We start from the raw sequence: 141879 nt of genomic DNA, 5'->3' as shown, positions 1-141879 counted from the left end.
ATTTCATTTTTGATTTGTCAACTTTGAGTGATGGTCTTTGGTTCCCAGCAACTACAGACCGGGCGTTCAGCAAACACACGCTTCTCTCTCCCATCCCTCCCATCGTTCCTCACATTGTCAAGGGAACAATCATTCACACTCCTATCTGCACCTCTATTCCCCACACCTGTGGAGTCTTCTTTCCAAGCTTAATCACAGTCAACACACCCCCAGCTCTCTGTCAGTCACTTCTCAGTGGCCGAAGTTCATCTTCACCTTGAGTTTCCTCAAGACGGACTCCATGGGAACAACACTGGCTGAAATGGTCAGAATTGTTTTGGGGACCCTTGGACTTGAAGGATGGCTCAGCTCAGTGTAAAACCCTGCCTCATACTTTCTTTCCTCACTTCCATCTCAACAGTCTTACAATATCTTAATATCGCTGGGGTCCAGTGCCCTCTTTATTACAGATTGGGAAAAGGTCGGGTTCTCCTAGTCTGGTGGTCTGTAGGCAACCCCTCCTGCTCCTGGGATATTCAAGAGAGAGATGTTCTCACTGCAGGGCGAGCCCCTAGCTGACAGGAAGTATGTTTTTGCTCGTGTTTTCTGAGCCCTCCAGTGGCTGACAATCTTGCCATCTAGATCCTCCTGCGTGGTTTCTGTGACCCTTCACCCTACGCAGCTTTTATATCAATCATAGCTGTTATGGGCAGCCTTTGTGTATTATTTTTGAGTCTGCGTTTTCTGATTTCTAGTTCTGCTGAAGGTGTTGTTTGTGGGGACCTTTATTCACCTTTTGTATGGTCTCCAGGAGGACAAATGAAAATTGCCGTCTCATGCTGACAAGCACACATCAGCATTCCGCGGAGTCATCCCAACATCTGCCCTTCCCCACCTGCTACACTCCAGGGGCCGTGTTCTGGGGTTACAGCTCCCACCTTCAACAAGACACCGTCAGTCTCCTCCCAGAGCAGGAGACCTCCATCGGCAGAAGCTGTTTCTCCCCCATCAGACTGGGACTTCTTAAAGGACCCTAGTGATGTCTCCCTCTTCAGATCAGAAAACTCCCAAAAGTAGAAGCTATGTCTTCTCCTGTTGTCCCCCATAAACATACAAATTTATAGTCTGTTATGAGTCCTATGAAGAAAGGAAAATAGGAAAAGGGAAATAAAAGTCATGGAGGCTACTCGTTTAGTTAGGGCAGATTTCTCTGAGCAAGTGACATTTAAGCAGAGAGCTGAGTAACACGAGGGGCAGTCCAGGTGGATGTCTGGGGGAAGCGCATTCCAAGCAGAAGGAACAGCATGTGCAAAGGCCCTGGGGCGGGGCAGTCATGTCTGTTTGAGCAATGGCAAGGAGGCCAGCAAGGGGAAGGTGAGGCGTGAGAGATAAACACGGGTAGCGAGGGTCATCATGGGCCAGGATGCTGTCTTTGGCTTTGCTGTAAGTGGAGCCACTGTAGGATTTTGAGCAGAGAAGTGACCTAATCTGACTTATTTTTAAAAGGATCAGCCCGGAAGCCACGTAGAGAACAGACTATAGAAAGGTAGGATGTAGAAACAGGGTCAGCCTCGCTCGAATGAGTTTCTTGCCTTTGACACTGACAGGCATCCAGCTGCTGAGGTCCAGCTGAGGTCTGTGAGCCTCTCAGACCTCTGCTTTCTCACTCCCCTCCCCATGGAATCTCAGCTGATGAGAGCAGGGACCCTATATCCTCACTCCCTTCTTTCCCCACTGCAATATTTACCCTCCAATGACCAGATACGGAACCCCTGACCATTGGGAACTTTGAGGGGCGGGGGAGTAATTTGTAGAGCGGCTACTGACGGCAGCTCTCAAGTCTGGCTGAGCCTCCGCTTCCAGAAGAGAAAGACACAGGGTGACCACTAGGTGGCAGCATTGCTCTGCTGAGAAGTTGGCGCTGCGCTTCCAGAAGCTGGGAGTTTCGGTCCCAGAGAGAAGGGAGCTGAAACTCTCCCTGCCCCTTGCCTCCAAGGGACCCTTCACTGACAGGGATGATGGCAGTGAGTGTGAGGATTATTCCAGAGGGTTCCAAGACAATAAATACCTTCCATATCAATTGTGACCACAGAAAATTCTATGAGATCACCATATTGGGACCTGGTAGCCCATTTTACAAGTGAGAACAAAGGTCCAAAGAGGGGAGTATGGCAGGCACAAAATCCTCCAACGGCAGAACCTCAGCCTCTTCTCCGATCTTTCCATGCCTCCCTGGATCTAAAGCAGTGGCAGGGAGAGCAGTGGGGGCAGAGGTAGCGGAGGAAAGTTGCCTTTACCTGTCCTGGTTTACGGGTCCAGGAGGCATAAGCACTTCTGAGGATGAGGAAGGAGAGGAGTTGAGAGCAGTGCACATTCCTGGGGACTCTTAGGTGCCATCAGAACCCCAGCACATCTGCTTGGAGGGGTAGCTAAAGTCAAGCTAAATTAAAACAGGATCCAAAGTGATGGCAAAGGAGGAGGAATTATGTTTGTGATCGCCTAGCTGTCTTTATAAATGCTCAAGTAATGGTATTTTTTTAATCACTCCAAAAAGAGGGTGTAGCTTCCTATTTGCCTCCTCCTACAGACCAAATCAAACCCTATATTATAGGGCACCACGTACTTCTCCTTTATCACCAGCTAAAGGAGACCCGTTTAACATTCTCTTAAGTAACTATTGGATTAATGTCTCTCTCCCCCACCAGAGTGTCAGCTCCAAAAAGAAAGCAGCTGGTCTCTTTGTGCTCCAAATTATATTCTTATCTCCCAGCACTGATGTGTAGCATGTAGCAGAAGCTCAAAAAAACATGAATGAATGCATGCATGAATGAATGATAGCGTGCATGAATGTCTTGGCCTAATCCTGTGGCCTCCACGAGGTCTCTCTGCCCCCAAGCTTTGCAGAGCCCATAGGAGAGGAGCAATTTGTTGCTGCTTCAGGGGTGACTGTATTCTATGAACCCACAACTGAAGTTTGTTCCATGTCAAAATCTTCCCCAGCCGGGTTTGGACCTGTTCCCCCGTTGATGGGCAGATAGAGCAGAATGGGAGATGACCCAGTGACACCAGCCCCCATCTCCACTCCTGTATCCCCGGCCCCATCAATGGCTGGGAGTCCTGCCCAGGCTGCAGGATAGAGAAGCCGGGCGAGCCTTGCTCATAAATTACATTTCAGGCAGTCTGCTGGGAAGATTAGAATTGCAGTGGTTTGGAGCCAGGGCTTTCCAATGTCTCTCTGCAGGAAAAGTGGTTCAGGGATAAACAGATGCAGCAGTGAAAGGGAAGGAGAGAAGGAGGGGAGGAGAGAAGGGAGGAGGGATGGGAAAGGGAGAAGAGACAGAGGCAAGATGGGAGAGAGGGAAGGGGGAGAGAGAGAGAAAGGCAGAGAGACAAAAGACAGAGAGAGACAAAGCAACCAGAGAGATGAGGACCAGATGTCACAGAGCAGGACCTGGGCAACAGAGGAGGCAATGGAGGGATGGCTAAGACACCTGTACAGGCAGGTCAGTGAGCACAGCCCCTCCTACTTCTTGCATCTATTTTCCAGATCCTAGGTGCCAAGGGGACCGTATCAGCGTCTTTCCCTGGAAGACAAGACTGATGGTCCTAATAGTCCTGAGTACCAGGGAGGGAAGATTCTTCCCAACCAAATCCCAGACTGGGGAAGATGTTTGCCCAAGGTCACACAGCAAACCTTCTGGCAGGTCCAGGGACTTCAGGACAGGACACCTGAGCCAGTGCTAAATGCTGTTCTCAGGGTCCCCTTGTCAGGAAGAGGGAATCTACTGATCATTGAGGACAGGCGTGCAGAGGCCACACATTCCCACACTTTCTCTGTTTCCATCTGTTGCTGCGATCACCTTGTTCTCACCCCTGGGAGCCGTCACCATTTCCCCATCGTGCTGTAATGCCTCATACAGAATGAACATTTGCCTCCAGAAAAGAAAGTACCAGGTGGAGCACCATGGACTTCACTCCAGCCTCACCCGGCAGGCTCACTCGGAGCCAGCAACCCTGGTTAAAACAAAAGCACTATAATCTCTCATCTACTATTGCATTTGAGCTTCCCCACAGCCCTGTGGGTTAGACTTTATGATGGTGCCCATTATACAGATGAGAAAACTGAGGACTGGACAAAAGTGACTCAGCTCAGAAGTATCAGAGCCAGGAGGAGTCAGATGGATGCAAGTCTGCCTGACTCCACAGCCCCGGCTCATCCCTGTTCTACCCACAGGGCAGTATCTGAGCAGGGACGGGAAGAAATCCAGAGGAAGGAAAGGGAGGATCACACACCCTCCCAGAGAACCACTGACCCATCCCCTGTACTTAGGCAGTCTTTTGGAAATTCCAGGGAATGTCTTGTTCCTAATCTCTCTTATAGAAAAAGATTTCTTGGGGAATTCCCTGGTGGTCCAGTAGTTAGGAGTCTGTGCTCCCACTGCAGGGGGCCTGGGTTCGATCCCTGGGTGGGGGAACTAAGACCCGGCAAGCCGCGCAGTGTGGCCAAAAAAAAAAAAAAAGATTTCTTGGAGAGACAGAAAAACTAAGGCCCAGAAGAGGCTCCATAACTCTGAGCTTCCTTTCTGCTCCACCCATAGGATTAGAGTTGCCAAATAAAATACAGGACAATATTGGGGCATATTTACACTAAAAAATGGTGCATCGTGTATCTGAAATTCAGATTTACCTGGGCATCCTGCATTTTTATTTGCTAAATCTGGCCACCCTACGTGGGACACCGCCCACACTTCCCCCATCCTTTAGGATTAGAATAGGTGGGGTGACACGAACCCAGAATCGGTGTCACTCCCTTCCCAATCTGGGCTATATTCACCTGGAAATCTGGGCCCTGCAGTGAATAAACATTTGAACGAACACTCAGGAAACTATTATTTTCCACAAAGCGTTGAATCCCAGCCATCTCTAATATACACCCCAGCTCTCTGGGGTCGTCAGAGGAGGGGGTCCAAATGCTCTTCCAAACCCCACAATTTCTCCAGGCCTCCATGTTGGGGCAGCCGGTGGCTCTTGGAATCAGCCAAGGCCTGACCTTGTGACCTTGAGCAAGTCTTATCACCCCTCTGGGCCTCAGTTTCCACATTTGTGAAATGGGAGCCGGTTCCCCCTTTCCCTGTAGCCCTAGCCCAAGAAACTTAGCTCCGGAAACAAGTCCATGCCCCCCGTCCAAAGACAGGTCACTGTGCATCCGGGGCCCTGGCTTTGGTCCCTGTGATGGCCTCACGTCCCCTCCTCCCAGGTCAGATGGAGGGTTGAAGGCGGGAGGAGAGCCCCTGCCACCTGCCACCAGGAGATGCTGCTTCTGCCCCACTTGCGGTGAGCAGGTAGGCTCTGATGGACACGGCTGTGTGTGTCACATGTCCCCAGCCCCCAGTGTAGGGCCCAGCGCAACAAAAGTCCCGCTAACACTGATTAAACACTGTCCATGCACCAAACCCCACATAAAGCAACTCTGTGGATTATCTGGTCTAATCCCCACAACCATCTCACACCCCCGGGTGTGTCCATCACATGATGGTTAGAGAGTTACTTGTGCGGGGCTTGTCTGCCTCCCCCACCGGGTCACACGGGGCCTGCGGCTAACCATCCTGTCTGCACGGTTCACTGCCGTCTTCCAGGTCGGGGAACAGGCCTGGCTCAGAGCAGGTGCTCAGGACCTGGTCGGGGAGGGAACCTAGTGCCCGTTATTGCCCCCCTTCTACAGGTGAGGAAACAGAGGCTTCGAGAGATAAAGTCAGTTGCCCAAGGTCCCATAGGGAGGATATTTTGAACCCCGGCAGCCCAACTCCAGAGCCCATCCAATTAACCTCCACCCCATACAGTGGGAGCACAAAGCGTAATTGATGAATACATGCACTTATAAATGAATGAATGAATGAATGAATGCATGATTGCAGCACCCTCCTTTCTCACCCAGTCCCCTTAGGGGCCTGTGCTTCTCCATCAGTGTGGAGCAAAGCAGCCCCTTCAAATCTGGAAGCAAGCACGAGACCTAAGACCCTGACCTTGGAGCATCAGCTCACGGGTCCCGCTCAGAGACGGGCAGCAAGGGTCCTGAGTCACACAGCTCGGTGACTGGAGGCCAGCCATCCCATCCTGCAGGCCCAGGCCCTGGAACCCAGCCCTGCCCCCCAGCTCTGAGACAACCCTGTGCTTGGTGACAAAGCAGCGGCTGGGGGTTAAATTCCAGCCTTGCTCTTCACTCGCTGTGCGACCTTAAGTGCGTCATTGCCCTCTCTGAATCTCTCCCACTGTAAAATGGGAATACTGCTCCTGACCATCTCCACCCCCCCCGCACCCCGGGGCTGTTCTGAAAATTAGGAAGTGAAACCACGGCCACAACCAGCTCAGTCAGAAAACAGAGCTCTGCTCAGCAAATCCACCAGTCCCGCCCGGCCTCTGGCCTCCGCCCCACAAGCGCTGACTGGGGCCCCCCAAACCCCAGAGCCAACCTGACAACTCTGTGAAGTCTGAATCAGAGGAAAATAATTGAGGTTAATTCCTCAGCATCTCACACATACCACCCACCTCTTCTCCCAGCAGGCCGGGGAGGATTTATGAGTTAACAGCGGCATTGTCTTGTAAAGGGGCTTTGAGATCCTTGGAGAGAGAGCCCCGGGGACATGGAAAGTATGAAATAGGAGGCATAATGGTATTAGCACCCAATTACTCCAGGATGATCACTCCAGCTCCCCCGAGCTAGAACTGAAGAGCCATCCTCTCCCTGTGACCTCCTCCATCGCCCCTGCCAGGACCAGGCTGGGGCAGGTAGGTGCCATCTGCTTGCTGTGTGGCCTTAGGAAGTTCCCACACCCTCTCTGGGTGTCTAGCCTCATTAGCTGTCCTGAGGGCCCCTGCAAATCAACAGGCCATTAATGCACCGCTCCTGCCCCTCTGCCCCTGCGTGGCCCACAGCGCTACACCAGGGCTACATCAATCATGCTTGGGTGTCCACGCAGAACGGAAGATGGGGAGCTGGCTCCCAGCCCAAGCTCCTTCCCCACCCCCCATCTTAGACATCCCCTGAGTACACATGGTCAAATGCGCATCAGAATCTGTGACAGAATAGCTCCCACTAAACGCACTGCAGCTGAGTACCTTCCATAGCAAGGCATTTAATCCTCACCACAGCTCTGTAACGTACCTACCAGTATCATCCCCAATCTATGGATGAGGAAACTGAGGCCAGAGGCCACGTCCTTGCCCAAGGTCCCACAGCGAGGACGCAGGTGACCTAGGATTCAGATCGAGGAAGTCTAGCTCCTTCCCCATGTTCTCATACTCAGAACTTCCCAATGTGGGCATCTGCCAGCTTTGCACTTGCCCTTGCTTATTAAACGTGAACAAAGCTTTATTGAGCATTTACTACACACCAGGCTCTGTGCCGAGTGCTGGTCCTTTACACCTAGCTCACCTCTCGGACAATGAAGTGTTTCATCCCCAGTTTACAGGTGAAGAATTTGAGGCATTTGCCCCAGGTCTCATGGCTGCAGTGTGGCCGCTCCACCATCTATGGCCCCACCAGATTTCATATCCTTTACAGGGCTTTCCTCTCGGTTTATCTTTCCACATGTTTGTGTGCAATAAGGTGTTTATTTTGGCTGGCCCCGATTTTGCATCCTCATCCGGCCCCGCCAGTCCTATTCTTTGCTGGGTCCCCAGTGCCTGGAACAGTGACAGGCACACAGTAGGTGCTCAAGAAATATTTATGAATAAAGGTTGGAAGGAAGCATTCTGCAGGCCTAGGAGCCCTCCGCACAGGGGTGGTAATCTTAGACTTAGCCTGAACTTGGGAAGGAGGCTGGGATGGGGTGAAAGCTGCTCCGAGAAGGAGAGTCGGCAGAAGCATCAGGGCAAGGATCCCTCCCGCCCAAAGCTGCACGATTTCTGGGACAAACGGGCGGCACAGTTAGCACCCAGAGGGGGAACTCAGATCCCCTCCCCTCAGGCAGCTGGGGCTCCCGGGGTCCCAAAGCCCTTGCCATCGGCCATTCGGCTGCCCTTTCCCCCAGGAGCACGGCTGGCCCACTGTCTTTCCCATCGACGCAACGCGTCCCTTCCGGATAAACCCAAGTCCTCCCCATTCTTCCTCGGATGCTGCCGGTGTTCTCCTTGCCTTTGCCCAGCTCCCCATCTTCCTCCTCCCGCTCCCCCACCCCCTCCCTGCCCGCCCAACCCCACACCACCTCTCCCACCCATCAGAAGTTAATTCCTCAGAAAACTTTCCTTGGGAGCAATTTCCACTTCCTATTATGCCCGCTGCGCTGGCCCAGCTCGGTGCTATCTGGCTCCCTACAGCAGGGAAGGCGTCTGACACTTGCCTGGAATAGCAGAGGTGACAGGGGGGGCGGCCGCCCACTGGGATTACGATAAGGGCTGGCAGGCCGTTTGGTATGCCAGCCCAGGCCACACGCTCTCTCTTCCATATTGGGGTGATAAAGATGATTTTCCATGCTGGTCCCTATCTCCTATCAAGACCAAACATTCAAATGCAGCCCTACGTTTTAAACCCTCCTTCCCCCTGCAAGATACCACCTCCTCCAAAGGAAATTGAACCTTATGATTTGAAAGGGAAAAAAAAATTAATTGAAGTAGCCAGGTCATTCCCTCCCTATGACTCTCGGATTTAATGAAAAAATGGAGACGCTTGTGAAGCTAGGTGTGCTTGTGGGGTGTGGAGGGAGAGAGAAGCGGGCTGGGAGGTATTTACTGGGTCGGCTCTGAGGAGGCTCCCCTCCATCAGGAGGGTTTGGGACAAGGGCACCACATCCCAACCCACTTGCCGGATGCTCTGACCTCAAAGTTGTAAAATCAGACATCAGTTCTCAGCCCAGGAGGAAGATCTTGACCCAGAAGACAGATGCCGGGTGGAGGGGTGGGCAGGGAGGGGGTGTGACTTCACTTCCCGTCTTCATAAAATTTTACCAAAACAGAAAGGCTTCAGGAAGGTTTGGGTTCTTTTTGTTTATTATTATTATTTTTTTAGAGTTTCAGAATTGTTTCCTGGGTTTGGAGTCCGTCAGCAGAATATTTATTGTACTCTATGGTGCATTAGTAACGAGATTGTCTTCCCTTTCCACAGCCGACTTCAAACCCCCGTCTATCTGGAAGGAGAGTGTATTAAGTAGGAAGATTCCTTTTTTGCCAAAGTCAGCAGCTACGGCAGAGACACCCCAGCTCCCGGAACTCAGGCTGCAGTGGCATCACTCATGGGACCTTGGGGACAGGGGAGGCGGCCCTGGCTGGACCTGGCACCCACTGCTGTCCTCATTCCTCTGGGCCACTGTCCAACCCCCAGCATCGCCATCCCAAATTCTTCAGATGGCGGCAAGGAGCCCCTGCCCCTCGGGGTCTCTCCACCGCTCCCAGCAGAGCCCCACACCCCAGAATGGCCTCAGCACCAGCCACAAATTACAGCCCAGACAAGCGTGGATTACCGGCCAGCAGGAAAGGGCTGGGGGGGGCGGAGGCAGGATGGGGAGGTGGCCCATCCTCCCCTTCCTGCAGGAGCAAAGGGACAAAGGGGCCAGAACAGAGAGGCTGGCCGCCCAGCCAGCTGCCCTGCCCACAGCAGCTTCCCATACAGGTTTTACAGGTCTGCCACAGGGAGAAACACGGCCACAAGCCATTAATTACAAATTGGTTCAGGAAAGGCAAGGCTGGAGACACTATTTACACATCCCCGCTCCAACTTCAGGTGGAAATTCCTACTCTGGACAGGATGGGCCCCAGAGCGAGCACCGGGCTGGGAGCAAGAGCCCAGCATATCCATTTGTTCGCTGGGTGACGTCGGGTGGGTCCCTGCCTCTCTGGGCCTCGCTTTTCCCCATCTGGCAACCAAGCGGTTGGATTAGGTCAACTCTAGAGATATTCCTGATTCAGATACTAACAATAATTAAATAGTAATAATAACAACAGCCATAAGAACTACCACATGGTGAGCACTGAAGGGTGGCCGGCGCCGTGCTGTCACATATATTATCTCACTGAATTCTCCCAACAATACTGTGGGCTGGGTATTATTATTCTCATTGTGCAGATGAGGGAGCAGGAACAGAAGTAGCAAGTGCAGTGGCCCCCGGAGGTGGAGCAAAGCCTTGTCACCGGGCAGGCAGTGACGGTACCCAGACCTCCGTCCCGCCTGACTCCAAAGCCTCCTCTCATGACTCTTGGTGTAACCACCTTGGATGGTTCTGCGGGTCTGGGATTATCCATTTATCTTCCAACGTTTCCTCATCAATTAAAAACAAAGAAAGAAATGTGTCTAGACTCTTAAGACCTCCGAGAATTTCCTGTGCTGGGTAGTACTCTCCTGCGCCTATGCAAACGTCAGCTGAAAGATGGGAAAATCCAGGTCTGGGTCTTTATTCTAGGAGGTGGGGAGGGTGTGGAGAAGGCCACCAAATGCAGTTAGTGGAGGCCCCACCTGCCCATGGACCCTATTATCATGCTCCCCATCTTCTCTCCTCCTCCAGGATCCACCCCCCCATCCCACCAGGCTCACCTCTCCTCCCACTGCACCAGCATCTGGGGCAGGGCTTCTCAACTTCGGCACCACTGACCTGTTGGGCAGGTAATGCTATGTTGTGGGAGCCTGTCCTGTGCATTGTAGGACACGGAGTAGCATCTCTGGCCTCTACCCACTAAATGCCAGTAGCTTCCACCTCCTACCCCCAGAACTGTGACAACCACAATCGTTTTCAGGTATTGCTGAAGGTCCTTTGGGGGACAAAATCACCCCCCGCCCCATTGCTCTAGTAGCTAAAAGTACAGGGACCAGGCTACCCTGGTTCAAAAGTCCCTCTGCCACTTACAGGATAGCATTTGGTGAGCCACTTTACCTCTCTAAAGCTCAGTCTCCACATCTGTAAAATGGGGACGGAAATAGTATGCAAAGACATGGTCTAAAGAGTCCATGAGATAAAGCCTGTGAGGGGCACATGAGGTGCTTAGCCCGGCACCTGGCAAACGTGCTTAACCAAGGAAACGGTCCTGGGATGGGAGGAACAGATAGTGTCACCCAGAGAAGAGTAACCTCAATGACAGAAGTCACTGGAGCCGGGTCTGATGTCTTCGTGGGCTGGGAACAGCACAGGCTGAAAAATGAGTGGACTTTGAGATCTAATCCTGAAGACCTTGCTGGTCACATTGTCCAGTCCTTTATCAGAAGACCCCACATCAAGGATGGTTTCCTTTCACTAGATCATCAGTTCCCAACCAGGGCAGATTTCACCCTCAGAGGACATTTGGCATTGTCTGGAGACATTATTAATCATGACAACTGAGCAGGGAAGGAGCTGGGAGATGCTTCTGGCATCTAGTGGACAGAGGCTAGGGATGCTGCTAAACATCCCACAGGACACAGGACAGCCCTCCACAACAAAGAGTCATCCAGTCCAATATATCACTGGTAACTAGGTTGAGAGACCCTGTATCAGATTGATTAAACCACTTGCTTTCCCTTTTTGCCTTGTCCACTAGGAAGCTCAGAGCAAAGTTCTCAATTGCCATAGCTTCTCTCAGCCTAGGTTTCTGATTCAACTGCTTCCTCTACTCCCATCTTCAATCTTCTTTTATCCTTCCTTCAATAGGCCTACAAGATTTTTGTCTCATTTAATTGTGTTTTTGTTCTAGGGAAAAGAGGGTGTATAAACCAAACCAAACTAAACTGTTTGTTTTTTAAATGATTTTTAAAGTTGTTTATGGTTTGCAGTCTCATTTATAACATTTCATTCTCTCAATAGCTGTGCAAAGCAAGCAGGTGAGGAAACAGCCTCAGCCAGGTGACTTTAGGAGTAAATGATGAAGCTGGGACTTACACCTGCATTGAGTGAGTTGCTGGAGACTAAATCGTATTGATTTTCTTTGACAGGGAGTAGTAATAACTCTTTTTTTTTTTAAATAAATTTATTTATTTATTTATTTATTTATTTATTTATTTATTTTTGGCTGTGTTGGGTCTTTGTTTTCTGTGCGAGGGCTTTCTCTAGCTGTGGCAAGCGGGGGCCACTCTTCATCGCGGTGCGCGGGCCTCTCACTATCGCGGCCTCTCTTGTTGCGGAGCACAGGCTCCAGACGCGCAGGCTCAGTAATTGTGGCTCACGGGCCTAGCCGCTCCGCAGCACGTGGGATCTTCCCGGACCGGGGCACGAACCCGTGTCCCCTGCATTGGCAGGCAGATTCCCAACCACTGCGCCACCAGGGAAGCCCAGTAATAACTCTTAATGCATTATCTGACTTAACCAATTAATTCTCACAGCAACCCTTTTTAAAAAAATGACATTATTACATTATTTCCTTTTTTAAGAGGAGGAAACCCAACATACCTAAGTGACCCAGATGATTAGCACATTTGATGCTGTCAGCCCATGTTTCAGCCAGCCCTGTCTTCAGTGCTCCCTGCCCTCCCATCCGAGCCACCAGGCTGTCTGAGGGGAACACCAGCCTCAAAACCACAGGTATAAGTATATGCCTGCAATAGAATATTATTCAGCCATAAAAAGGAATGAGGAGCCGACTCCTGCTACAACACAGACGAAGCAGGAAAGAGTTATGCTGAGCAAGGGATGCCAGACACTAAAGGACACGTATTTTACGGTTCCATTGACAGGAAATATTCACAAGAGGCAAATCTACAGAGACGGAAAGTAAATTAGTGGTTGCTAAGGGCTGGGGTCAGGGGAGGAATGGGGAGTGACTACTGATGGGTATGTGGTTTCCTTTTGGAGGGTGAGAGTGTTCCAGAACTACATAGTGGTAATGGTTACACAGCATTGTGAATGTACTAAATGCCACCATATAGTACAGTTTAAAATGGTTAAAACATGGTGTGTTTATATATATGTGTGTGTGTGTGTTTTCCCACAATTGTTTTAAATGTAAAGAAAGAATGAGAGACAGAGAAAGAAAGAAAGAAAGAAAGAAAGAAAGAAAGAAAGAAAGAAAGAAAGAAAGAAAGAAAGAAAGAAAGAAAGAAAGAAAGAAAGAGGAAGGAAGGAAGGAAGGAAGGAAGGAAGGAAGGAAGGAAGGAAGGAAGGAAGGAAAGAAAAAGAAAGAAAGAAAGAGGAAGGGAGGAAGGGAGGGAGGAAGGAAGGAAGGAGAAGAAAGAAAAGGAAAGAAAGAAAAAGGAAGGGAGGAAGGAAGGAAGGAAGAGAGAGGAAGGAAGGAAAGAAGGGAGAGAGGGAGGGAGAGAAAAACCAGTCTGACTCCTCTGGGCCAGGAGTGTATGTGAACATCTTTTTCTTTCTTTTTCTTCCATCTCTCCATTTTGGAATATTGTTTGCACAGCAAACCAATCAAAAAAGGAGGAGGAGGAGGGGGAAAGGAGAAGGAGAAAGAAGAAAAAAACAACAGCTCAAACCACTGGAACAGCTGAGTCTCGCTGACGTTGTGGGGAATCAACAGGTCAAAAAGGTGATGTGATCGGTCTGTCAAAGGGTTATTTTGTCTACACAACACGGCACAGCTGGTTCGAAGTTTGGGGTTTTGTTTTCTTTTCCCTCGCTTCGACTGGCTGCTTTAACTTGGTGAATAAGCAATTTGAGAATGACTAAGGAAAAATAATATTTTTACTCAAGCCCAGGTTTCCAAATTGCCCAATTAATAGAAGAGGGAAAGTCCTTTCTTTGAAGGATTTGGCCTCAGGCATTTGAAGCCAGAGTGAGTTTTGGTCCCACTCCAAGCGATGGGAAAATGATGCAAGGGGAGCCCATGGGGCTTCACTGTTCCCTGGGGCCAAGAGAGGAGGGTTTTATATAACAGGTGTGCCAGAGGGCTCATCACAGCATTATTTATCCTGGGGGTAGGGGAAAGCAACCACAGAAGTCTCAACTGGGATAGCTAATGACACTGCACTCTATCCATACAATGTTACATGATGCAGCTATTAAATATTCTGTCTGGATTAAAATAAAGAAGAATAAAACCACTGAGAACATGAAGATATATTTTCCTATAGATTTGAGTAAAAATAGCACTTGAACCCATAGTAGGATTGCAAATGTAGGTACAGGGAAAATATTAGAAGCAAATACATGAAAACAAGAAAATGCAGAGAATGATGTCGTGGTAGGCAGTCTTTATTTCATTCTACGTACTTTGCAAAGAGCAAGTGTTGCTTTTATAATCCAAAAACTGTGTTTTCAAATATTTTCAGGGAATATCAAGGACCAGCCTTCCCTTTGAGATGGCTTCCAGCTTGCAAAGGGACTAAACTCTTTGCTCTGTGCCTGTCATGGCAGCCTCAGTGGGGGAAATCCAGATCACAGGCAGAGAAGCCATTTAGCTGCAGGCTGCTCCTGGCCACCTCCCAAAGATGCTGCCTCAGCAGACAGCAGCAGACAAACCCAGTCCTAGAGGGCAATGGAGTTTGGGGGTGGGGGGACACATAGCCTCCCTCCGGGAGTACATGGTCCTCTCCATTCTCTGGTTCCACCCATGATGGAATTCTTTCTCAGAGAGAATCAGGACCATCCTTTTCAATCTGAGTGTAGGTGGTTCTCCCTCACCCCCACCCCCCCCCCATGCCGCCTTCTCTCTAATGCTTTCCACTCTTGCTTCAGCCGCTTAACTGGTCGGGTGTCCTTGGGCAAGTCATTTGAATCACCACTGTTAAAAAGAAATACAGTCTGCCCTCTGTCACCACGGATGCCGAACCCACAGATATTGGACCCGCAGATACAGAGGGTGGGCTGTACTCTGTTGTGTTGTGCCATTTTACATAAGGGACTCAAGCATCTGTGATTTTTATACCCATAAGGGCTCCTGGAACCAATCCCCCATGGATGCTGAAGAGGGGCAAATGTAGTTGTTCCAGTAAGATTCAAATGACCAAGTCCTCAGAACTCCAGTCTTGCCTGTGACTTTAACCCCGCATTCAGGCCACTCTGGTCTACTTAGTCACCTATCTGGTCAACCCTCTGAGGCAGGTGCCTCTACCGACGAGAATCAGCTGCCCAAAGCCGCACAGCTGGAAGACGGCAGAGTCGGGATTTGAACCCAGATCCCTGGACCCAGAGTCAAAGCCCCTTTGAATTGTTTCTCAGTTTTGTGTCTACATTGTCCCTCTGGCTATGCTGCGGCTTGGCGATAAATGTCACATCTGTTTCAGTAAACATTTGTGACAAATCTTTAATAATAATAAAAAACATTGATTGGGCAACTACTAAGTGTCAGCCACTGTGCTAAGTGTTTTCCACACATCACCTCATTTAACCTTTCATCAGTGGGCATTCTCATCCCCATTTTACAGATGAAGAGATGAAGGCACAGACAGTCACCCAGTATCACACAGCTGGAGAGTCAGGGGATCTGAACTCAAGAGGGTCGGATGTGTAGAAGATTAAGATGATTAGCCCTATGGCTTGGGACTTACAGCTGGGATCTATATAGGACTGGGGGTAATGGGTTCTAAACTGACTGCCCTGGGTTGGTTCAGCCAATAAGGCCACCGGAAATCTTGACCCAAGGCTCTGGCTTACAGGTGGGCAGCAGTGCCCTGGGCCTAAAGCCGTTGGTACCCTGGGTCCCCCATCACTCAGCAGAGGTTGTAGGGGCAGGGAGCACTAGCCAGGCACGGACTGCTGGACACTGTGACCCCGCTGTAGGTCAGCGGACATCACCTAGCTGAAGATGCTCTTTACCTTGCAGCCCGAGCACATGGCCCACCGGCAAAGTGTAGGTGTTCGCTTCCCAACTTTTCACACAACATGGCATGCACAGAAACTGATAATACTTGGGATAAATCAGATGTGCAGCTGGAGGCAACTGGCTCAGCCCCCCACTCACACCCCACGTTTGGGGGGTCAGATCTTGGCACACGAAGTGGGAGGTTTGGTTCAGGAGCATCCCTCCACTGCCCTCTCCTACCCCTACCCTCTAGGACTTACTTTTCAGTTGAAGGAAAAATAAAGAATTTGCCTCTGGAGGGTTTTTAAAGGACTCCTAGTTCATTCCAAGGGCGCTCTGCTTTCATGCAGATTCCTAGCTTTAGTGTAAAAGCTTCGGTGTCCATGAGCACTTGAAGAAATGCTTGACTTTCCAATGAACACATTTGAATAGCCCATAATTCATATCAAGCATCTTTTCCGACCACAATGCTATGAGATATAGAAATCAACTACAAGAAAAAACTAAAAAACACAAATACGTGGAGGCTGAATGGTCCATATTTCGCAACTCACAGCAACCAACCCAGGATCAGTCAACACTTTTTGGTTAACATATCTTTCAGGGAATAAAGACAACTGAAGTCCACTTCTTTTCTCTGTATCCGTCTGCATCTTCTATGGATTTCAGCCCACATCAGTCTTTAGGGCACAGACATGCACAAGTGTGCACCCACACACATTCTCTCTTTATAATTCCATGAGTTTCTTCCCTAAAATTAATCAATATATGAAACACAGCTCTGGGAACCTTCTCAATCAAACCCAGCTCTGGAAATTCAGAACAGAAGGAAATGTTCAGATTCCAAATCACAGATGCAGGCCTAGGGACCCTCAGACCCTATAATTAAACAGAGGAGCACACTGGGGCCCAGAGGGAAAGTGACGGGCCCAGAGGGGAAGTGACTGGCCCAAGGTCATCTAGTGAATCTGTGCTGGAGCCCAAGTGGGTCCCAGGTCCCCTGGCTCCCAGTCCAGCACTGCCCAGAGAGGTACAAGAATCAAGGTCATTGTCTAAATTGCAAGGAGATGAATACACTTCCCCATCCCCGAGGAGAGCCAATGGAGGGAATCTTCGCAGGCACAATTGCCACAAAAAGTTTTCAAAGATTTTCCTAACCTAATATATGTAAAGAAATCTTTGGAGAGCATTCCCCATTAATCAGCTGTCAGCAGCGTTCTAAGGGAGGGGAGGGGAGGAGAGGGGAGACTAACGCATTTCCCAGAGCCTATCTTCCGGATTTCAAAAACGAGTTTAGCAGAGCCAGTCACTTTGGGGGCATCTGAAAAAAATGAGAAATGCCTCTCACGCCGTCAAACACTCTAACCCAGCACCATGATCCCTCTGATTTAGTGACCCTCACCCTTTACATAAATCAGAATCATCTGGAAGGCTTGTTAAAACACAGATCACTGCCCCCCACCCAGAGTTTCTGATCGAGAAGGTCTGGCGTGGGTCCTGAGAAGCTGCGTTTCTAACAAGCTCCCCGATGATCTGATGCTGCTTGTCCGGGGAACCACACTTTGAGAATCAGTGTTCTCCGCCATTGAAGCCATTGGAATGGTCCAGACAAAAGAGTGAAAAAAACTACTTTCATCTGGGAGGTGAATAACACAGTGGTCGGGCATAAGACTCCAAGTCAAGCAGAGGTACTGGTACCCGAGCTCTGCCATCAACTGCAGGAGTGCCAGCCCTGGGGCTGGCATATCATGGGTGTAGGGTAAAGGTGTGTTTCTGGATGCTGTCTTGGTTGTTGGGTGGAGGTAAATCACGCGTAAACCATGCCAGGGCTTCCCCACTCCCTAAGTGGAAAGGAAGGGACAAGGGTCTAGGAGAACATCAAGAATGACCCATGAGAAGATCCCACATGCCGCGGAGCAACTAAGCCCGTGAGCCACAACTACTGAGCCTGCGCGTCTGGAGCCTGTGCTCCGCAACAAGAGAGGCCACGATAGTGAGAGGCCCGCGCACCGCGATGAAGAGTGGCCCCCGCTTGCCGCAACTAGAGGAAGCCCTCGCACAGAAACAAAGACCCAACACAGCCAAATAAATAAATAATAATAAAGTGCTAATAATAATTAAAAAAAAAAAAAAAAAAAAAAAAAGAATGACCCATGAATCTCATTTCTTTGCCTTGATACTGGCTTGGGGGGTAATTAGGCGCTGAGGCACCAACATGGGCCCCAAGTCTGTTTCTTTTCATTTGTAATAACTTTCACGTGGATGTCCTTATTCTTTAAAGTTATTATCCTCATTATAGAACATTTAGAAAATGCCTGGGGGCCAAAAAAAGAAAAATATCACCCGTAATCTCACCCCTTAGTTGTACTTACTCATCATTTTGGTCAACATTATTAACATTATTCTGGGGTTATTTTTCTTTATTAAAATTTATTTATTTTATTTATTTTATTTTTGGCTGTGCTGGGTCTTCGTTGCTGTGTGCGGGCTTTCCCTAGTTGCGGCGGGCCGGGGCTACTCTTCGTTGCGGTGCACAGGCTTCTCAGTGCGGTGGCTTCTCTTGTTGCGGAGCATGGGCTCTAGGTGCGCGGGCTTCAGTAGTTGTGGCACCCGGGCTCAGTAGTTGTGGCTCGAGGGCTCTAGAGCACAGGCTCAGTAGTTGTGGCGCACGGGCTTAGTTGCTCCGTGACATGTGGGATCTTCCCGGACCAGGGCTCGAACCCGTGTCCCCTGCATTGGTAGGCGGACTCTTAACCACTGCGCCACCAGGGAAGTCCTGGGGTTATTTTTCTACGCATAAGTTTTTTGGGTTTTTTGTTGTTTTTTGTTTGTTTGTTTGTTCTTTAAAGTAGGATCGTGCTGTTCTGGACGCTGCTTTTTTTTCACTCAATGTTTCATGAACATTTTGCCAAGTCATTAAAAATTCTGAGAGGTAGTATAGTTCAGTTAAGAAGACAGATCTTGGGGGAATTCCCTGGCAGTCCAGTGGTTAGGACTCACCATTCTCACTGTTGGGGCCTGGGTTTGCTCTCTGGTCGGGCGGGGAACTAAGATCCCAGCAAGCCACGCAGAGCGGCTGGAAAAGAAAAAAAAAGACAGACCTTGGATCCAGACAGACTACCTGAGTTCACACTGAGGTCTGCCATTGACTAGGTAAGAGACCAAGGAAAAGTTAACCTCTCAGTGCCTCCTATTCTTCCCCAATTGGGATGATAATGTTAGTATTTATCTCAAACAGTTGTTAAGAATGAAATGAGCTAAGCATTTAGAATGGTTGCTAGCATGGAGTGAAAGAAACATAACGCAAATGTTACTTCTTTCATTACGTGTCTTTGTCATGGTTCCAGAGTACTCCACTATATGGAAGTTTCATAACATATTGGCAATATCCTCTTATTAAAGATTTTTTCCTGTTTTCCCTACCGTAAAAAAAATGTGATGAACATGCTTATATCTTTGCCCGTATGCATGATAAATTCCTAGAAGTACAAAGTGATGGCCCGAGGATGGTTCTAAACATTTCCGGAGCTTCTGAAACATACTTTCCAAGTTGCCCTTCAGAAAGCTGATACCAATGTACTCTGCCACAAACAGTATATGAGAGTCCCCACTTCCAGAACCCTAAGCAACCCTGGATAGTATCATTTTCCCCCTCACAACTGCCACTGTGATGTATGAGCATGGTAACTCATTAATTTCTTTTCTTAGGTATCTGGTAAGACCGACAATTTTTTATACGCTTCTAGCCCTCACATATGTCTTCAATAAATTGCCTGGCCATGTCCATTGACCAGGTGTTGTTCATCATCCTCATTGATTTGCAAGAGCTCTTTATATAGCAAAGACATTAACCCTTTGCAGCAGAGATGTTGAAAGTATTTTCTCCAGTTTGTCATTTGCTTCTCAATTCTATTTTTGGTGGGTTTTTCCACCTTGTGTGTTACTTCATTCTCCTCAGGTCCATTTGGTAACCAACCAGGGTAGCCATAGTTTCCTCCCCCATCAGCATCTTTCCTGCCCAGTTCCATCAGCCTAGGGCCCTTTTAAGTTTGTAGCCTGGGGCTGTCCCTTGGACTTACTGCGCCCTACATAATGAAAAACCCCAGATTGGAAAGTGGTCTCTCAGATCTCTCCAGAAGTCCGAGATGACCCCAAATCTGCTGGGCTCCTACCCCTGCTGGCTGCACAGGTCACAGGTCATCACGCCCCAGTGAGCCCCAAAAAGGATAACTCAGGCCCCCTGGTGATAGCAGTTGATGCCAGCCAACTGGTTTGGCAGCTTGCATTTCTAAATTTCCCTGATAACTTTTGGTGGAATGTAGGTTATAGCCCAGGACTGCAAGAGGAAAAATACTATCCAGTTGAGGAAAGCAATGAGAGCTGTCCTTACTGAGCCCTACTGAGTGCCATTCGCTGTACGTGCCTTCTCTCTCCAGCAATCCCCACAAGTTGTTTCTGTACTCATTTTTAAAATGAGGAAATGGAAGTTCAGAGAGGTTAAGTCACTTGCCCCAGGAAACCCAGCTCCTGAGGACTGAGACCGAGATTAAAATGGAACTCATCAGGATTTAAAGCCTGTGTCCTCTTGCAGAGCCCCACTCACTGGACCTACCTGGATTTAACCCCCAGTTTGCCACCTGCTTGCTCTATGACACCAGGAAAGTTGCTTCACCCCCTCATCTTCAGCTTTCCTTTATCTGGGGAGCATAATAGCCTGCCTCTACCACACCATATTGAGGTGAGAATCAAGTTTTTAAAACATGGACATGAAAACTCCATAAACTGTGAAAGTGTTCAACAAAGGTGTAAATGCTAGATGAGTTCCACAGAATCACTCATTCACTCACAACCTTACAATTTATGTCAAGTTGTATCAACTTGACTCCATCATATATAGCCGGATGCTTATATTTACAGGAGAGATCACCAACCCCCTTCTCACCCTCATAATCACACTCAATCATTCATTCAACAAATAATCACTGTTTTCCACGTCCTAGGGGGAGAGGCAAACTGGGTCTGTAACTTTAGGGAACAGAACTAACGCACACACATGCACACGTACTCATGCACACACCGTACACACACGCACACACCACGCACGTGCGCACACACATTCTCATCTCCATTTGAGTTTTCCTTTTGAGTGTCTTTCTCTTCATGGCTGGGAACCTTGACTCTTCTGAGGTCTCAGAGACATGGAATCCCTGAGTTCACTTGAAACCAGGTCCCCACACCTTCCCCCTCCTCCAATGAGCCCAGCCTTCCCGACACATGGCAAATCCGTGTTCATCTGAGTCCCCATACCTGGGGGTACAGGGAGGGCAAGTGTGGCCCTGCCCTTCCAGAACGTGGCAGCCAGAGGCACCTCAGCTTCTACCCAGCAGAGCATCCCACAGAGGCAAAAATGAGGCCCTTCAAGATCCAACTGTGCCTGCCCTGCAGATTAGATTCTTCTCTGCCTTTAAACCGACACTACTTGTGTCAATAAGGATAAATCTCAGAAACATTATGTGGGGCAAGAAAAGCAATTTTCAGGGTGAAACCTACAGTATACCATTACATAAACTGTAAAACCCACATATTTTGGGCTTCCCTGGTGGCGCAGTGTTTGAGAATCTGCCTGCCAATGCAGGGGACACGGGTTCGAGCCCTGGTCTGGGAGGATCCCACATGCCGCGGAGCAACTAGGCCCGTGAGCCACAACTACTGAGCCTGCGCGTCTGGAGCCTGTGCTCCGCAACAAGACAGGCCGCGATAGTGAGAGGCCCGCGCACTGCGATGAAGAGTGGCCCCCACTTGCCACAGCTAGAGAAAGCCCTCGCACAAAAACGAAGACCCAACACAGCCAAAAATGAATGAATGAATGAATGAATTTTTTAAAAACCCCACATATTTCCATGTAAAAAGATAGTAAAATTATAAAAGCATGTATATTACTTTCCTGTGACTGCGGTAACAAATTACTACAAACTTGGTGGCTTAAAACAATAGGAACTTATTCTCTCACAGTTCTGGGGGTCACACTATCACTGGGCTAAAACCAAGGAGTCACAAAGCCAAATCTATCCCTTACTTCCTTCAGTTTCTGGTGGCTGCCAGCATTCCTTGGCTTACAGCCACTTCACTCCTGTCTCTGCCTCCACGGTCACAACGCTGTGTCCTCTGTCTGTGTCAAATCTCTTTTTTCTCCTCTCTTATAAGGGTACTTGGGATGATATTTAGGACCCTCCCAGATAATCCAGGATAACTTCCCCATCTCAAGATTCTGAACTTAGTCCCATCTGCAAAAATCCTTTTTGACTTTAAGGTAATGTTGACAGGTTCCAGGGATTAGGACCTGATACCTCTGGGGGCTGTTATTCAGCATCCTTCAGCATGTATAGAAATGATACACATCAAATTCGTGACTGTAGTTTCTTCTAGGGGAAAAGAGAGAATGATGGAGCGGAGGAGAGCATGAGGGTACCAACCGTGTCTGTAGGTGCCAATTCTATTTAATGTCTGTGTGAAATACTTAATAATTAAAAAAAAAAAGTTTTAAACACTGCCACCTCCTAGCAGTGTGACCCTGAGCAACCTATTTCACATTTCTGGACTTTCATCTCCTCCTCTGTAATATGAGGATACTGAAACCTACTTCATGAGTATGTAGGAGCATTCAATAGTATAATGTTTATAAAGTGCCTGGCAGGTGTCTGGCTCATCATAAGTCATCATTATTATTATTGCTGTTGTTGCCTTTCTGAAATTGAGGAGCATTTTCTACAGCACACCTATGTGCACGTGTGTGTGGGCACGTGTGTGCGTGCACGTGTGCGCACACACACACACACATACTTCCTGAGTGAGAGAAATAAGTTTTTCTGCTCCAAGCTCTGGTTTCTGAAAGTCAGCATTGGTAGGGAGGTGGGGTGAACAGGCGAGCTGCAAACTACAATGGTGGAAGCGGGGGGAGCCCCTTTGCAAAGGCACTTTTTGATCTGCTCTAACTGCCGCTATAGAGAATTAGATGGAATTCATTTTTATGATGAAGGAATTAATGGTTATGGAGAGAATCGGGTTCAGGTGGAAGACTTGAATCCAAAGAAGGGAATAAAGCCTTGAAATTCAAATGAAAAATTATTATATAAGCATAAAGGAAACCTATTTTACACCTGTAAGACTAAATGTATAAATATGAACCAAATGCTCCCTCTGGGAAATGGGGATTGTGCTTTTAATTCACCTAGACAAATATGAAGTGCTCTCTCCCTTCCATCTATACATTCCAATGAAGACCTGGCACCTGCCGGGGGCTCCAGAGTACCCCCCAGACTGGCCACCTCCTCCCTCAGGCTAGGCACCTTCTGACTTCCCCAGAGCCCCCAGGAGGGGGCTGGGCTCCTGAACCTGCATCCCTGGGCAAGGTCATCTCAAAGGCTCCCTCCCAGCTCTGGCATGCTCTGGTCCTGCCGTCCCCGTCCCCCAACCCAACCCACCCACATGGACTCCCATACAAGATGTAATATCCTATGGTCGTTAGGATGTTTCAGTTTCATTCATTCATTCAACAGCACCTTCTGAGCACCTGCCATGTACCAGTCTCTGTGTTCACTTCTGGTGATTAGCCAGTTTACAAAAAGGGGAAACAGAGGCAGCAAGAGATGAAACGGGAGCAGGAAATAGGGCAGGCTTTAGAGTCAAGGAAGCCTAAGTTAAAATCCCTTCCGTACCACCTGATAGCTCTTTGACCTAGGACCAGTCTCATTTTGACCTTGGACCAGTCTCATTTTGACCTTGGACGTCCCTGAATCTCAGTTTCCCACTCTGTAAAACAGAGATGCTGATATCCACCACCCCAAGTGGCTTTGAGATTAAACGGGCTTGCCTGAATGCCGGGTGCAGGGTTGCCATTCAAAAACACTAGTTATTAACATTGGTGCCCAAGGTCAAAGAATAACGTGATCATTCAACTTAGCCCTTTCTCGAGCATGCTCTGTGTTCTAGCTCAGCCCCAGAACTACAGAGATAAATACAAAAGGAACCCAGTGGCCAACTGTATAGAGGAAGCAGGAAACAATGGAGCCAGCACGCACTGAGTGCCGACTGCAGACCAAACATTAGCCTAGGTGTTTGCACCCAGCTCACCACTGCTACTCAAGATGGTACAGATTGACATGTTTTGAGATCGATTTGAGCATCTTTCTCTATGCATATATGGCTATTCACTCTCCTCATGCGCCAAGAGATTGAGAAAGTCTTAGCACACAGAAGGCACACCAAATGTTCAATATCCCTACAAATCACTGGCCTCGTAAGATTCAAGCCTAGGTCTCCCAGCCTTTTCCCAAGTCCAGATATCCTGCTTGAGCTAGAATCATTCATTCTTTCATTCATTCCTCCATTCATCCAATGAATATTTATTGAACATCTACTAGGGAAATTAGGTGACAGCAGGGAATACACAGAACAAGTGCTCCTGCATCCAGGAGAAGAAAGACCCCTCCTCACTGAGTAGGCCACGATGGAGGAGGGGGCTTCCCAAGGAGAGGAGGACAGAGGAGCCCTAGGGACCAAAGGAACCCCATCCCATCAGCTTCCCCTTAGCAGCAAGCCCATCTGAGGTGGGAACCCAGCAGTGTTTGATCTTTTCATCCTCATTCCAGTCCCACTCTACCCCCCAAAAGCCTGAGGGCCTGGAGGGAAAGTTCGCCTGGGCTTGTGGGCTTCCCTGGAATTGTGCACAGCCAAGAGCTCTGGGCCAGCCGGAGCTGGGAGCCGCCACCCCTTTTTGATTTGTTTAATGAAAATGCTTTGCCGGTTCCATAGATGCTCAGCTGTGATAAGGTAATTGTCTGAGGGCGCAGTCTACAACCCATTAACACTGGACTCGGTGCAACTGAACTTGGAGAAATGATCTAAAGGGGCCGGAGAAGGCAGCCCAGTGCTATCCGACACTTGGTCTTTTGTTCAGGCAGCTGGGAGCTTAGGAGATTTCCCTCCCCAGGCTCCTCAATGGATCCAGCAAAGAGAGATTTCTGTTGCACACACACATCCATCTCCTCAGATCTGCGTGTGCGCCTCACACACATAACACGCACACATGCCCATGTACACAGTCATTTGCTCTCATACACTCTCATATGGGTACCCACATGCTCTCAGCCTCACACGTTCCCACATACACACTCCGATACACATTCACCTCCATCCCACTCCCTTCCCCTTAGGCCACTGGGGCCAGATCGGAGGGGCATTCTCCTCTTCCTGGGGAGGCCCTTTGCCCAAGCCAGAAATGGAAAGGAAAGAGGGGTTAATGGGCAGAGGAAAGGTTCTTACAGATATTGGGGAACACACTGTAAAGATGGCCTTGGCTGCATTTCTGAAAGCCAGTGGAAAAGCAGTTAGCAAGAGAGGGAAGTCCAGAGGACCAGAGGAGAAGGGGGCGGAAGGACGGGGATAAGGGGGAGGCCTTAGCAGCCGGCCACATCAAGGTGAGTGACAGAGGCATCTTGGCACCTCTAGGCTTCAGCCTGTCTTACCTCCCAGAATTTCAGGAGGTAAGAAGTTCCCAGGACCAGCCTGAGAAGGAGGAGAAAGAAGAAGGGGGGGGGAGGGGAAGGAGGAAGAGAGGGAGGAAAAGGAATAGGTGGGGAGGGAGGAGAAGGAAAGGGAGGAGGAAAAGGAGGATGGAGGGCCAGGAAGAAGAAGGGGAGGAGGAGGCTGCCTGAGATCCTGATGAACAGTGGGCCTGGGAGAAGCCTGATTATGATTATTGTTTTTATTTACTTTGGGAACTGGAATCCAATGCATACGATTCTATTTTTCTGGGGAAAATTAAAATGTCAAGCAGGGACACATCCCAGTTTTCCATTTCTTCCTATTTGGGTTCAAGGTCACTCTGAGAATAGTGCTACTTCTTAAGAGGAAAAAATAATAAAAGATTCTGGGGAGTGGGGAGGGAAAGGTGTTCTTTCTCAAGGGTGCCTCTTCCAATGCGGCCCTGAGGAATTCTGGCTTCCGGAACCTGGAGCGCCTGGAGGGAGCCTCCAGAGGGGCCTTTGTTCACGGATATCCCATTTCTCTCCCCACCCCCACCTCTCTCATTATCAAACATTTGAAGACTGAATAATTCCATTTGTCGATGTCTTTGGCCGCAGCCTCTGAAAATGCAAAAGGCCCCGCCGAAATCAAAACCGCTGGTTTTCAAGGTGGATTTATCACTCTTTAAAGGAAGATTTATTGGGTAATCGCTTTCAAAAAGTGCTCATAGCACAGGGATCTGAAAGAAGGAGTGTCCTCTCCCTTGGGCAGGGGGAAGGGACCACTGGCCACCTGGGAGCCTGGAAAAGGAGCCCCAGTGGTGGCCCTTACTGGTCTCATACTTCCCATCAATTTACAGCCAGAGAAAGGCCAACTTCCCCAGCTGAAGTCAACCTGGGGTCTTGCCCCGACCCTTGGGCCTATGTCTTTCTCTCCCATTTGAGTTGGGGTTGGAGGGTTCCATTTGGGAACTTGGGGAAAGAATTCCTATTTTTAGCATTGTTGTGGCCCTTAAAAAAGAGGTGGGGAGAGATCTCAGACCAGACAGGGACAGGTGGAGGTAGGGGCCGTTGTTCAAGCCTTTAGAGCACTAGGACGGACTGATTTCTGCAAGGAGTGGGTGGTGGTGGGGTGTGGGATGTGTGTGTGCTGGAATCAGACTGGGCTGGGCCCGGACAATCTCCTTTCAAGAGTTTGAGGTAGATGCCAAACACAGGAGGGTCCCTTCCCAAAGGTCTTTGTCCAGCCCCATCTGACCAAAGGGCTCCCCAGGGATTCAGGTCTGAGTTACAGCACCGAGAGCAAGGGAGGCCCATACATACTTCAGGAAACCATGGAGTTGGGGGATGCAGTGGACAAAATGGGCAGCGGAGGAGAGGAAACCGCCGGGGAGACGTCAGAAAGGCAAGGAGGGAATGAGACAGTGGGGGACAAAATGATGGAGGAGCCCATGAAACTGACTGTAGGGGGACAGAGACGGACAGAATAGTGTGTGTGAGAGGCAGACAGATGGAGAAAGGGAGAGAGAAGGAGAGGGAGGGGGAAAGAAACAGGGAGAGAGAGAGATTGGGGTGAGGGGCTGCAGGGAAAACTTTCCCAGCCACGTCCATCCCAACACACACCATCGCGCTTACAGCAACGATTGGAGGTCTTAGGAGCTGATTAACGTCCTGTGGGGAGTGAAATGGGGCAAGGGGGTTAGCGAAGGGAACTGAGAGGAGGGGGAAAGATCCCCCCTCCAGCTGCAGCCGCCCCAGCTCCCAGGTGAACCCCCCTTTCCCCTGCTGGATGTGAAATCGCCATTTCACTCCGCCACACTTCTTAATTGTTGCAAAAATCATTTGTGAAATTGGTCTCCAACAGGCGAGAACTGCCAAGCTCATTCCAACAGACACCCCTCTTTCCCTCCCCCTCTGCCTGCCCAGCGGGAGGCCACGGAATCCCCCAGCAGCGGAAACGCAGGGTTGGTGCTGTCAGCACGGGGTTTACGGGAGCCTGCTCGGGGGTCTCCCTCGAGACTGGACCCGCCGCTTTGAGTCTTCTGCAGCAGCGGAGGGCGGGGACCAGGCCAACGGTTAGGTGGCCCCTGCGCGGGTCGCCTGGGGTTCCAGTGTCCCCGGCAGCAGCCGATCGGTGGTGGCCCTGAACCGAGGGGTCCGGCTTTGCGCTAGCCCCATCCGGCTCGGCAGACGAGCCCGCGCCAGCGGCCAAGTCCTCCAGGAGGGACTGAGTCTTCAGCGGCCGCTCCTGGCGCGCCCCAGAGGGCTTCTCTCACCCCAGGGAACGGACCAAATCACAGCTCACACCTTCTTGATGGGCGCATAGAGCTTTGCTAAGGCAACAAGGAAGAGACTCCAAAACCTAAATGCAGACACAGACCGTCACTTAGAAGCACACACTTACTCAAACTGGCATACCAGCCGACAGCAGACCTACACACAAACCCACCTTCACCTGGATACAGACAGACATGGGCATAAACCTATATTCACACACAAACACACTGGCCCGTTCCATCCACAGATACAGAGAAAAGGTGCCTTAAATACTTACTCGCCAAGACAGAAGTTACTGATGGATGAATGAACGAATGAATGAATGAACAATATATATGTGTGTATATATGTGTGTGTATATTACATACTTAGGTTGTGTGTGTGTATCTGTGTATATATATAGCCACCTCTGGAGGTCAAGACAGGCCAGACCCTCCAGCAAGATGAGATGTAAAAGGGACTCAAGGCTGACTCATCTTCCCCAGACATACACATTAGAGCTTAAATATCATCTTCCAATCTCTCTTGGGGCCAGTGGATACAGTGGGGTAGCACCTCCAAAAAGGAAAGTGTCCCAGAAAACCTTGTAGTGTCCCTATAACTCAGGCAGCCTGGCAGCCTGGCACCCTGGTTTGGGAAAGGCACTCAGATGTCCTCCTGTCCAATTCTAAAGCGACTTGGCCTCCCCCCACCTCAATTCTGGGGCCACTGGGGGTGTGAGTTTAACAGCTTTTCAGCAGGCCCCCATTTCCAGAAGGCCTCCCCGACCCCTCCATCCCCACCCCCAGCCGGAGAAGCCCCTGGTACTGGGATAGAGGGGAGAAGAGGGAGTTTGTCACATGCTGAGAGGGGCAAAGGTCACAGGTGAGGAAAATGGGAGGGGAGAGGGGCATGCGGGGGCCAGCCTGAGGAGCGCTCCCAGGCCAAGAAGAGGCTGACCCCAGCACCGGGAGAGGGCGGGCAGGGGGCAAGCTGCGGGGTTGGGGGTGAGTTTGAGGGCTGGGTTTATTTTATTGTATTTTGCCTCCAGCGCTGGGCCGGAGACACTCTTTCCCGGGGGAGACAAAAGACCTGCAGTCATGGCGTCCTGCCCCGCTGGGAGGGCGTTTCGCCCCCAGGACTCGGTATCCCCAGGCAGGGACGTCCGGTCACTCTGGCACGGGGAGAGCGAGGGGGAGAGCGTAGAACTGCAGGATCTCCCATCACCCCACTCCTACTCCCCACCGATTAACTGGGGCACCCTCCCCCTCAATCCAACAGCGGAGGAGCTCAGAATTGAGGAGCTCAGGGTGGTACCAAGTCCTGACCGCCCCGTCCCCCCAGCTTCCCACCCCTCTGGACCCCCAGATCCTGGGCACCCACTTGCTGTTCCGCCTCAGGGCACCGGACTACCTGCTGGAGAGGGGCTCTGGATGTGGGCCGGGGGGCCTGAAGAGGAGCGCGGGTTTAATCCCGGCTGGGGATGGGTGAGGGGAGGGGAGGAAAGAAAGAGATGGGTCCCTAACACTCCCCGGACCTCTTTCTAAGCACTAGGCCCGGCCATCATTCTGGGCTTCTCAGACTGCAGGGGGCCAAGCAAGAATGGGACACTGGGGCTCAGAAGCTATTTCCCAGAGAAAGTCATAAACCCCTCCCTTGAAGCCACCTAGGCCAATTCCCGGTGGGCCCCACCAGCGGAAATTTCAGACTGTGTGAGTGAGATGAGGGTGAAGACGTGAAACACAGCGGACTCTGATTCTGGGAGGCTAGAGAAGACGCGAGAATCCAAGGGAGCCACCAACGGGAGGCGGGCATTCCCATGCAGCCGGACTGCAGAGCGGGGCCGTGGGCGACCGGGGGCTGGGGACTCCGCGGACCCGGCCCATTCGTCAAAGGAAGACACTGGGACTGAGTTGGCCCCCTCCCTCCCTCCCCCCTCCCCCAGTCCCCACGCCCCGCCGTTGCTCCCTCTGTTTTAACCGGCAGTTCAAATTCTCCCCCAAAAGCGAAGTGAGCTGGGGATCAGAAAAGAGGAAAAAAATATTCGTTGAAGATTTCTTTTCGTTATTGGTCCTCAGCTGCCTTCCGCCCTGGCCCCCTTCCCTCCTCATGAATAAAAGAAAAGTCCGAACCTATCAGATCTCATTCGCTGCCTCCTCCTCCTCCTCCGCGTACTCCAGTGAGCACTTTTGCACAACTTACCCGGCGGATCGCTCGCCCCCTCGCTTTCCCTCTTCTCCTCCCAACCTCGTCACCCCTTATCGCCTCCCCTCAAGCCCAGAAACCCGAGAGGCACCTTCTTCCCTCCCCAAGTCTTCTGGGGGGCGGGGGTGTGAAAGCTGGTGTGTAAGGGAGTAGGGAGTGTGGTCTGAGAAAGAAGGCGTGGAGAGGAGTGGGAGAGGACAGGGAGGGAGGGGAGCGAGAGCGAGGGAATAAATATATAAATAAATTCGAAAAAGAAATCCACTCCGCAGCCTCTCGGCTCAGAAACTTTGGCCCGGAGCGCGAGAGCGCTTCGCTCGCCAGTCCGAGGCTGGGGGCCCTGACTCCGGCCGCGTCCCCCGCAACCCCGCTCCGCGGCGCGGCCTCATCTCCCGCTCCTGCCCGGCGCATCCGCCCGCACAACTTCTGGCCCAGCGGAGCGGGCAGAGGAGGCCTTGGGGTTGGTGTGTTTGTTTGTTTGAACTTCGTTGTCGCCACCTTCCCTCCCCCCCCACCCCCCCCAACCTCCGCCCCTACCTCACCCCCCTCCCCAGCTTCTGGACGCGAGCGACCGCAGCCGGGGGTGGGGGGATGGGGATAGGGAGTGTTTGCGGAGGGGAGGGGGAAGAGGTTTAAAAAAAAAAGAAGGAAAGAAAGAGATCGCAGCAGGGGTAAAGGGAGCGGACGGGAAGCGATTTTCGCCGACTCTGGATTCGTCCCCGGTGTGCGCAAGAATGGCGGCCCTTCCCGGCACTGTACCGAGGATGATGCGGCCGGCTCCCGGGCAGAACTATCCCCGCACGGGATTTCCTCTGGAAGGTAAGAGCGTCTGGACTTGCCTCGCTTCCCTCCTCCGCCAGGACCTCGAGGTCCTTGGAGAGGTGGCGATCTTCACGGGGTGGTGGCGGCGCCAGCGGCAGCAGGGGAGTCCCCTTCCCTTCTGGATCCAAGTCCGGGCGCCGGACCCAGGAAGTTTCTGGGACCGACACTTCTCCATTTTCGCGTGGGTTTCACCCACCGGCGGCCTCAGCTTCACAGGTCCAGGATTCTGGCCTTTACCCGCGGGGCTGAACTCCTAGTAGATTTCGGCTCCTAGTCAATTTCAAGTCCTAATGAGTTTCAACTCTGTCCACTATTTTTAGATACTTTCCACCTAATACTTTCTCGGCTCTCTGCGTTCGCCAGCTACGTGCTTTCTACTCTTGTTTTGAATTGTTCTTTTCACCTCTGGGATGGTCTTCCAGCCCCTTCTATTTCGAAATACCAACAATGTGTGATATTTTATGCCTAATCTAGGACTCTGCTTTTGGGTCTGGAAACAAACTAATTTGAAACAATAAGTAGTAACGATTTTCCCCCAAAAGTTTCCACTCGGGCTTCCGAACTCTGGAAATCTCTCGGGGGAGACCTCAAGACGGCGAGAGGGCAGGGAAATGTCCAGACGAGGGAAAAGTGTTAGTTTTGTAGTGTGTCCTCCCTAAATATCCAGCATCCGGGGTGAGCAGAAGGGACGGGTGGTGAACCGGCTCCGGGCTCTAGCAAGGGCTGGGAGCGCACCTTTCCTGCGTTTTTGTTTTGTTTTCTTTGTAAACTAATAGAAGGCCTTCAACCTGTCAACTGAGGGATCACTTGGCTTCTGGGGGTAGGTAGCCCAGGATGTCAGAAGTGGTTAGAGAGAGGTGCGACTTTTATTTTTTAATTACTCTTCTTATAATTATATGAGCCCCTTGTGCGTGAAGAAGGAGAGAGAAGGCAAGGAGGGGATGGATGGACAGGCAGCCTGAGATCTGGGGAGGGGGGGTCCCTACAGCAGCTAGACGGCGCGGGTCCCTGAATTAGACAGAGGCGAGGAGAGTGGCTCCGTGATCAAGTGCGCGCGAGCAACCCCGCAGGCGGGAGAGCGCACAAGCCCGGGGATTTGCCGTAGCACTCTCCTGTAGCGAATGCAAGTAAAACAGGCGGCCGAAGACGCGCAGCGGATTAGGACAATATTTGCCCAACATGACGGAGAATACTGAGGAGAGCCGAGTGCCGGTCGCTAAAGAGGCTCTTGAATATAAAGTTGTGCGCTGGAGAGCTCTCCAGCGCTAATGGCATATCCCGCCACGGAGACCGAGTGACTCTGACTTGGCGATGCACGATTTCTGATTAAATCCGAGGGTGGCTTCAGACACCTACTTTTACGAAGAGGGGTGTGGGGACCGGCAGAGCCAGGGAGGAGGCGGTAGGAACAGCTCGGCAACGGAGCCTCTTCTCGCCTCCTCCCTTCCAATTATACTGTCAGCTCCCTCCACTCGGGCGGCTGTGAAATCGTTCTAATCTGCCAGATCTCCGCAGCCGCCGAGTCCCCAAATTGGGGGGATCGAGGCCGGATTAGTGCACCGGGTGTCCTCCAACCTCCTGGGAGGAAACTGTGTGGACTTTGCATTAAAGCTTCCCAGGCGTTCTCCCCTCCCTAGCACACATCAGGCGAGTCTGTCTTCCTGGTTCCCAAAGTCACCCACACCCAGGGACTCTGGCCCATCTGTGCACCAGCCTCTCTGAACCTGCAGGGACAGTTCATGGGTTTTTGAGGCCAAATGAGTATTTGATTAGAAGCTTGCCGACAATGGGGCATGTCCCCAAATCATCCCAAAACGAAATTCGAACTCTGAGAGGGGTTGGAAGGAAGGAGAGTCCCTCAAGGGACAGCCAGGTGCCCCCAGAAGCAGCAGCCAACGGCATTCTGTTGCTGGTCCCTCTGCTGTGCCTCGGCTGTTCAGTTATGGGTAGGACAATTCTGCTGCCCAAGCCAGGGCTGTAACTACTAGTAATCAACCAACCCCTTCTGGGCCCCAATAAAATGGATCAGGCTTGACCACTTAGAGCATAGAACTGACCAGATGGGCCACATTTCACCCATTATCGGCTTCTATAAAAGGCAAGTGGACCTGCCGCCCAAGCTGTGGGTCCAGAGAACCATTGGTCCCAGAGTCCCCAGGCTCCGCCAGTCTCCAGGCTCTGCCCTCTCACCTCTGTCTCTCTCCCTCTCCTTCTCAGAGGCATTCAGATCCCCCAGGTGTGTCCACATTCCCCACAGTGTGGCAGGACTGGGGACACACAGCATCTGTGGGGACTCTTGCAGCCAACCCTGACCCCTCTCTCCATCTCTGCCAGACCTTCCCTTGGCTTCATGACAGGTTTTTTCCTGACCTCTGAACTGCCACAGCTTCAAATGTGGGGAACTGAGATCTGCTTTCAGGAGTCTTGGGGCTCAAACAAAACTGGAGTTAAAAGGGCTGTACTCAGTGTCTCCTCCCCATCCTCACCCTGTGCCTCTCTTTTTCCTCATCTCCCCCTTCCTTCTCCAGTGTCCACCCCACTTGGCCAAGGCCGGGTCAATCAGCTTGGTGGGGTCTTCATCAACGGGCGACCCCTTCCTAACCACATCCGCCACAAGATAGTAGAGATGGCCCACCATGGCATCCGGCCCTGTGTCATCTCCCGCCAGCTGCGCGTCTCCCATGGCTGCGTCTCCAAGATTCTCTGCCGCTACCAGGAGACCGGGTCCATCCGGCCTGGGGCCATTGGCGGCAGCAAACCCAGAGTGAGTGTCTTTGCTGCAGAGCTGGCAGCCAGCTTTCCCGTGGTTGGGGTATCCTGGCTGTAGCCCCTCTCTCTACCCTGTGTCATCCAGTAGAAGCAGGGAGGGGGTCTATATGCTTCCTATGGGAAGGACAGTGGAAGAGGGTCCCCACCCCCAGACATCCTCCATTATTTGAATTTCTCAGGGATGGGGATAACTGATGTCCAGATTGCCTGAGAGGCCAATGAGTCATTCCCGTGCTGTCCCTACATCTGCCCAGACCCCCTATCACCATCCCGGACCAGGGGAAATCTTTCCCCAGTCTTGCCTGGAATAGTGAGGGGGGACCCCAGTCCCAATTAGGTTTCTATTTTATTACCTATCACTACCCTATTCCACATGCCCCAATCCCGGCCGCCTTCCTGGGAGCCAGTAACAGGTTTTTTGAAAGGATAAAGCCAATCTCAGAATGGAGGCATGGTGACCAGAGCCACCAGCCTGGCCTGGGGCTCTTGGGAGGTTGATATTAAAAGTATCTCCCTCCCCCTACCCTATCTTTCCACTCCTACTCTCCCACCTCCACCTCTGAAGCAGGTGGCGACTCCGGATGTGGAGAAAAAGATAGAGGAGTACAAGAGGGAAAACCCAGGCATGTTCAGCTGGGAGATCCGAGACCGGCTGCTGAAGGACGGACACTGTGACCGCAGCACCGTGCCCTCAGGTGAGAAGGCAGCTGAGCCAGCAGAACTTGCCCGCAGTCTGGCCAGGGCTCAGGTCGTGTGGGGCTGGAGGTGGGAGAGGAGGGGGGATGATGGATGACAGGGAACTCAGAGAAAAGTGAGAAGGAAAAGAACCAGAGCGCAAAGAGGGTGAGGGCACAGGAGGGAATCAGAACTGAAAGGAAGATGGGAAGAGGGAAGAAGGAAAGAAAAGAAGTTAGGAAAGGAGGAGAGAGGAGGAGAAGGAAGAAAGAAAGGGAGAAGGACGGGAGGGAGGAAGGAAGGGAGGAAGGGAGAGAGGAAGGAAGGAAGGAAGGGAGGGAGGGAGGGAAGGGGGAGGGAAATGGGGAAAAAATTATCCTATAAAGTTGGGTGGTAAGGGAAGCTCCCTTGGCGCCTTCTCAGAGAAGTGGCCTAGAGAGATGAGTCTGTCCTAGAAGGGTAGATTGTGATCTCCCTGGATCTCTTTCTCCAAGTCACCATTTCTATTCTGTTGCTGCCACCAGCCACCAGTGGGTCCCAAATGTGGAGGCCCTGAATCTTGCTGCCTGTGTGGGAGAAAGTGGCCCCAGGTGTCTGTGTGTGTACCTGAGCATTCAAGTGTGCAGGGCTGGGATGCACGCCTGAGTGTGGGGACTACAGCATCGGGGGCTGGAGGGCCTCCAGGGAGGTCCTGGGGAGGTGGGTGTGGGTGTGGATGCATCTAGGGTACGTGACAGTGGAAAGCACAAGTGTGTGCAAGGATGTGATAGGAATGCACTAGGTGGGCTCCTCTACCACCGCCTTGCCACCGTGTGAGTGCCCCAGGTGTGAGTCTCTACGTGACTGTACTTGTGCCTCCCAGTAGGTGTAAATGTTCAACGGCTGGGGGGGGGGGAAATGGGTGCGAATCCTCCTGAGTGTATTTAGGGGGGAAGTGGGCTCCGCTACTTCTCCCAGGGCCCCAGGCGGCCCCGCTCCGCGGCCCCAACGACTTATACTCGCTCTTTTGCCTTTGAATTTCTGAGGTTTAGTGAGTTCGATTAGCCGCGTGCTCAGAATCAAGTTCGGGAAGAAGGAGGAGGACGACGAAGCGGACAAGAAGGAGGACGACGGCGAGAAGAAAGCCAAGCACAGCATCGACGGCATCTTGGGCGACAAAGGTAGGGAGCCGTCCCGGGGCCGGCGACGCCCGAGCCCGCGTCGCCCCGCTCACCAGGGTGCGGGCCAGTGGTGGCGCCTCCGCCACCCGGGCTGGCGGCCAGATCTTTAGCGGGAGGGATCGCAGCCCCCGGAGCAGCCGGGAGCCTCTCGGTGTGTGTGGAGAGCGCCCCCTCGGTGCGCCCCCAGGCCGGCTTGGGTGCGGAGCCCGCGACTCAGTTGCGCGGCGGAGCGGGGTCCAGGCGACCTCTGCGTCCCCGGGGAACCCGGCGGCGGGTCAGGGCTCCGGGCGCCGCAGACTGCGCACTCCGGCGAAGACTCCGGGTCGTGTGTCCTCCGGGGCTGGCGTTTTGGCTGCTAGTGCCGGTGTCGGTGTCGATCTATTATTTATAGGAAACTTGGGCAAGGGGGCGGGGGGCGAGCAAAGAGGAGCCGGCCCCGCGGCTCCCTAAATGAATTTGTTAAGCAGACCCGCACACGCTCTCTAAACGGTCCCTTGAAACCCCGCCTGACAGTTGACTGACCGCTGCAATCAATAAAAATTAGCGAGGGCCGCGTGGGCTGCTGCCTAATTCTCCGTCCTGTGATAACAGGGCTGAACTGAGACAGCGCGGAGGTAGCGGGGGAGAGGGCAGAAGGGTGCACATTTTAGGTGCTTTCGTCTTGGGCACGCGCAGGCGGGGCCAGGAGTTGAGGCCGAGTTCTCAGATGCCCAGGGTCGGAGGATCCCAGTGCGGGAGAGAGAGTCAGGCTCCACACGCCCTCTCCCCGCTTTTAGCGTGGTTGCCGAGCGGGTCTGGAGTCTGAGCCCCGCTTTTTCTGGAGATGAACTAGGGAAGGCATTTATCTTTCAAGCGCCTGCGCGCCCAGGAAAGGGGACTGTGCTTTTGTTTATTGACGGGGTAAGTTTCAAGAGAAGGGAAAGTCCTTCCTCATTACCACTCCCCTCGCAGGTCTCTTTGAGACTTGGTAAGTGTGCTTCAAGGGGGGACGTGGGTAAAGAAAGAAAAACGGAAGACCCAAAGTCACATAGACTGACAGGAAGAGAAGCTAAGCCTCCAAACACACGCGCAGGGAGGCAGCAGGCAGACAGGAAAGGCAGTGGCCACTATAACCTGCAAAAAAAAATGGTGGATTTGGAAAAGGTGGGGGAGTGTTCTGAACCCTGAAACTTGTAAAAGAGCACAGTTTTCTTTGAGTTTCCTTCCAGGGGTTTCTCCTCTCCTCGCCTCCCTGGAACTCCTAGCCTAGGTCTCCCTCCAGCTTTCAGTAGTCTCTCCCAACCTTGAAGATGAACTTCACAGACAAAGCCCGCTTCCAAAGACAACTCCCAGCGAGGCCCAGCCCTCGCAGGCCTGGTCTGAGGGGGAAGGACGGTGGGGGGGTACGGGCAGCCCGGTGTGGGAGCAGTCTGGAGCTGGGGAAGAAGCGGGCTATTGACATTCAGGGCCCCAAGTGGAGCCCAGTTCCACCGGGGACAAAAGGGCAGGGAAGAAAGTGAGCAAGCTGTGCCTGGCACCCCGCTGTGCGGGCCTGCCGGAGGGCCTCGGGGCTGCAGCGGGAGGCGGCCTGGGGCTTCCAAGTAAGCCCCTGGCTCGGCTGAGGCAGCCTAGAGCCCGGGGATCCCTGGCAGGGCGGGGGGGATACCCACTCCTTATTTCAGTTCAGATTGGAAAGGGACTTAGTTGAACTTCTTTTTCTTGGGTGGGGGGGGGAGAGAACTTGAATAATCTTTCCCTGCGAAATACAGCGCAGCAGACACAGCTTCTGAGAGGTACCCCAGGAGAAGCGAAGGAAGTTTGGTTTTATTTGGAGAGACTGTGTGTGTGTGTGTGTGTGTGTGTGTGTGTGTGTGTGGCAGGGGTATGTCCAATTCAGTCTGTAAGGAAGCACAATAGATAAATTTCTTCTGAGGAAGAAGGAAAGGGAAGGGAAGAGAAGGGAAGGGATGGGAAGGGAAGTAAAGGAAAGGAAAAGGGTAGCAAGTTCGGTTTGGAAAACCCTTTGGCTCAAAGGAATCCAGGGGTTTCCGGTGCTGATCTGGGCTTATAAAACCAGCAGAAAGGCAACTTCGCTGGATAGAGGTTTTCCCTGCAGTAGAACCAGGAACTTCCAAGTCTCCAAGGGTTTAACGAGGAGGCTGGAGGTTCCAGATGGGAAGGCTGAAAGTACTGGCGCTGAGTCTGGAGAGGAGTTGCAGAAATGAAATGAAAGCGGTGGGCCTGATGTCCAGAAAGCCCCGTGGTTTTTGAGTGACAGTGGGCATGTTGGGCCCTGTAACTGGGAGCTGGATGGCAGTGTAAGCGCATGTCTCTCGGTGTGGCGGTTTGCCCACGGGCCTTTGGATCGGAGCCGTGGATTCTGTGTGGATATGCGGTATGATTGTAGATGGGTGTGATGGGCACTATGACAAGGGGGGATGAGAGAGGGTTGTCTTTCCATCTGTGGGCAAATGGTATCAGCTCCGGATTTGAGTACCTTGGCCAGTGGCTGGCATCTGGGTGAACCACCCAGCTGGAAACTCTCATCTCTCTCCCAGGCCCTGGATGTCAGTTTCATGGCCAAGTTAAAGGTGAAAAGACCTCCCAACCTCCACCCGAGTGGGCCAGATGGGGAGAGGCAGAGATACCCTTGGGCAGAGCAGGGGGAGGGGTGCACACCCACAAACTTTGTTTTGGCTTCTTGCTCCTGACAAATGCCTTCTCCGGGGGTTGCCTCTCTCAAGGCGGGGAGCCGCCGAAGAAGGGGTTTAAGAGCTCTCCTCTTTAAGCGCTAAAGAGAGATCCCTCCCTGAGTCCGTTTTTTCCTATCGTCCGCTTGGCATTTAATAATGTTAAGACTTATTAGAGCTGGTAATGAAAACTGGGACTGCTGAATAGGAAACTGTGTTGGAGAGGGGTGTAATAGCTTCCAGGCATGGTAAGAAACTATTTATCCGCAATCAGTCCTCACTCTCAGAGTTTGAAGCACAAACGTTAAGTTGAAGGGTTTTAAAGCAGATTAAATTGAGCTTTTATTTCTGTGCACTTTCATCTCTGAGCAGCTCACTCCTGCTCCCCTTGGGCTGATATTCATGAGGCTGTTCATATTTTTTTTTTTTTTTTTGCTCTTATCCTTGTTAAGACTGAGTTATTAGGATTGTTGGTTGTGAGAATTCTCAGACCGCTTTGGATAGGGGCTCCGGCCATGCTCTGCACACCTGGAAAGGTTCCTTGCCCTCATCCACTTGGACTCTCTCCTCCTCACCCCTTCTCCGAGGATCAGGGGAGAGATAGGCAGGGACTCGACTGGTAAAGGATTTGAGGAGGGATGGGGAAAGAAAAAGATCTTCCCAACCTGAGTCCAGGGAGACTCTTGTGGGAAATTTGATAGGGGTTTGGAAAGAGTCAAACCATTCCTCCCTGGGAGCTGAGGGAGTGAGTGTGAAGAAATAAGCAATAATTTAGAAAAGCAGTAACAACAGTAAAAGAGTAAGAGCATCAACGCCTCTTGCATCTGACAAGGCTCCAGTTTAGGCTGAAACTGACCAGATCAGACCACGTTGGTCTCTAGGGTAGAAGCCCAGCCAGGTCACAATTAATATGAAATAAGGTGGAAATTCACAAGATGAAAAAGAAGAGTGTGCATTTTCGGGAGGGGTGGAGTGGCGACGTCAAAGTCCATCCGGGAATATGCTGACTTCCCGCTCTGAAAGACCATCTGAGGTGGAGGCCAAGGGTGTGCGTGCGTGAAAGGCAGATTTGTATTTCTTTGCATTTTCCCTTAATTTGTTTTTAAAGCAGCAAACTTACAGGTGTGGAGTGAGAAATGACGGAGAAGGATCGGAAAGGAGGGGAGAGCCCGAAGTGTCGGTTTTAGACACTTGTAAAAGGAGGTGGGAAACAATTTAATTTGGCAGAGCTGCGATAGCTGCTAATGCGGTTTTCGGTCGTTTGCTACACTGGAGGAAGCTGTTTTGATTGTGTGTACAAGGACCTGCCAAATTTAATTAGGCTCCGGGGGAGCGAATGAATGGGGGAAGGGGGGCACGGCTCCCCTCAGCCCACACCGTTTTTTCGGTTTCACACCTGGAAGGGGCATTGTTTACTGGCTGGGCGAGAATGGGAGAGGGGAGGGGAGGGGCCTCCAGGGAGAGGGGCCTTGGGAGAGGGAGCGAGGGAGGGGTCGAAGATAGTCCATTTATCAAGAAACAATCTGCATTGATTTATACCAACAAGTTCCCTCCTCTGTAAATGTGTGTTTACAGAAAGGTAATTGACACTCCACCAAATCAAAGGATTACCCCGGGTTGGCAATCTAATCAAACAGAGTCCAGGCGGGATTTGAGGCTGTTCAGAGTGGGATCAGCTTCGCATAATGGGGGCTCGGAGGAAGATGGGAGGGTGTCAGGCAATTCCCCGGCTTTAGGCAGAGCTCGGCGGTGGATATTCAGTGAGACCAGAGGGGGAGAGGGAGGGGGTGAGGGCTCCGCCGCGCCGGGGTGGTGGGGGGATGGGGTGAGCGGAGAGGAGGGGTGCGGGGGTCTGAGGCAGATATCCCGGGGGAGGGGGCTCCGGGCGAGGGGCGAACCCACACTGGGCTGACAAGACTCCCCCTTTCTTTCCTCCATCCCCCCAACCGAAGAAGAGAGAGAGGGTGGAGGGAGCTGGGACTAACGAAGAACAACAATGAGATAACTATTACAAAGGCGAACACTGGCGCGCGCGCGCTCGCAGCCCCAGAACCCGCGGTAAATAAACAAAGTCGGCAAACTGTTAGCCAGATAAACTCGTGCCTAAATCGAGTGTGACGGGCAAGGAGAGAAGAGACAGAAGGAGATAAGGTTGGAGGGGGAATGAACGAACATAATCTAATAGAAGACATTTAGAAAACAAACTTTAAACAAGGGAGAACAGGCGAGCGGAGGGTAATTATCCGCCCCAGAGAGCGAGGGACGCCTTCGGAGGGCTGCGGGTGGGGTCTCGGAGACCGGAGCCGCGGAAGAGCTGCGCGTTAGGGAGGGGGGATGCCTTTGGGACTCCGCGGGGGACCAGGAGAGGGTGTCCGGGGCGCGCAAAGGAAGGGCTCAGCTCCCAGATTGAGGTTCCCGCGCGGCCCCAGTCTCCCAAACGCATTTCTAAACAGGGTGGGGTCCCCCGCTGCGAGGGCATGCGGGTTTTCTGTTCACCTCCGGGCACGCACTGCCACACACCGGCTGTTTCCAGGCGTCTAAAAGACTCGTGTGCACGGCACAGCCGTTAAAGGAATTAGATATTTACCAGTTTGAAATAAGCCTGGCTAAGAAGAGAGAAGAGAGAGGGACATTGAAAAGATGAGGCTGGGGGAAGACTTCAAACGAATTCATCATTTGGAATGGTGGAGGGGAGATTTACCAGACAGTATTGGGAAGTTATTTAGATATTAATAACACATTTTCCTGAGGCGCGACCACGGCAGCCATCTGCGCTGCTCTCCGAGCTATTTGGCTGGGTGAAATATGGGCGTCTCAAATGTTGGGAAGAGATAACGCAATCAGGCTAACCCTGGTCCTAAGACGGCATCGCAGCGTTAAACCCGGATTAACCTCCCCCCTCCTACCCCCGCGGCCCCCTCCCCTGTCACAGCTCTCCAAATTTTTCAGTGGAATTTACATGGAAGGATTTAAAAGCACATATAACAGTAGCCTTAAAGCAGTATGGTGATTATTTGGGCTTTTTTTTTTTTTTTGAAGAATGTCTTTTTGAAAATGATAGTTGTCACACACTGCATTTTATATAAATAATCTATACAAACATATATATTTTTTAATATAGGGAAAGAGGACTGAGCAAATGAGATTTCCTTCTAGGTTGCTTCTTTGGAGTTTCTGTTTACCATCATCAGCAAAGTTGATGAGGCTTCATTCCTAATGGGCACCTAAGGATATAAACATGAAACGTCCAAGACCCCTGGCTCTGTCCTGAAAGCGCATAGTCTAAAGCCAGATAGAACTCAACACCACATAATAGACAGTGCCAGGTGAGGGGGAGCCTTCCTGCTACCAAGAAGAACACAGAAGAGACACCCCAAAGGGGAGGTTCTCCAGGGGCTTTGGGGCCTTGAAGGCCATGACTAAGGGGGGCACATTCCAGGAATTCCAGAAAAATAGCTCGTCTCCCTCTCCCACTCCAGAGTAATGAGGTAATTAGGAAACCCAGTTGGGGATGGGGATGAGAGGGAGTGGAAGGTTGGGACACCCACCCCCCCAATTTTTGCTGTCGTTGGCCTTTCTTCTCCTTTCCCCCTTCCCCCAACTCTGGCTGAAAGAGGAAAGGTGGAAATAGGGTCAGCGCTTTCTGACCTGCTCTGGAGCGATTGGCCCCGGCTGGGGTCGGGCAGGGGAGGGAGGGAACTTGCCTTCCCAAATCGAATCAAGGCAGAACGGTGACCTAAGGGGGAAACTTCCCCATTAGTAGATAGATCTCTCCAGAACTTCAAACAAAGTGGGGGGAAGGGAGAGGCGAGGCAGGGAGGGAGTCTGGAGAGAGCGCAGGGGGAACTAGGAGCAGGCAAAGGGGAGGGGCCTGAAGAAGGAAGAGAAGGGGTCGAGGGCAAAGGGGAGGTGAGGGCCAAAGGAAGGGGTATAGGGAAGGGGATGCCAAAGAGGGGTGGGCTGCACTTGGAACTTCAGCCCCGGGGGAGGGGAGAGGAAAAGCGTCGCGAGCCGCAGCAGCCTCTAGAGGGATGAGGGGAAGTTGTGTGCACCCCAAGTCCCGCTCCAAAGAGGCCCCGAGGGCAGGCCAGGGCGCCTTGGGCCCTCGTGCCCAGCCCTCTATTCGGCAGCTGAGTGAGCGCGGGTTGCCAGGGGCCGGGGAGCCCTGCGAGCCTGCTGAGAATGAATTGGTTCGACTTTCTGAGACTGCGGGTCAGCTCGTGAACCTTTCCAAGATTCGGTTGCCCGGGCTCTGGAGGTGTGCTGGGCCCGAGCCCGGGTCGAGAGCAAGGCAGGGATGGGCAGAGGCCTGGGAGACCCAGAACCACAGAGGAGGGACGAGAGGAGTCAGAAAGGAGGAGGAGAGCTTCAGGAGAGAGAGAGCGCGCGTGCACGAGAAAATTCAGAGAAAGACCCAGTGCGGGACGGGAGAACCTTGCCTAGAGCGTTTGAGGACGCTGAGAAACGCGCGGGGGCCGAGGGAGGCGCAGAGCAGCAGGAAGAAAGACAAAGAGACGCAGAGGCATCGAAAGGCTGGCCTGGGACGGGGAGATCAGGAGAGACCTCGGGACCTAGAGACGGCCCGCGGGAGAGCGCGGGCGGAGAGGGCGAGCGCGCAGAGCCGGGTGGCGGCGGGAGGCGGACGAGCCGCTGTCGTCCTTTTGATCCTCCGCTGCTTCCCCTTATCAGAAGCGCTTTCGGTGACACCGTCACAAAGGCAGTTCATCATATTACAGCGCGGCCGGACGGCTCGCTGCGATCCCGCCGCTTAATTAGAGGAGAGCCAGTGGGGCCGGCGGGACGGGCGGGAGGCCGACCCCGAGGCGGGGGCCCCGGGTCCGCGCTCCGACCGGGGTGCTGGAAAGGGGCCGGCCCGTGAGCCTGGCCCCGTCGGGACTAGCGGCGAGAGGGGCGGGGAACCCTTATTCAGAGCGCCGCTAAATAAATATCCCAGTCCCGGTTTCACTGCCCGGAGAGTGAGGCTCACCGCCTTCCGGCTTTTAGCAGCCGCCCCTTCTAAGTTCCCAGTTTGGGGAAGGGGTGGCGCGCGGGCCACCATCCCCACTCCCCAGCTTCGGGACGCTGCAGACTGGAGGGTGAGAGTGAGGTTACAACACTGGAGGAGCTGACGGCTTCCTGCTGCTCTGGATCTAGTTCCCAGCTGAGTGTTCGATCCCTGCCTCTGACGGCCTGCTCTCCCAATCTCCAGCTGAGCCCAACAGGACGAATCCGGGAGGGGCGAAGTGCACTGCGCTGGGCCCAGGAAGTATACCATCCGTCCTGTCCCCAACTCACTAACAATGCAATCTTGAACAACTCTCTTAGCCCCTCTGGGTCTCAGTTTCCTTCCATGAAAAACCAGAAAATTGCACTAAGACAAAGATTCTTATCCTTTTGGGGGAACCTGGACCCCTTTGAGAATGGGATAAAACCTAAGAAATTGGCTATTCACAGAGGTTCATACAGGAGGAATTTTACAGACCGTACAAAGGGGTGTGTGGGCTTCTAGACGCCACACCCCATTAAGAACTTCACGTACACATGTTTTCTGGTTACTCTGGTATCCTTGAGGGAGCGTCCGAGTCCAGGAGCAGGAACCCGAGCCCAGGAGGGGGAGATGGATGGTGGATGGGGTGGGGTGGGGTGGGGGAAGAGGTGAGGCTGAGAGCCTGACCTCTGTCTGGCCCTTGCTGCTTCCTTCTCTTTCCAAGACAGAGGCAGTGAATCCCAGCCTCCCATCCCCATTTGGTTGTTGGAGGGGTCCTTTATGCGGTTGCTATCTGCAGAGATGAGCACAAATGCTGTGCTCCCCTTTCGTATGTCTGAAAGAAAGAGATGGAGAGAGAAAAGAAAAGGAAAAAGAAGAAGAAGAAGAAGAAGAAAAAGACATTTTCTCAGGGGGTCAGTTTCTTCATTCATCCTGTAAAAATATTGTTGAGCACCTACTATGTGCCGGGCATCGTGTTAAGTGCCCAGGAATACCTGAGACATCAAGAAGGTGCCTGCCTTCGTGGTGGAGACAGAAAATAAACAGACTGTGCTTCAGTGCATGTGTTTGTGTGAGTGTTGACCCATTATGTCTCCCTGCGCGCCTGCCTCCTTGCCAGACTACCTGTGTGTGTCTGGGTGTTTGTGAACTGGGGGAGGGGAAATGAAGTGTCCGAGTGTGTGTGTTTGGGTTAACTCTCCGGGTGAGCACAACAGCAGGATGTGTTTGGGGGCCCTTGCCGAGTTTGGCAGGCAGCCTCCAACCTGATCTCGGGAATCTCAGGCGTCCACCAGGGCCTCGAAGCGCCGCGGGTTCCAGCGGGAGGAGGAGGGAGGAGCAGCCCGGCCGCGGGGCTCTGGAGCCTCTGGCCTTCACTGCGCTCTTTGTCTGACCAAAGATCAAAGAGGCTCCGGGATCGGACAGAAAAGGGGGTGGGGCGTCCGCACGAGAAGTAGCTTGGAAAACCGCCCCCTGAACTTTTCTGGGGTCCTTTCCGTGGGACCCAGACCCGACAGAGCCCCAGACGAGAGGGCGGCCACCTTTCCTCGGGCCCTTCTCCACGGTCGCGCGGGGTGACAGGTGAAGAAGATGTTATTATGGCTTCGAGTTCGAATTCAGACCGCGGGTCTCTAGGTGACCGGGGAAGGTGAAGAGAGGGCAACATTCCGCCGAGGTTTTGTCGGGTGGACATGTGTTTGCCTGGTGTGTTGTTTATACTTTTGCGTGGAGATGGGATCAAACCTTCCTGTTCCCTGGAAACTTGTCCAGGAAGTCCGCACCGAATTTATCTGGGCTGTGTAGACAAGAGCATCAGATTGAAGCTCGAGTTTCTCTGTAGAGCGACAACTTTGGGGTTGGGAGGGGTCAGGGGGAGTCTTAAGGAACCTTCTGGAACTCTCTCATTCCCAGTGAAAGGCTGCAGAAGCGCCTCTATCTCCCGGAGCTCTCTGGTAACCCGGAGTTGTAACCACGGATACAACTGACAACGCTGGTCCAGCCGCAGGGCCAGAACCTGACCCCCGAATTTGCACTAAGTCCCACCCCTGCCCCGCCCCGCCCCGCCCCGCCCCGCCCTTGCGATCCTCATCTTTACAGTTTATCTCCACGTCTGGACTTTTTGAGCTCGGATCCACCCTTCGGAGGGTTAAAAAGTACGACAGAAAAAAAGGAATTGCAATGTACGCGTGTGGGAGAAGGGGCGCAGCCAGGAGAAACCCTCTTCTGCTGTTGCTTGTTGCCCCCCCCACACCCCCTCGGTACCCCTTCCTCTCCAGCTGCCTGCAAATGCCAAAATTCAGAATCTCTGCCCTCTCCCTCCCATCTTTGGCGGTGGGAGAAGACTCTGAATTATTGCGCCGGCATTTCTGGGATTTACTGGAGGTGTTGAGAGTGAACCCTAAGAAAAGAGGCTCTGGGACTTTCTTTAATAAGTGGGGCTAAACTTCCCTCCCTCAGGGGGTCGAATCGTGTTCGGGTTGGGACGTTCCTTTCGATGGCCTGTACAGGCAGGCGACAACAAGAGGTTTAGCTGGTGCGCTCAGAGCTGTGCGCCGCGGGCGATTAACGCGATCAATGCCCCTTGGCGTCTCCCCCTAAAAAAACCCAAAAAACAAAAACAAAACCCCCTTTCCCCTTCTGGCTGCGTGGTGGGTTTGAATCCCGGGAGCCCATCTTCTAGTGTGGAGCCTTGCATCAGTGCCGGAGCCTCAGTTTCCCGATCTGGTTAGTGGGGATAAGAGCCTCTCCCCACCTCCCAGGGCGGGAGGATATCAGGGCCTGGAGAGGCTCTTTGGAAACTGGTCAGCGGGTCCGAGGATGGGGAGAGGGAAGCTCCGAGAGTTTCTCCTCCGCCGGGGCCGCCCCCTCCTCTCAACGCCCTCCCGGCACTGTCCCCGCTCGCGCCTCAATGGCCACTTTAGAAATACAAACAACTTTAGAAATAAAGTAACCAAACCCCCGAAAGGGGCTTTGAAGGGGCGAATGCCTGGTGGCGCTTTACTATGGTGTGGGCCGAGGCCCCGGCCTAATCCCGCTTTCATTTTCACCGACGGCCGCGGGGGAAGCGCTCCCGGCCTCCCGGCCCCTCAGGAGGCTGATTAGGCCACAAAGAGCCCCCATTATCCCGAGAAGAAAACCGGGGGGCGGCGCGGGGCGGGGGAGCGGGGGGAGCGGCCCGCCCGCGCCCGGGCTATTGACTTAGTGGATGAAGTCAAGAGCGGGCACGCTGGGAGCCCGGGAGGGGGAGGGGGGGGAGGGGACAGGGACGGGGAGGGGGTGGGGTGGGGGCCGGCCCCGCGCGGGAAGGGGCGGGGAGACCGAACAAAACAGGACGCACAAAACCCCACAACAAAACCGAGCCCCGGGCCAGGGGAAGCCAGACCCCGGTGGGCTGCTGAGCCTCTGCTGGGTCAGCTGCCCCCGGCGGCCCCCGGAGATGGGAGTGTCGCAAAAGAGCCTGGAGTCGCTGGCTTTCTTGGGAAGGGGTGGTGGAGGAAGCGAGAAAGGTGTCTGTCGCAAAGTGCTGCGTGGCTAGGGCACGCGCCTCTGCCTCTCAGGCCTTGCTTTTCTCCTCCTGAACCCGCGGAGTCGGGTCCAGAGGCCTCCAAAAGTTACCCCCAGCTGCGTCCACCTGCGGGCCTGTGATCAGTGAGCTCTGGTGGGCAGAGGCCACCCCTGTGAGATGCTCTAGAGGTGGTACCTGAGTGGGAGGTGGGGAGGGGGAAGAATGAAGGAGAAGGGGAAGTCCTGGAGCCTGAAAGATCTGGGTAACTTTGAGTGAGGTTCCCTGAGAGCCTCAGTGTTCCCATCTGCAAAACTGTCCCATGGATGACAACTTCACAGTGCATTGGGAAGGGTCAACAATATAATTACATGAAACACAGGACCGATTGGGAGACTGAATAAATATTCCTCCGCAATCCCTTCCACCTCCTCTTCTCCAAGGCCTCTTTCAATCTAGAACCCACCCCACTATGGCTTCAGAAATAATAGGGGCTGGAAATCTATAAGTGATCACCATATCTGGACTGGGGTGGGGCGGGGGGGCGTGAGGGCAGGTGCTCAGCCGGTGCCAATGAATAGCGTTCTTCCTTAACGAAAAGAAATCAGTGGTCCCTGTGGGCAGCTCCTCATTCAACGGAGGCCAAGGGAAGAAGGCAGAAACAGAGCCCAACAGACTTGTTAGGTGTGTGGAGGTGTGGAGGGACTTTCCTCACCTAATGAGTTCTGCCCCACCCTCACTCCCAGATAAAGGCTGGGCAGCTTTGGCAGGTAGGGTGGGAAGGTGGGCACCATGTGCTGATTGAGGACATGGTGGAAGCATCCTCCAGGTGTAAAAGAGGCAGGTGTGGGTATGTGACACAGGCCCCCAGTCACATCCCGTCCCCAATCATAGCTGCCCCTTTCCCAAATAGGCTAGGTCCAGGCCCTGACCCAAATGACTTGGAAACGCTTTGAAGGCTGTTCATCCGTTCATCTCACGAGTATTTATGAAACCCTTCTTTCTGTGAGCTCTTCTGGGGATGATACCACCAGAGCCTCAGCTGTGGATTCCTCAAGGCTGAGTGAAGGAGTTAGGACTTATTCTAAGGGCAGTGAGGAGCCAAGGCAGGGAAGCGATGGACTGAGCAGAGAATGTACTGGAAGGTGTGGAGAGACCAGCTAGAAGGTTAATGAGAGAGAGAGAGAGATACAGAGGGGATGGAGAGCAGAGGATGAGTGGAGAGATTTTAGAAGAGGGTGGGCAGCCCCAGCCTGAGATGGAGAGGAAGGGAGAGAAGCAGCTGTTTCCAGATTTTTCCACCTGATGCCCAGGTGTACTGAGCCCGTGGCTGGCTAGGTCAATTAAAGGGATCTTGGGATTCCTCTCTACGCTGAGATCCCAAAGGGTAAGACAGAGTTGTATAGGCCTTAGAGGTCATCGGGTCATTTTACAGATTGAAAAGCTGAGGTCCAGAGGGCGTGGCCTGAGTGAGCCCAAAGGAGGGAGAAGTAACCCCAGTCTGGTGGCAGTTGCACTGGTAAAGGAGAAAAATAAGCTGGTGGAAGTCTTGTTTCTAGGAATTCGAAGGCTTGGGGTGAGGGCGAATACAACCCTTTCTCGTCTCTACAGTATGTCATTCTTTGTGTGTAATATGATACACGCTTTCAAGTCCCATTTCAGAGGGGAAAACTGAGGCACAGAGAAATTAGCCCAAGGAAGAAGGGGGGAGAGGGGTGTTCTTCCCTAATAGGGTCTGCAGGACCCTGATGCCTTTACCCTAAGAAGCCTGAAGGGCACAGATCCAGCTGTGCTTCTTGCCCCATCTGAACAATGCAGCCCCCAGCACCCTCCCCATCCTTCAGGAACCCTAGATCCTCAGGCCCCAGGGAGACTATAGCTTAAGTCAGTACCCCCCACTGCCACCCATAAGCACCCACTGGGATCTTGGGACTTGACAGATGCTGAAGATTTGGTCCTCTGAGGGTCTCTTCATCTTCCTGAGAAGAGTCCTTTTAGCAGCAAGAGAAAATAAAGCCCCAAGGAAAAGTAACCACAGTATCTTGACTAGGGTTAGAATTCAGATCCTCCCGTGAAGAGGCCCTGGCTTCAACACAACTGCTGTGTAACTCTGGACACAATTTCTCTGGTCTTTGCTCTGTTGTCTGAACAACGGCAAGATGCAGTCAGCCTAGTGGTTTTCAAACTGTGTTCCATGGAGCCTTGGGGTTCCAAACAAGAGCTTCAGAGGTGATGTGGCCCGTGAGGATCCTTCAGGCTCTGATGCTCTGGGCATGACTGCGTTGGAGGGGAAGAAGTCAAAATCAGCGTTGTTTCCCATTGATAGAGGAAACTCTGCTGAGACGGGGCTTTGTCCTAGGGAGGAGCTGAGACTACTATCCTCAACTACTCTGGAGGGGAGGAGGGACCAGCTCTGTTTATGCCTGGAATCAGAGCCCCGGGGCTGTGGTTATTGGTCTTCAGAGATAAGCTGATATTGCTTATCTGGTGACAAATGGTTCCCCTCCTCTTCCATTCCCCTGATTAGAGAACTTTCTCTCCTGGCTGGGAGGTCTCTCTGGGAGAACAGGCAGAGCTGGGCTGGTCTCCAGACAGTGGGGTTTACCTCTTGAGTCCCTGACCAACTTGCTGCTGGGCCAGGGGGAGGCAGTTGCCCTCTCTGTGCTTGATTGGGGTACTGGCGGTGTGGCTGGGTTGCGGCAGCATCTTGGCTTGGTCCTGGAAGGAGGATTCAATGCAGGGTGGGGGAGATGGAAAGACCTGTGAGCCAGGACGACAGAAGGGTGTGCCCCAGGGTCACCCAGGTGTTTTTGCCAAGCCTACGCACCTGGGCACTTTCTCGATTTGGGACATCTGAGGGAAGTGGCTTTTGGGTAAGTTGCCCAGGTCACTCTGATGGCCACCCCACCTGAGAGCCACTGGTCTAGTGCAACGCCCTGTTTATAGATGGAGAAATTGAGGCCCAGAGAAGGGAAGAGACATGTTCCTTGTTGCACAGCAAATCGAGAACAGGGTCAGAACAGGGACCCAATCTCCACACTGTTAGACCAGGCACCATGAATGGAACATCTTCCAAAGTCTCCGGGTCCCTCACCTTTTATTAGTGTCACCTGTCCCTATTGAGGGTGTAATCTGCCAGGGCACCATGCTAGGAACCATGGGGCTGACAGGGAAGGCCCCCTGCCTGTCCTGCGGTCCCCAACTCCTGCCCACACCATAAGGATGGCCTTCAGAATGCACTTTCATCTCAGCTCTGGGCCCTCAGCCCTTACATCCAAAGGCAGCCGCTGCTGGGCCACAAAAGGAACACTGGACATGGAATCAGTGAGACCCAGGTGCTGCCTCCCTGCTGTGTCCCCTGAGCAAGTTACTTCACATCTTTGAGCCTTAGTTTTCCCATCCATCCAATGGACATTAAAAATTACAGAAGGAGCGAAGGAGTTAAAACACAGAAAAGATGGCTGGCACATAGGGAGAATGTGATTAACATGAGATAAAAGACCTGAAAGTAATTTGTGTGCCACAGGGGATCCATAAAGTTTGCTGAGAGTTTCCCAAGCCAAACACACATTGTTTTATCAGGGGCTCTAAAATATATTTGCATATATTTTTTCATATGAATTTGAAAGATACATTATAAAAGTAATATATACTTGTAAAATTTCAAATCAGAAAAAAAGTATATAAAATAAAAACTGAGAATCCTCTCCTTCCCCAGAGATAATCTTGTTGAGATTGGGGGTATAGTTGTCTCATATATATATCTAGGTTATATCAGTATCCATCTCTCCATCCATCTAGATACAGATATATATTTAAAGGAAAGTGGCGTCGTGTCAACTTAACCCAGGCACTATAGAGGCTTCAGGGGTGACCATGGAGCCCCAGAATTGAATTCTCAGTCGTGGGTATGTGTATGTATGTATGCATTTCCCTAGGGAGGAGTCCTTAGTTTTCCTGGGTCTCCTAGGGCTCAGGGTCCTCAAAAAGTTAAGCATCCCGAGTTAGGAGATTTGCAGGTGTCTGTCCTCTCTGAGATGGGGCAGGCAGAAGTCCCCCCTCCCCCTAGGCCCCTCAGTGCCTCCACCGCCTCCCCTTCATGCACCTGCCTGGGCTTCCGGCCTCCTCTGCTTCAAAGCGGCAGGCTGGGCTTTACCTGACTCACCTCGGAGAAAGGCAGCCTGGCTTGAAAGGGGGAAGTGGCATTTCAGGCACTTAATTAGACCCAGGACAAGAATGGAGGCTGGCTCTCGGGTCAGGCCAAGGGGGATTGTTGGGGGGATTAACACCCAGGTAAACCCATCAAGGCTCACCGGCCCCTTGGCAGCAGGCAGCAGAAAAGCTGGGCCAGCAGCCTGGAATCACATTCCCCAGGGGGGGCAGGGAGGAGAAGGCGGGCCCCTCCACCTGCAACCTCCACCATCCTCCTTCCCCTCCCCCACCACCAGAGCCCCAGGAGGGTGGAGCTGGAACTACCACTTTATTCCCACAGTGATGTACTGAGCACCCACTATGTGCCAGGCATTGTTCCATGGACTGGGAGAACAGCCTGGAACGCACAAGGCCCTGGTCTCCCGGGGCTGGCACCTGGGGGAAGGGAGGCAATGAGCATGTCCTCAAGTAAGGAAATACTTTCAGAAGGTGGACAAGGGTTTGAAGAAGATAAAGCAGAGTGCTAATAGAAAGTGGCTGACCAGGGAAGTGATGGTAGGTGGGTTATCAGGGAGGCCTGCCTGGAGGAGGTGATATTTGACCTGAGACCTGCATGGCAGGAAAGAGGCAGCCATTTATTGAGTATCTACTTAGGAGAATAGCCCACCGAGAGCTGACTGTGGGTCAGGTATTGGGTTAAGCCCTTTACAGGAATGAATGCATGAAATCCTCCCAAGAGCACCTTGAAGGAGGGATTATTAAGATGCTCATTTATAGATACAGAAATTGAGGCACAAGGAGGTGCTCAGCTCTTTGGGCACAAACAGGCAGCGATGTCTCATTGGAAGATTGGATGCCTGTGCTCTCAGCCCGTCCACCTCTTGACACTGTGTCAGGTGTCTCATCTCACCTAACCCCCAGCCCTGCCCCATGGGTATTTGTTATCCCAATTTTGCAGTTGAAAGCAGAGCTCAGAGAGGTTTGCTCAATTCCCTAGAGCCACAAAGCCAGCAAATGGCAGACACAGAAATAGAATCCGGGCACCACAAACTCTTCCTGCCATGATGCACCAACTTTTGGCAGGCATCTGACTTTGGAATACCCTCCACTGACTCACAGGGTCCTGTGTCCCTGGGGAGTGGCTTCCCCTGTCTCTAGAGCAAAGGGCTTGTCATTAACAGAAGATTCAGCAAGAAGAGGGCTTGATGATTTTTTTTAATGGGGTACCGTGCCCACATTTCTGATTTGCATTTGGGATTATGAACTGAGAAATCCCCAGTGGCCTTGGGAGTGTGTTGGAAGGTAGATGTTGGGATTGCTGTTAAGGGAGTGTTTTTTTCTTGTGTGTATTTTGTACTGTGTACAGTGTACTGTGTTTACATGGTTGCTGATGGATCATATTTTGGGAGTCATGGCAGAGGTAGAGGGGGTCCTGGTTAGATTGGGTGGGGGGCTTTGTCTTGGGTTATTGGTATGTGTGCGTACGTCCTTGTGATATGAAGTGTAAGGACCGAGTGCGAACGTGTTCAGGGCTGTGTGGTTGTGTAGATATGGGTGTGCGTCTGCTGGCGCTGTGAGGTGGATGGCCCTGGGTGTTTATGTACTCGTGGGGCTACATCATTTCCACCGTGCGCGGGCGCAGGTCAGTGCGTTTCTCTGTGGTCTAAATGCACTTGCCCCCATTTTACAGACAGCAACCGAGGCTTAGGGAGCCCAAGCCATCTGCCTGAAGTCACCTAGCTAGTAAGTGGCTGAGCCAGGAAGGAAAACCAGGGCCGCCTTGAGTTCCAGCCTCTTTCCTCTGCTCCCCAGGAAGGGTTTAAGTGACAACATAAAGGTTTACATGCCAGGGAGCCTAGATGCTGCCTTCTGTCCCGGGGCCTGGCGGATGGACGTGTGTGCGGTCACATGCGTGTCCCCCTCCTCACTCTGGCGTCTCAGCCTCTGCCCATTCCCTGGGCCCCCAGCCCAGCCCTGTTGCACGCAGGGCCTTTCTTTCCTGGGACTGCAAATACGCCAAAGATTAACACCCGCAGCTGGCTGTAGCACTGAACAATGGCAAGACCTAGGAAGTGAAGAAATCACCAGAGAGGCACCACTGCCGCTGTCCAGAGAGGCGGTTCACAGCGTCTGCCCACTTGACATGGAGTGACCCATCCCCCCCTCCCCTCCCTCCTCTCCCCACTCCCCTCCCCCCCACCCCCCCACCCGGCCCAATGCCATGATCCCAGCTGGAAAGGGAAAACAGTCTGTAAAGAAATTCTCACTGGAAAGAACACTTCTCACAAGTTCACCGCCTTAGACCAGAGATTAGGGGGAAGTTAAAGAAGGGGAGGGGCATCTCCTCCCAGAGGGAAATATCCAATAAATAATCACATATGGGAGAGAGGGAGAGAGAGAGAGAGCTGGGTGAGGGCGGGGCGGGGTGGGTCTGGAATCCCAGCTGGACGCTGTGACCCAGCCTGGGATGTGTCAGCTCCAACTCTGTTCTCCTTAACGGACGACAAAACACAGTATAATAAAGCAAAACCAACGCCCAGGGATGCAAAGCCTTTCTCCTTCCTGAATCTCCACTCACCCACTTCTTCTTGGCGAGCAATGAGGGTGACAGATGCCCCCTGAGAATTTCAGGGGCTACTGGGGCTAGTGGAGGGGGGAAAAAAACCATTGGATGGGCTGGAAGTTAGCATGTACTAATTTGCAAGGCTGTGATAATTCGAGATGAACAGATCATGGTCATTTCTAGCTGGGAGGCAGCTCTGGAAAACAAACTCGGGATGGTGGAGGACTTACTGTGTGTTGGGGGCAATAGCTCCCTTTAGGCCCACAACGCTGAGAACATCACAGGCTTTATTAAACCCATTTTACGGATGAGGGAACTGAGGGTCAGAGAGGTGAAGTCACTTGCCCAAGATCAGATCTAGAAAAAGAGGTAGAAGGAGTTTGGATGCCAGCCTCTCTGGCTTTGGGTCCAGGACTCAGGTCAGCGACCCCCGTGGCTCAGGAGGGGCCAATCAAAGGGAGAACTAATCTTGCTTTGCACGTGACTATCATGACACAGTGACATCAGAAGCACATATGTATTCCTTTCCTTTTGGCATAATTATGATTTAATTTTAACTCTGCTGTTTCATCTGCAGCTGGTCAGGTTTGTGCAAGCTCCTTCCCAATTCATCTCCGCACCACAAAAAAAGAAACAATACTATTTTAAAGGACAACGAAAGTCCCTTCTAGCAGCCAGAAGCCGGTCTCCCTGGATTCCGGTTTGCACGGTCAGACACAAGGGCTGTGCCCTTTCCCAGCCCATGACTGGGAAGCTTAGAAATGCAGGTGGTGCGTCCCCTCCTCAGATGAAGCCACTTAATTACCACGCAATCAATATGCAAACAAGTGCCAAACTGGGTTTGAATCACATTTCTCATTGGGGACGCAGTGCGGGAGGAGAGTCCAGCAGAAGGGGGGCCCACCGGGGTGGGCTGGCAGGGAGGGGGGCTGCGGGATGAAGACAGGGGCTTTGACTGGGACCCAGGCACCCGTGGACCGCTCCGAGGCCTCCGGAACCCCCAGTGTCTGGCATGGGGCCCTGCTCCCATTGAGGGGGCCGGGGTCCATGGCTCAAGGCTGCAGTCGGCGGGAGGGTTTCCAGGCCTGTCAGCTGAAGTCTGGCGGCCTCCACTAATTCATTTGACTCGGAAATCTCAGTTTGACCAGGTCCCCCCTCCCCTCTTTAAAACAAACTCATTAAACTTGTCAACACTCATTAGGCCTGTAAAACATTGAACTAGAGCCACTGGGGAGACTTGGAGGGTTTGTGTGTATGTGTGTGTGTGTGTGTGTGTGTGTGTGTATGTGTGTGTCTGGGAGCCTGCACTGCAAAGCTGAACCAGGACCTGGGAGACCCACTTCCAGGCTTGTTGGGGTGGAAGTCAGATTCGTTTGTTCATCTGCTTCCCTCCTCCTGCGTTTGCCTTTCATCGAAATCAGAGCAGCGTAGGGACCAAGGCGGAGCCCCAGAGTCAGAACAGACCTGAGTTCGAATCTGCCTTTGCCCATCTGGCTGTCTGACAGTTCCTTCTCCTCTGTGCCTCAGTCACCCCATCTGTATTATGGGTGTTATCATAATAGGACCCATATCACTGGGCTCTTGGGAAAACAGTGTCCATAAAGTCTTATGACAATGTCCGGCACATTTTAAAAGCACGACTTCTGTGGCTATTACGACTTAATAATACCTTAAAATGTAAGAGGCAGCTTAGTTTAGAACTTGAAAACATGGATTTGATAAGACTTGAGTTTGGACCTCAGCTTCCTGTTATGGGACTCGGGATCAGGGATCATTTCTCTGAGCCTTGGTTTCCCCAAGTAAATGAGAAAAAGTGAGGAAAAAAATGTGTGTTAGAAAATAGGATAGTGGTGAAAAGTGAGTTAACACATATAGAGTCAAAACTAGTACAGTGTCTGGCACGGTAGGAATATTAGGAATATCCTTTCTTCCTTGCCCACCCCCAATTCAACCCACTCCCCCCACCTCACCAGGCAGCGTGGAATGGGGGGGGGATTTCTAGGTCTTACTCCTTTGGGGAGGAGCATGGGGGGTACTTCCTACAACCTAAAGCAGAGCTTTTTAGGGGGCTGGGGCTGGGGATTGAAACCACAGGAGGAAAAACTGCTTAGAGGAGAAAAAGCTGCCCACCCACCTCACCCCGCCACCCCCTTGACTGAAAAACACCACCTCCAGTTTTTAAAAACTGCCTGATGGGCAGGAAACCAAGTGACCCCAGATCTAACACAGAAACTGGACGGAAGGCTCCTGCCTGCTGCCCTTCTAAGCCACACTTTCCTTATAAGAAATTTCTTCTCTCACCCCGACGCCCTACCAGCGACGAACTCAGCCTTTCTGGCCTCCACCAAGGGGACCCAGGGCCAGCGGCCCGGAGACACTCAGATGGAGGCAGACCTGGGGCCCCATGAATAGCGGTTTTGTCTGGGCTCCCATCTAGGATTTGTGGCTGTAGTTGTGATGTGTTCTTTTTCCCTTTAAAGTGGGGTGTCTGTGGGCTTTCTCCTTTTCTCTCTCTTTCCCATTCCCCTTCTTATTGAGAATGCCTCCTTAAAAAAAAAAAAAAAAAAGCCACGCCAGCCTTCTGCTATTTTTCTTCTCTCTCTGAAAATGAGAACATCAGCTATTGAAGCGGATTGATGAACTCTTCCCAAAAGTTTATTAAGAGAAGGTTAGACAAAGGCCCCAAGGCCCGCGGGCAACTGAGCAGTCAGTATATATACTGGGCCCTTTTGTCCCCCCAGGGCCGACGCATGAATACCCCTCAATGGCCCTCTTTAGAGTGACAAGATCAAGCCAGACAACGGCTTGTTAAAAGGAACTGTTTCTCTTTCCCCGGCCCAGAGCTCCGTCCCCGCTTCTCCTGCATTAATGTACATCTGCAGCAGGAGAAATAATCGGCTGGAATTCTGTCGGTTTTGTGTGGGTTTTTCTTTTTTCCTAAGTACACCCTTTCTCCTCCTCTTCCCTGCCCCCACCTGCCCCTCCTCCCCCAACCTTCCAGCCCCTCCCCCCAGCCATATGTTGCCCAGCACAGCCTGCTGGAGTCTTCGAGGGACCCCAGGGTGGGTGTTTCTGGAGAAGAGCGAGAGACCGGGGTCTCTTCCTGTCTGTCCCCATCATCCTAACCACTTTTATTGAGCACTTACTATGTCCCGGTGGCTGGAGGGGGGATGGATGTGTGTCATCACTCAGGTGGGCTTTAATGTCGATGATGGTGTTATTTCCCCCAAGTTGTGGACGGGAAAGTGAGGCAGGAGAGAAGGAAGAATCCAGCTGGGATGCACTCCAGGCCTGACTGATGCTTAGGGCCTTGCCCTGTTTTTCAGGGGCTGCATTCAGGACAGGGGTTGAAGCCCAAAGCAAATCTTAGTCCCAGTGAGACGGCAGCGGGCTTGTGAACAGGAGGCTATAGCTCAGCTCAGAGAGAATCCGTGTGTTTTGAGAGGGCAGTTGTCTGGAAGAGGCCCGAGCCCCAGGACACAGGGCTGTGGGAGAAGACCTGGCGGGGGTGCTGGGCTGGAAGTGGCCTCGGGAGAATCCTTTCCTGATTATCACTCAGATAAGCCACTGTAAGGGAAAAATTCCAGATTCCCTCTAACTAGGTTGGGGAGTGTGTATGTGTGTATGTGCTTGTGTATGGGTCTGGCTGTGTGTGCGTGTGTGTATATATGCGGGTACACGTGTGCAGTAGTGTGTGCAGCCTTGTGTGTATGTGTGTGTGCGTGTGTGTATGTATGCGGGTACACGTGTGCAGTAGTGTGTGCGGCCTTGTGCGTATGTGTGTGTGCGTGTGTGTATGTATGTGGGTACACGTGTGCAGTAGTGTGTGCGGCCTTGTGCGTATGTGTGTGTGCGTGTGTGTATATATGCGGGTACACGTATGCAGTAGTGTGTGTGCCCTTGTGCGTGTGTGCGTGTGTATATATGCGGGTACACGTGTGCAATAGTGTGTGTGCCCTGTGCGTATGTGTGTGTGCGTGTGTGTATATATGCGGGTACACGTGTGCAGTAGTGTGTGTGCCCTGTGCGTATGTGTGTGTGCGTGTGTGTATATATGCGGGTACACGTGTGCAGTAGTGTGTGTGCCCTGTGCGTGTGTGTGTGTGCGTGTGTGTATATATGCGGGTACACGTGTGCAGTAGTGTGTGTGCCCTGTGCGTGTGTGTGTGTGCGTGTGTGTATATATGCGGGTACACGTGTGCAGTAGTGTGTGTGCCCTGTGCGTATGTGTGTGTGCGTGTGTATGTGTGTGTGTCCCGCAGACTCACCGTCCTAGTGGGTTTCATTCCATGCCTCTGTCTCCTGTGCCAGGTTAGAACTTTCTTGGACGACAAGGGCTGGTTAACTGTGTGTTATTCTGTTTTGATCCCCTCTGGTCGGTACAATGCTGTAGACAGAGTAAGTGCTCAATACATGCTTCCTAAATCTGGAACTTTCCTGAGACACGTGAGCAGTCGGAGGGGAAAGGGGCAGCCAGGCCTCTGCTGAGGGTGAGGCCAGCCCCTCCCTCTCCTCCCCCTCCCCTTCTCCTCCTCCCTCTCTCCCCACCCCACACCTGTCTTACTTTGGGTACTGAGAGGCTGAAAAGGGAGCATCCCTTATGATCATAGGCCAGAGAATTGGACCTGGATTACTTGCCTTTTCCTTCTGAACAGCTTCCCTTGTAGCAACGCCAGCGAGGGTGTTTGCAGTCATCTTCCCTGGTGGTGTTTCCCTGGAGAAAGGGATAGACAGGGGAAGGCAAGGGGGCTTAGGCAAGTAGCAGGTGGAAGGAAAACACTGTTGCCTGGGAGCTCGGAGCCTGGCCTCTGCATCGGGCCTTCCCTCCCTGGTGGGGCGACAGACTGCCCTGGCTTGCCTGGGACTGTCCTGGTTTTAGCACCGAGAGTCCCATATTCCCAGGAAACCCTCAGTCCTAGGCACATTGGGACGGCTGCTCACCCTACTCCCTGGGGTGCAGGGGACAAGTCTCTTTGGCCTTGAGGCTCAGATATGTCACCATCAAGTAGGGTTATCTCAGCCTCATCCCAGCTTTGAGAAGGGGCTGGGTGGGAAGAGAAGAGGGACCGCAAAGGGACTTGGAAAAGCATGGAGAGCTGTGTGCTCGTGAGGCTGTATCTAAAGGGTGCTTCCTGGGCCTGAGCCCTTGTGCTGGGTGGCTGAGGGGGGTCCTAGGTGCGTGGAAGTGGAGCTTCGGGCTAGAGCCTGCGGGGGAGCCCCTTCCCGGGGAGGGGGGCCCCCCGGGTGGGCCTGACTCCCATTTGGTGATTTGGCCCTTAGCTTTAGACCGCGTTCCAGTCCGGGCTCTGCCACTTGCCACCTGGGTGGTTTCAGCCGATTCTTCCCCCGGCCTGTGAAAGGGAGGAGAGAACCCCTCAACTCCCAATCTGCTCAGAACAAAGCAGGCCTCCAACGAATGTTAACTCCTCCCTTCACTTCTGCTTTGCTCGTCCCCCCAGACCCCTTATTTTTTTCTGGCTTAAGGACAGAATTAGAGGGAAGAAAACGGGAAATCCAGATGCCGAATCTATCCAGAGACCAAAGCGGGGTGGGGTTGAGTGAGGCATAGCGGGGGTGGGGTGGGGAAGTGGTTGAAGTATCATCACATTTAAGAAATCTGCCTCTCCTCCCTTCCCCGCCCCCCAAGATAAGAGTCACTATTTCATGGATGGTTCAAGTCAAACTTCCACCAAGGAAGGGCCATGACCCCCTGACCCCTGTAACCTGTATTTAGCACGTTCAAAAGTCCCTACTAGCCCCAGAGAGCTGACCTGGGCTGGGACCCAGGCAACGGGGCAGGCAGGGCTATAAACAAGCACGGCTCCTTGGGCTCAGGAATCCTGAGTGAAAAAACAGAAGGGAGCTCAGAGGTGGGGCGGGACCCAGGCTGTGAGCACGTGGCCGAGGAGGGGGTGTGTGGGGATGGAGAGGTGAGGGTGGAGGGGTGGGAGGATAATCGGGAGGTGGAGAGAGTTAGGGAAGAAGCAGTGGGCAGCCGACTCCCCAAATGAGAAGGTGTTTCTTCTCTCTGACCCTCAGTTTTCTCACCTGTAAAATGGAGCTAAAAATATTGTCCTCATAGGGTTTTTGTAAGGATTCGGTGAAATAACGTGGGTGAAAGGAGCTTGCATGAGCCTGGAGCACAATAGGGGCTCAAGAGTGCTAGAAGGGAAAGATGAAAAGAAAAATGCGATAAAGCAGGAGCACAGAATGGGGGTAGGGGATGATTGAGGATTGAAATGGTTGACACTCGGTTGTCAGTCCATCAATTAGTCTTTGTTGAGCTCTGACTAAATGCCAGGCGCTGGGCTGAAGCAGGGAACAACATGGGAACATCCGTGCCCTCAGGGGCCCCTTGTTTGGCGTGGGGGACAGACAGACATACAGATATGCCCCCCCCACATTCAGTGTGAGAGGTGCTTGGGGTGGGGCACAGGGGCCGTGAGAGATTCAGGCTTTGAGTTTCATGAGGTGGAAATGAACTTATTGGCAAAGCAGAAATAGAGTCACAGATGTAGAGAACAAACTTATGGTTACCAAGGGGGGAAGGGGGGAGGGACAAATTGGGAGATTGGGATTGACATATATACAATACTGTGATAAAATAGATAACTAATGAGAACCTGCTGTTTAGCACAGGGAACCCTACTCAAGGCTCTGTGGTGACCTAAATGGGAAGGAAATCTTAAAAAGAGGGGATATATGTATACATATAACTGATTCACTTTGCTGTACAGCAAAAACTAATGCAACATTGTAAAGCAACTATACTCCAATAAAAATTGATTTTAAAAAACGGTAGAATAAGAAAACAAGAGGTGGAAATGAATTTGTTTTTATTTTTTCACATTTCCTGTGCATCTTTCCGAAACTTTCTGAGCCTCAGTCTTCTCATCTGTAAAACAGGGTGAATGACACCCAAAGTACAGTGTTGGAAAAAGCCAAGTGCCTGGTGCCAGGCCTGCACACAGTGGGTCCTCAGGGTGCAGGTGCAGAGGTGGGCCTGGAGCCCAAGCTGCCTTCCAGCTGCACACAGGACCCAGAGCTCCCGCTCCCGTGGCCGGGCCAGCCTTTGAAGCTCAGTGCAGCTCCTTATTACCGCAATTAATTACCCAGGACAATGGCGCTCAGCCCTGCCCTCTGCCCGAGCCTTCCAGTGGCAGGGGGTAGGCGGAGGGCTCCTGGAGGAGGGTGTTAAGCGGCTGCCTGTTTGTTTATGGGCACAGGAAGCTTTATTGGTTTTACACTCCAGCCTGTTTTGAAATCAAAGGACGTTTCCAGGGAGGGGGTAGAAACCAGCCTCCCGGAGCCCAGAGAGTGGTGTTATTTATTTTTTGGTCCCCGGTGGAGTACAGCCTGGTCTCAGCCTGCACCGATGTCCCAGAGGCTGCTCTGGGGCTGGACAACAGGGGTGGGTGCTTTGCCAGGGACAGGTTGGGCACTCAAGGGCCAGGGGGGCAGCCTCTCTTCCATGAGCTGCTGGCAGGCTGGGGAGGACGCTGAGTCAGGCGTGGGGGGGCAGGAGCCTTGGCTTCCCAGAGCCTGAAGTAAGCACTTCTGAATCGTGTGACCGGGGCCCTGGCCAAGTCATTCATTCTCTCTGAGCTTCAGTGATCTTGTCCTCAAAACAGACCTAAATATGATGACCCTGCCCCAGCACCCTTGTAGGATGCGCTAAGTGATGCTCAGTGACGTGAAAAGATTAGGTAATCTTTATGAAGTCGTGGAGTTTGTAGTGGCTTCTTTGTTCTTTCGTTAGTTCATTCATTCATTCACTTATTCTCTTGCCCTGTAAGAGAGGCTACAGCTGCAAAATACACTTCGTTTATTTTGACGAAGTGGCAGTATGCACTGTTCTAGGCTTAAACAGTTTGGGTGTCAAGACAATGTCAAACATCATTTCCTGGAGACTGGTACAAGAAGCTGCTTCCTCTGTGATACCTCACGAGCCATGGGCTTTGTCAGTTGTTTTGTCACTGTTGATCTGACAAGTGAGAACTGATGTGCTTTTGGCCCTGTGCCTGTCATTCTCACCTGTTAACTCCAGGAGCCATTGCGGCCCCTATTTTACAGATGGTTAAGACTGAGGACCAGAGAAGTAGACTGTTCCTTCAAGCCCCTTGCTAGAATGTAGCTGAGCTGGAATTTGAATTTGGGTTTTCTGATTCTAAGTCCTCTGGAATATTCTGGGGTGTGCGGAGGAGTTGGTCCCATCCTAAAACACAACTGTCGAGTTCAGAGGACAGACTCCAGATAAGAATTGCCTGGCCCCATGGCGAAAGATAAGGAGTGCTGACATTCTCCCGACAGGCCAGGAACTGTTACGAGACTTTAACATGGCCTTGAAGTTAAGGCCGGCTGGTACCAGCCCATCCAAGATGGCTCACTAATACCACAGCGTTCCCTTCTCCCTCTTATTAAGAGAGAGCAGAGAGAAAAAAAGATGTCAACCCACATCTCATCCATTGGCATTAAGAACGTGGGATCCTGGGGCCACAATTCCTTTTCCCATCTAGGATCGTGAAACTCACAGCTCCCCCAGATCCTTGCACTCAGATTGCGATTTGGAGCTGAAAGAAGCTTCTCCTGCATCAGATCCATCTCATATATCAGCTCTGGAAGCATCTAGTCTGACCCTCTCACTTTCACAGATGGAGGGGCAAAGGCCCCAGAAACTTTAAGTGACTTGCCCAAGGTCACACAGCTAATTAGTGGCAGCACCAGGACCTATTCCATCTTCCTGGAAAGATGATCTCATTCCTCTGAGGCAGTGGTGACCTCTCTCCTGGCCCCCACACGGCCTATAGCCACATCTGGGTTTTTCCTTCCCAACCGCTGAGAGTATTCCAGACCCGCAGGAGGGCAGGAGGCATAACAAATGGGGAGCTAGTGACCTGGAAAAGGGAAGACAAAGCCTGTTTGCGGGAGGGTGGGGGAGAGGAGCTGCCCCCAGGGCTGAGGGTGAGGCAGCCATGCTGCGAGTCCACTTACGAAGTTATCACAGCCCTCTCCTTTGGCCTCTCCTTTACAGTTTACAAAGCTCCTCCAAGGCTGTGACCTTTACAGCCCTCTATGCAGTAGCCTTGTCACCCTGTTTTACCTATGGGGAAATTGAGGCCCAAAGCGTGACATCAGTAGCTCAGAACCACACAGTAAGTGATGGAGTGTCAGTCCAGGGCTGGCGGGGCATGGAGCTTTGGGATCATCTAGCTCTCTGCCCCCATTTTACAGATGAGAAAGGTAAGGCCCAGAGGAGGGGAGGCCAGGAGCTCACTATTCTAGGACCTGCTCCCCTAGACACATACTGTTCCCCTAGACATATGACAGGTGAACCCCAAATCCTGTGGGGAACCAGGACAATGCATTACCTTCCCCAGGAACCATGCCAGCTTCCTGATGAGGCCCAGCCTGAGATACCATCCTTTACTTCCAGTGATTCTAAACATGGCAGTGTAAGGTGGTGGCTAAGCTCCCAGGCTCCAGAGTCAGCTAGACCCCGAATTCCAATCCTGACTGTGCCGTGCTTTGTGTCCTTGGGGAAGCGACCTCATCTCTCTGAACCTTAGTTCCCTCACTGTGGAGTTTCATTACACATCATGGCTGAGTGGTTTACATGACGTGATGCACGCACACAGCTCAGCAGAGAGCCTCGACACACCTCTTGATAAACGTGGCCGCTGATTATTTTTACTTCCAGGACAGACTGAGAGGGGTTGAGATTGGCCCAGCTCTCGGCCCCAGTGGCCTTGACAACACACCTGTGGTACGTGCCCTTCCCAGGTCTCCAGCCAACACAGAAGGCCAAGGGACCAGGTGTCTTGTGCCTGGAGCTACACAGATGCGGGCATGCGCAGGCTCGGGGTTGGGGTGGGGAACGCCGCAGAACTGGTGAAGTTTCCTGCACCTCCTTTATCCAGACACTGTGCTAATTCGACTCATTCTGTTTCAAAATAATCATTTAATCTGCAGCTCCAAACCTCGGGCCTGTCCCCAGCCCCTCCCCACACAGTGGTCTGGTTTCAGCCCAGGGGGACCCTGAGCGCGCTGGCCTGTGGGGACCTCATGCGCCCTCCAGAAAAGATGTTGGGTGTGGGGAGGTGTACTCTCTGCCTCCAGCCCCAGAAGGGCTAAGGGCACAGGTGAACACCCCTGCCAGTGCCGCATTCCCTCTAATAGCTGCCCAGTAAGATGCTCCAGGGTGCGCCGGGGCTTGCAGCGTGCCTACGCATCTTGGCTCCCAATCAGAGTCAACTCCATGGCAGCCGGTGACTGTGGGCAAGGCTTTGGGGTGGAGGAAGGGGTTGGTGGGGCCCTGAGATGACTCTGGGAGGCATCCAGCCAATCTCGGAGCTCGGATAGCTCCCCATTCATTCCCTGGCAAAGTCCTCGTAGTTCAGCCCTTTGCCCAGGTGGTGCATGGCAGCATTCCACCTGAAGACAGGCTTTGAAAGTCAATTATCTGAAACCGAGGAAGCCAAGGCCTCACGGGCCTCTCAGAGCAAACAAGCTTTTGGCAAGTTCAGAGAAAAAGAAACAGGATTGAATTTCCCCTCCGACTCACCTGGGGGACAATTCAGACTGCTTGGTGGTGGGAGTACCTGGGAGCCTGGCTCCAGTGGTAGGCTTAGGGGCCCAGGGTGCTTTGGGGTCATCCAGAAAAGCCCTCGAGACATCCTACAGCTTCCCCGTAACAGCTGGTTCTAGGGCTTGGGACTACTAAGGTTGGGCAGTTCTTCCTTTGGTCTGACTTTATTCCCTCCTGCTGCAGATCAGAGCTAGATGCGTGTGCTGTCAGGCAAGCTGTTTTACCTCCCTGTGCCTGTTTCCCATCTGTAAAATGGAGGAGAATAATAATACCCACTCTGAGGTTCTTGGTCAAGTGCAAAGTCCTATGGAAAGGGAAGGGCTAGGGAGAAGTTTGTTCTGTGGCTGGGCTTCATCTACATCCTTCAGAGACTTGCAGGGGAAGGAAGGATGCTTGGGACTACTACACACTACACTTTGCAGCAGCCCAATAAAGGGAAGTCCTTCTCCCAAAAAGCCTAGATCCTCACACAGTAACGGAGCACAAGGAGGGCAAATTCCAGGAGACAGATTCTGGAGGATGCGGCTGGAGGGATTGAGGTTAGATTTAAGGAAATGCACGCTCATTCGTCTCTACAAGTCATGAGGTCCTGGGGGTGAGGAGGAAGATTAGCTGGGGGACAGGGGTGGGATTTACTCTGAGAACATGGTAGAGGCAGGGGGGTGGTATGAATGACCTCCCAGCCCAGCCCAGGAGCTCTTGCCCACCTGTCACCTTCAGCTGGGACCCCTCAGCCAGCCCAGCCAGCACCAGGGCTTGAGGAGGGTCCAATCTTTGCTCTTCTCTTCCCCCAGCCAAGGTCAATGGGACACATGGTCCTGATTCTCCCCTTTCCTCTGAAATCTCTTAACCATCCATCTCTTAACCATGCCACCTCAAGAGCTAAATAGGAGATGGGAAATTCTGCAGCAAAGCCCAGGAGCCTTAGCTACACAGGAGAGTCAATGGGGGAGCTTTAAAAAATCTCAGTGCCCAGGTTGCACCCCAGACCATTACATCGGAAGGGGGGCAGTATTTTTAAAAGCTCCCCAGGGGATTCTTATGAGCAGCCCAGGTTGAAAACCCCTGGCCCAGAATCAGAGCTGGGGGCATTCCAGCCACATGGGCACCTGAGCCACACCCTCCCAGGCTCAACCTCCTCACCTGCAAAAACCAGACACCATCAGAACCCTCTTAGGCCAGAAGGCAGCTTAGAAGGGAGAGCGTGTAAGAAAGCATGTGGTACCTAGTAGGTGCTCATTAAATGCTTGTTAAAATAATAATGGCTCCCAGTCATGGAGCACACACTCAGTGCCAGGTATTTTGCATGCATTTACCTAAGCTTTTTTCTGGACCTGGATGATTCCTGGGTTGGCACGTCTTTTCCCAGGGGGAGGGTTGCCTTTGTCCTGGTTTTGGACAGGCGGGTATGTCTGGAGGCCCTGGAGGAGTAGGACCCTGGCTGGTTCTCGTTTGGACACATCTTAGGTCACCTTCGGCAAACAGTGACTCAGCTGTAGCCGAGTCCCTTCCCCAGCCAGGCCTGTCTTCCTCAAGTTTCTTCCTGCAACATGGCAGGGCCCATGAGGATGTAGCAAGCACCTGTGTCTGTTTTCCTTGGGGGCCCTTGGGAGGGATGGGGGTGAAGGACAGCGGGTCTCTCCTTTGCCTTCCCATCCTCAGACACTTACTTTCCCTGAGCACCCACCGGCCTCCTATATGCTGGGGCTCAGAGAGGCTAAGCACCAGCCCGAGCTCACCCAGGATTCAGACCCCCAGTTCTCGGTCTCCAAAGCCATATCTTGCTGGCAGCCTCTAGTTCCACCTGGGGAACAGAAGAATGATGCTCTGATCCCCAGCCTGGCTGACACCACTCAGTTCCTGGCACCTGGCCTCACTCTCCTTTCTTTCCTTCCCTCCTCCCAGTCCTGGAGCAACCTCAGACTGGGGGTGGCAGCCGATGGCATTGCTTCCGGGTTTGCAGGGGAGGGCCAGGAGGAATTCAGGGCGTCCTTAGAACGCAGAGCCTGCATCCCGAGTCAGTGGCCCCAGGACTTAACTAAAACAATGGCCATACTGGCAGCACCCTCTCCAGAGCCCTGTCCAGGAGGCCTGCTGTCGACCACCCCTCCTCCCATTGCTGACATACCCTGAGAGTGTCTGCGGGTCTCTGGGACTAGAGGGGGGCCTGACATCAGTCCCGGCTCTCCTACTGACTTGCTGTGTGACCTCAGGCAAGTCACACCCCGTCTCTGGTCTCAGTTTTTTCAACTGTAAGTTGAGTCCCAATGAGTTGGGACTCAATGATCTCTCAGGTTGCTCTTAGCTTGAACCAACGGACTCTCTTGAAACAAAAAGGAGATTTCAAACATTTAGAGAGCAAGTTCATCTGGGGAAGCCTCCCCTTCCCAAACAGGGAGGTCGGTGCCTGCACCAGACCTGAGATCAACTCACGTTCTGCCTCTCTGAGCCTTGGTTTCTTCACCTGTAAATGGAATAATAATCATTGCAACATGTTGCCATAGTTAAGTGAGTTCACTAATCCGCAAAAAGGCTTTGAACAGCGCCTGGCGCGTGGAAAGCGCTTCCTGGGAGCGGTAATGACCACTGGGAATGGTTTCTCTGCATTCCAGAGCCCTCCTCTGTGAAGTGGGGGTAATAGTGCCTACCTGGTGGGGATAGTGCCAGGATTAAATGAGATAATAAGTGCCTGGACCTCGGTGCCTGGCACATGGTCCCAGTTATTGGAAAACGAATTATGTGTGCGGGCGCAGCTGAGTCATTCTCCCATTTCCAGCCCCCATAATGGGAGCAGGGGCGGTAGGAGCTGGGAAGTGGGGGGACACAGGGGTTGTAGCCCTGCTCAGGGTGCCAGAGACACCCCGTCCCGCATGTCCTGAGTGCCCGGGCCCCAGGGACCTGCTGTGCTCCGCCACCCTCTTAGCCCACGTGGGGCCGTGGTCATGCCAGCCGCGCCCTCAGCGCAGCCCCAGCCCGGGCCTCTTTCTGCAGCCAGCTCCCCGACCCCACCCTCTTGCTTCCCCTTGGGCCAGAGCTCTCAAACCCTAATTTATGAAACCTGTCCACTCAGAGCCCAGATCTGCAGTCCCCTGGGGGCGTCCATCAATCCGTAGGTCTGTCCGTCCGTCACACGTCATCGCTGGTCTGGCTCCAGTGCCTGAAGAGTGGGTGCCCAGCAGCCGGTGTGGGCTGCAGACTGTACAGATGACAGCCCACGCCTGTGTGACACCATCCACCTGGCTCCTGGTCCCATCAGGCTCCACTTAAAGGGATGTACCCTTAAATGTGGAGGGCGAAGGCAGACCCGGGGATGCTTTCAGAAATGGAAATGGGACCCATTTGTTTATAATTTACTCTCTGACACTTAACGGGAACCCGATGGGACCAATAAAGGCCCTGCCCTCACCCAACTCCCACCTCAAAAGTGCTGGAGCCGGTCCAGTTCTCTGGAGGCAAAAGTATCTCAAAGTGGAGCGAGCGGCTTTGCTCCCCCCTGCCCCGCCCCTCCCTCTGCCTGCCTGCCTGCCCACTCTCAACTTTTGAAAAGACTCTTCACTGTTCCCAAGATCAGTGGGGCTGCCAGCCTTTCCAAGCTGTGGGGCAGGAAGGCAGGATGCCTTGCTTTTGAGGTAGAGAAAGGCCAAGGAGGGATTTGGGGATGGACTAGCATATTCTGGGCACAAGATAGGCCAAGAGAGGGGGCCGGTGATGGAGGAGAAATCCAGTTTTCAATTTTCCTCGAGAGAAAAACGAGTGCACGAGAGACAGAATAATTTTCCAGTGTGCAGGCCCTAAGTAAAACCTCCTTGAGACATTGTGAGTTATTAAAGAGGAGGAAAGAAAAGAAATTGTAAAATCAGTTTGCCTTCAGCAGAACGGTACAATGCACTCTTATTTCCAGGGGAATCTAATTAGAGGGCAGGCGGCCCAGCCTGTGGGGGGAACGAAAGCTGGAGGCTGGGTCTGGGAGGCCCCATGGGCTGTGTGGGAGGAGGGCTGCGAGGGTAAAAGTTGGGGTTTGGGGGGCGCATTTCCCTTCCCAGCATCACGGGAGGCTCGGCTTGCTTGGATTCAAATCTTGCATCTTGGCTCTGACGTATGTCTTTGAGTTTGAGGCTTGATATGATCATCAGTTTCTTCATTTAAAAATGGTAATGAAAGGACTTCCCTGGTGGTCCAGTGGTTAAAACTCTGCGTTTCCACTGCAGAGGTGATGGGTTCGATCCCTGGTCGGCTAACAGGGATCCCGCATGCTGCATGGTGCGTTTAAAAAAAAAAAAAGGGAATGATAAAATTCATTATTGCTGTAGTTGTCAGGATGAAATGAGGGCATGTATGAGCTGAGCTGGACCCACACTGGGCCCTCTGGGTTTGTATATTTCTGTCCTTCCTCATCCACCGCCTTACCCGTCTCCACGCCTCCGTCACTGACACCTTCCGAATCTCCAGGCACCTTAATCATCCCCTTGACTTTCAGAATCTCCCTCCACCATCTCCCTCTCTTTCACCACTGACCCTCTGAATCTAGCCTCCAGGTCCCCTAGACTCCCGGTATCACACGTCTACCTCAGCCTCTGAGGTCGCCAAGCCATCCCCCCCTCCTTCACCTCCTCCCTCGACCTCTTGAAGGATACTTCAGATTCTTTTAGTGTAAGATCAACTTTTTTGTTCAGAAATATATAACAGAAAGTGTAAGTCCCATGAATTGTAAGCACACGTGCACACACCCAGCGGGACCATGGCTACAGTAGATGTGGGTCCTTCCACGTGTATTTCACAGTGCACAGGATCCAGACCTTCCCATGATGTTCATCCACTTATCGAGGGCTGCATCCCTTCCCACCAATGCCACCCCATGCCAGAGAGCACTGGTCTTTTCAGCAACTCTATCAGGGTGATTTGGAGCACACACAGTATGGCATTGCAGGGAGAGGGGAAGAAAGCAAAGGAGTGTAGAGAAAGAGGCATTGGATTGTGAATGTTCTATAGTTTCCAAGGCCTTGTCACTGCCCTCACTTAGTGAAAGGCAGATGGAGGGGCAGAGGGGTCTGACCATAGGTTCAGACTCCTGATGGACCTGGGTTCAAGTCCTGATACAGCCACATAGAGCTGTGTGACCTTGGATAAGTCATTGCCCCTCCTCTGAGCCTCATTCTTAGAACCAGTTCAATATCAGTGCCTGCTAGCTCTGAGTGTTGTGGGATGAGGCCAGTTATGCGTGCCAGGCATAGCACCTGGCACCAGTAAGAGCATCACAAATGCCTGTTATCACTGTTTTATCCCCATGGAGTTTTATCCCCACTTGTTCCCCAGAACTGGGAAGCCCAGTCCCTCAGCATCTCGAAGCATGATTTTGCCCTCTGAGAACCACTATGTTTTCAGATTCCACCCCCTCCCTGCTGGTTTAACGTAACTAACCTATAGCTGGCCGCATTTGGGGAAAATAACATTATTTATTCTATCAAGATTCAGCAAACTGGGCCCAGAGCAATAATTGCCCCAGGGTGCGAGTGACAGATTTTATTTTTATTGATCAAAAAAAAATTTTTTTATCGAAAACACATCGAACTAGAAAAGGCGTAAGCAGCAGGATCAAATTGGATTTTAACTCCTTTAAAAACGGTCTCCTCCGACAACCCACTTCCAGAGACGTCTGATGCTTTGCAGGGAGGTGCTTGCAGTCCAGGGTACCTGAGGGGTTCCTCGGCAGCAGAGGCTGTTTTGCGACGACCATCGTTCAGACACCACATTAGCATTTGGGCCGCCTCTGAGTGGACCAAACATCTGGATGAGGATGAGGGGATTCAGTGGAGTACCTGTGTGCTGGCTTACAGAGCGTCAATCCTCCAGACCTCTTGGAACTGTTCAGCTGGCTAGCTGGGGCTTTCAGCGTGGTGCCAGGTGTCTGGCGATGCATAAATACATTTCTAATGAGATCATTGTGCAGGATGATTCTACTTGCCAATAAGCACGTTGGCCTGAAGAGCAAACGTTCATCAGCATCTGTCGGAACGTTACAAGTTATTGCAGAGATCTCAGCATATGGGGGCGGGGGGCAGTGCATTTATTCCATAAATGTGCATTTATTCACTCATTCATTCATTCAGCAAATCTGTGTTGAGCTCTTCCCATGGGCCAGACCCTCTTCTGGGCAGTGGGAATAAAGCAGTAAACAGAACAGATAAAGGTCCTCGTTTTTCTGGAGCGGAAACATCGCCTTTTCAAATAACTCAAGCTGGGGGGCTGGAAGATGGGTCAGGGAGGAGGCATGTGTCAGGCGTGGTCCCTGACTTCAGCCTTTTGAAGTCACTGTTTTGATGCTGTGGCAGCTGTTTCCCCTTTTTAATACCAGTGCACATCTGATTGCTGATCGTGGAGGGAGAGATGGTGGGAGAAGGAAGAGGACTTAGGACAGAAGCCAGGGTAGATAGAAAGAGTGGAAAGAGGTGTGTCCAGAGACTGGGGCAGGGCAGGGACAGGCTGGGCCCTGGTCAGGGTTCCAGACATCCAGGTGGTCCTGAGTCTGATGACCCAGCCACCATGGCAAGCTGCAGGAGCAAGGACAGCAGAGAAGAAAGTTCACCTGCCAAACTGGTCCCCTCTGGGTCCCCCTGGGTGAGTGTCTTCTCCCCCATCATTGTGAAAAAGATCTAGGGTTTTGGTGTGGTGAAGGGCTGTGGGCTTGGCACTCTCAGCCCCTCTACCTCCATTCTGATAATAGCAAGAAAAGTTGTATGCTTTTCCCTTTCCCTGGAGCAGCGTGGTTTTTGTTTGTTAGCTGTTGCTACTTTTCTTGGAATTTCTATGGAACAGTGGTTCTCGAAGTGTGGCCCCCAGCAGCAGAGGCGGTATCACTGGGGTACTTGCTGGAAATGCAACTTCTTAGGCTCCACGTACTGAATCAGAAACTCCCCCCGGGGGGTGGGCAGCAATCTGTGTTTCCACAAGCCCTCCCAGGGATTCTGATGCCCTAAGAACCACTCCTGTAGGAGGTGCTGCGGAGGCAGCTTGGTTGACTTAAAATGCATTCGCTGGCTTTGGCCTGGAACCCACCTCGGCTGAAGGAAGGCTTTGCCACTTGGCATCCGACAGGTCTCCACACCTTTCTGAGCGTTTACCAAAGAGCACTGGCCCTAAGAGATGTTTGTGAGGATTTCATGAAAGGACACAATGCGTGTTGAGTTCCTGGCACCTAGCAGACCCTAAATAAACTGTAACCACCCCCCCCCCTTTCTATTACTGCGTCACTTGAAAGAAACAAACAATTAAAAGAAGATGAAAGTATTTAACAGGACAAGTGCTGATCACCTTTGAAAAATCAACCTCACCAACTCCAACAGCAACAGAATCACAGCATCTTAGAATTTCAGAACCATACTGTGTTAGAGCCAAAAGGGGATAATTTAGTCCTGCCCGTCTTTTCACAGGTGAAGAAACAGAGGTTCACAGAGGCTGTGTTCCTGGCCCAGGTGACACAGCACACCAGAGCCTTCCCTCTTCTCTCTCCACCCCCTTCCGATCACACAGCCTGCCTCCTTCCCCCTTCTGTCCTGCCTGCTCACTTATTTTGCAGGAGGAGCCCCAAATGAGCCCCTAGCTGCCTTTTGCGAATATCTTTTCAAACTGGACATCTTGTCCTTTTCGTCCTCTGCTCTATCACCCATAGCTGGCTCAGAACCTACACCTATGTGTTGAGTGGGTGAATTAATATCTGGGGGCAGGAGCCTGGACAGGAGGAGAGGTCATCGGGCCCTGGGAACCCCCTGCCCTTGATGGGTGCAGGCGATGGCCTGCCGTGGACCCACCAGTATCCCAGCACTGGGACCTGGCTCCGAGCTGGTGTCTGCTTCAAGACCAAGTTTTCCAGGGCTGGGGCGTCCGCCTGACATAATACGTAACAGTAATTAAGAAATAAGCCGCCTTGCCCAGCTTCACAGTGATCATTTGGCTAAGTAACTACCATGGTCCAGTGCCTCAAAAATCACCATTAGAGTACGCTCCTTATGGCCATAAAATTTCTCGTTTTCTGCCTTTCATCAGCCTCCCCCTGCAATCTTCGCCTTGCTTTATTTATACATTCGTCCTCAAACAATGGCAATAAACTCTTTCCCAGAGTGTTGCAAATCAGAAATTTGTCCACATTTTTCCACCACCTTCCACTGTGGACCTGCTCTGCCTGGGAACAGCCCAGCCAGGCCAGCTGGAGAGGCTGGGTTGCCGTAGATTGATGGGGGCACGACAGGATGGGGTTGCTGGGGAGCGAGGGTGGGGAGCGGGCAGCAGGAGAATGCACCATGAAAGGCCGGGCTGCCCAGCGACCAGCCGACCAGCCGTAGACACAAGGGGCCCACGACTGGCTGGGGAGAGGGGAGGGGAGGGGGGAGGGGCAGGGAGGGGAGGGGGAGGGGCAGGGAGGGGAAAAGCCTTCCCCCACCGCCTTCCCCTAAGAGAGGAAGAAGGGCTGGGGACTACTGGCAAGCAGGGTTGGCCCTGGGCAGAATACGAGGGTCATGAAATCCATCCTCCTTCACCCCCACAGGAATCAGATGATCTTGGGGTGTCTTGTAGCCCACACTGCACTCCCAGCTTAGAATCCCAATCCCTTCTGGAGCTCCTCACTAGCCCCATCCATCATCATTCTTTCATCCAGCAACAGACATTTATCCAAAGCCCTATGTATGCCAGTGACTATACTGGGTTCTGGAGTGGGAAGTAATGAATAACTCAGATACAGCCCAGGACCCCTTCTCAGGGTCATTCTTAGAGACCCAGGAGGACCTCTGGTTTTCAGGGATGGGGAAAAGGGGGCCCAGAGAGGGGTTTAGACTTGCTAAAGTCGCACAGCAAGTTGGAGACAAAGTCAGGAGCAAACTTCAGGGTTCCAGTCTGGAATCCCCTAGTCTTTCCAAGCAGCCCACAGGCTCCCTGGAGACCCTCCTCTGGCCGGGGTGCCAGCTGCCTGTAGCAGGCCTGGGGGTGTCACGTCTGCAGTGACTATCTGTATTTTACTTTTTTTTTTTTTTTAAATTTTATTTATTTATTTATTCATGGCTGTGTTGGGTCTTCATTTCTGTGCGAGGGCTTTCTCCAGTTGCGGCAAGTGGGGGCCACTCTTCATCGCGGTGCGCGGGCCTCTCACTATCGCGGCCTCTCTTGTTGCGGAGCACAGGCTCCAGATGTGCAGGCTCAGTAGTTGTGGCTCACGGGCCTAGTCGCTCCGTGGCGTGTGGGATCTTCCCAGACCAGGACTCGAACCCGTGTCCCCTGCATTGGCAGGCAGATTCTCAACCACTGCGCCACCAGGGAAGCTCCGACTATCTGTATTTTAATCTGGAGTTCCCGGAGGCAGCAATAGGTGGAGAAGTAACTCAAGTTGAAGGCTTTGGTGTTGGTCTACAGAGGGGAAGTCTGTTCTGTTAGGTGGGCTTCCCAGGTAAAGCTTTCTGTTCCTAAGGAGGAAGGCTGGCCTCCATTAAGCGACATTAAAGGTCTGACTTGTTTTTCCAGTGATCCTGCTTCACTTTCAAGCCCACGCTCACAGCACTGCCCACCTGTATGCGTGGTTCTCTTCGAAGGCGGCAGGGTTCTGAGAAATCCGCTCATCTCTGTGGTGGGGCACAGTAACTGCTATGGCTTTTGTCCGTGTGGGTCTGTGGGGCACCCAGTAGGTGCACCTTGATATGCAATGTGATGTTAGGTTTCAGAGTTTTCTGGGAGTCCCATTTAAAGAAAGATGGAGGTGGGGCTGGATGGAAGTTGGATGGCTAGAAATGGCTCCCAAGGGAAAAGGAATCAGCCCAGAGTCCCAAGAGAGAACCTATGACTTTGAGGAAGCTTGAGTCATTTCTCCTTGTTGTGTTTCGGAGGGCAAGGTCCATGGTTTCTTCGTTTAACTGACAGCTGCAGTTCCCATGGGAGACTGTTATTAAGAACATTCTAGAATGATAGGAACTCAGAGCTATGCCCAGTCACCCCACCCTGGGGTAATGCCCAGTTATAACAGAAGAAATATAGTTTCCAACTTTAAGAAGCTGCCAGTCTTGGGCTTCCCTGGTGGCGCAGTGGTTGAGAGTCTGCCTGCCAATGCAGGGGACACGGGTTCGAGCCCTGGTCTGGGAAGATCCCACATGCCGCGGAGCAACTAAGCCCGTGAGCCACAACTACTGAGCCTGCGCGTCTGGAGCCTGTGCTCCGCAACGGGAGAGGCCGCAACAGTGAGAGGCCCGCGCACTGCGATGAAGAGTGGCCCCCGCTCGCCGCAACTGGAGAAAGCCCTCGCACAGAAACGAAGACCCAACACAGCCAAAAATAAATATAAATAAAAAGGAGACTGATATTTAAAAAAAAAAAAAAAAAGAATCTTGAAAGAAGCTGCCAGTCTTATTGTGAAGGCTAAGCCTCTACTCCGGAGTGTCCCCAGCTTGATGGGGGAGACCTAGTTCCCATCCTCGAGAAGTTGAAATAAACCTTTTGCGAACTGGATGATAAGGTAAACAGAACACAAGCCTTCAAACACTGGGACTTCCCTGGTGGTCCAGTGGTTAAGACTCCACGCTTCCAATTCAGGGGGCACAGGTTCGATCCCTGGTTGCGGGGAACTAAGATCCCGCATGCTGTGAGGTGTGGCGAAAAACTAAAAGCAAACAAACAAACAAACCCACAAACTTAATTGTCAGCCCCCAGCAGGAGTCGAGGCCATGTGCTGAGAGGGTGGCACGGGGGTCAAATGCCACAGGGATTCCAGGAGAACGCTCAGGGTGTGGCAGTCATGGAGGGCTTCCTGGACTAGGTGGACTTCAAGTCCAGACTTGAAGGATGGGGGAAGTGAGACAGTAGGAAGTAGTGTGAGGGCACCATCCCAGGCCACCGCAGGGTACAAAGGCCTGGCAGTGACCTTCAGGGGAGGCACATTTGGGGCAGGGCAGGGAGGACCCTGAATGCCAGGCTCACAGGGGTCACCTTGATGGTGAAGACAGGGACTCAGGGGCAAGCTGCCTGGGTTTAATTGTCAGTCTGCCACTAAGTTATTCCCTCTGACCCTCAGTTTCCTCATCTGTAACATGGGGCTCATAGTAACACTCACCTCTTAGAGTTATCATGGGACCACATGACTTACCACGGGAAAGGCACATAGCTCAAAACACATCAGCAGCTCTTTTTATGTTTATTCTCCTGTGGCCTTCCTGCCCAGTCCTGCTGTAGGAGACTTTGTGTGGTCGCATAGCCCAGTCTTCGGGGTTCAGTGAGCCCCAGGTTTAAGCCCTTCTTCAGAGCTGAGCCTGGAGGCAGGAGGATTGATGGATGGAGCCGGGGTCCTGAAACCATTTTCCATCGCACCTCCTGTGACGACTTTCCAGTGGCTGCAGCCTTCCAGGCTCCAGCTTTGAGGAGGGGGAGTGGGGGGTCGGGAGGTGGAGGAAGGAGGGTCTGGGCAGGCTTGACTTCCCAGGCATGTGGTCCTTTCACAGTGGCTTTGTGGGGCTCTGACGGGTAACCAGGCTGCCTCTTCCTTGCCGCCACGCAGGGCGGCTTCGTCTGGCCACTGGGGCCCCAGCTGCTGTCATTTCTCCTTCACTGATTTGGAGACCTCACCCCAGGCCTCTCCCAGCCCAGCTTTCTGAGTGCCTGCCTTGGCCCCTTCATGCCTGCCAGCATTGGTGCCCCAGCTGGATGGCTTACTTGAGACCCTTGCACCTCTCCTCTCCATGGGCACCGCTTGCTCCTGGGATGGCTCCCCCTGGGGATGGGATGCGGGGTCTGTAGGTGTGGCTGGGTTTGTGCAAAGCCTCCACCGTAGGAGAATAAGGAAGGAATGACAAAGGGGTATTCATTCATTTGTTCATGCATTCCTTGCCTTCGTGTTTTGTGCCAGGCAAATGTGCTTGCTCCAGAGGTAGATGAAGTTCTCATTGTATTCGGGCATCAATCGTAATAGCAATAATAATAACAACTAACGTATGTTGAGCACTTACTGTATATGTGGCAGTGTTGTAAGCCTTGTCTTGCAGTAGTTCATTTAATTTTCATGTATGACGACTCTGTGAGGTCAGCACTATGTGATTTTCCTCCTTTTACAGATGAGGAAATTGTGGCCCAGAGGAGCGAAGTAACTTTCCTGAGTGAGTAGGGCAGCAGGCTGTGATCACTGCATCAGAGGCGCCCCTTGGTGATTTCTCGAGGTTTCCATCTGTGCAGCTACACCAACACCCTGAGGGGCAGGTGGATGGCAGTTCTTACTCCCTGTGGGTGGATGGGGAAATGGAGATGCCATGAGGACGAGAGACACGTTCAAGGTCACACAGCAGGTCGGGAACTGAGCCCAGAGTGCCGGCTCCCCGCCTGCCAGGCTTCTGCCTGAATGAGAAGAGAGATGGGGTCTGCTCAGCCTGGGATGGGGGGGCCCATCACCCCCACTCTTGGAGCTCAGCCTCCGGACATAGTTTTCTCTCTTCCTTTCCTCCTTGACTCCCACCACTGCCCCCATTTTAGAAAGGATGAGAATGAAGCTTGGAATTCAATCACACGTTCAGCATCTATAGCAGTAGGGGGCAGATCCAGAATTCAAACTCAGGTGCTTCTGATCTCACAGCTTCTGTTCTGCCCACCTCTTCCCAGTGTCTGATGGTGACAGGCTCGGCCACGCTCTGTGAGGCAGAGCCCCGTTGGCACACCCCCTTTCAGGAGCTGACAGAGCGGGCTCTGCTGTCTACCCAGCACTAATCACCACTCTTCAGCTTCAGCCTCTTGCCCTAAGCAGGTGAACATTAGTTTTGAACTCTCTGTCCCCAGGAAGTCTTCCCTGACTGAGTGCTGGCTCAGACAGTTCCAGCCCTCTACCAACCCACTCTTCTCTCCCACACGTGACTTGGGCTTGATTCACAGTTTGGTGCAGACAGAGCTCTGGATCCATCATGAGAAAACATGGCTCTGAATTCTGGAGATGCAACTACACAGTACCATTTCAAACAGTACTACTTCCTTCTTCCTAGATATTCGCCTTCCTGGCAGGAATGTATAAAGAGTGCCCTCTAGTGCCTGAGGACAGGACCATACTGTGAGCATAGAAGCCACAATCAGAGAATACCCCATGTGGGCCTCATATTTTGTAATGCAAATCAGCTACCAAAGGTTCAGAATTTAAAAAAAAAAGGCAGCCTGCTGGGGTGTGATGGGGACTTCCGGGAGAAGGAAAAGTTTTCTCACGTTTAGGTTATGAACAAAGTGAGAGTTCCACCAAGGCGTCCTAAAGATGCTCTCCTCCCTTCCATCTCCTCCTGGAGTTGGCAGAGTGAAGTTGGGTCTCTGTCAGTCGCTGAGAAATAGCGTAGGATTTGGAGTCAGACAGAACCTATTTGGACCCCTACCTCACCAATGCCTCCCGACCCCTCGGGAGGCCTCTTGGAGAGCAGGACTGAAATGAATCCACGGGGACAGTTTGGCTGAGCCCCAGCCGTGAGGGCACAGAGGTGGGCACCCCAGACCCAGATGGAGAGGGTGCCGTCCTCCAGAAGGCTTCCTGGAGGAATGGTCCCAAACTGAGTGGGAAAATGACGAGGTTTGATGGAAGCTCACACTTGCTGAGCACTCGCTTGTCCCTGGCACTCTTTCCTGGCCTTACTATACTCACTCATTTACTCATTCCTTCCGTTATTCAACAAATATTTGGGTGTCCACTTTATGCCAAGCACTGGAGATTCAGCAGTGAACAAAGGAGACAAAAACGCCCAGCTGCTTGGAGCTTGCACGCTAGTGAGGGCCAGGATGATGCGGGGTGGGGGGGCGCGGGGAATAAAATGGAATATTTAGCATATCTGACTGTGCTATGTGCTGCGGAAAAACCGCAAAGCAAGGAAAGTGGTTCTTGGGGGGGAGGGGTTTCCCATCATTATCCATATTTTACACGTGTGGAATCTACAGAATCCAGGCAAACTGTGTCAGGAGGCTATGCTTTTTTTTTTTTTTTTTTTTTTGTCGCGCCGCTCGGCTTGCAGGATCTTAGTTCCGGGACCAGTATCGAACCGCGCCCACTGCAGTGGAAGCACAGAGTCTTAACCACTGGACCGCCAGGGAAGTCCCAGCAGTGCTTTTCAATGCCCTGCTCCAGCCAGCAGCAAACTGCAGGCCAAGAGGGGAATGGGAAGGGTGTTCCAGGCGGAGGGCACAGCCTGTGCAAAGGCCCACGATTGCTGGGGCTGGAGACGATTGCTGGGGTCGGAGACAACTGCTGGAGTCCAGGGAGAGATGGACAGATTCTGGGGCAGGGCCAGGGTGGAGTGGCGGGGTGGGTTCGCAGTGAACCCGAATGCTGAATCACCTGCTTTTGGTGCTGGGCTGATTGCCTGTGAGGCGTGATGGGAGAGCAAAGGGGTTATTAAGGACTCCTAAGGTCTGTGACCTGGATGCCTGGGTGGTGGTGCTGAGATGGATACCCAAGAGAAGTTTGGGCAGAGAAGGTGAATGGGAGGGGTCGCTTCCAGGGAGGTGTAACTAGGGGTCTGATTCCCTCCTCTGCATCCATCCCCTTCACCCAGGCCTCGTGTGGCGTCTGGTCCGGCTCCTGCCGACCCTACTGCGCTGCATGCACCACACGCTGGTTACAGATGAACAGTTCCTGTGGAGGGGCTGGGAGGGCGCCCGCCATGGCCCCTGCTCGCTGGACCCCCAGCTGAGCTGTAAATGACTTTTCCATTTTCCAAGACCTGCGCCCAGGCCTGTTTGGTATTCAGGGACACCCAGCCCACACTCGCTGGCTCTCGGCTCTGCCCGAATTACTTGATTAAAACGCATATCAACTATTATGTGATTCATTTCTCTGCTGCGGCTGTGAGCCGGCCTATGTTAAACTGTAATAAAGGCTGGGCTGGGAGGCTGTGGGGACGGGGGAGCTCAGGAGCAGGGTGGGAGGGCGTCTCTGAGTTGGGGGGCTGAGATAAGGACCCCAAACCTCAGGACCACTGCTGGCTTCCACGAATCTTCCATGACAAGGGCTTGGTTTGGAGATGACTCAGCTCCCTCCCGCCTTCTGAGAGAGAGGTGGGTAGGTCCAGAAATTGCGACCGTCTCATTTCCATGCTTTTCTTTGGCAAAAGGGAGAACAGAGAAAGTTTGGGAGGGTGGGATGGAGAAGAAGCCACCTGGGTTTTCATGATCAGAAATGGAATTCTCCATCACCTGGGAATTATGGCAAAGTTGGCTTTCACTGGGCTGGGAGTCCCAAGTCCTGGGTTTTCTTCACGGCCTCACTGGCCTGAGACTTCACTGACCATCTGTAAAATGGGGCTGATCCTGCCTGCTTGACCGTCCATTGGGAGAGATTAATGTTGGAACTGTGAAAGGGCCTATAAACTGTAGAGTGCATGCACAAGTATAGGGTCGTGACTACTGCAGTGTGTCAGAGTTTGAAAGGAACTTTCTGAGCATTCTGCCAAGCTCTATTCATTTAAGGAGGCTTTATTAGGCCCCTGCTGTGTGCCAGGCACAGTCTCTGCTGGACTCAAGGATCTCCCTGTCCAGTGGGACCAAGAGACCAGAAACAGGCCAGTTTGATGTCTCCTGATGAGCTCTGAGAGCTCCTAGGATGAGAAGTGAAACCAGCCTGGCCTGGATGGACCCAGGACACCCAGCAGCTGGGTTCTGCAGGATGAACAGGAGTGCACCGATGAAAGGGTGAGGCATTCCGAGCAGAGGAGGCTGGAGTTCAAAGGCAGGGAGGTGTGAGACAGCCCAGCTGGGTCATTTAGGACGCTGAGAGCTGGACAGGGAGTGGTGGGGTGAGTCTGGACGTGTGGGCAGGGCCAGTGATGGTGGGGCCTCGCTGGCGTAACTGAGGCCTCCCATGTCAGTGGCTGTGAAATTCAGCACGCTTCAAAGGAGGGGGCAGAGGCTGGGGTAGAGGACAGGAGAGGTGCCCCCCAGCGATCTTCTCTCCACTTCCATCAACCTGGCCTGAGCTGGGCTCTGACCTGAGCAGACCTGGTCCTGTCCGCCCTAAAGCTCTGACAAGCCAGGCAGCTCTTGTCACCCTCTCATCCCTTATTCTATCCTCAGGCTGCTCTCAATTCACGGAGCTGTCTTCCTCTTTTATGCCTGTCCTGGCCCCAGTTCATCTGGAAGTGGTGTTTCCTCCATCAGGCTGGGAAATTCCTATCACAGGGGTGAGGCCTCCTCCATCAGATCGGAAGCTTCCTAAGCCAGAGGCTGTTTTCCCCCGCTTAAGATTGGGAGGGCCTCAAGGGAGGGGCTGTTTCTTCCTTGCTCTCTATTGGACTCCTCACATCCCTAAGCAAGACAGGATCTGGGAACCCAGAGAGAGGGTCCCTCATCATATTCCTCTCCTGGGGCTATCCAGACCAGCTCCAGGCTCTGTCCCACCCCCACGGGACCTTTCTCTCCAGAGCTGCTTCAGAGCAGGAAGGCAGGGGCTGCAGATGGCCAGGAGGCTGCTCCCCCACTGGTCACCCCAAATCCAGCCTCTGTTGAATGGATGTGAGCCCATGTCCCCCTCCCTATGTGTCCCCCACCCTGTGCCAGCTGCCCAGGCTTCACCAAGAGGCAACCAGCTTTCAATGCATGGAGGACTCAGCCCCAGCCAGCAGGGCCTCTCTGTGGCCAAGTCCACCTAATCCTATTAATTCAACTCGGAGGCTAAAGGGTTCCCAGGGGTGGGGAGGGGGAGAGGCAGCACAGGGGAAACCGAAGTGAAGGTGATGTGGTGGCATCAGGGCTCTTTGTGTCCCTTCTCCCAGTCCAGTGGGACCAAGAGACCCATAAACAGGCAAGTTTGATGTCTCCTGATGAGCTTTGAGAGCTCCAAGGATGAGCAGTGAAACCAGCCTGGCCTGTATGGGCCCAGGAAGGCTTCCTGGGGGAGGGCACCCAGCATCTGGGTTCTGCTGGATGAGCAGGAGTGCGTCGATGCCCCTTTTTTCTGTTATTATCATCATTATCCTCATCAATAATAATAATAATCCTTCATGTGCCCTTTACATGTTCCAAATTACTCCCATAGTCTTCATTTCATTCTGTTCTCAGAGCAGTCCAGTGAGGCATGCAGGGTTGTATCATTATCCTCATTTTTACCTCTGAGACAATGGAGGTCCAGAGAGAGGATGCAACTTGTCCAAGGCCACACAGCAAGGGTGGAGACAGAGCTCAGAATCCAGGTGTCAGGCCTCCCAGAAAAGGACTCTTGACTAGACCAGAGCTGCCCCAGAGGGCCCCCGAAACTCCCTCTCAATCTGTCCTTCCTCCCCATCCCTCTCCAGGAATGAGCATGGGCTTACTGGCTATGTGGCGTCTCTCAAGTTACTGAACCTTTCTGAGCTTTGTTTCCCTATTTGTAAAAGAACCAATAGTGCCAGCTTCATAGACCTGCCATGAGGATGGCACACCAAAGATTGGCTCCAACCTAGCATGGGGGTGTCTCTTCCCCTGGGATGGGCCAGGATGGAGGCGGGAGATCTTTTCCAGGGCCTGAAGTCACAGACTGTAGTCCAGCTCTCTTGAGATCTCTCTGGATCTCCCAGCTACTGGGACACGGCCCTGCTCTCCCCACTCAGCATCCAGAAGGTTGTTATGGCAACCACCATCATCCTAGTGGATCGTTCCAGATCTTTTCAATCAACAGAGACTTGTGGACCCTGCTCTGCCTTTTCTAGTCTGGGTTTCCATCTGGGTGTCTCTCTGGGCTCGAGGAGATCCCAGATCCGTGCTCAGTAAGGGGCAGGAGGGAAAGGGAGATGAGGAAGAAATAAACACAGGATTCCATGAGGCACCTAGAAAGCCAGAAGTACTTTGGATGGCAAGAGCATCCGATGCACATGGGGCCTGAGTGGGCACTGAGGCTGGGCAAGGTCTAGTAACAGAAGCACCTTGAACTTATCTCCAGTCAGTCATTTGCTAACTGCACTCATGATTTTGATTACGGTCCTTCAGCCTATGCTATTATTTCCCTAATATTTTACTTGGTACAAAAGTATCTTTAAAAACTGAATTCAAGGAAACGAATTCTCTTGTAAATGAAATACGCCTATCACGTCCTATAGACAGATGGGAGCCATAAAAACGAATATCCTAAAAACAAACAATGTCATTAAATTCTACCTGGAGACTAGTGCGTGCAGAAAGATCTTGAGGCCTGTCCTCTCCTTGCTAAAAAGAGAGACCAGCGGTGCTAAAGACACGCTGTCCTGTGGGGTAGCCAACAGCCCCGTGCGGCTAAGTAAATTGGAAGGAAAATGAAATAAAATGAAAAACTCGGATCTTCAGTTGCACTAGACACATTTCAAGTGCTCGGTACTACACGTGGCTGATACTACCATATTGAACTGCACAGACCTAGAACATTTCCATCATCACAGAAAGTTCTATTGGACGGCACTGCTCTAAACTGAACTGAGACTTAATCAGGCTGGGGTTTCTCCCAGGACAGGGCTGTGCCTTCTCCATCAGGCTGGGGCTCTCCATCTCCTCCCCAGTCTGACCTCACAGCTCTCAGTACGATCTCTACCCATAGGTTTTGCCCCCAACAGCCCTGCTTCCCATCTCAGCTCCTGTCCGAGCCCAAGGGTCCCCACTGGAGGACAGAGCCCGGTGTCCCATTCCCCATCTACAGGCTGGCCTCCCTTCCTGCCTGCCAATCTCAGCTTCCTCCTTCTGAGGCCCCAAGGGCTCTCTCCTTGTCAACGTCAGAAAATCGAAGTTATGCAGTGAGTTTCAGGAAGTGAATCCTTGGGATTAGTTGTATTTGGCTCTGAGCCCCGGACGTGCTGAGGAAAGCACCCCAGCATGCCAGCTGTGACCGTTCTGGCCTCCTCTTAGTGACAGGGAGCTGGGCAGCTGGGAAAGGGCAGGGGGGTGGCTGGATCCGACCCCAGGTCTCTGCCTTTAGGGGTGAGGCAGGCAGCGATGAAGGCAGGTTTCCTTATCATTGGTTTCCTTGTTATGTGGCGTCACAATCAGCGACCAGTGAAAAGCAGGGATGACCTCCCAATGGCCGTGTTAGCAGGATGGGGGAAAGGGCATCTGGGGCAGAGGAGCATTGCCCAAGACTGGATGATCTGCCAGCTGTGGATGCAGCCCCATGATAGCATCACGCATCATGCCCTTTGATACGCCAGGCCTTTGCACATGCTCTTCCCCCCGCCTGGAATGCCTTTCCCTTCACCTCCACTTGACATCTAAGAGGTTGCATTAGGTGTTTTGTTGTTTTCAGGGATGGGGGACAGTTGTCCCTTGTGGGAGGAGCCTAGACCTATTTGTATAACCAACATTTGTAGCCACTGGGTAAGAACAGGATGGGGGACAGGAAGGAGAGCAGGGTCTGAGTGTGGGTGTGGACACTTGCTGAGGGACTTTGGGTGTGTGATGTTACTTCTCTGTGACTCAGTTTCTCCCATCTGTAGTGTGAGCACATGATCTCTGAGGCTCTTCCAGCTTGACTCAGGTGAGCTTCCAGAACACAGCTTACATAGTCTGTGCATGACACATAGCAAGTGCTCTGTCAATGCTCTGGGGAATGAATGAATGACAAAACATAGATGTGCTTCCAGAAATACCAAAGATGGAGATGGAAAGGGAGGGGAGAGAGAAATGAAACAAGAAAAGGGAGAAAGCAGGAGTGGGGAAGAGGAAGATCATCTCTGCCCGCTTTCTCTTATCCCTTCCTTGGTTTCCTCTTCTCACCAGCCTCCTCCTCCATGCTCTCTACAGTTCCCCCAGGGCTCCTGAGGGTGCAGCTTCAGAGCCCTGGCTAGGGAGCTCCTTGCTGGCATTCCTTCTGCTGGATCAGGGATGGGCAAGAGGCCCAAGCTTGATGGGGGTGGAGAGTCAGTTCAGCCCCCAGGGTGTCCTCAGCCCTGACTGCTGAGGAGCTTGATCAAGCCCTTCTTGCAGCCTCCATCGCCTGGACCTGGGACAGAAGTAAATTCCTGTCCTGACAGCCCATCCAGGGCCAGACTCCTGGGCTCTCTCTGTACAGGAAGCAAAGGCCTTCACCTACCCCTAGGCTCCAGGGTGGAAATTAATGGGGATGATGTGGTGGGAGCCATGGCCATGGCCCAGGTCATCAGGTGAGGTCTCCTCCAGCCTATAAGATCACTCAGTGATCCTCGAACATCCCAGGAAGGGCCTGGGTGTGGAAGTCACATCGTCCAAACCCTTCATACTGTAAATGGGGAAACTGAGACCCAAGGAGGGAAGGTAGCCCTCCTAGGGTCACTGTTCAGGGCATTTGGGAGAGAACCAAGCCTGGAATCTAAGCTTCCTGACTGCCAGCCCTGGGCACAAGCATTTGCTCCCTTCCTCCATCCTTTCCTTTCTTCCTGCTTCTTCCTTTCGTTAGTTTTTGCAATATTTTCCAAAAATGCAATAGTGTCATTGTTTAAATGATCATCATTTAAGAAATACTAAACCATAAGTAAGTTTTAAAAAGAAAACAAAAATTCTGTCACCCTGAAGGTTAACATTTGTTAGTCTTTGGGGTGTAGTGTTCCATAATGTATTATGCATGCTTTTTCCAAAAGTGGGATTCATCTCCACACCCTGGTTTGTACCTTGCCTTCTTCTTAAAGTCAGATTTATTGAGGTGCAGTGAATATTCGGTAAAATTCTCCCCTTTTTGGAGAATATAGTTCTAGGAATTTTGACAAGTGTGTTTCATCACGAAACCATCCCCTGAGTGCTATGTCATGGACATCCTTCCGTGTCAGTAGAAATAACCTAAATGCCCAACTACAGGGGTTATTTTTTTAAAGGAATGTCTGGGCCATAAGGTATTTAACCAGTCCCCTAAGGCTGGGCAGAGAGGTTGCTTCCCAGCCTTCACGCTGATAAATGGTGCCGGGGGGGAACATCCTTCCTATGCTCAGGAGGGACCTGAGCCTCAGTGCCGTGGTGGCCTGAAGGTGTGCACAAAGCACCCCTCCATCTCACTGGGCTCACACCCTCTTCCTCCCTCTCACCTGGCTGTAGGCAACCGTCTGGATGAGGGCTCGGACGTGGAGTCAGAACCCGACCTCCCTCTGAAACGTAAGCAGCGCCGCAGTCGGACCACGTTCACAGCCGAACAGCTGGAGGAGCTGGAGAAGGCCTTCGAGAGGACTCACTACCCGGACATCTACACCCGGGAGGAGCTGGCGCAGAGGACCAAGCTGACGGAGGCTCGAGTGCAGGTGAGGGGGCGCCTGGGGGTTTGTGCAGTGGGCATCACCCGGAGACCAGGACTGGGAAGGTGGGAGTGGCCAGGGTCAGAGGGTTTAGTGGGCACCCCCCAGGGTGGGGATGGAGGTTCTGCAGCAAGTGATCCAGGAACCGTGTAGACAAGTATTGCCCTGGCACTTGGTACAGAGTAAATGGGCAGAGAATGTGGACTGACTAACTAATCCCTAGACAGTCCCAGGGAAGCCAGGAGCGGCAGTGAGGACTTGGATTGCCTCCATCCTCCTGCCGACAAGAACTTCAGGGTGGCGGGGAAAGGGGGGAAGGAGGGATGGAGGGAGAGACAGAAAGGGAGAGGAGAAAACGGTGAGGGAGGGAGGAAGGAAGGACATTGGTTCAGCCACAAGAGAGGGAGCTCAGGGAATAGAAAAATCTCCAAATCTCTGAGGAGGGGAGGAAGTAATCAGGACAAAAATTCCAGAACAGACGTAGTTTCCTAAGATGGGTAATGAGTTTCCTGTTATGGGAAGCATGCAAGCCGACTGGGAGCATGTTCCTGGTGAGTTAGAAGCATGCGGGGGAGGGTGGGCAGACCTAGAACACGCCCTCCACACCCTCAGAGTGCGTGGCTCCTAATCAGTGGGCCTGGGGGAAGGGAGGGCATGGAAAGAGCAGAGTCTGTCTGGGGTTCAAGGCCTGCAGTGGGGTGGGGGGACTTGCCTCCGCTCCCCAAGCTGAGCTCTCAGATTCTAGGTCTACAGTTCTCTAAGTCAGTCTCTAGGGGCCCGGCTGGGACAGGCTCAGGCTGGGTGGGTCGGGGAGGGTGCAGAGGAGGAAGAGAGGGGTCTGATGAACAGCTCCTGTGGGAGCCCATTCTTGGCCTGGCTTCTCCGTGAATGGGGGAGGCAGGTCTACAGAGGTCCCGCCCCCAAATGCTCACTGGGGGCGCTTCTATCTTATCCAAGGGGGACCAGCCTTTGTTGGGCACCTACCTTATGCCAGCTGCAGTGCTGGGGGCTACTCCCACGTGACCTGGTGGAAGCGCAGACCACCGTCTCAGGTCGGGATGGCCACTCCCCAAGCCGCAGGCACAGAAACTGAGGCTCAGAGAAGCGACATGGGGGGGGATACAGAGCTCAGCAGAGGCTGAGCTGGGCCTGGAACTCAAGCCTGATGGATGCCAAGCCCAGGTTCTAGCCATCCAGAAGGAAGAAATGGACTCAGAGCCTGGGACTTGAAAGCAGTGCAAACTGGCATTTAAGCAATCCGGGGACCAGCGTACCTCCCTCTGCCCTCCCCACCCCCATCCTGGAGTGGGGGACCCTTGGCTGCCACTGAGGGAGAGCCTGAGGGGAAGCGGGCAGGCGGCAGCAGCCAGCTCATCTCATTCCTTCCCCTCCTCTCCCGGGTGATACCCGAGCCTGCCCCGCAGCCCCCAGCCTCCCTCCCCCGCCTCTGATCTTCCTGCAGCTGTTCTCCTGGGCACATTCCTGGGTGCTTTCTCATTCCCACGTCTGGTGGCCACGGCTGCTTCCCACCACCTGGAAGCCTGACCGCTCCTTGTAAAATTTCCTGGCTGTCAGGGCAGTGCTTTTATTGGCCCAGGGGACTCAGAAACAGGTGTCACTCAAGGTCCAAGGATGGAGGGGGGCCTGGGAACAGGGGGGGCAGCCAGAGCCCAGGCAAACCCGCGGTGGGGGGACCAAGGCCGCCGTCCTCCACGTGGTGACTACTCTATCAGCCTCTGAGCTCCCCCAGGGCGGGGCGGGGTCTCCCCCCTCAGGCTCTGAGCTCCCCCAGGGCGGGGCGGGGTCTCCCCCCTCAGACTCTGAGCTCCCCCAGGGCGGGGCGGGGTCTCCCCACAACCCTTAGCCTGAGAACTTGGCCTGATCCCAGCAGAGGAGGGATCAATACATGTTGAGTTTTTTTAAAATGAACAAAGGCGGACCCAAAAATCAAGACAGGAATAACAGAATATTTGTCCCAGAGAAGAGAAGGCTTGGAGGACACAGCTGCTCTGAGAGGTCCCTCGGAGTGGGGGGGAGACCAGGGCCGATAGGACAATGTCCTCAATCCCATATAAAGGTCTGCAGGGACAGAAACACAAGATTGGGAGCCACAGGCCGGGTTCCCATTGGTTTCTGCCTCTGATCAGCTGTGTCACCTTCAACAGGTCAGCTTCCTTTCCTGAGACTTAGTCTCCCATCTATAAATAAAGGGATCAATAAGGCTCCTTAAAGTTCTAGGATCCTGACTTATTGACGATCACAGCTGTCTTGTGAGGTGATGAGATCCCTGTAACCGGAAGTATTCAAGGAAAAGTGCAATGTCCATTGGATCGGAGACCCTGGTGAGAGGGGTCCTGCTGTGGACAAGGGGGCAGGGACCTTGAAGACCTCTGAGCACTGCTTTGATTTTAGGGCTGTATACTTTTAAGGTCTTGGCGTCTGATTCTAAGAGTCTATGATTTGGGGATTTTGCAGTCCTATGCCATCACATTTCAATGGTGCTGGGAGATGGTGGGATACTGGAGTGGTTCAGAGTGGTCTCGGAGCCAGACGCCCATGTGTGAATTCCAGCTCCATCACTTATTCCCTCGGTCCTCAGTTCCCTCATCTGCAAAATGGAGATGACAAAAATAGGGTCCACTTTGTTCTGAGGATTTAAATGATTGCATGTAAACACACAGACACAGAGTCAGGAAGTGCTTGTCACACAGAAATGCCCTGAGTAGGGGCCATTATTATTAAACTCCACCTATTCTTAGTGGTTCCAATTCTGGCCACCCTTGAAACTCTAGGTTCATTCATCTGGCAGTCATATTGGGTACCTACTATGTGCCAGACACTATTCTAGGCACAGAGGATTCAGCCGGACAAGAAATCCCTGTTGTCATGGGGCTGATGTCCAAATAAGCAAGGAAGCAGGTAAATATAGGTCAGACGGGGTTCTATCAGTCAAGTGTGTCACCCCCTCTGCCTCCCTTCCAGCCCTGCTCCCCAGCAGAGGGTCGGGAGCCTCCTTCTGAAGCCTGCAGGGCATTATATGGTGTTATATGGTACCCCCGATGGCTGGTGGAGACGCCCCATCTCAGCCCGCAGAAAGCCCAACCACCATGAAGGGTAGGAAAGGGGCGTGAGGCAGGAGGACGCATGCCTAGGGACCAATGACTCCTTTCCCTGGAAGAATCTTCATTTCTAAACAACTGGGGTCCCGAAGCCAACCTTGCATACATCTTCCTTGCAGGTAAACAAATCTGTTTTGTCCTGAGCTCCAAGATCCCTGAGCCTGTGTGTTTCTTCTAGAAACAGAGGCTGCAGGTCTGATAGGTCCCGAGGCCACCCCAGGTGTCTCCCACAGCTGCCTGTGAAAACATCTCATCCTTCAGATGACCAGCACCGAGAGACCAGGGCTGTGTGCAACTCTTTACATATGGCCCCAATTCAGAACCCTGCTATTTGCTTGGGGGTGAGCTGGGCGCATTCTGAACAGAATTCCATTTTGGAGGCGCTAGAGGGACTGGCTAAGTAATAACTTACGCCAAATCTTTTCATTACACTAGATGGCATTTTTGATGCGTTTCTATGTGCCAGGCACGATGCTCAGCGCCCTACATACATTATCTTCATCATCCTCACTGTAATCCTAGGAGGTAGGGACGATTAGTCTCTCCATTTCGTAGGTGAGAAACCTGAGATTTCACTAAGAGAAGCAACTTCCTAAAGACACACGTAATAAGTGACTGTCCTGGGACCCGAGCCCAAGTCTGTCCGTCATGTTCTTTTCCTCTGTGCTACATTGAAAGAAGGGCCAGATGAAATGTTCAACTCGGTAAACTGATGCTTCCTACAGTGTCCTGCTACCAGGGCTGGGTGTTGAGGGAAGGACCAAAAGTAAATAATAAAATGCAGCCTCTACTTTTAAAGAACTCAACCCTGATCAGGGATTCTGGGTGGGACACTGGGGCCACCACTGTCCCTCCTGGAGCCTCCATTTCCCCATACGTAAATAGGAAGCTTGCAGTACATACTGGCTAAGAGCCTTTCCAGCTCAGCCATCGGAGGCTTTCCAGCAGAATAAGAGTTGTAGATGCTGTTCTAAGTAAACACTTTGCCTGTGTTAACTCCTTTGAGGTCCAGAACCACCAAGAAGGTAGGTGGTTATTAGCAGCAAAGAAAGTGAGGCCCAGAGGAATAACAGAATTTGCCCATCTTAGCTAGGAGTCAGAGGCAGGATTCAAAGCCAGGCAGTTGGACTCCGGAGTCCCTGCTCTTAACCATCATGTCACATCTTGTGAGGACGGAGGTGCCTGCTGTGGTGGAGGCAGCCCTGGGGAGACAGGACAGTGAGGAAGAAGAGGGGAGAGGAAAAAAAGCATAAGACGTGTCCTCTCCTCCAGGAAGTCCTCCTGGATGCTGAGAGGAGTTGGAAACCCCTCCTCAGACCTCCTTATAGCACCTTGCATGCCACCCCATCTGAGCTGACTGCACCAGAGAGCAGCTGTCCTTTGACTTACCTGTCGTGTGCCCAGGCCAAGGGCAGCTTGAGGGCTGGGACTGTGTCCTGCTCACCTTCTATCCTTACTGTCCTGCTTGACACAGAGTGAAGTCCCAGGAACAGTTTGAGATGGGAAGGAGGGAAGTAAGGAGGGCGGGAAGGAGGAGGGAAAGGAAGGGAAAGGGGGAGAACGCTTCCAACTTGTTTGAGTCCTCTTTGTTTGAGGAACAGATGACCCATGCCGAAGAAACAGCTGCATGCAGCAAAACTAGAGCACGGTGTCCCAAACTTAAGTCTTTCTCTGACCATCTTCAGGATTTTGGCCACATTTGCATATTATCTGTATTGTCATTTACTTTTTAAAATAAGATCAGTGTATTTTAAAATAAACACGCACATCACTCTCATAAAAAGGAAGGCAACTGGAAACACTCACACAAGGGAAAACAAGACAACATGGGAAAGTCCTGCCGGAAAACATCACCTGCCAGGGCGTCCTCTCTGTGCTTTAAACAGGGAGATTGGCAAGTGTTAGGAAGGCACGAAGGACGCTGAGCGCCAAGCTGAGACTTTCTCTTCCACACACCCCAGGCCCAGAAGAGATGGGAGTGGTTCAGGGTTATTTAACATCTATGTCACTCGCCTTTGGGGATGTCTCTCCACCTCGGAGTGTAGGAGCCCCACCCTTTGGGAAATGCTGATTTAAAGCAAAGCTGTTCCCCACACCCTCCCTCTGAAGCAGGGAGCAGGTAACACTGCCCATCCCTCGCCAGTTCAGAGGCAGCCTCAGTCGGACTGGCAGGCATCCGTCCCAGCCAGGACGCCCCTGGGGAAGCCCTCGCTGCCTTGGGGAGGTGGGGAAAAGCCAGGACCTTCATTTTATTTGGGAGCCAGTTTTTGATCTTGATTTGGCTGCCGTATCTCCTTTTTCTGTGAATCCTTAACGGGTAAGAGCCAGCTGCTCTGTTCAGCCAGCTTGGTAAGCTGAACACTCTTTCTCCCCTCGGAGAAACGACAACCGATACCAGGGGCCATAAACACCCCTCCATCCCTGCTGAGACTGCCCTCGGGTCAGCAGACATCGTCCAGAGGTTTGGGCGTCTTAAGTGGTCCATGCCAGGGGATCCATGTCTTCACCCACCGGGGGGGGTACTCCCCACTGAGCCTTGTGGCCAAGCACCAGCAAAGGCACACCAGAGCCATCTCCGCCTTCCACTGTTCATTTGTTCGTTCATTCATTCATTCAACAAGAATTCCTATAGAGCTGTGAGCTGTGGGCCAGGAATTCTTGGCCTCTGCCTGTGAGGCTTAGGGCCTGAAGGGGAAACAAAGAAACAGATAAAGACAATAATTGTTTGTATGAGGCATCTCACAGCTGGAGGCCTCCTGAGAGAAGGGGATGGGGACCTGCCTGGATTTACTTTTGTGGCAGGGATTCCTCATTGGAGCAGGGGGGAGGCATTTCTGCTGAGCCCCGCAGGCCAAGGAGCCAGCCCCGGAAGAGTGTTTAGGTTGGAGGGAACAGCATGTGCGAAGTCCAGAGGTGGAGAAGCATTCTCTCACAGCAGCCCCGTTTTGCACACTCATTCCTGTATTAATATTTCTCTGGCTTGTCCCAGGGAATTTGCTGCAAATCCAGACAAGAAGGTTCTAGGAAGTCAGACTGATTGAAGTTTGAACCTCACATCTAGACTAGCGGTGTGGCCTTGGGCAAGTGATTTGACCTCTTTGAGCCTCAGTTTCCCCTCCTGTAAATGGGACTAGGAGGGCAGGCCTCGTGGGTCTATGTATGGACAGACGTACGAAGAGCTAGCACAGGTCTCGGAGGAAAGGGAGACTTAAAGATGTTAGGTTATCTTCCCACTGGTGCTTAATCAATCCCTGTGTCTGTGGAAGGTGGGCTTTCCTAATCAAGGGGGCCCATGCAGCGAAAGTCAAGCAGGGCCTCAGGCTCCGGACAAAGAACTAGCTTTCACATCTGAGTGTGGCAGGTGGGTCTCAATTCAGGTGGGTTCCGGATATGTGGCCTCCTCCTTGGGGGCTTCCTGGAGGAGGTGAGGAGTGAGCATGTGTACGAACAAGGATGGTCATACATCTTTGGGGGCAGGAGCCGCTGCAGGGAAAGAGCACTGAACTGAGAGTCACTCAGACCTGGCTGTGCCTCTCCGACCCACCCTGTCACGTGGACAAGTCCCCCACTCTCTCTGGGTCTCAGTTTGCTCATCTGTAAAATGGGGATCATGATAATGACCTCCTCACTGGGCGGTCGGGAGGACAGAATGGGATTGTACCTATGAAATCACTTTGCAAACTGTTCCGAGTTGCAGGGAGGTGGGGACCTCCTCCCACGGAAGAGGATGCTGGCTGGATGGAGGGTGTAGCCGTGCCTCAGCTCCCTGCCAGGAGCCAAGCTGAGGGCTCTCCATGCTCCGCTCTCCATCCTCCAGGTCTGGTTCAGTAACCGCCGTGCCCGCTGGCGTAAACAGGCAGGAGCCAACCAGCTGGCAGCATTCAACCACCTTCTGCCAGGCGGCTTCCCGCCCACCGGCATGCCCACGCTGCCCCCCTACCAGCTGCCAGACTCCACCTACCCCACCACCACCATCTCCCAAGGTGAGTGCTCGGCCCCATCCTGGCATCTCAGCCACACCTTTTCATTCCCCTCCACCCCCACCCACTCCTCCCTTTCTTAACAAAGAAGGAATAAAAGGGTGTTTGTTTTTTTTGTTTTTTTTTTTTTAATTTTACTTATTTTATTTATAGCTGTGTTGGGTCTTCGTTTCTGTGCGAGGGCTCTCTCTAGTTGCAGCAAGTGGGGGCCACTCTTCATCGCGGTGCGCGGGCCTCTCACTGTCGCGGCCTCTCTTGTTGTGGAGCACAGGCTCCAGACGCGCAGACTCAGTAATTGTGGCTCACGGGCCCAGTTGCTCCGCGGCATGTGGGATCTTCCCAGACCAGGGCTCGAACCCGTGTCCCCTGCATTGGCAGGCAGATTCTCAACCACTGCGCCACCAGGGAAGCCCCTGGTTTCTTTTTAATGGCTGTTTGTCTGCTTTCATGTGGACAGACTATTAAGACAAAAGAGATGGGGTCCTGCCCTTGAACTACTTGGCTCTGCATCCAGGTGAAGATAAACAAGGTCGCCTCCATGCACACGTTTAGAACAGAGCTTCTCAAACTGTAAAGTCACATGCATCTCCTGGGTCTTATTAAAATGCAGAAGAGATGATGGTAGGCAGAGGAGAGTAACTCCCCTCCCTCCCTGGCTCCTGGCCCCCAGTCTGCCCTCCCCTTCCCACCCTCTGCCCCCAGCACACATTAAGAATCCTGCTACTTGACTTCTGCCTCATGGAGCCCCGTGGCCTCATCTTAAAGGACTGGCAGACTAGAGTTCTAGAAGCTGAGGAGAGGCCTCCCTGTGATTTTTGATGAGAAATTGAACTGTTGCCAATGGTGATGGTCCCATCTGCTGGAAGGCTACATGGAGGGGCCGTGACAGAGAGGAAGAGCAGCCCAGCAGCTAGGAACAGACCGGCAGTTCAGACTCTGACTCCCCACTCACTAGCCTTGTCACCTTGCACAAGGACCCTGAGCCCACTGAGCCTTAGTTTCTTCATCTGTAAAATGGGAATCACTCTTGCTTCATACCCTCAGACACTATTTGTAAAAGTACCTGGTGAGTGGTCGGTGCTCACAAAGTGCTCTGGGGACAGGCCTGGGCAGATTGACACAGTCCTCAACGAGATCTGACTTTCAGTCCAGATAATGTTTATTGAGCACCTACTATGTGCCAACCACTGAGAACAAGGCCAGCACGTAGTAGGTGCCTAGAGGTTGTCTGGAATGTTGATTGGCGGTCAGTCAAGACTTGCCAGTCCGTAGTGTCCTGCCCAGAAGCCAGTCGTCCCATCCCAAGTAGCAAGAGAAGGTGGTCCCCTCCCCCCTCCATCTGATGGACGGAGGCTGGGAGAAGGAGGAGGCTCAGGTCTTGCCTTCCAAACAGGAAGTACTTGCCCTCCCTCGCCCTCTGGGGTGAGGCCACTTGCTCAGGCCCTCTCCTGGGTCTCTCCACAGATGGAGGCAGCACCGTGCACCGGCCCCAGCCCCTCCCGCCGTCCACCATGCACCAGGGGGGCCTGGCTGCGGCCGCCGCAGCCGCGGACACCAGCTCTGCTTACGGAGCTCGCCACAGCTTCTCCAGCTACTCCGAGAGCTTCATGAACCCGGCAGCGCCCTCCAACCACATGAACCCTGTCAGCAATGGCCTGTCTCCTCAGGTAGGTGTCCCCGCCCCCCGCCCAGGGTCCCATCACCAGATGATCGCCAGCCCAGCCAGCGAGGGCTCTGGGGGACACAGGCTGACTCTCCCTTGGGGAAGAATGGCTGTTGGACACCTTGAGAGAGTTTAAGTGGGAGGCGGGGATGCTCCTTCCACCTTCACTTGTCACTATTCTGTGACCCCTTCACCCTGGGTTTATCTTCTTCAAGCCACAGACCTGGGTGACCCAGCGGGCAGATGCAGAGAAAAGGTTTCCATCACAGGTTTCCATACTTCTCACCACCCAGAGCTTATTAAACCGGCCCATCACCCCCCTCATGGCTGTTCAGTCCATAAAAGTCAGGCATTTTCAGCACGTTGATGGAAGCCTTGCACCATTTCCTATGGGATGCTCACTGGTTGGGCTTTGTTCTAGAATCGGGAGTCTTTCCTGGATTCCATCCTGGGCTCCATTTCCCACCTTGGTCACTAGGAGTGACCAATGAGTGAAAGGAAGGACCATGTACTACTGGTGGAGAGAACTGCGGCAATGGGTGGGGAGGGGAGGGATGGTTCTAGCCTGGGAACTCTACTCTCATTGGGTCTTGGAACTCTGTTTACTCACCTGTGATTGGTTGCTGGTTAAGTCACTCATTGCCTGATGGTGCTATTAGAAGTGGTGGGACCATCTTTAGATGAAGCCAGAAAGACAAGGCTGAGGCTGATGTGGTTATTGGTGGGTTTGGGGAATAGGACTCAGTGATGCTCCAAATCCTAGTAAATTGGAAGAACTGCTGAGTTCATTTTTGTCGCTATAACAGGCTCTCACATATCCGTGGGGGAAAGAATTGAATCCAAGTCTCATTTTACCTTGCCTCCCATTTTCTGAGACACCTCTGTCATGTCTGTGGTGAGAACACATGGGATGCAAACTTATCTGAACAGCTGTAACGTGGTAGAAAAGGTGAGGCTTGGAGGGGGTTTAAATCCCAGCTCCACCGCTCAGGGCGTTAGGCTAGTAAGCATCTTTGAGCCTTAGTTTATCCCCCATTAAACAAAAGAGTAATTAAACAGAGAGCTGCTAACCTCCTAAGAGGGGTGTTTTCTGCATTCAATGTGCTAACAGGTCAAAGCACTTAGCACAGAGCCTGGCACAGAATAGGGGCCAAATAAACATTAGCTCTCCCCCCACTGCCCCCCCCACCCCCGCCATTGCCAGGACAATATAGTTAGTATGAGAAATGTGTTACCTAAAGAAAAGGACCAAAGAGAAGGTCAGCTACATCCCCCGAGGCCACTTCCACCCAGCTACCTGTTTTTGTAAGTAAAGTTTTATTGGAACACAACCATGTCCGTTCATTTACGTATTTATTTATGGCTGCCTTTGTGCTACAACAGCAGAGTTGAGTAGTTTCAAAAGAGATCACATGGCCTGTAAAGCCTAAAACATTTACTATCTGGCCTTTATAGAAAAAAATGGCTACCGTTGGTCTAAAATATTCCCCCAAATGTTAATTTTCTGCATGTTTGGGGGTCATTCCTATTTGCCTCAACTAATGTGTGTTGTTGAGGACTAATTGTATTTCAGTTCCATCATTTACTTATGGGTAAGACCCCTTTCCCTCTCTACACCCCAGTTTTCTCATCCGTGAAATGGGATGACGTTAGCCCCTACCTCATAGGGTTGCTGAGGATTGAATGAGATGACCGAGGTAAAGCACTTAGGCCAGGTCCAGTGCAGAGTTAAATGCCCAGTGAATGGAAGCCGCTGAAGGCAGAGCTCCCAGTGGGAAAGCACCAAGTCCTCGTGGGCCCCGCATTGTGAGGGTGATGCAGCCTGTAGACCAGAATGTTTTTCCGGTAGAACCTAATTGGCCTCTTTGGGGTTCAAGGCCACCACCTCCATCTCATTAGTGCCGAGGACTAACCTTCCAGAGCCAGGTTTAGACATGACAGGATCCAGAGCTGGCTGGGTAAGGATGGCTGCAGAGACCCACAGTGCCCACACTCGAGAATGTGGTCCAGGCCTGGCCTTATGGTACAAAACAAACTGGAGGAAATCTGAAGAGGGGTGTTGAGATCAAGTGGGCCCTCCAGCTCACTTTACAGATAGAGGGCCAGGACACGTTGGCTGGGCCGGGCCTGAGAGTCCAGGGCACCTGGCTCCCTGACCACTGCTCTTCCGTGTCCACCCATCTCCATGCGGGCTGAGGTTTATCCCCAGAGCAGCACTTCTGTCACAAGACAGAGGAGAAGCCAGCAAATCAAGGGGCCCCTGGCTTCTGGAGCATGGTTCAGCAATGGTATTAAAGAGACGATGTTCCACGCACTGTCTGAGCCCAGAATTGAACCTCAGGGAGGGAAGGAGAAGAAGGAAGAGAGCCTGCCCCACTACCGTGAGCAGCCAGACCAAACCCGACCTTTTCCCCACTTGAGTTGGACCCTCAGCCCTCCTCTGAGAGACCCTCAAGGCTTCCGCCCCATTCCTCAGGGCAGAGAGGCTGTGCGGGGCGTGACGGATTGCGTGAACTTCGGAGACCCATCGGGAGGTTCCCACCAAAGGTGTGAAGACAGATGGAGGGTCTAACGGGGGCCGAGGGGACCAGGAGGTGAACAGCTGCTGGAGGGCAGGGAGAGGGCGGCGTGCAGGGCGGACATGAGGGCAGGGTCAGGCTGTGTGTGCTTCTGTGTGTGTGAACCTCCGGGTTAGGCTACAAACACTTCCTGAAGGAAGGGGGCAGCGAGGGGGTGTTTAGGGTCTTATACAGAAGTCCCTGGCATTTCTGAGCTCTGATTCTCTGTACTCCCTCCCCCATCTGACAGGCCAGTTACACATGGTCAGCAGTCTCTGTGGTCTTGGGGGTCGTGCGGGGTTCTCCACCAAGAGAGGTTCATTACCATGTCTGTCTTCCCAGCAGGAGGGGTTTCTCCGTAGCTCACCTGGGCAACAGGGGGAGGATGGGCCCCACTTGGGCTGCGGGGCCAGCATACCCCTCCCTCCTCCAGGATCGCAGGTCCACGGTCGCCCAGGTAGCCTCGGCCCTTGTTCTTACAGAAGCCCAGGGGGATGCAGTCGGGGACCCAGCTGGGACTCTGCTGAGCGTCTGCTTGTCACACCGGCCGGCTTGCCGCTGCCTGGAGAGGACCTGCCTCCTCCCCGCGGGTTGACCCGGGTCCTGGCCTCAGACCCAGCCTGGGAAGTGGGTGCTTCCAAGCCTCAGAGCCTCCCCGGAGAGGCTGCCCAGCAGAATCTCACAGAAAAGCCATTTACTCATCTCAGCTCTGGGCCTGTCCTCTGGCTCTAATATAACACATAGTTATGGAGTGCCGGCTACGGGCCAGGCACTGTTCTTGGCACTTGGGATAAATCAGTGAACGTAGGGATGAAGGTCCCTGCTCTAGTGGAGCTGGCAGTGTAACAGGACAGACAGACAGTAAACATAATGAAACAGCAAGGCATGCAACATGTTTAATAACAACGTGGATGAGGACAGCTAAGCTTTCTGAGCCCCTGTGATGTTCTGACCCTGTTCTCAGTGTTTCCTATATACTAATCTACTTGAGCGTCAAAGCCTGGGTTCAACCTTCGTTTCCAGAGCCTGAGATTTTACCCACTCACACTGCCCTCCTGCCTCTCAGAAACGCCCACACATGCTCTCTTTTTGAGAGACTGGCTGGCGGCGAGGAGAAATCATCTCGGGAAGCCAGTCCCCCCAGCTCAGTGGAAGGGAAAGCTCTTTCAGCCCATGTCATGGATGAGAACATTGAGGCCTACCTCAGGTTAGGGGCCAACAGGCAGAGCTGAGTCATATGAGAGGCTTAGATGACCTTGAGGCTTGGTTCCCTCGGGGCCCAGGCCCTCACCCACCCCTAGAACCCAGCCTGGTAGGATTAGGGACTCAGCACGTGGATCGCTTTGGCTTTGCTTGGAAACAACTCTTAGAAACCAGCTCAGGACAGCTTAGGACAAAAGGACCCTTTTGTGACATCACTTCGAGTGATCCGATTCCTGCAGGTAGATCAGTTCATACCAGCCCACATGTAGGAATCACAAGCAGGGCACAATTTTAAGGGCGGTGGGCAGAGATAGAAAGGGGACACTCAGGTCCTTAGAGATTCCCCGGTCTGATGGGGGAGACACAGCCCCCAACCTGAGGAGCTCTCAGTATGAGATGAGGGACATGACTCTGTCCTCAGGAACCCATAGTCTGATGGAAGAGAGACCCCTTTTCCTGAGACGCCCCAGTCTGATGGTGGAAGCACAGCCCTGTCTTGGAGAGTTCCCAATGTGATGGGGGAGACAGGCCACGGAGGCCATTCATAGCTGCAGCACTGACCAGTCAAAGCCCCCAAGCAAAGCATCAGGAGCAAGGTTCTGCTGTTTCCAGGGTCATTTGAGCTGAAGGCCACAGGCAGGCTGCCCTGTGCTGGGGTCTTCTCCGGGGCCTGTGCAGATGTGTTCCCAGGGGCAGCCCGAAGCCAGAGCTGCCTTCTCCCCCAGGCTTTCTTAGATGCAGACTATCAGAGTTGGCAGTGGAAACTGAGGCCCAGAGAGGGGGAGAAAATTGCCCAGATCACACTGTCAGGTTAGCAGCTGAGCTGGGACCCACACCCAGGACTCCAGATGCTTCACCCACAGCTCCTGCCGCTGCTTCATGGGAAGGGGGCGTTTCTCTCCTGCCACCACCCCTCCTCTTGCTTCTTCATGATGTCCCTTGCCCATCGTCCCCTTTGTTCCTCTCTGGAGCTTAACGTGGAGGAACCTGTAAAGGGATTTACATATTTACAATTTCCCCCATGTGGAATTAATGAAAGATATTCTCTAAGTGTGAAGCTAATCACACGGCCGTGATCACAGTACACCAAGCCTCGTCCTTTCCCTCCTGTAATAGTTACAGTGACGGCTTACGTAGAATGAACGCTTACCGTGGGCCAGCCATGCATGGGCTGAATGTTATACCAGCTTTCACTCAGCCAGTCTTGGCGGTGACCTTGTGACCTTGGTTTACAGATGAGGAAATGGATTTGTCCAGGGTAATCCATCCATCCGCCCATCTAGCAAATATTAATTAAGCCCCTACCACATGCCAGGCCCCGTGGTAGGTTCTGGAAAGTGGCAAAGCTAGGATTCAAATGGTCTGGCTCCAGAGTCCACTATGCTGTTCTCTTGTATCTGCCCCGTAAGATTGGTCCTGTGGTCCATGTGGGGAAACTGAGGTCTGAGGCCACAGTGGCAGTTAATGGCATGGTCAGGTTCATGGTCTACACCTTTAAAAGTCAAGCTTCCCCTTCCTCCCTAGACCAGTAGGAATAAAGCTCAAGGCTTTTCAGTTCTTTATGAATGGGGTCTCCAGAATGCCTCTCCATGGTAGAGTCCCACCACTGCCCTCCTGGCATCCTTTGAGGCCTCCAGGGGAGCCAATCCAGCAAGGAAAGACACTCCATCAGCTGACCACCTATGGGATGCCACATCCCCTGTCAGCACTTTGCTTCTGTGAAGTTACTCTGGCCCCACAGAACTTGGGAAGAGAGGCTCAGAGAGGTTAAGTAACTTGCTGAAGGCCACAGAGCAGGTGAGTGGTGGCGATGCAATTCTAAGGCAGACGTGCCTGACCCACGCACTTCACCTTCACATCACCCTCAGCGGGATAAGATCGAGAAACCCCTCGCACTGGGGAACTGAGCCAGGGCCCTTCACACAGCGGCCACTGGAAACTCCCTTTGCCTTTTTCTCCCCTCACTTCCTCTGTGTGTTTTTTCTCCCTTTATTGGCGACACTGCGTTTATAATAAGCATTTATAATGAGTCTTGCTGGACCAGGGACAGGGAAGGAGGAGGGCGTAAGAGATTTGTCGGCAGGAAGACGGGGAGGGGGATCGTGGGGTGTTAAATAGCCCAGAATTTTTTAAAAACTGATGCAAATCACTGGTAGGAGAGAAAATTATGTGCAATTACGTCCTGATATTGGAAGGTTTTGCCTAGCCCAGGCAACAAGATCTCATTAACAAGCAGAAAATAAGATTGAAATGGTGTGTAAAAGAGCTGAAAAATGAATTTGAATGCTGCGTTTGTCCACAATTACCCCCTCCTTCACACATATTTTATTGCAATTTTTTTATTATTCTTAATCTCTCCATTCCTCAAAGCAGATTGGGGACATCCTGGCATTACTGGGGCGTCGGGAGGAGGTGTGGAGGATTTCCTGCTCCCCTGAAAGGAGACCCTTCTCTCGCACATTTTCCAAGGTTGGGTTTTGGAAGGATCAGAATTCATTTCTCCGGCTTAGCGGGTTGTAGGAACATGAGGCTTTAACCCCAGCCGAGTGAGCGCGCCTCTGGGCCCCGCGCAGCCCTTCCTTTTCCTCCCTTCCCAGCGGCCCCTTTGCCTCCAGCTTCCTTCCCTTCGCCTTCTCAGGGTCTCTTCCAGGCTCGTCCTTTCCCGGGAAGTCTCTCCTGGGAAGCCTGGGGCAAGAGAAACTGCCTGGCCTCTGGCATCAAGCAGCCCTGAGTTGGAGTTCTGGTTCTGCCACTGTCTAAGTTACTGTGTGGCCCTGGGGCAGCTTGCCTAACCTCTCTGGGCTTCCTTTTCCTCATCTGTAAAAGGGAGTGATAATCCCTACCTCTCAGGGGGTGCTGTGAGGACTAAGGGAGATTTGAGTACAGTGCCTGGCACATAGTAGGTGCTTAATAAATTCTCCACCCACCTCCCCCATCTGTGCCCTGGCCTCCCAACTCTGTTTTGCTGCCACCTCATTTCTTCTATCTCTTTCCCCCTTTCCTTCCCACCTGGAAAATGCCTGAGTTGGTTTCCAGTCTTGGGAAGAGAGGTTGACAGGGTGCAGGTAGCACCCCTCTCTGCGGAAAGCACAGGAAAGGCCATCTTCCTCCCTCCGCCCTCAGGTCCCGGGGAAAGATGAGCTGGGATGGAAGGAGTGACCAGTTCCAGTTGGAAGGACAGGCTCTGACGCTGGTTTTTCCCAGGATTAGGGGAAAGCTAACTGAATCACCTCACCCACCTACCCATTGCTCATGGTGACCAGTGCTGATGGTGTGGGGTCAGGGGTCAGCCTGTGGAAAGGACCAAAAACCTGTGGCCAGATTTTCTTGGACTTGAAGCCAAATGCCCTTTTGCAGTATCTGCCCTCCCTGACTGGCTTTCACTGCACCAGTAACAGCCCAGCTCCCAGACCTCCCCAACATCAACCAGCCACATCTGCCAGCCTGAGTCACAGCCCTGATCAGGGTACCAACTGGAGGTCGTGAGGAGCGTCCACTCACCTCATCAGGCCTCCGCACACCCCCAGTGCCCCTTCCCCATAACTCCCAGCCAGGCCCACCCCAGGACGAGGATGAGCTACAGGCTCAGACAATCAGCCATGGGGTCCCAGGCATCCTCAGTCCCTCCAGCCCCTGGGCGGACAGACCTGCCAAGACCCTGCTCTCATATCCAGCTCTGCCTTTGTCCATGGTTAACCTACCTCAGTGGGAAAAGCTGAGTTATTTCCCCGCTGGCGGCTGGCCAAACAAAGCCACCTGCTCACATCAATCAGAGGCCCAGCTCCAGCCCACAGGGAGAGGCCTGGGCAGAGCCTCGTCTCCTGTGAAAACAGATTCGTGTTTATGTCTCTGCCTTTCTCACCCCCTTTTTCCTGGGTGGAGGGGACTGAGGGGGTGGTGGACAGAAAGATGAGACCGGGATCAGGAACTTTCCAGAATACTGGTGATGGAGGCGGGTCATGCCTATGGGCAGGCCCTGCTAGGAATTGGGGGGCCTGGCTTATTGCCTGGCTTCTGGGTGACTTTGGGGTCTTTTTTTTCTTTTAAAGATTTTTTTGATGTGGAACATGTTTAAAGTCTTTATTGAATTTATTTCAGTATTGCTTCTGCTTTTTATGTTTTGGTTTTCTGGCCCCAAGCCATGTGGGGTCTTAGCTCCCCAACCAGGGATCGAACCTGCACCCCCTGCATTGGAAGGAGAAGTCTTAACTACTGGACCGCCAGAGAAGTCCCCAACTTTGGGGTCTTTTTACCATTGAGGGCAACCCTGGCTTTTTCTCCTTAGAGGACCGAGTGGGATTCTGGGAAGATGGCATTTTGAGCCCATCTCCCTGAGTCTGGACAAGGGCTGTGGATTGAGGGCTGCCCTCAAGGGATGCTCTGGGCCTCTTTTTTGTCCACTACTGATACATCTATAGCAATCAAGACCCTATACCTTGAGAAGATGTGGGCAGGAGCTGACCTCTGCCTCTCCCCATGGGCAGAGTAAGGCCTGGCATAAACAAGTGGGAAAGAGGAGACCTAGATGTTTCCACGCACCATTTGATGTCAGGGACCAAGGTCTTCAGTAGGACCACAGGCGAAGCAGTGGTACTCTGTGCATGGTGATTCATTCTAATGACACACAGAACTCAGTGTCTGGCCCGTAGTAGGCCTCCAGCAAGTGTTGGTGAACCCCCAGGAGTATTGCAGGCTTGACTACACACAGCTGTGGTCCGTACCCAAGAGATTTTTGAGGCAGCTGATCAGTTAGTTTGAATGTTAGTATGTTCAATTGCCTTCAAATTCATTTGTCTAGCTCCTGTTATTAACACAATGTATAGGGAGGCGCAAAAAAAGAAATAACACATGGCTGTCTCTGCTCTTACCAAGTATGTTTTAGGGGAGACAGTACTACGCCCGCTCACCACCAAAGAGCAATGAGAGAATCAGTTATTGACAGTTTAGAGGGCTTTCTGGTCAGACAGGATAGGAAGAGCAGAGGAGTTTGGGAAAGGGAGGGCATGTCAAAGAAGGCTTCCTGGAGGAGGAGTCTCAAAGGGCAAGGTAGCATTTGCTCAGGGGAAAATAAGGGAAGGGGTAAGAGGTTGGTGCAGACTGGACAGCAGCAAATACTATGGCAAATGCTAAAACAGTGTCTAATTCAGATACATCATGGGCTGAGTGAAATGATCATACAGACCAGGTTTTGGATCCCAGGTCTTCTATACTTACTTGCTATGTGACCACAGGCAAGTTACATGAGCTCTCTGAGCCTCAGTTTCTTCATCTGGAAGATGGGGCCAATATTGGTCACCTTGTAGGATTTTGAGAAATAAATGAGACTATTCATGTGAAATACCTAAAACTATGCCTGGCATAGAGGAAGAGCTTAATAAGTGACAGTTTTTCCCTCTTTGCTTCTCCCTGCCCTAATTAGAAACTGGGGGCAAGGGGAGGGAGGACAGACGAATTGGGAGTTTGGGATTAGCAGATACAAACTATTATATATAGGATGCATAAACAACACGGTCCTACTGTAGAGCACAGGGAACTACATTATATCCTGTAATAAACCATAATGGAAAAGGGAAAAATTGAATCAGCCATTCTTTTCTGGGACTGGAGGTCCGGCTCAGCCCAGGCCAGGCCTGGTCACTGGCTGGAAAGTCAGGCGATCTGAGTTCCCTCCAGACTTTGCTTCTAACGCACTGTGTGACCTTGGTAGATGCCTCTCCACTCTGGGCCTCAGTTTCCCTAGCGGTGCAATGAAAGTGAGAGACCAACTTCTAGAAAGGAAGTCCGTGATCAGTGGTGATGGTGTGGGGTCAGGGGTCAGCCTGTGGAAAGGCTCAGAGTCCGTGATTCCCATGGGTTCTTTGTATGAGCACATGAGTCACAGCCTCTAGGTCTCCGGGTGGGGGCCAGCCTTCCTCTCCACCCTGCGCCTCCTCTCCACCCTCCTGGGGCCCCAGCCTGGGCCTGGTGAGCTTCCCAACAGGCTAGGGGTTTAGCCAACCAGACCTGCCTGGCTTGGTGGGAAAGAATGCAAATAGCGGATTTGTCCTTCTTTCTGATTAGCACGGGGCTGGGGGCTCTGAACGAGACAGTCCCGGCAGATAGAGGGGAAGAAAATGAGAGAGATTAGCATTTAATACAGCAGGCAGACTCAGAACTGCTCAGGTCCGTCCCTGGGGTCCCCAGCAGGAGGGAGGCCTCTGGGATGGCAGGGCAGCCAGACCTGGGAGGCCAGGCATGTACCCAGATAGGAGAGGCGGGGTGACTTTGAGGGTCCCCAGAGGGCCATACTGTCCCCTGCCTCCAGGCCTTTGCACCTGCTGTTCCCTCTGCCTGGGTCTCCTCCACCATCCTGTCATCATCTCAGACTCACTCTTACTTACTTTTAAAGACTTGGTCCCTTCCAGGAAGCCTTCCTGCACCCCCTTATGCTGGGTTAGTTGTGCTTTCCCTGTGCATTTATCACATTTTATCAGTATATTAAAAGTACCTGTATTGCTAGACAAATATTAAGTAATAATAATAATGGTTCAATTTATTTGAGCCCTTATACCACAGGCCAGGTGCTGTGCTAAACCCGTTGTATGGATTATTCCATTTAATCTTCATAACATCTCCTTTGGAAGGGGAGGGCCTGGAATTATTTCTGTCTTGCAAATGAGGTGGTGGACAGTGGCACCGTGCAGTTTAAACAATTTGTCCAAGGTCAGGAACTAGCAAGTGTCAGGGCCTGGACTTGAACTCAGACTGCCTGGCCCCAGTGACCACACTCTTAGCCAGTACATGTCACAAAAATGGTCTGTTTCCCACTCGCTGGTGAGATCTTTGAGGGCCCCAAATTCTTTGATCTCAGCTATTCCCAGTGCCCTAAGAGGCAGGAGAGGAGAGGCGTCACGATACCAGCTCTGGAATCCCTGGGCCTGTGCCCAATCCCCAGGACCGTCACTTTCTAGCTGGGTGCTTCCAAACAGGTTCTTCTCTGCCTCAGTTTCCCCCTCTGTAAAGTGGGGCTAATAAATAGTTCCCATCTCATAGAACCAGCCTGAGGAATAAGCGTGCTGATAGATGCAGAGCAGGTTGGCATCTGGCACAATGCCGGGTAGCTGTTTGCAGATGGGGGCTCCCAAGGCCACACAGTGAGCTGGTGCAGGGCCAGGCCCCCAACTAATTCTTCTCAGCACCTTTGAGTTCCCCTGCTCCTTCCTGCCTCCCTGTCTACCCTCCTGCCCTGCCCCAGCCTCAGCCCCAGGGCTCCCCCCTCTCTCCAGACCCTCCCACCAGTCCCTTCTCTCTGCTGGCCCTCGCCCCAGCTGGGAACATTTCTCCAACACCTTCAAGGGTTTGGGACAGGTATTCCGAGCTGCCCCTGGGAGTTCTGCTGTGGGGTTGGGGCTGATGGGGAGGAAACAGGCAGAGGAGGCCCCTCTCCTGGGGCTCCTGGGAGTAGCCAAGACCTGGGCTAGTGTCCCCCACGCATCGCGAGCGACCTTTGCAAGGTCAGGCCTGAGTGCCACCCCAGCTCCTGTGGGGTAATTCGGCCAGCCACCACCACTCTGTGCTTCCCTTTCCTTCTCAGTGACGAGGGCCAGCACTTTCTTTGGAGGGAGGACCGCCTCCACCCCAAGCCCTGCGCAGGCAGGCTGCCCTGCCCCCTCCTCCTCCAGCCAGTCTCCTCTCCGTGTGCCCTCCCTCAGCCCAGAACGCGCTCTTGGGCCCAGCTGATGGGAAATTAACCGCTGCTTTCTTTTCTGCACTGATTTTCTTCTGCTTCCTTGTTCTCTGCTTTTCCCGTTTCCTCCCCCCAATCCCCAGCTCTCCTGCTCCTTTTCCCCTTTTAGCCCCATCTGCATCCGACCCTCTTTTGCTCCATCCTTCCTCCTCTCAAATCCAGTCCCCCTCCCCCACTCTCTTCCCCCTAATCTCTCTCTTTCTTCTCCCGAAAACACCTCTTCTTTCTCCCTCTCCAGCCCCTCCCTGCCCCTCACCCTCTGCCCCCTCCCGCCAGCCCCTCCCGTTCTGTCTTCCCTCTTCTCCCCTTCTCTCCTCTCCAGCCCGCTGATGGTGGGCTCCAGGCAGGGACTGGGCGAGGTTCCGGGCCCGGCCGACCCGGGTCGGGGCGGGGGCGTCGAGGTGGGGGGATCGGGCCGGATCCGCGCGGCCCCCCCTCCCCGCGCTCCGCCGCCTCCACCGCCGCCGCCGCGCGCCTTTGATCCATGGCCCGAGGCCGCCTGACAGTGGAAAATGCGGGGAGACAAAACCACTCAGTCAAAGTGATTCCCAACAACTGTCTCCCCGAGATAAGGACGCGCTCGGGCTCGGCGGCCTGCTTAATTCCTGCGGCCCGGGCCTGAGATCGGGGAGCAGCAGCGAGCCTGGCCGCCGCCCGGAACGCCGGGCCCGGCGCGGGGCGTGCGGTTGCGGGTTCTGCCTCCGCCGGCCCAGCCGACGCGCGCACGGTGGTGGCCGGTGGCCGGTGGCCGAGGGCCGGGGGAGCGAGTGCGCTCCGCAGACAGGCACTTCCTTGCTTGGTAGCGCCCCCAGTGAGGGCTTCCTCCCTCATTGCCATCCTCCATTCAGTCGCTCCTCTTAGCCAATGGTGCACTTGCTGGGATGTTCTCACCCTCCCTTCTCATCACTCAGCCAAGCCCTCTTCACTTCCTCTGAGAAGCTGCCCGTTCTCCAGTCTGTGTGGCCGCACTCCTTCCCAGGGTAGCAGTTTTGCCTCTGAATTCTAACTTTCTGGTTACTGCTCTCTCCCCCTAAAGCAAGAACCAGGCTTTTCTGGGGGCGCGTGGCCCCAGCACAGAGGCTGGCTCATAGTAGGGGTCTGATAAACAGCGGTGGGCCCGCATTGGACACAGCATCCATCGTATGCCCAGCGCCACGGTCCCTGCCTTCAAAGACCTTCCAGTTAGTTTGGCAAAAGAAAGCAAGGAAACCAGGAGCCAGAAGCCTCCAGAGAAGAGGGGATGCCCCAGACAAGAGGGTGTGGGGAGGTAGGGAAGTATCTGTGGCCCCTGCACCCACCTGACAAGAGAAATATGTTTCTTGGGGATGCCAGGCTAGACTGGACTGGACTGACCACCTGGAGGTCCACCTTTGCTTTCCCACCACCTTCCTTGGCAAGCTGGGGTCTACCTTGGAGGTTCAGGAGGTGACAAGAGGTCAGATTATGTAAAGGGAGAGCAAAAGGGAACCTTCACAATCCCAGCCTAAAGCCCCAGGGCGCTGTCTGTTTGGGACAGAGAGAGCCAGCATGATCTGGGTGATGGCAGGGGCCAGAGGTCATGGGGAGACAGAATCCCCATCTCTGGGGGTGCAGGCAGGATCTGGTTTTGTCAAGACTGTTGGAGAGTGGGTTCTTAGAAGGGTAGGGGATTCAATTAGAGTCAGTGGTTCCCAAAGCTGTGCATCAGAATGATCTGGAATGCCTGTTAAAAATCGAAATTCCCAGGCTCCACCCTGATAGGTCAATACAGTAGCTCTGCTGTGGGAGCAGGGGAATCTATATTTTAAAGAAGGCACCATCCGAGGCAGCTGGTGTGAGGTCTGGCACATCCAGGGCACCGGATTAGCGAGCCTTCACCTTGTCAACATCGCATCAGCACCTTGACCCTCAACCCCCTTTCTTTAGGAAGCGACTCAGGGGCAGGGCTGTTTGAATTGAACTGAGACCCCTCTCCAGCAATCTCCAGGCTGGAAGGCTCCCTTGAAGTGGTTAACCCACTGCCTCCTTTTATAGTAGAGACACCTGCGGTAGCCCTCCACACTTCTCACTGCCTAGAAAGACTCAGGGATTAGCAGGGCTTTCCCGAGGGCATGGTGGGTGTGGCAATGGCCGGATCCTTCCAGAGGGTCAGTGGACAGCATTTACAGTCATCTCTGCCTCTGCTCCAAGTGGCACGGGCAATCCCTGCTTTGACACAAAGCCCTGGGAAACCTTTCCAAGGATCGTGCACCAGGCAAGGAGAGGGAGACCCATCCCTGCCTGGCTTCTGTCCCTCCATCCTGCTCGTTTGTTGGGGGACAGCAGAGAGCGTGGAGGCGCAGCATGCGGGCGACCCTCTTGCCAGACCGGGGTGTGACCTGTGGCATCGGAGGATTAAGGTCCCACGAGAGCCCTGGCAAGTATCTTGCACAAAGGGGACGGTCCAGGCTGAAACTGAGACGTGATGCCTGGGGGCAGATGTTCCTGAGCCTCCCCCAGGGGCTGCCTTCCCTTCCCTATCACAGATAATGCCCCCCACCACCCCTAACTGCCAAGGCATCCTTCCCTGAGCCCCCTGGATGCTGACTCCCACCCCAGCCAACTCCAGTCTCCTCTCTAGGCCTCTGGAGGAAGCGGCTGTCCCAGCTGGGGTCCCACCCTGCTTTGGCCCCCAAAGAAATGGGGTTACTTCTCTAGCACCTTTACTGTTCATAATAATTACAACAAATCCCCGATTTGTTCAGAACCAAAGGAGTCAACGATGTGCTTTTGCCCCCATTGGCTATTTGGTCCTCACTGAGCTCTGAGGGCCTGGAATTGACAGAGGGGCAAAGCTCAAGGTCAGCAGCAAGGGACAATGTTGGAATCCAAAACCCAGGTCTGCCCAATGCCAGAGATTAAATTCTGTCCTCTGTGCCGGGCTACCAGAACAGAACCCTTGCCTCTCCAGGTCTGGTCTGCACTTGAACAAGCTCCCAGGGGATTCCCATGTTCAGGAAAGCTTGAGAAGCACTGGCTGAAATGACCTCGTTATGCCCTCCCAGCTCTCAGATGCCCCATAAGCTCCTTGAGTGACTCAGAATGGACCACCCTGGGCAGCAGAGGAAGGGGAAAGGAAGGGGCCTTGGAGGGAAGCCGCCGAAATCCCTCAGAGGAAGAAGCAGGGGAGCAGAGGAGGTCGGCTGAGGGTTCCTCCAGCCTGCAGTCCAGTGCTGGGCTGACAGCCAGCTGGACCAGGGTGCTGGCCTGGCCTCCCGGCCTAGTGGCCTCAATTCTGGCACACTAGGCTCCAGGGCTGATTTGGGAGGTGCCCCCTGTTGGAGGTATGTAGGAGTGGAGGGCAGAGGGGCATGAAAGTGGACAGACAGACCCACAGACCCATAGAGAGAATCAGGGTGTGCGATGCTGGTGGAGAGAAGGGAGGTCAGTCCAGACAGATATGCAGAATGGTCAGGGAAAGGGAGGGATGGAGGAGGGGCGGAGGCAGAGGGCGAGAGAGGCAGGACGAGAGAAGAGACAGAGAGAAACAGAGAGACACCCAGAGACCAAGAGACAGAAATGGGAAGAAAGACAGAGAGAAAGAAAAGGAGACAGAGCAACCCAGAGAGAGTGTGCAGACAGGGGCTGGGACAGGAAGCAAAAGGCAGAAACAGGGAGAGGCCGGGGTGGCGGCAGCGATGGAGAGTCAGAGACACAGTTGGAGGGAGATGAACGCACAGAAATGGGACGGGGCTGGGGAGCTGAGCCGGGAGGGAGGACCCCAAAGCTGGAGGAGGGGAGGTGCAGAGGGCTTGAGGGAGACACATACCCAGCTCTGCAGTCAGACTCCAGTTTGAATGCCAGCCCCACCACCTCCTAGCTGTGCGGCCTTGGGGAGGGAAGGAACTTTACCCTGGGATCCTGCCAAGGATCAGTGGGACATGGGAACCTGCCAGAGCACAGCTACTCTCCATGCTCCTTCTCTCCCCTGCGGTCCCGGTGTCCATGGCAGGGACCTTTTCTCAAGCCCAGGCCTGAACCCCAGATGCCCTGCTCCCAGCCCTGGCCTCCTGGTATGGCAGTGGTTGGTCTCCAAGCCCCCAGAGCCCAGGGTGAAAAGTCTTGGCCTTCTGATGAGTGTTTCCCTTTAGTTCCAGATGCCACCCTGACAGGGGCTCCCCTGTGATTAATGTCCCCGCCCCCACGGCCTGGGACCTGCCCCTCTTCCCCAAGCCAGAGCTGGTGGGTGTGTGGGCAGCATAGGGACCGAACCTTCCAGAATCCCCTCCTGGTTTTCCTTCTTCCTTGACCCTTCCTCAAAGCCACCCTCAGAGGAGCCAGTTAAACCCAGGTGAGCTGAGTTTTCGTCCAAGTCCCCGTTTTCTCATCTGTGTGATATTCATAATCCTGCAGCCATGGTTAGGAGGCTGTGTCAGCAAAGGGCCCTGAACCCCTCGGGGCAAAGCAGAGAGACCTCTGGGAGCCTGCTGGGAGGACCCTACAGCCCTGATAACAGAAGCACTAAAGGTGGACATAGGGCATAGAGGAACAACTTTGGCTCTGACAGTGACCCCTGGAGGTGAATTAGACAGTCATCAAACCATGTAGGGGGCATACAGGCTTCAGCCATTTGAAGGCTCTTATACATAGTGGCAGGGGAGGGGACCGTGGATCGTTGGGGGTACTGCCAGGTGGTTTTGGGGACTTCTGTCAGAGTTGGGGACCACGGTTGGAGATGCAGGTTGAGTTCAGATTGGTCGTGGTCGAATGGGAGAGCTTTAGATAATAACTCTCCAGTTGGGATGGGTGGAGAGTTATCACAGCTGTGTGATCTTGAGCAAATGACTTGACCTCTCTGGGCCTCAGTGTCCTCATCTATAAAATGTGGATGACAGCAGTACCTGTTTCACAGGGTTGTTGTGAGGAGAGAAAATAGGTTAACACGGGAAATGCTTAGGACCCTGCTTGGCATGGAGTAAGCACTGAAGCCTGTTAGCTGGGATTACAGATGGTTGGTTACCTTTGGAAGTGCAGTCAGCACAGGGTCATGGAGCTGGATTGTATTGGGAGTTGGGAAACTGGCTGCATTGGGGTGCATGCGGTAGAGGATGGGGTGGGCACTCCATTCTGGTTCCTACCCCACCTTGCCCAACCCCCTTCTCAAATAACCCAGGGCATCGCCTTCCCAGCCCGCAGCACCAGCAGAAAGCTGCTGTCTCCTCCCGCATCTCTCCCAGCCTGGGGCCTGCAAAGAGACAGCATCTCTCCGTGACCGTCCCCAGACTCTTGTTGTTTGGTACATCGGAGCCGTGGGCACGTTTCTGCTAATTTTGTGGCTGCCTTTATCAAATGGGGATTCACAGGCGCTTTATCCTCGATAAGTGGATTAGTCGGTGAGCTAAACAAGATGGTGTGGGATGCAGGGGCTGCTCCGGAGAAGATATTTGTTTCGTAAAGAATGGAGCCCGCGTTGCCTTCCCTGTGCAGGCGAGGCAGGCAGGGCGGTGAAGTAGCTGGAGGGCCGGCCCTCTGAGCTCCTTCTCCCCGGGCAGGGGAACCCTAACTCTTGGGAACTCCCTACAGGGCAAGCAGGAAGTGGGAGGGAGGCTGGGTCCCCGGAGAACAGGGTCCCTCTGGGGAGGAGGGAGTGGAACCCCGAGTTCAATCCAGCTACCTGTCATCCCTGGGCTCATTTGGAGAGTGTCAACTCCCTGGGCGGCAGCTTCCTCCCTATCTCCTACCTTCTGATGCCTTTGTCTTCCCTCCTCCCCTTCCTCCTAGCCTTTTGCTTCCCTTTTGTTTCTTTTCTTTCCTCCCTCAAATACCTCCGAAGGCTTTTTGCTAAGTATTGTGAACCCAGACGTGGATGAGACGTGGTCCTTGCTTTTACAGACAAAAGAACAAAACCAAACCCAGAAGCCTCCGAACATGGCAGCAAGAGGCAACTCTGCTTGCACACTGGGCTTCTCAAAGTTCTCTCCAAAGTCCAAAGTGTGTTCCCCCAAGGCCCTGGGGGTGGGTTCTAACAGATTTTTATGTATTAGCTTTAAAATGCAGGCTCATTTTGCATGCGTTGCCACTGTGGAGCTATACTTGTTGACCATCACAATAAAATTAATTAGCATCAGGGCAAGTCGACACTCCAAGAAGTTGTGCCATATTCTCTTGTGACTTGGCATGGTACGTGACGCCATGCAACATCATGGATGTTGAGACTGAGGGAGAGGGAAAGATGACTGGACGTGTGGAGTTTGGGTGACCAAGAGGCTGATGTAATCGTAGACAGATACAGGGAGTACAGGAGGAGGATTGGATCGGGGTAGATGTATGGAGGTCAAGGCCAGGGGGCTGCCCAGGAGAGAGCTCAGGGCAGAGATATGGATTTCAGAGGCCTCTCTCTATAGAGACCCGGAGACGGAATAATATGCTCAGGGGAAGAGGAGAGAAAGCGGCTGGGAGGATGCTTGGTCCAGCTGTTCCTCTAGGCTGGATGAGAACACGGGGGGACCCGCATGTTTTCTTTTCCCCCTCCATTTCTACTATGGGTGGCTGGGATCTTGAGGTGCCTGCTCTGTGCTGCAGCAAGAATCTGGTTGAGGGTGAGGGGGGGAGCAGAGACTCTAAGAAGGAAAGAAAAGGATGGAGCAGAGCATCCCGGGTCCCCAGCTGGTCCTTAGCAGCGTCTGTCCTCGCCAAGCTGCCTCCAGCTGAGTGTGATTTTGCTATTTATTTACATGTAATTATTGCTATGAGGTGCAGATATTAACGCTGTCAAGAGCAATTTGCTCTGACATTTTTCACTCACTGAGTGCCCCCGCCACTCTCGATGGAGTCCAGGGCTCTCCCAGCCCGGGCCGCTGCTCTGCTCGCTCGGTGGCCGGGCCAGAACCACCCAGCCGGCAAGGAGTGGCGTCAGTGAGCTCACCCGGCTCCTCCACAAACTCATTAAACTTCGAAATTGAATTTGGTCTGGGAAAGGGCTGGCTGGGCCCTGCTCCACCCGGCCGAGGCTGGCTCAAGGCCTCCCTGCCCTGCCTTCCTCCAAGAAAACTGGGCAGGGGCTGGCGGCTGAGGCTGGCAGAGGGCAGCTGGTGAAGCCGGTGGAGGGTCATTGTCAGAGAGGTGGGAGAGGACGCAGCCACCAAGGCGGCCACGGCATAAGGGTCAGGCATGGCGGCTGGAACCCTCTCGACCCCGTTACCTGCTCACCCTACAAGAAAACCAGGCAGCTCTAACTTCGGGGGACGTTATTGCAATTGACTGCTATACCCACCTAACAAAGACTTCCCTGTGGGGCCCGGCAAGCACCTTAGGCAGCCTGCAGGGGGTGGTACCATGCGTGTAGGAAAGGTGCCGAGCTGGCCCTGCAGTGGGTCCCGGAGATAGATGCTGGAAGGAGAATCGACTTTGGAGTTACACCTTCCGAGTTCAAGCCCCAGTCCACCACTTCCTGATTGTACAGACTTGGGTGAGGTTTTTTAGCTCCCCTGAGCCTCAGTTTCCTGATCTGTAACATGGAACAGCCAATACTCATATTTCATTGAACCTAAGATGATTTGATGGTGGCCCTTTCTTGATCTTCTCAGAAGACCTCAACAAAACCTTTGCACACAGCTGGTGTCACTGCTACCACAGCCGTAGCAAGGTGCTATGGATGGTGAAATGCATTCCAATTCTAGAAAGATAAAAATCCACATTGTTCTGACAGCTGTGGTAAGGAGTGAATGGCAGCGCTGCCCGCCCATAGTAGGTGCTTGGCACGTAGTAGGTGCTTAATTATGGAAGGCTATGATCAGGTTTCCTTGTGAGCCTCTTGATAACCAGGGGCTGTTTTATACAAGAGGACACTGAGGTTTGTTCCTTTTTTCACTCGTTCTTTCCACTTAAGGGACTTTGCTCCTTGGAGAGGACCAAGCAGGGCCTGAGCCGTCATGGCCGTGAGTCCCTAACGCGTTGTGATACGTGCCAGCTTGTCTGCCCAGGTACTAACGAGGCCTCCCTGCCACCACTCACTCCCTGCCATGGCCAATCTGCGTCCTCGTCTCTGGTAATTACCGAGGGGGAGCACTCCCACCACGCCAGGGGGCCCGAGAGCCCAGGCCACCGTGTCCCCCTCCTCCTCTCCCAACCTGGGCCCGGCCAAAGTCAAGGAGGCCCCCCTCCCTCCCCCTCTCAGCCCCCCCGGCTCCCCCTCCTCCCTTCAGCTCAGCCAATTAGGCCCCTGACACCTGGAGCCACTGACAAACTGTTTCTGTCACTTGCTCTCTGTCTTTCATTAGGGCCGCAGAGGAGGGGGAGCTGGAGGGGAGGGGGAGGAGATGGGATCTTTCATGCTTAGTAAGGCCAGATACATTAATTACAAAACGGCCATTTGCCGCGTGAAAGTGTGCTAATTAAATTTATGCAATCATTATCTTTAAATAGTCATATCTTTCCCGGCGATCGGCCCCTTCCTTCTCCAACCCCACCGCCGCTCTGAGAGCGGAGTTGCGCTAATCCCCATCCGCCATTATCAGGCCATCAGAAATGGTCTCTGAATCCCACCGCACCCCATCAGCTCCAGCACCCTCCAGGGACCAGGAGCCCTTGGACCCATCCTGGCACAGACCCCTTCAGACTTGGGCCAACCCAGGATCCGCCTAGGGAGGGGAAGCCAAAGTCAGCCCCCGCCCCACCAGTGTTTCTAGATGCTTCTAGGTGTTTCCAGATATTTGGAGGTGGACATCTTGTAGACCAAACACTGGAAATTTGTGTGTGTGTGTGTGTGTGTGTGAGAGAGAGAGAGAGAGAGTCTTAGCTTCTTGGACAATGAGTGGGAAGTCATTCTGTGCATCCCCCCCCATTTTCGAAACAGCCTTTAGCTAAGCCGTCAAGGACCCCTGGGGTGAGGAGGGGGCTCTGAAACCCACTGAGTTGAGGGGAGAGGAGGGACCTTCCATTTATTTTCATCCACCCAACTCTGTGCCAGGCCCTGTGCTGGGGATAAAAGATAAGTAAATTCATTCATTCCTGGATTCACTCACTCAATAAATATTTGTTAGACATCTACTGTGTGATGGGCACAGGGAATAAATAGGACAGCAAATGTGCCTCTAGCAGCTCTTGGTCAAATCCAAGGTCAAGATCAGTCTGTGCCCAGGGCAGAAAGGGGGACCACGGCAGGGCTGAAAGTTTTCTCTCAGTGATGCCCTTTTTTGGCTTCGTCTCTCAGAGCGTCTCCCTTCACACACCAGGGGGTTCTTACCACAGTCTTGGCTGAATCCTTCCTCTGCAGAAATTATTCTCCCTGCTTTCCTCTCCAATCAAACAGAGCCTGACTCCTGAGTCTTTTTGGGTCTGGTCTGTGGAACTCCCACGTAGAGGGAGGAGAGAAGCTGGTGGACTCTGGCGGTGGGGACAGCCCTCTGGGCCAGAGATGACAGTCAGTGGCCAGCTGTTTCCCGAGTGCCCTCTGAGCTTCTGAGGTCCCCAAGCCCCAGTGTGTGCCCTTGGTGAGATCAACTAGAGGGGCAGACTGGACTTGTGCCCAGACATACGTGCTGTACCCATTAACAACACTCACACGTGAGAATCACAAACGATACTCACACACATGCACACACAATACTCTCACACGAACTCAGGAGCACACATACAGAACTCACACCTGCACACGTACTCTCATGTGTACATGTGTGCACGTACGTGACACTCACACTTGCACACACCATATTCACATACATGCACACACAGACTCACAAACACACATACAAAATTCAACTAAACATACACACAATACTTTCAAGTGCACCTGCATGCATACACACCCACACTAGTCTCACACATGCAATATCCCCCATATGCTCCCATATAACACACACACACACAACACACACATACACAGAGCTAAGAATGACCCAGAGCCACATATGGTAAGTGAAGACCACAGCCAGTGCAGGGCAAGAGTACTGGACTAAAAGTCAGGGGTCAAGGGTTCTTGCCCCAATGCTGCCACTCATCCCCTAGGTGATTCTGGGTGAGCCCCTCCTAAGCCTCAGTTTCCTCATCTGAGAAATGGGGTAACAGCGCTTCATAGAATGGCTCTGAGGCTTAAAGGGAGATGGCTTTGGAAACTGTAAGGTGCTGTGCTCATGCAAGAGAATGGCCTTCATGGAAGACTGGGTGGGGACAAGCGTGAGGGGATACAGGAGTCAGGGGCCTGGGGTTGGGGTCGGGCAGGGGAGGGATGCTTGCTTGGGCAACAGGTCTCCTGGTTGGCAGGGGGCTGCTGTGTGAGATGTGGCTGGTGGAAGGTGTGGCAGGCGAGGGCCACAAGCAGAAAGATGGAAGGCGAAGTGGGGGGCGGCGACAGGGAGACCTGCGGGATATCTTGTTTGGATGCTCAGAGTCAGCACCCGAAGCCCATTACCGCTGTCCACAGGAGGCAGGGAGAGGGGAGGGGGCCCAGATCCTCTTAGCGGAGAATTGAGCATGAGAGAGGGGGAGCAGCGGTGGTGGGCGTCTCTCTGGGTGGGTGATTTCTCGCTTGCACTAATCCCAGCATGGAGCTGGGGACAGGCGGCGGGACGGGCGGGTGTGCGTTTGTGTGATGTGTGTCTGCGGTGTGCGGTGTGTGTAGGTCTGCTTGCCCGTGTGCATCTGTGAAGTGTGTGGATGGCGTAGGGGCGGGCAGTTGTTCGCGTGTCTCATTCTTTGTGTGTCCATGTTGGCTTGTCTGTATAACGCTGTGCTTATCCCGGTATGAGTGGCTGTGTGTATTCTGTGTGCATGCCCGTGATTTCACCCACACGGGTGTGGAGGTGTAGTCATATTGTGTGTGTAGCAACAATAGTGATGATCTGAGAGCAGTGGTTCTCAAAGTTGGCAGCATACTAGAATCATTGGAGGAATGAGCTTTTAAAAATCTCGATTACCAGACCCTCAGACCAACTAATCAGCAGCTCTAAGGGGTGGGGTCCTGGCATCAACATTTTAAAAGACTCTCCAGGTGATTGCACTGGACAGTCAACATGGAGAAGCAGTCTCCCAGCAGACAAACCCCAGGGGAGCCGCCCTGTGCCTTCTCCCCAGCTCTTAGCCTGCCCTTACGGGGTTTATCTGGACACAGAGATGGACTTCAGACCCCAGACCCTGAGAGACCAGGGCAAGTCATGAGCTGGGCTTCCCCAGCTCATCCTCAGCCTGGGACAGTCTGTGGTCCAAAGAGACATATTTCATGTAATGCAGACGGAAATTGTGTTCCATTCTTGGCAAGCTGTGCCCTTACCTTCTCTCCCTGACAATGGGAACAGGCTGCCCCCAATCATGCCCCTCTCAGCTCGTGTGGAAGTCAGGGGGATGAGTTAGTAAGTGGGTGGACCAGGCAGGGCTGCAATCAGACCTGAGGCTTGGAGATCAAAGCGCTTAGTGTGCCAAGCCAGCCGGTCATTTTGGGGCCAAACCGGAGCCTGCCGGCAGGAGGGGTGGCCATCGTGAGCCCCAGGACCGGCTACACTGCCGCTAGTTTTCGGGGACACTCTGCCCGAGTGCAAACCATTGCCCCTCTTTGAGCCTCGGTTTCCCCATCTCTGAAGATGTGCCAATCTCCGAGGTGCCTCCCAGCTTTCATGTGTGTATTTAGATGTGCTTACGTGCAGGTGTGTGCACAAAAGTGCATTGATGAGTTTAAGAAGGGTAGGTGGGCGTACGTGAAGTTTATCATGACAGTTTATTGGAGTTTTGATGGAAAGCCATGTGGTGATCTGGAGAAGAGGTGTTTTGAGTTGTCTCACCTTCTGGGGTGCAGGTGTGTGTCCCTGTGGAGGTGCAGCGTGGGCTGCTCTGTGCGGTGTGTGTGTTGTGCAGGTGTGTGAATTCTGGGCCCCGCTAGTTCTCAGCTGGAGACGTCATAGATTCGCCACTCTCTACAAATGAGCACATTCAGGGACCCTTGGGGATCAAGGCAAGCCATGACCTGGGCCTCCCCAGACCATCCCCCAGAGGGGTATGACCTGTCCACATGACACACGCCTTGCTCCCTTTCCAGAGTGCAGGCAGAGTGATGTGCCATTCAGAAAGCACCCACTGTGTGCCTGGCCCCATGGGGGAGAAGAGATAGAAAAGACAGGGTCCCTGACAGGGAGGAGGTCCCTGACAGGGAGGAGGTCCCTGGGCCTGCCTTGTCTCAAGCTATGTCCCCTCTAATCCAGGTGGAAGGTTGGGAGAGAGGAAGAGGAGGGGGAGAGCTTACATTTACCAAGAACAAATAACATGCCCGGCACTGCGTAAGCATCCTATGTGCATTTACTCATTTAATCCTTCCAATAACCCTATAGGTAGCTACAATTACTATCATTCCCATTATACAGATGAGAAAACTGAGGTCCAGAAGGTTAAAGAAACTGCCCAGGGTCACAGCTAGTTAGCGGCAGAGCATGGATGCTCATGCAGATATCCTGGCCCCCAATGCTGCAGGGAAGCCCCTCAGAGCACTCACTGGCCAAGTGCCTTCGGTGAAACCGCTGTCCCTCTGAGGCCTCAGGGTCCCCTTCTGGCATTGCAGAGGCGGGGCTCCCCACCTGCTGCCTGGTCGCTGGTCCCGTGGTCCTTGGCCTCATTCTAACCCCAGTCTCATCTCCAGGTCCACCGTCCTGACCTCACCAGTCTCGGCCCCTGCCCCTCCCTCCCCCCTCTGCATCCTGCCATGGGCCCACTCACCCACCCCGAACCTGGCCATGGAGCCCCGATGATGGTGATCTCCCCTTCTAATTGCAGCCTCGCTCCCAAAGCCACTTTCGGTTATCACAGAGGGTGCAGATCTCACAGCTCAGCCTCCTCTGTCCCAGGCCCTCGGGGCCAGCTCAGGAACGGAGGGAATTAATTACATTTTTCCCATCCCCTTCTTTTAAAGTAGGGGAGCGCCAGCACGTCCCGGGGGAGGGGGCGGTGAGCAGAGGATGTGGAAGGGGGGCTGGTGCTTGGCTCCCGCAGCCCCCACCCACCCAAAACCTAGAAGCCTCTCCCCGGCGGCAGAAGGTGGCGGGGTGAGGCCGGCCCCTTATTGATTTAGTCTGGTGGAGGCTGGGACTGATTTAGAGCAGAGGGAAAGGAAGGGGCTTGGGGTGGGGGGGCATGGCGGGTAGAGGGGGAGAGGAAGGGATGGCTGTCACTCAGCCTGACAGACAGCCCAGAGATTTGCCTTCAGATAAAACCTTACAGATGTGGAGGTCGGTATTGATTTTGAGTTAGTAACGGTAACGTACCAAGAAGTAATACATTAGTGAAAGCAAGGTCACCGGGAAAAAAGTAAAACCCACCAGGGGAGAGGCCTTAGCATACTGGAGGGGGGTGGATTACCGCATCAGACCAGGACTTCCTCAAGTTCAAAAGTTTGCAGGCCCCAGACCTCGGCTGGGCCCCTAACTCTGGGCAAACGCTTCCTGCTTCCGCAGGCAAAGAGGGACTCCAAGGGGCCCATGGGCCAGCCACAGGCCAGCGAGGGCCACGTAGGCCTGCGGGGCTCTGTGCAGTGGGGTAGCCGAGGGCCTCTCTCTCTCGTGCTCTCCAACACAGCTTGCTGTGGGGAAGGAACACAGCTAGGGGTCAGGGAGACATGGGTTCAAATCCCAGCTCTGCCACTTACTGGCGGTGTGATCTCAGGCACTCCTTTTCACGTTCCTGTGCTTCGATTTCCCCATCTGCAGAACGGAGGTAATAGCCCATTTGCTGGAGAAGTCATTCAGTGCTCCCCTCTCCCACCTCTCTTTAGGTGGGTCCAATCGCATCGGCTTGGAAGTGGTCATGCCTTGAGACGGGTTGGATGCAAGGGAAGCCCTTTGATCCCCAGGCCTCCAGGCACTCTGGAAGAGAGCAGGCAGATGCTGCCCGCCCCCCATTCACACCTATCCCAGATGTGGATTTGATTTGATGTTCCAGGGCAAATCGCATTGAACAAATCCCATTACAGGGAGAGCTCCCTGGGCCTGAGCTGGTTCTGAGCTGTCTGTTAATGACCCAGGGTCCAAGCCCCCCGAGCCACTGGGCACCACACGAGCTCCTTCTGACAAAGCATTCCAGGAAGTCTTGCAGCTCCGAGGATCTTCAGTCTTATCGTTGACCTTCTTGCTATGTCGCAAACCTGCTAGGCGTGTTCCAACCTCAGGGCCTTTGCACTTGCTGACTCTTCTGCATGGAAAACTCTCTGCTCTGTCTTCCCTTGGCTGGTTCTTTTTGGTCTTGCTGAATCTCACCTCTCTGGGGAGGTCTTGCCTGACTACTCCACATACTCTATTTTTCTTCCGTAGCGTTTATCAGTATCATAAATTATATTATTTGTTGATTTATTTGTTGTCAGCCTCCTTCACTCGACTGGCAGCTCCAGGAGGTCGTGGAGCTGCTACTGTTTATTACTGTATCTCAGTGCCTGGCTTAGTGTCTGGCACATATTAGGTGCTCAATAAATATTTGCTAAGTGAATATGCATGAATTCAATAAGATTTTCTGAGCTTATAGGATGTAGCAGGTACAATGTAGGCACTGAGGCTGCAATGATGGATGAAACACAGTTCCATCCTGCCCTCAAAGAGCTCACAGCCCGGCCCTATCTCTAGCCTGGCACATAGTAGCAGTCTGTGAAACGTTTGATCAATGAATAAGTGAATGAATGAAGGATGTCTTCCGGAAACACTATATGGTTTGGGATAGCTGGGCCATAAAGTGCAAGGTAGGAATGGGTGGGAGGAGTTGGGACAGGCAGGTAGAAGTCCAGTCACAAGAAGCCTTTGCCCTGTTTATCTGGGAGGTATGAGGAGCCACGGATAATTCAAGCCATGTCGTCAGATTTGGTGGCGGTTGTCTGTAGGGCTCTGCTTTGCAGGATGAGTACTGGGTCTATGCACAGCTCCCAGCCCATCCCCCAAAGCACCCATCTCCTCTCCCTAACCACGCCCGCTTTGCCCCCTCCATCCCATCCTTTCTGGGGGTGGCATCTGGGTGCTGTGCAGGAGATAAGGACTAAACTGGGGTCTCACCAGAGCTGGCAAACCCTCACAAGAGTCTCCCCAGCCCCACAATTGTCGTTTTGAAGGAAGAGAAATGGGGGCCTGTGTGTTTTCCCTGAGCCTTTAAGTTTATTCCTGGGGCCCAGGCCTCCTTGAAGGGAAGAGCAGAGTTAGTGTTTACATGGGGTAGGAATGAGATGATGGTGATTTTCTTAATTTAGATGGAAGGTGAGGTCTAGATTGGGAACCTGACAGACAACCTGGAAGAGAATCTGGTCTCCTAACCCCAGGGCAGTGTGAGATTCCTGAGTACCGCACCCACCCCCCGCCAGGCCCACCAAACACACACACCAGCAAATTCCTCAGACCCAGGACCCCATCTCAACAGTCAGAGAGCAACAAACCCAGCTCAGCGGTGTCAGACGTCCTCACACACCACCCCCTTCACCGGGTCCCTCTCGCCAGCACCCCAGCACCCCTGGGTGGACCCTGCCGTGAGAGAGGCCTCGGAAGTATGTTCAACAAAGAGTGAGTTTGGGAGAACTCAGCTCCCTAAAAACACCCAAACTAGTCCAGGTGTTTCCTTCTCCCAGACCCATCCCCGTGTGTCTTTGCCATCTCACTGGGTTGACACCCCATGAAGTCCCACCTAAACCCCACCAGCTGTGGTAGAGACAAAGTCCAGCCCCAGCGGGCCTGGTGCCCTTGACGTTGGCTCTGGGAGAGGGTGGAGAAAGAAAGGACACAGGAGGGGTGACCCCCAGGGCTGAGGGGAGCGTTCTGGGTACATTGTGGGAAGAGTCAGGAGGAGGCTGTGCTCATGGCATTCTGGAGGAACCAGGCCCCCCAGGGGTGAGGGACCCCACCGCACACCCCCACCAACAGCTGCCAGGGAACAAACATCTGGAGTGAGAACCTCTACCGTGGTTAAAACCCATCTTTGAGAGTCAGACTTGCCATTATCAGGGGAGTGGGGTCAGGCCTGGACTGCTCCCTGGCAGACCTGCTGTGAGATCTGGGGAAGCCACAGCCCTTCGCGGGCCTCAGTTTCTCCATCCGAGAAATGGGCCCCATGGCTCCACCCCACACCTCTCTGCAGGGCTCTGCACCGGGAGAGTCACACGAGTCTGTTGCTAAGTGGAGGGAAAGGTAAGGAGAAGGGGAAGAGGAGGATTAGAGGATCTGGGGCTGCTGATACCTGAGCACTTTCCACACACACAGCCCGTCTCAACCTCCCAGCCACACTCTAAGGATGGGGGCGGTCACAGGGGTTAAGGGAGCCCTGGCGGCTGCACAGCCAGTAAGTGGAGGAGCTCAGTGTCTGCCCCTGGCCTGAGGATTCCACATCCATGCCCTCCACCCCGCCCATGCCTCATGCCTGTGGCAGGGATGGGTCAAAAATGGGAAGGTGAAAATTTTCACAAGGTGTCTAGTTGGCAAAAAGATCATTGCTCCAATGCCCGAAGCCTGCTTTCTCCCCGGGGGGCGGGGTGGGGACATCAGAGAGCATACCGTGTGCCCAGCACGGATTGCAGCGTGGCCCTTCAGCTCCGTGCTGAGCAGATTATCAGCAAGACTGACCACCCCTGGTCCTGGGGCCTCCCTCCCCATAAAGGGTGGCATTACCAGGAGGTCATCAGGGTCCCGGGCCCTGCAGGTCAGGTCCACAAGGGCTGCCTCTCTATCCCCCTCCCCCTCATCTCTCCTGGATTGACCAGGACAGCCCACCTGCTCCTCACCCCGCCTGCACCTGCTGCCTGCACCGCCTTTCCCACTCTCTCTCCAGTAGCTGGGCCACTGGGATGCCTGGGTGCCCTCCTCTGGGCTCCCACAGCCCCCTCTGCTGCCTCTACCATGCCCCTCATCACTCCGTATCCTGATGATCTGTTGCTAGTGGCCACCCCCACCAGACCCAGAGACTCCTCCGGTCAAGGTCAGGGCCCATGGCTCTTCGTCCTCTGAAGTCCCAGGGCCCGGCCTGAGGCCTAGAGCCGTAGTCATCATCAGTGCATGTTTGTTGAATGAATAAGTGAACACACCAATGAACCAACACCAGGTTTTTAAGCTGAGTTTCTAGAGACAAGCCTCACCCTGTCAGCTGGGGTTGCCAGCACCGATGTTGAGTTCCTGTTTGCTAAACCAGGCCAAGCAGGAAGGGGGTGATGGTCACAGACATCCGGGAGCTGCCAGAATCAATGCTGTTTGAAAGCATTGGCCATGTAGGGGCAGAAGCTCAAAGTCAAGAGCATAGTAGGCCTAGCACAGGATGGGGGAGGGGGGCGGTAAAGCTGGACAGATCCAGAGTCTTTAACCTTTGTGTTGGAAGATGGAGGCATCCCAGTCTGATGGGAGAGACATAATTAGCTGGTTCATTCATTCATTCATTCAGTCAGTCAGTTGTTCATGCATGTATACATTCATTCATTCAGCAGACAGAAATAAGGTGCCCCTCAGAGCCAGGCCCAGGAATAGAGAGGGGGACTATGCCTGCCCTGCCCCCAAAAGCTCTCCGTGGAGGGAGGTTCCATGGGCCAGGACTTGACCAGAGAAACCGCTAACCATCTTACCCACAAAGGCAAGCCAGCCAGGTAAATGGAGGATCTCAAGTCTGCAGGGACCTCAAGGGAGCAACTCCAGCAAAGGCCTGTCCAAGGCCAGCCTGGCATCTGCCCTGCTCACACTTGCGTCTGCCAGGTCCTTCCTCCGAGCCCCCCACGCCTGCCGCGGCGCCAGCACTGACGGTCTCTCCCCCGCAGGTGATGAGCATTCTGAGCAACCCCAGTGCGGTGCCACCGCAGCCCCAGGCCGACTTCTCCATCTCTCCGCTGCACGGCGGCCTGGACGCTGCCACCTCCATCTCGGCCAGCTGCAGCCAGCGGGCTGACCCCATCAAGCCGGGAGACAGCCTGCCCACCTCCCAGTCCTACTGCCCGCCCACCTACAGCACCACCGGCTACAGCGTGGACCCCGTGGCTGGCTACCAGTACGGCCAGTATGGCCAGAGTGAGTGCCTGGCGCCCTGGGCGTCCCCCTCCCTCTCCCTGCCCTGCCCGCCTCCAAGGACCTCCCGCTTATTTGTAGAGAACAGCAAGGTGGTGCTGGGGTGCTGGTGCCCATTTCATAGGTGAGGAAACTGAGCTCCAAGAAGGCGGAACGGCTGTCCTAAGATGATGCTGAGACACTACTACTGTCTTAGAGCCGCACTGCCCCATAGGAACATAATGCGAGCCACCAGTGTCATTAAGATTCCCTAGTGGCCACATTTTACAAGTGGAATGATTTTTACTAACATTTTTTATGTAACCCAGTATATCCAAGAGATGATCATTTCGATGTGTAATCCGTACAAAATTAGTAATAAGGTTTTTTTTACATTCTTTTTTTCATACACTGTCTTTGAAATCCAGCCTATTTTCATTCAGATGCTGTTTTCATTGGAAGTACTTGATCTGCATTTAAGTTGCATCAAATTTACAACTGAGGAAGTAGATTTACACACCCAAGTTGTTTCAAATATACTGAGAAGTTTCCCAACCACTAAATTAAAGCGAATTTCAGTTTTTAAATTTAAGTTGGATAAAATGAAATCAAAAGGTAACGTTCAGTTCCCCGGTTGCCCCAGGCACATTTCGAGTGCTCGGAGAGCCACGTGTGCTGGTGGCGGCCGCGTGAGAGATCCTGCCCCTTTCTCCCCGCCCCACCCCTGCTATAGGGCAAAGCAGTATCTTGAGTTCTCTCCCCTGCCCCCATCCTCAGCCTTGGTTTCCCCAAACCGTGAGCTGGTCTCAGGTGCCCATCCCAGCTGCCACACCCTTGGCACCTGGCCTGGGCGCAGAGACGGCAGACCCTCAGACCAAAGGCTGCAAAAGGCAGGCTGGGCCACAGCCTCCAGCTGGACGGGGATGGACGGACGGACGGGGCAGCAGCAGGGCGGGTCAAGACAGCCCGGGGAGCCGAGGTCACAGGCTGCTCCTCCTGCCCCGCCCCCGGCAAAGGTGTCACCTGCTGGTGTCAAACCAGTCAGAAGGGCATGTGACAAGAAGGTGTGACCTTCCAGCCCCAGGGCTTCTCTGGGCTTCTCTGCCCTCACTGTAGCCCTGACCCGGCCCCACTGACCTCTGCTTCCTAAGCCCACACCCGCCCACCCCTCCTCACGGCAGCCTTGGCCTCCACGGCTAAATGAGGGCCAGCTGTGCCGGCCTCCGCCTCCCAGCCGTGTTCGCAGCCCCTTCCCTGTACACGTGCGTGTTCGCATACGTGTATCTGGGCGAGTGCGAATACATGCGTCATGGATAACTTACAGTCTGTGTGTGTGTGTGGGTGTTTCGGCATGCACGTGTAAGTGCACACATCTTGCATGTAGGTATGTTTATATGTATATATGTGAATGTGTGAGTGGCACATGTGGGTGTATGTGTGTATGACACACGTGTGTGAGTATAAATGAGCATATCGTGTGCACGTGGTTGCATGTGGGTTTGTATGTGAACACTCCTGCACACATTTGGTCACGTGAGTATATGTGGCTACAACACATATGCACGTGTGTTGAAGTGTGTGTTCAGGTGTGTACATGTGGCTCAGTGTCTAGGTAGGTGCCTGTGTTTGACCTGCGTCGCTATGTGGAATGTATGACAAATATGTGTGCATGTGTGTAGGTGTGTAAGTGTACGAATATGTGTGGCAGTATGTACACGTGTGTTCAGCATGTACATACGCTGGAGTGTGTAAGTGTGTGTATTGGGGAGTATGTGTGTGTGCAGAGTGTACATACGGGTGTGGGTCTGCTTGAGTGTGTGCCTAGGTGTGGCTGTGTGTACTGGTGCCCAGTTGTGCATCTGGGTGTGAACACATGATGCTGTCTGTGTGTATAACTGTGTCTGTGTGAATGTGTGTGCATGGGGTCATAGAACACACGTGTGCGTGTATATCTGAGAGCAGGGTGCCTGCATGTGCACGGGAGTGTTTCCAGAGGGGCCAGGGTGACCCCCTGCCCCAGCCCGTGTTCCCAGGCACGGAGCGAGACACACATGCTCTTGATAAAGAGTTTAGAGCAGCTCCAGCGGCGGCGGCGGCGGCGGCGGCAGCCCTGGCCTGGGGCAGGCGTTAGTCACACCCGGAGCCCTGTGCCCCACTCCAGGGGCGCCTGCCCAACTCGGAAATAAAATTAACCCCAAAGTCAGCACGGGGGCCGCGAAGGAGGGGGAATCAAAAGGAAAAGGGCCCAGGAGGCGAGAAAGGAGTTTTGTTCCCCTTTGCTGGGGAAAAGCTGCCAGTGATTTCCTCCCCTGTCCCCACTCACCCTCCCACTCACCCCCCCATCCTCCCTCATCCCTCCTCCCTCCGGCTCCCCCTCCTCCCACTCACTCCCCCTCTAGCTCCACCCTTGCTCCCCTGGCTCCTCCAGGGTCACTCAGAGCGCCTCCTGGGCCACCTTCTCCTGCCCTCCCAACTCAGACCCCATACCCCTCCACCCACCCCACAGAGGCTCCAGGGACAGGCTGGGAGGGGCCTGAGGGAGAGTCTGCCCTTCCACCACCACGGTGTGGGCAAGTCACCTGCCTCTCTGAGCCTCAGTTTTGCCATCTGTGAAATGGGGGCCCAGGGATTAGACTCCATCGTCTTGATGTTTTCCCCTGGTGCCATCCCCCTCACCTTTGGCATCCTGGGACAGCCCAGGGACACACAGTGTTCCCACTGACCCTGCCCCATGTTCATGGGTGGCCGAACCCACCTATGACTGGGCTCCCACAGCCTCATGTTCCAAGCTGTGCTGTGTATGCCCAGGGCCACCTGTCATCTTCTCACATCTGTCCCATGCATGAGGTTAGCCCACTGGGCACTGGACGAAATGCATGTTCCTCATTTCGTGTAATCCTCAAAAATCCCAGGTTATTTGCCCTCAGGTTACAGATGCAAAAGCTATGGCTCAGAGAGACTAGGAACTTTCCCCAAGGTCACACAGAAAGTGAATGATGGACTCCAGGTCATCTAACTTCAAACCTAGTTCTCTTTGGGCCAAACCACAGACCTGTATAAGATGCTGTGTAATGATGCACACCTTGACCCACCTGGGTGTGGATTCATGTGCACACCTTCACATGCACCTATGCATGGACAGAGATTTATTTCTCTGTGGGTATTCACTAATGTGTGTCTCTACATAGCTTCAAGGTAGAACTATACAAGATGTATGTGTATAAAGAAAGGAGAAATGATGGTTTCTTGAGCATCTACTATGGGTCTGGCATTCCATCCTGACGGCCACCCTGCGCAGGGTGCAGGATTATTCCCATTGGGCAGATGAGGAAATGGGATCCCAGAGAGATTGGCTGCCTGAGATCAGCCGGTGGTACGTATCAACGTGCACACGGCCACACCTTTAGCCATGGAAAGCATCACTTTCAGGTGTGCCTGGAGTCACGTGGGCCAAACTCTGAAGCAGCAGGGTCCACCCCCTCTTCCCGGGCCTCTCATCTTCCCAGGGACACCTTCACACCTTCCTTTCCTGCTCCCTGCCATCGTCCATCCATCCATCTCTCCCCGTCCCTAAAGGGGGTGGGGGCAGGGGGGCAGGGACGGGGCACATGGCAGATTAATATGGCCCTGGTGTTCCCAGAGGCCAGGGCCGTACTAATGATGGGGCTGATAGAACGCAGAAGTGTGAAAAGAATTTTAATAGATCTGACAAGTCTAATAAGAATTTGTGTCTAGAAGGGTCCTCCTCTGGGGCTGCGGGCTGACGAGACGCTGACGGCTGAGATTTGTTTACTGGTTGGCATTGCTGCCACCTCTCCTGCCAACTCCCGATTAATCTAATTTGAGACATTTAGAGCCCAGGCTCAGGCACGAGGCAAAGGAGGAGAGACGCAGAGAGACAGAAGGACAGGAAGGGCCATTGACAGAGACCATAATGAGAAATGTCACAGTCCTGCCCCTCGCCGGACCCCGGCTTGACCCCAGGGAGAGGCAGGCTCTGCGGGACGACGGGTGCCCTTGAAGTAGGCTGGGTTGTAGGTAAATTTTGGCTTGGTGTTTCCTTGCTCATCTTGACAACAAGCACCTACTGTGCGCAGGGCCGTGGCTGGTGACAGGGAGAGGCTAAAGAGGAAGAGACAGAGTGGCCAGAGGCACAAGCAGGACAAATTCAGGCTCCTCCAGCTCACGTGGCGTGCGCTTGCCTCTGGGCCAGCCATCTTTCTGAGCCTCGGTTTCCATGTTTGTAAAATGGGAACAACCGTATCTAAAGCCTGGGACTGTTGAAAGAATCAGATGAGATTTTGTCCGCCTAGTACCTAGTGGTTCCCATCCATCATTGTTATTCAAAGCCAGACCTTTCTGCCCCACCTGCAGGAAGAGCTGTGCCCTTAGACAAGTCACTTACATTTCCTGAAGTAGAAAATGGGGCCACTGCAGGCTTTGGGGTGTAGAGTGTTTCATACACTCTGAAGTGCTGCACACGAACAAGGGTGATGCTATAGGAGGCTGCTGGGTGGGGTTGGTGGGGGGTGATTAGCAGCTGGCATCAGACTGCCTGCATTTGAATTATGATTCCATAATTTAGGAGCCCTGGGATCTTTCAAGTTATGCAGGCTTTCAGGGCAGGGCCTCAGTTTTGTCATATGCAAAATGGAGATGATGATAATAATACCAGCCTCACAGAATTGTTGTGAGAATTTTAAATGAGACGATGCACATAAAGTGCTTAAAACAGGACTGGCAGGGAGCCAGCTCTGGGGAAATGTTAGCTTCCCCTCCTCCCCTTCCTATTATCACCCTGACAGTGAGGCCTCCTCCTGGGCAGGACCTGGAGCCCAGATGAAACTGGCTCCAAGTAGCTGAGATGGTGTGGCCACAGCTGCCGGGTCCCCCTGAAGCCAGAGATGGGAGATTTTCCCACCCTCACCCAGAGTAAGGGTCAGATCCAAGGCAGGGCAAGGCAGGCCACCACCACTCTGTCCTACCTGCTGGGAGCCTGGAGGCTGAATGACCTCAGAGGCAGCACCCAAGGGGCCCAATTCAGGCCCTAGAGCCTGGGAAGCTGAGGGGCACAGGGTCCAGACACTTCACAAAGACCCCAGGGCTCTTGCGCATCCTTTAGGAATCTAGGGGGCCATGCCCTGAGCCCTCTGTGCCTGGCATCTTAAAGCCCATTATCTCATTTGATTCTCATAACAGCCCTTGAGGAGGCTGGAATTTGTTCTTCCCATTTTACAGACAAGGAAGCAGGGCTGGAGAGGTGAAGTGATTTGCCCAAAGCCACATGAGCAGGAGGTAACTGGGCCTCTGAATTGCCCCATTCACTGTTCCTTTCCTTCTTGCCACCGTCAAAGGGCATGTCTGCTTACTAAGCCCCAATCCCAGGAGCCCACATCTATCCAACTCACTATGTGCCAGGCACAGTGGTAGCTCACCACTTTATATACCTTTTCTCATTTAATCACAATTACCCTTCAGCCTAGGTGCTATTATTATGTTCCAAGGAAACTGAGGCTTGGAAAGGTGAGATGGTATGCCCCAAATCACACACTGAGAGTTGACAGGAGCGGAGTTTGCATCTAGGTCATTTGAGCCCCTAGGCAATACAGCCTCCCGGAGCTCAATTATTTTTTAGAATTTTTTTTTTTTTTTTTTTGGCCATACTAGGTGGCATGCAGGGTCTTAGTTCCCCAGCCAGGGATTGAACCTGAGCCCCATGCAGTGGAAGCGTGGAGTCTTAACCACTGGACCGCCAGGGAAGTCCCACTGGAGCTCAATTATTGATACAGCCCATCTCACCTCCCCCCTTGCCCTCCAGCCATGCCCATCACCTCCTGGCTCTACCCACCCATCCTAGGCAGGAGCCCCCAACTTTGGGGAGACATGTAGAGTGTTACAGGGCCCCTCAGTGGGCAGGTGACAGAGAGGGTGTTGGGCCAGGCCTCGTGATTCCTACTGTAGTCCCCTCTCCATCTTCCTCTCACCTCTGGATCCAAGGGGTCCAGGGTGTTGGATTGACCACAGCCACAGATTCTGGTTTGGGAGGTGGCATCTCTGTGCCTTTCAAGAGGCCTTGGTCACATTCCAGTCAAGTCATTTGGTCAGGGATGATTTCTGCTGCAGCCCCAGGCAGGCACAATTAGGACAGTCAAGACAGAACACACGTAGACATACCTGCACACACACACGCATTCACCCAGACACACGGACCTGGCTTAGGTAGAACTCACCTGTGCAGTTACCTGTACATGCACAGGTGTTCCCACTGTTCTTCTACACATGCAGGTGCACACCACTCACCCACATCGGTGCACACGTACATGTGCAAGTATTGTTCGTGCCCATTACTACATCCCAGAGATTCTTGTTTCCACGGTTCACACACACGCAAGTACACACCCTCAGACTCTCATCCCTCTCCTCTGGGTGACCAGAAATGACAAGGCTGAAGGTCTCAACTCCCTGCCTTACAGGCTCCTAGCTCCTCCTTCTGCATGGACCCCTCAGCTCCCTGGCAAAATCTCCTTTGATTTTTGAGTACGAGGTCTTGCTTTGCCTCATCCATGAGCTGGGCTTAGGGTCCAAAAAAGGCAGAAGGACCTTGCCCTCATTACTACCTGGATGCCATGGGACTCACTGGATGTCCGCCAGAGCAGGGATAGGTAGAGACATGTTGGAAAGAGGAACTAATTGTTCACTAAACAATGTGATACCCTCTGTACTTCCCTACAGAATCCACGAAAGAGCTGGGTAAATAATGTGTTAAGCAAATATGTGCTGAATGATTGGAGAGGAAGTGAGAGAAAGAGCTTCATGAAGAAATGGATGGATGGATGGGTGGATGGATGGATGAACAGATGGATAGACAAAGAGTGGATGGACAAACTGATGAATGGATAAATGGATGGACAATGCATAGATGGATAAATATATGATTGGATGGATGGATGGATGGATGGAAGAAGAGATGGATAGATGGACAGAAGGATGGATGGATAAATTAATGAATGAATAAATGGATGGATAGATGGATGGATAGATGGATATGTGGATGGATGGATGGATGGATGGATGGATGGGTGAATGGATGTGGGGCAGATTGAATAATAGGCAAAAAGAACCTCAATTTCTAGGAGTTTATCTTTTTTTTTCCAGCTGCTGTTGATTACCTGGCCAAAAACGTGAGCCTCTCCACACAGCGTCGCATGAAGCTCGGGGAACACTCGGCTGTGCTGGGCCTCCTGCCCGTGGAAACTGGCCAGGCCTACTAGGGCCCCTGGGGCGACTCGCCCCAGCCCAAGTCCCAGCCTCACCCTTACTGATCCCTGAGCCTCCCAGCCGCCGTCCCTTCATCACCCTGGGGTCCCAGGAGGCCAGGAAAGGAGCCCATTCCCTTCTCGTGGCCAGCGCTCTGGAGACGAGCAGCCCGTCCACCATTTGCCTGTGATTAGGGACCTGGAGTGACCCCCTTGGAGTCTGCCCCCTCACTGTCCCCCCAGGAGGGTCTCTGGTCAGCCTGCAGTCTTCCCCCAGCCAAATCCTGTCGTGGCCTCTGTGCCATTTCAGGCACAGAGATCAAAGCTCACCCTGAATAGAATGCCTTGAGCGCCCAAAGGAGGATGGTGTCTGGGATGACGTCCTGGAGCCCTTTGGACCCAACTCCAGTTGGTCCCCCGGCCAGAGGAGGAGGTGGAGCTCACAGGGCCGCTCCTGGCTGGGAGTGCTGGGAGCCGGCCCTCCCGGCTGGGTCTCCGGCTCAGGGCCAGAACCGCAGCCATTCTTCCTCTGAACACTGGGACTTTAGCAGAAGGGGGGACCCTAGCCCTGGGGCATTCCCAGGGAATCACCCGGGAATTCTGAGGACTTCAGGACCCTCTCCATGCACCTCTGCTGGGTTGGGGGGGAATCTAGCCCAGGCAGGGGGACTGGGACCACTAGGGACAGGCTTAGCCCGGGGGTGGGGCCATCTGGGTGGGGCTTGTCGGCAGTGGGCCAGCCCAGGGTACCAGGACCCAAGCCAGGCATCCGGAAGCAGCTTTGGGCTCTTAGACTGAAGCCCCAGTTCCAACTTTGCCCACCCCACTTAGGGCCTGGGGAGCCCACAGAACCTCCAGTTTTCTCATTCACTGAATCGGATGGCAGGGGGAGGGGATCAAGTCTGGAGGACGCGTAAGTGAAGAGGCAGGCTCAGAAGGGGTTTCCGTAACTGGGGTCCCTCTGCTTGTGGGCGGCAAACCTTTGTTGCCAAAGGCGTCGGCTCTATGCCTCCAAGTCCACAGCCCGTGGAGCTTCGATTTCTCACAGAGCCTCCTTCAGAGACCCAGGCCTATCCCCTGCATGCCCTACCCTCTAGGAATGGGGCCTCCATCTGTCCGGGAGTCCCTTTAAGCCGCTGGGGGTGCAGAGAGCTTCCCTTGGAGGCTCTGGAGGAGGGTTCTTGGATCATCAGGGACTGCTTGACCCACAGACAAGACCACAGATTCTCCCTGGCATTTGCGAGGGGGGCATGTCCCTGTCCCACCCAGAGGTGCATCCTTCAGTGTGGACACATTCTCAGCCAGGATGCCTCTGTCTTCTGATCCAGCACAGCTGGGTGCAGAGATGTGGCCAAACTTTGAGCCACCACCCCTGGGCAGAGGGAGACACCAAAGGTTCTGGAGAAAGGGGCAAAGTCACCTTCCTTGGCCACTCCAGTTGCTCTCCCAAGCTCCCCTCTCTTTACAAGTTGAGACCTTTGGGGAATGGTTCCAGCCCCTGACTGCAGCCTCCCTGGAACACTTCACCACCTTCACCTGTTGAGCAAAATTATATTCATCTTCTCCATCGCCATCATTATAATCTACACTTAGATCACCTGTATCAAGTGTTGCTGGGTCAAAGGCACTTGAGATGGGAGACACAGCACTGGATCCACGAAGACCGGACCAAATTGCTTGGCCCTACCTGGGCACCTGAGGCCACCTCTTTGCTCAACCCATGCCTCTTGCCCTCAGCCAACAAGACACTCCCAGAGGGAAGGGCTGCTGCTTTGGGAATCAACCTGAGTTCCTCCCTGCTGGGGAGCTGGGTTGGCAAGATACTAGGACACTTTCCTGCATGGACATCACCTCTGTGACAAATGGTCACCTGCTTCTCATCTTCAGACTCAGTAATACCAAGCCCGTCCTGGACCATGACCAAGGTGGCTTGTATCTCTGGTTTTGAGGAACCTATTATTAATTGGGGACGAACAGACTCTTTGGTAGCCGCGGACACCCAGACACGTGTGGCCCATCAAGTTCAGCCAAGGTTTCAGTGGGAGCATCCACGGCAGGAGACTTTGGGTTCTTCACGCTCTGGACAAAAAGGAAGGGCGTACTGTGTGTTGGTGACCCGGCCCATGCTTTTGTAGCTGTCACAGCCAGGAAGCAGTTCTTAAGATCAACCACAATCTTCATCCACATTCCTTAACATGGTCAATCTTTCCCCCTGGAGGCCTGTCTCAGAAATCCTTTGAGCCTCCTTAGGTTACCCAGGAGCAGGGATCTCAGGCAGGTGACATCAAAACGACCCAGCCCTACCCCCAGGAAGTGACATTCCAATGCTAGGACCAACGACAAGTATCTGCCCCCCATGGCGAAATGGGAATAAACCAAATGATTTCTCGTTACGTCCACTGTCTCTGGAGTTCTCCCATCCACCATCTTGGTAGAAAATGGGTCTTATTTCCCCAGGGGCTCCACCCTCCTCAGAAAGAGACCCTGACCCTGACAGGTTTTCCTAAAACCCAGTGTATTAATGTGTCTAGCCAACTCAGTCTATAAAATTCAGTCTTGTGTTAGCAGCTTGCAACTTCACCAGAAAGATGATATTGGATGAGAGTTACAAGGCCTCAAACTCTTGAGGGTTGACCACAGGCTGAGGAAGAAGGCCTGAATCCCAGTGGCTAGGCCAGCCCGGAAATAATCCCCATCCATCCCTGTAAATAGATTCCATAGCAAAATAAAAGATATTTCCCCCAACTTATCACAAGTAGCTGTTGGTCCTACCTATAGGGGCCCCTCCTCTGAACTCATTGTACATTAGTTGGAAATGTGGTGATGTGCTATTCGTTTATAGGAAGTTGACTTTATATATATATATATATGTATGTATGTATATATATATATATATATACATACATACATATATATATATATATACACTAAAAAAGGAACGAAACCCCCCACAGTGCGTGTCGTGCTAGTGCCAGGGACCATCTGTAGGGATATATCTGCATATCGTGTGTTTCAAATTATACATTCCAGGCTCTCTTGTGTTCTTTCATTTTTATTGCTTTGTTTTTCATTTGGTATTTCTCTCTTGCTATTGGGAAAAAAAAAAAAGTGATATGTTAAGAACCAAGCTATGCTTTTATACTCTTACGTTTTCCTTGATTTACATTTGCCGTTCTTTTGCCAGAGGAACATGAAGGAGAAGAGAGATAGAGGAATGAGAGACAAGGAGAGAAGAATCAAGGGAGAGGTTTGCCCAGAAGAAAAATGAGAAGGTCAGATTTCCAATCTGACAATGGCTTGAGAAGATCGTGGGTCCCAGACATCGATCACTCCACCGAAATTCTATGCTGTTTGAGACGGAGCGGGTGAAGAATTCTGAGATTTGGATCCTGGGACTTGGGAAACTCCTTGATGGCCCCCAAAAAGACGTGCTCCGGGGCCTCTCTCAGGTTAATATTCTCCTCAAGTTCCCGAATGTGCCCTTCACTATTGGATGCTTTCTGAGGTCGACAGATCTTCTCCCCTCCTGCAGAGGCACCACACCAAGGCCAAATGGGGGTCCTTCAGCTGCCATCTTGAAATGCTCAGAGATATCTGTGTATCGAATGCTTTCTCTGCCAGCTCTAGCAAGGCCAATCCCCTACCTGGGAACTATGTGCATAGCACTCTAGATCATTCCTTCTTCCTAGTAACTGGTTGCTTCCGTGTTTGACTCACAGCCATTTTCCTCCATGTGGGAGTGAGTGTGTGTGCAAGAGAGTGTGAGTGGGGCGTCCGCGTGGGCGTGTGTGGGCGCGAAGGTGTGTGTTTAAATATAATCGCACCATAATTTATTCAGCTATATGAAGTAGTAGACTAGAAAGAGAAACTGGCATTCGCTTTAACTACCTGCTTGTAAGCGCTTCCTCTGTAACTCAGGCGTTAACTGTTACATATACATTAAAAAGAAATTAAAAGCATCTCCAAGATTCCGTGTACTCAATTGATCGTCATGGTGCGGCTGCCCTTAAAAGAGGCTGGGGGCGGTCAAGAGCTTTGACGTAATTTAGAGGGTGTGGAGGAGTAAGAACTGCATTTCTCTTGCGCCCCACCAGGTCCCCCAGTGCTAAGCAGATGCTGGACACATAGTGAAAGCCTCATCAGTATTTGATTAATGGATGCCATTCTCAAGTATCTCTCTGGGGAAGCCTCAGTTCTCTTCACCAGGACAAATTTTCCTGTCACTAAACTTAGAACCCTCTGTGGTCATGTCCCAGTATATAAAATCTGGAAGGTGGGAGAGAACTCAGAAGCTTACCTGTTTCCTTAGAAACAGGGCCTGATGTGGAGATTCTGGGCAGGTGAATTATTGAGGGAAAGCCCTCAAGAGAAATCCATAAGGGAGTAAAGGAAGCAAGATAGGGCAGGGGAAGGAGCTGGCAAAGAGGAGGGTTTACTTGGAGTCTAGCCCCAACCTGATGCTGCAGGGAGCTCTGGAGTGTGAATGTAGCATTGTGAGTTAGTCTCACCTTAAGACCAGGGGACTCTTGTTGCGCAATTCAGTCATTCATTGGCTGCTGGCTGTCCCTGGGGATGTGGATGGTGGGTAAAAGGCTTATGTGGCTAAGCACCTCTGGTTAAAGTGGCTCCTATGGGCTGAGGGCAGTTCTCCAGAGAAAAGGTGTGGAAGTGAGCACTTAGCAACAACATTCACATCAGTTAGGGGACAGGTGTGCTGGCCCAGTAAAAGGGCCTCTGGGCAGGACCAGCACCATCTACTCCACATGTGTTCCCCTGGCTCTACACCAGGGCACCTGTGTCGTTCCAGGGTGCTGCTTTACGTGGGGAATCTGAACGGGGCAGCAGCGAGGTGGAGGAGTTTTGGGGAGAAAGTGTACATGAAACATTGGTAAGGTGGGTGGGAAGGAAGGACCTGAGTCCATCCAATCCAGCCAAGTTCTCTTCCCAAGTTCAGACCGATGGGAAGGCTGCCAAGCATCCTTCTCCACATAGAATCCCTGCAGTGTGATGAGCTCTGTACCAGCCCCCTGTGGAATCCAGGCAGTTTATGTCAGAACCAAGGCTCCCAACTACGTTTCACCCCAGGTCTGTCTCCCTACCTACCACCCCAACCAAGCAATTGTCATTCAGTAAATCAGGAAGATATGGGGGAGAGTCAAGAACTAGTCAAGTTCTATCCTGACGTCTACATATGACTCTCTGTGGGTCCTGAGACAATTTTCTTCCCTTCTCAGGCCTTATTTCAGTATACTTTTTAAAAAGCAGGCTAGATGACATCTAAGGATCTTCCAGGTTACCATGACAATAAACTGAGCCAAAGGCTGGTCTTGAAGCAGCCCAGAGAGTGCCCAGGTGGCTTAGGAGCTGTCCATCACCGGTGCTAGGGAAGCAACACAATGTGCTGAGTGCTGAGTGTAGGATGCCAAGTTACTCCAGACACAGACCTGCCCTTGGGGACCCCCAGAGAGTTCTCTGACCCCCTCTTAGAGACCTTTCCTATGGATCCCACTCAACAACCTTTGTTTATAACTCCAAGGAAAGCTGAGAAACATAGTCCCCTGCCCAGGCACACTACTATATCCAGAATAAAGTCAGGTTTCTGTACCTAAGAGAAAAGAGAAGAATGGATATTAATCAGATAAGTGTATCAGTCAGCTACTGCCACAGCAATGCTACGTAACATAGCCATCTCTGTTCCTGGTCTCATTTGTCAGGCACACCTTATGGTGGGTGAGTTTCACTGCCTTTCCTTGAGAAAATTTACTAGTGAAGGAAAGAGGCTCCTGAGACAGGAGATAAATGGAGCCATTGAGATGGGGAGGGAAACAGAACAGAGACTGGGGCTTCTGAGTATAATCGTGTCTGTTACAAATTTAAGTCTAGAATGTCTAGTCCTCCCAAGAATACAGCTTCCAGAACTCTGTCCTGTCCACTCCCCAGGCTGTCATTGACTTACTCTGAGCAGAGAATCACTCCTGCTCCTGATCATGTAAACAGCTATGGCAGGGAGCAGAGAGTCACTTCCCAGAGGCACCAGGGAGAGTGCGTTCAAGCCTCCGGTCACCTCCACTCTCGCCCCTGGAATGAATCAAATGTGATTTCTCAGGTAAAGCCCTGCCCTTGGTCCCAGGTGCCCTCTGTGGGACTGTAGGCAAGCCACTTCCCATGATCCTTCAAACAGAGATAAAGTCTGTCCCACTATGTCAGGTTGGAAGGCAGTAACCAACGACCCCAAATCTCGGTGGCTTAAAATACCAAAGGTTTACTTATTTATTTATTTATTTATTTATTTATTTATGGCTGTGTTGGGTCTTCGTTTCTGTGCGAGGGCTTTCTCTAGTTGCAGCAAGTGGGGGCCACTCTTCATCGCGGTGCGCGGGCCTCTCACTGTCGCGGCCTCTCTTGTTGTGGAGCACAGGCTCCAGACGCGCAGGCTCAGTAATTGTGGCTCACGGGCCTAGTTGCTCTGCGGCATGTGGGATCTTCCCAGACCAGGGCTCGAACCCGTGTCCCCTGCATTGGCAGGCAGATTCTCAACCACTGTGCCACCAGGGAAGCCCCAAAGGTTTACATTTTTTCTTGTTCATATTCATGTTCAAGACTCTGATGAGTCAGCCTGATAGAGAATGGGCATCATCTTGAGTGTTACTTGTCGCTGGTACCAGAAGGAAAGAGAGAGGTATTGAATCATGCTCTGCCTCCTAAAGCTTCCACCCGAGTGACACAGGACACTTCTGCTCACCCTCCATTGATGAAGCGAGTCCTATGGCCATGTGAACTTGAAAGGGAGCAGGGAAGCATGGTCCACCCTGAGCCTGGGAGGTGGGAAGCGGAACTATTGGAAGCAGCTCTCAGGACCACCACCTCCACCTGCCACAAAGGGTTTACACTAGGATCAAATGAGGCTAAAGATGAGAAAGCGAAAGCAAACATTTCCTTAAGCACCTGCTCTGTGCTCTTCTCCTGGAAGGAGGGAGGGGCAGGGAGTGGCGCTCAAAGGACAGACATAGACAGCCTCTGCTCTGTGGGAATGGGCACACAGTCTACGAAGCTTCTGTGATGCGCCCAGGCACACAATTTTTTGTCATATCATCAGCATAAAAACCTTGTGAGGTGGGGATCTCACCCTTAATGTTTGGGGAAGAAACCAAGTGTCAGAAAGTTAAGATCACTTGCCAAAGCTCACACTGTTGGTTAGTGGAAGAAACCGAGCTCTCCAAAAGAAGGCTTCCATGTCACATTTCAAAATAATTTAAAATTAAAGTGCAAGAGAGAAAGAGCTGGGGTCTTGTCTGAGGGTGGATGCCCAGAGTCTCTACCCTACAGAAACCAGGGAGGGCTGCCTTCTACAATCTGGCTCAAACGGAGAGTCCTTTCAAGGTCAAAGAGCCCTGCAGGTCAGCCCCTCATCTGGTGATGAGACAGCACCCAGGCAACGCACAGGTATCAGCAATGCAGTGGCCCCTCCCAGAATCCATATCATATTCATCCTCTGAAAATAGGGGCATGTTGGCTATGAGCTTTAGAGAGATAAGGCACTAACATTTATGGTGCCTACTATGTGCCAGGTGATCTTCATCTATTGTTCTAGTTAACCCTCACAACATCCAGATGAGGTAGGCACAGTGAGTCCCACTATTCAGGTAAGGAAATGAATCCACAGAAGTGAAGTAACTGTCTCAAAGCCCCCAACCAGGAGGGGGAGGAGCAGAGATTCAAACCCAGACCTCGCTGGTCCAGTGCCCTGCCCATCATAGCAAGCTGCCTCCCCAGAATGGAAATATGACCTAGGAGGGCAATGCTTCTTGAAAAGAAGTGTATCAGCTAGCCATTGCCACAATAATGCTGCATAATGAGCTGCCTCAAAATCCAGTGGCTTACAACAAGCATTCATTCTCACCTTCACCTGTTGGTAGGTTGACCATGGTCTGGGTAATTTTGGCTTGGATGGTGTGGTAGGCATAACTCTCTGTTCTCCACCAAGACTCCTGCCCCTTCTTGTACATGCCCTATATAGTCCCTTGCCCTTGAATGTGGGTGGGATCCGTGAAGGTGATGAGATGGTCACTATCATGACATGGTTATGTTATCTGGCAAAGGTGATGGGATAGTCACTCATGTGGTTACACTACATTACATAAGACTCCATCACAGCAGACTGGAGTGAGGTTTTCCTACTGCCTTTAAAGAAATGAGATGCTATGTTATGAGAGGGCCATTGCTAGGATGTGAGGTTACCCTCTAGGAGCTGAGAGTGACCTTTGACTGACAGTCAACAAGAAAGTGGGGACTTCAGCCCTACGCAAGGAACTGAATTCTGCCAATACCCTGAATGGGCTTGAAAACAGATTCTTTCCCATCAAGCCTTCAGATGAGATCACAGCCCCTGCCAACACCTTGACTTCAGCCTGGTGAGATCCTAAGCAGAGGACCCAGCTACGCTGTGCCCAAATTTCTCACCTACAGAAACTGTGAGATAATAAATGAGTTGCCTTAAGCCATTAAGTTTGTAGCAATTTTTTTATGCACAACAGAAGAATAATACAGATGGGCAGCTGGGCTTCAGGCTCTAAGTCTGACAATAACTGTTCTGGGAGGACCTTGAAGAAGGCAGATACTGGGCCATGATTACAGATCACCAGAGTTCTAAGGGCATTGTGGGTGGGTGGGGGGGTCCCATTTCAAACCCCACTTCAAGCTTCTTTCCTATCAGATCTACTAACAACCCATTGGCCATGGCAAGTTTCATGGGCAAGCCCAAAGTCAAGGGCTGGGGAGGTCCATTCCACACATCTTGAAGCACAGAAAGGGTATGGATGTCGAATTCTATCACAGGGGAGTTAAGAACTGGGACCCATTATACAAGAAATTTAGCAAAAAAAAAAATTGTCTGCTTGGTTCTACCTCCTCTACTTCCATGGGTACACAGGTGACCAATAAGCAGTTACCTCCATGTATTTGAAGTCCGTGAAGCCCCCTTCCCCAGCCCTGCAAATTTATCTCTTGAAGAAAGCCTCAAAGAGAGGAAAGTAGGATCTAGGAGAAATTAGAGTGAGGATTAGGGGATCAGTGTGAGGTTTGTGGGTCATCAGGAGCAGCTTTGGATAAGACTGGTGCCAGCACGAGCATCTCCAATCAGAAGGACGTAGGTAAGTGGTGGGGTAGGGATGGCTGGATTCCTTGATTCTTTGGGCTGGGTCACACCTGTCTGACCCTATAGAACTTCCTCCTTTTGTGAAGCCAGGCTTGAGGCCAGCCCTTGAGCTACCCATGCCATAAGGATAAGCATTTCCTACGTGCCAGGGACTTTATATACATAATTTTTCTACATTCTTAAGAGGGCAGACTCTGAAGTCAGACATCCTATGTTCCCAACCTAATGTCACAACCAGCTAATCTTGGACAAGTAGTCTAAACTTCTCTGAAGACTCAGTTTTCTTGTCATTTATAAAACTGGCATAATGATGATATCAACTCCCAAGGTAGTTACGAAGATTAAATGAGACAGAATAAAGAAATGTATTTAACTTCTTTAGCCCTGTGTTTCACAGACTTATGTGACCACAGAATCTTTTATTGTAGGAGTGCTTATTAACATTATGGGGAGGTTCCTGTAGCTTCCTAACAGCCAATGGAACATGGGAAACCTGGTAAGTTACCCAAGTACCAATGTCAATGAGAACTAAGAAACTTGCTAAAGGAAGGTTCTCCCTGGTATCTTCCTAAATAGGACAGTGTGATATAATAAATAACAACTCAAGAATAAACTCCTGAAATGCATTTAATGTAATGATTGATGTAGTTGGATTTAGGTCTGCCATTTCATTATTTTTCTGCTTGTAACCTCATTTTTAATTTCTGTTCCTTTCTTCCTGCCTTATTTTGGATTTTTAAAATATATTTTAGTGTTTCATTTTCGTTTATCTCTTGGCTTTTGGCTCTCTCTCCTTTTTTTTTATAAATTTATTTATTGATTGATTGATTTCTTTTTGGCTGTGTTGGGTCTTCGTTTCTGTGCGAGGGCTTTCTCTAGTTGTGGCAAGCGGGGGCCACTCTTCATCGCGGTGCGCGGGCCTCTCACTGTCGCGGCCTCTCGTTGCGGAGCACAGGCTCCAGATGCGCAGGCTCAGTAGTTGTGGCTCACGGGCTTAGTTGCTCCGCGGCATGTGGGATTCTCCCAGACCAGGGCTCGAACCCGTGTCCCCTGCTTTGGCAGGCAGATTCTCAACCACTGCGCCACCAGGGAAGCCCTCTCTCTCTTTTTTTTAATGGCCTTTCCCCACACATTGAAGTGTTTGTTCAAAAGGTTCATTTTATTTTATTTTATTTTTAATTTTTTGGCTGTGCTGTGCAGTATGTGGGATCCTAGCTCCCTGACCAAGGATCGAACCCTCGTCCAGCATTGGAAGCACAGAGTCCCAACCACTGGACCACCAGGGAAGTCCCTCTATCTCTTTATATTAGTTCTTAGTGAATGGTCTAGGGATTATAATACACATACCTAACTTCTTCACAGCCTACTTAGCATTAATATTTTACAACTTCTTATAAAACATAGATGCCTACAACCCTTGATATTATAGTTGTATGTGTTACATGTACATACATTGAACCTTCCCAAATAATGTAATACTTTTTTTAAACAAGCATATATTTTAAAGAACTTAAGAGGAAAAAAATGGTCTGTTATATTTACCCAGATATCTACCATGTCTGCTGCTCTTCCTTTATTCCTGAAGTTTCAAGTTTCCCTCTTACATCAGTTTCCTTCAGCCAGGATTTCCTTTAGTCTTTCTTTTAGCGCATGTCTGCTGGTTAAGAATTCTCTTAGTTTTCCTTCATCTAATATCTTTAATTCATCTTCGTATCTGAAGGATATTTTTGCTAGATATAGAATTCTGGGTTGATGGTTATTTTCTTTCTGTAAAGATGTTGTCTCAGTGTCTTCTGGTCTCTATGGTTTCTGATGAAACATTCACAGTTCCTTGAACTGCTGTTCTCTTTTAGGTAACATGTAGTTTTTCTATGACTGCTTTAATGACTTTTCTTTATCTTTTATTTGCAGAAGTTTGATTAGGTTGTATTTGGGCATGGTTTTCTTTGGGCTTATCCTCTTTGGGACTCACTAACCTCTTGAACCTGTAAATGTATGTTTTTCACTTAAGTTTGGGACATTTTCAGCCATTATATTTTATTTCATATTTTTCCTATTATCTCTTACTCCTCACATTCAGGGATTCCAATGATAGATATTAGATCTTTTCTTATAGTCCCACAGGCCTTTGAGGCTCTGTTAATTTTTTAAATTTTTTTTCTTTGCTCTTTGGATTAGATAATTTCTATTGATCTGTTCTCAACTTCAGTGACTGTTTCCTCTGTTATCTTTATTCTGCTATTAAACTCACCCAGTGACTTTTTAAATTCTTTCTGATATTGTATGTTATAAAATTTCCATTTGGTTATTTTTTGTAGTTTCTATTTCTCTGCTTAGAATTTCTATTGTACCTTTCCCTTTATTTCAAGAATGTTTACTTTACCTCATGAGGTATGATAATAAATATAAAGTCTTCAATAATTCCAATATCTGGGTCATCTAGAAGTTAGCATCTGTTGTCTTTTCCCTTGAGAACTGGTTTAAAGGTTTCTGGTTCTTGATATGTCAAGTAATTTTGAACTTTTTGAATATTACATTCTGAGTCTCTGGATCCTGTTAAAAATCCTCTGGAGAATAGGGGGTTTTGTTTGTTTGTTTGTTTTGTTGTTTTAATTTAGCAGACAATCAACCCATTTAAATTCAGATCTCAA

The 141879-nt window shown here is 52.5% G+C and overlaps 1 protein-coding gene across 3 annotated transcripts; it reads left to right on the top strand.

Moving 5' to 3' along the window:
- The first annotated feature begins 29506 nt into the window (after nt 1-29506).
- On the top strand, nt 29507-132919 carry PAX7 (paired box 7). Of its 3 annotated transcripts, none has more exons than XM_082451702.1 (9): nt 29507-30425; nt 32957-33192; nt 33766-33892; nt 34898-35032; nt 84461-84660; nt 91591-91756; nt 93218-93420; nt 122596-122842; nt 129974-132919. In XM_082451702.1, exons 1-9 carry the CDS (start codon nt 30341-30343, stop codon nt 130087-130089), a joined length of 1515 nt encoding a protein of 504 aa, XP_082307828.1. In that variant the 5' UTR covers nt 29507-30340; the 3' UTR covers nt 130090-132919. The 3 variants fall into 3 exon arrangements, with proteins under 3 accessions (XP_082307828.1, XP_082307827.1, XP_082307829.1); XM_082451701.1 differs by having other exon boundaries at nt 29511-30425; nt 33763-33892; XM_082451703.1 differs by having other exon boundaries at nt 29518-30425; nt 33763-33892; nt 34904-35032.
- The last annotated feature ends 8960 nt before the right edge of the window (nt 132920-141879 follow it).

The sequence above is a fragment of the Balaenoptera physalus genome (assembly GCF_965194825.1).
Source record: "Balaenoptera physalus genome assembly, chromosome: 1".
Taxonomy (NCBI): domain Eukaryota; kingdom Metazoa; phylum Chordata; class Mammalia; order Artiodactyla; family Balaenopteridae; genus Balaenoptera; species Balaenoptera physalus.
The sequence above is the reverse complement of the archived record's forward strand: the minus strand, read 5'-3'. Positions and strand labels throughout refer to the sequence as shown.

Excerpts from the sequence above, each read along its gene's own strand:
- PAX7 (XM_082451701.1), top strand. The coding sequence starts at position 30,341 with ATGGCGGCCCTTCCCGGCACTGTACCGAGGATGATGCGGCCGGCTCCC. Across the intron at positions 33,893-34,897 it reads CCGCAGCACCGTGCCCTCAG|GTTTAGTGAGTTCGATTAGC; the intron begins GTGAGAAGGCAG and ends TGAATTTCTGAG. Across the intron at positions 35,033-84,460 it reads CGGCATCTTGGGCGACAAAG|GCAACCGTCTGGATGAGGGC; the intron begins GTAGGGAGCCGT and ends ACCTGGCTGTAG.